At 34.3% G+C, this 144,179-nt stretch overlaps 9 protein-coding genes and 2 long non-coding RNA genes across 11 annotated transcripts in view; 6 read left to right on the plus strand and 5 right to left on the minus strand.

Annotated features, from left to right (window-relative positions):
• The first annotated feature begins 9,569 nt into the window (after positions 1-9,569).
• On the plus strand, positions 9,570-10,919 carry LOC115951646. Its single transcript, XM_031068811.1, has 4 exons — positions 9,570-9,679; positions 9,918-10,263; positions 10,345-10,363; positions 10,420-10,919. The coding sequence occupies exons 1-4, from the start codon at positions 9,570-9,572 to the stop codon at positions 10,917-10,919; spliced, it is 975 nt and encodes a 324-aa protein (XP_030924671.1).
• A 7,302-nt stretch (positions 10,920-18,221) lies between these two features.
• On the minus strand, positions 18,222-23,264 carry LOC115953318 (protein ROOT PRIMORDIUM DEFECTIVE 1-like). Its single transcript, XM_031070923.1, has 2 exons — positions 21,149-23,264; positions 18,222-18,497 (listed from the first exon to the last, which is right to left on the minus strand). Exon 1 carries the CDS (start codon positions 22,700-22,702, stop codon positions 21,389-21,391), a length of 1,314 nt encoding a protein of 437 aa, XP_030926783.1. The 5' UTR covers positions 22,703-23,264; the 3' UTR covers positions 18,222-18,497; positions 21,149-21,388.
• A 17,994-nt stretch (positions 23,265-41,258) lies between these two features.
• Positions 41,259-50,022, plus strand: LOC115953813 (aladin). The gene is made up of 14 exons (XM_031071611.1): positions 41,259-41,427; positions 41,504-41,559; positions 41,764-41,913; positions 43,035-43,149; positions 43,302-43,401; positions 43,533-43,712; positions 44,068-44,126; positions 45,211-45,298; positions 45,391-45,466; positions 47,593-47,692; positions 48,698-48,749; positions 49,142-49,279; positions 49,453-49,540; positions 49,785-50,022. The coding sequence occupies exons 1-14, from the start codon at positions 41,370-41,372 to the stop codon at positions 49,845-49,847; spliced, it is 1,323 nt and encodes a 440-aa protein (XP_030927471.1). The 5' UTR covers positions 41,259-41,369; the 3' UTR covers positions 49,848-50,022.
• A 910-nt stretch (positions 50,023-50,932) lies between these two features.
• LOC115952656 lies at positions 50,933-51,850 on the plus strand. The gene is made up of 3 exons (XR_004083503.1): positions 50,933-51,085; positions 51,358-51,417; positions 51,776-51,850. It is a non-coding gene; the product is annotated as an uncharacterized LOC115952656 (long non-coding RNA).
• Positions 51,851-55,754: 3,904 nt separating this feature from the next.
• Positions 55,755-61,359, minus strand: LOC115951647. Its single transcript, XM_031068812.1, has 4 exons — positions 60,377-61,359; positions 59,086-59,648; positions 56,967-58,876; positions 55,755-56,894 (listed from the first exon to the last, which is right to left on the minus strand). Exons 1-4 carry the CDS (start codon positions 61,357-61,359, stop codon positions 55,755-55,757), a joined length of 4,596 nt encoding a protein of 1,531 aa, XP_030924672.1.
• Positions 61,360-63,948: 2,589 nt separating this feature from the next.
• Positions 63,949-66,956, plus strand: LOC115952467 (50S ribosomal protein 5 alpha, chloroplastic-like). Its single transcript, XM_031069649.1, has 3 exons — positions 63,949-64,264; positions 65,134-65,508; positions 66,576-66,956. The coding sequence occupies exons 1-2, from the start codon at positions 64,150-64,152 to the stop codon at positions 65,481-65,483; spliced, it is 465 nt and encodes a 154-aa protein (XP_030925509.1). The 5' UTR covers positions 63,949-64,149; the 3' UTR covers positions 65,484-65,508; positions 66,576-66,956.
• A 2,855-nt stretch (positions 66,957-69,811) lies between these two features.
• Positions 69,812-71,028, plus strand: LOC115951383 (50S ribosomal protein 5 alpha, chloroplastic-like). Its single transcript, XM_031068597.1, has 2 exons — positions 69,812-70,019; positions 70,423-71,028. Exons 1-2 carry the CDS (start codon positions 69,929-69,931, stop codon positions 70,782-70,784), a joined length of 453 nt encoding a protein of 150 aa, XP_030924457.1. The 5' UTR covers positions 69,812-69,928; the 3' UTR covers positions 70,785-71,028.
• Positions 71,029-74,336: 3,308 nt separating this feature from the next.
• LOC115954207 (E3 ubiquitin-protein ligase At1g12760-like) lies at positions 74,337-80,263 on the minus strand. Its single transcript, XM_031072118.1, has 4 exons — positions 79,647-80,263; positions 78,088-78,207; positions 76,202-76,493; positions 74,337-74,679 (listed from the first exon to the last, which is right to left on the minus strand). Exons 1-4 carry the CDS (start codon positions 80,069-80,071, stop codon positions 74,518-74,520), a joined length of 999 nt encoding a protein of 332 aa, XP_030927978.1. The 5' UTR covers positions 80,072-80,263; the 3' UTR covers positions 74,337-74,517.
• A 6,489-nt stretch (positions 80,264-86,752) lies between these two features.
• On the minus strand, positions 86,753-87,499 carry LOC115951648. Its single transcript, XM_031068813.1, has one exon. The coding sequence runs from the start codon at positions 87,497-87,499 to the stop codon at positions 86,753-86,755; it is 747 nt and encodes a 248-aa protein (XP_030924673.1).
• A 20,049-nt stretch (positions 87,500-107,548) lies between these two features.
• Positions 107,549-117,931, minus strand: LOC115952840 (alpha-L-arabinofuranosidase 1). The gene is made up of 18 exons (XM_031070171.1): positions 117,814-117,931; positions 116,824-117,035; positions 116,462-116,516; positions 115,039-115,250; positions 114,605-114,726; positions 114,352-114,505; positions 113,615-113,684; positions 112,638-112,783; positions 112,476-112,521; positions 112,321-112,373; positions 111,472-111,616; positions 111,145-111,263; positions 110,930-111,001; positions 110,745-110,848; positions 110,098-110,154; positions 109,781-109,973; positions 108,949-109,095; positions 107,549-107,932 (listed from the first exon to the last, which is right to left on the minus strand). Exons 2-18 carry the CDS (start codon positions 117,001-117,003, stop codon positions 107,783-107,785), a joined length of 2,025 nt encoding a protein of 674 aa, XP_030926031.1. The 5' UTR covers positions 117,004-117,035; positions 117,814-117,931; the 3' UTR covers positions 107,549-107,782.
• A 25,031-nt stretch (positions 117,932-142,962) lies between these two features.
• Positions 142,963-144,179, plus strand: part of LOC115953825 — a 2,004-nt gene continuing 787 nt past the window's right edge. The window contains exons 1-2 of the long non-coding RNA XR_004083787.1: positions 142,963-143,154; positions 143,708-144,179. The exon at positions 143,708-144,179 is cut by the window's right edge and continues 787 nt beyond it. This is a non-coding gene — a long non-coding RNA (uncharacterized LOC115953825). The remainder of the gene's footprint in view (positions 143,155-143,707) is intronic.

Consider the following 144,179-nt stretch of genomic DNA (forward strand, 5'->3'; position numbering starts at 1 on the left):
TTTTTTCAAACTAAGATTTCGAGTAAATTACAAACCATCATCTTTATTTTATTTTTATTTTTTTGGATAATTCAATAGTTACAATGGAGAAGTAGAATTTGAACCCAAGACGACTTCATTGTAAATATCAAGAAGTGCCAGTTGATATGTAAACTTGTCACCACCTACATATTTATTGTTCCCAATCATGTTGCTTGACATTCTCATCATATTTTATTTGATATAATTAGAATCCATCCTCTTGTGCCGTCCAAATACAGTGGTCCCCACCACAATCCAAGCGATGATCAGGATCTCCATTAAACACATCAAAAGCAGCATGGAAGTTCTCATATGAAAAATAGCAATAAAAAAGCGTCGTCTCTCGAATGTTGAGGTAAAAGGAGAATTCCCACTCTTCTTTGAACTGAAGAGTTTTAGGGCCTAAATCATCATCTCCAAATTTACAATGGTAGTCAAGGGGTTTGTTGTTGAGGTTGTTGACAATTCTTACATAGTGCTTTCTAAGTTCCGAGGGTAGTAAAGTAAAAGAACTACCTAGGCAAAAGCCAAAGAGAAATACAAGCACAAAAAAATAAAACTGAGATATTATCCTTTGTTACATTTCGTTGGTGCTTAGAAAAGATATTTGGTTGCATTTGAAATGTATATTTCTTTTGCTTTTATATTTGAGGTTATCAAGTTGTGGGTACCCAAAGGTTGTTCAAATTCTTTCCCCCATGTATTAGATGCAAACTATCTTTTTTATGAGAAATTGTGTGAAGTTTATCGGAGACATTTATTGTCATTATGTGTATGGGAGAAACTAAACTTCCTATTGACCAAACAATAAATACCTTTATTCTGCAACCAATTAGAAAAGTTAGGAAAAAAAAGTTCATGATTGCAAAATGAGAGAGAGAACTACAAACACAATAAAATAGAAGCATTTAAGCATTTAAAGCTTTATTGGAATAGAAAATGAAAAGTTGTAAGAGTAAGAGATGTCATTTAAGGTTTTTTTATTTTTACCATGGTTTTTAGACATGGACCGTTTAAAGAACTAGAAAAAGGAGAGCTACAAGGTTTTTAAGGTCAAATCGAGATTCAACTGAGATCAAACTATAATGACGTCAAAATTAATTTAATATTAATTAAAATACAAATAAATGTATTAAATGTGTAAAAATATGGAAATTTACCCTTAAAAAAATATAAATCAATTTATAATGCTCTGTTTTTGGATCCCTGCTTTTGTGCTTGTTAATGTACATAATATGGCTGTTATGGCCTCCAGTGCTCCCATGCACTTCCAATGGCCGTAGCACCTAACTTTGTAATGCTCTGTTTTCTGGTTGTTTATCAAAAAAAAAATATTAATCTTGTAAAATTAAAATAAATAAAATATAAATTTTATGGATGACACAAGAAAGCCAACCAGCTCAGCTATTAGTGCACTAGACAAAGGTCTTAAATGCATGGAGAGAAAGTTTATGGAGAGAAAGTCATTGTCTTCAATAATAGGTAACCTAAATGACAATTATAATAGGAATAGAAGACAAAAAGACTCCAGAAAAGATATTTAACTAATAACTAATAGAAAGATGCTACATTTACAACATTTTCATAACAAATTATATGTGATAAGTTGTTATTAATTCTAATTTGAATTCACAACTAAAATTACATTTTTGCTCAACCATAAAAACAACCTATGATTAGATGTAAAAATATATATATTTTGGACATAGCATTTCTCTAACTAATTACTTCTTCTCCTTTTTTCACCACTTCAGCTACCAAAAAATTTATAAGTACAAATTTATTGTCTTAAAACCGTTATGGGAGAAATTTATTGCCCTAATAATAGGCTTTATTAAGAAGTAATAACTATTATTGTCTTCGTTATTAGGTTGCTTAAATGAGAATGAAAATTTATGAAGAGAAATTTATTGTCTTAAAATATATGTGAGAAATTTTTTTTTTTTTTTTTGAGAAGATATATTTGAGAAATTAATTGCTCTCACATGGGCTCTATTAGGAAATAATAAGTAATAACTCAAATGAAAATAAGAAGAAATAGAGGAGTTCTAACACATATTGTTATCTTATGATTTGTCAAAAGGACACGTGTCATGGTTGTATGCATCCATATATATTTACGGAAAATATACTCATAAACCCCCTGAACTTTGAACTAGTGGCCAAAACACCCCCCATGAACTTTTATATTGGCCAATTCACTCCTTAAACTTCACACTGCTGCCAAATCAGAACTTCAGTTAATTTTTCGTTAATGTGCTAATGGAATAGTCACGTAAGTGTAATGTGTACTTTAAAAAAACCAACTCATCAGTACCATGAAATTGAATCTCAACGGAGAAAGAAGAAAAATATTGGTCTAAGAGCATCCACAGCAGTGGATCTAAATTTTTAGCTTTTTAGCTACACAAAAAGTCACTTTATCTATTTTACCTTCTCACACTCTACAGCAATGGAGCTATTTTACCTTTTAACACAATAAAATAATATAAACACTACAATAAAATAATATTTCATTCAACCACCAACACACCACCACAACCACCATCAAACCCATAAAAATCACTGTACAACCACAACCCCACCGTGCTCATCAAAACCAGTGAAGAAGAACAAAACAAATCCAGAAAGATCAACACGGCCAAACTAGTGAAGAAGAACAAAACAAAAACCCAAAAAAATCAACACAGCCAAACCGAAACCCATGCCTGATACTCTATCCGATTCGGTACCGGCCGACAAGACCTGCACCGATCATCGATCAGTGATCATAAACAGTGACGATGAGTGCAACGCAAAACGGAATGCTCCGATTTGAGATGAGTCGGGTAATGTGGGACCCGATCGGAGCTAAAAACGGAGAGAGAGAGAGAGAGAGAGAGAGAGAGAGAGAGAGAGAGAAAAAAAAAAATGATGAAAATCGGCAGCAGCAGTGCGCAATGACGATGACATGTGCAGTAGTGGGCGATTGGCATGGGACGGCAACGTGGGCGATGATGATGAAGATCAGCGATGATGAAGATCCAGAATAGATCAACGAAGCAGAGAGTAGATGAGGGAGAGAAAAAAATGAGAAGGAAAGAGGAAGAAAGAACAGAAGCCGAAAAGAGAGAGAGAGAAAAAGAAAGAAAGAGAAAATATTTTTTTAATGGAAGAGGAGAGAGAAATTTAATAAAATAAATTTTTTTTTTTTAGCTCTCATGAACAGTGCACATCTATCAATAGATGTGCACTGTAGCAATGGAGCTAAAAAATATAGATTTAGCTCCACTGTTGGGTAATGATTTTGGGGTTTGAGGAGTTAAAATATAGCATTATAGCAATATAACACCACTATTGTGAGTACTCTAATCGGCACAGAATAGAGTGAGAGAGACGGTAGAACCACAACCACCCTAATGTCCAATGCTTTATCCTGCTATTGTCTCACCGCATCACAAAAACCTTAATCCAAATATTATATCAAACCCAATACAAAAACTAGCAAGTGAATATGTGTGTGTCTATATATATATTCACCTTAAGATCCATCTTTACAAAAGCTACACCTTATTACGAATAAGAGTTTAGATTTAGGCACCGTTTGGGAGGAGGGAATGGAATGGAATTAAAGGAATATTTTTAGAATATTCTTCTCTCCCCTTGTTTGGGAGTTTAAGTGGGAGGGAATGGAATGGTTAGGAGGGAATACTCATTCCTCTCTTTTCCCTCAAAACCTCAAATTTTTGTTCCCCTCAAAATTGGGAGGAATGAGAGGGAATGGATTTAGGTTTAATGAAATTTTTGTTAAAATCCCTAAAATACCCCTTTAATATCAGCCCTTTTTTTCTCATTCAGCCGTAAAAAAATATAGCTATCACTCTATTGTCCGTTCTCTACAAAGTGAAGCTACTGCCGCTGGTCTTGCTTTTTCTTTTGTCTGCTACAATTTTCGGTTATTGCTCAAACCAAGTATGTCTATCTTTTTCTTTTTCTTTTCGGTTGTTTGCTAGTCTTTTTTTTTTTTTTTTTATGAATTGTTTTCTATGAGAGTGATATATAGTGTTTTTGTTTGATCAGCCTCCCTCTGTTGAACTTCTCCCTGTATTGTATTCGAATATGAATGGTTTGTCCTTTTGTAGGCTGATAAGCGTGTTTGTAAACAGTTAGTTGTTTTATAATATATATCCCTTTTAACCAAAAAAATATATATACATATAGTGTTTTTGTACACCTAAAAACCAAAACAAACTAGCATTCTATACACCTAAAAATCTTGAAAGTGAAAAGAAACGAAAACTGCTGTTAGAGTTACCTGTACAGATAAGATTTAAACTTGTATTTAGAAATTTGAAAGTGAGAACTGCTGGAAAACTGCTATAGAACTACTGTAAATTTGAAAGTGAGAACTGCCAGAGAACTCAACTGATTTGCTTTTTACTCTATTTCCTCTCTGCTTCCTTTGTTATTTATGATCTCTACTTCCTCTGTTATTTACGAAGCAAGTGGTGTGTTGAACTTCCAGTTTTAATTCAACCATCCAATGCTACTAATATCTCCAAGGCTTCACCACATGTATGGTTAAGAGGAAATATCTACAAAAGCTAGTGTACAAGTTTACACAACAGACAGGTGTGCGGTTAAGAAAAAAACAAGAATAAAAAAAAAAATTTAAATGAGAAGAAAGTAAAATGAAAAGTATTTTAATTAAAATAATAGTAGTTTAGAACTTTAATGACAAATTATGGGCACAACGTGGAACAAACTTACTCTGGAAAACGGGTCATTTGTTGATACCATTGGCACCTATACTGCTACTGCTTGGGCAATACACAGTGCCATAGATGAGAATATCATAAACCCAAGGCTTGGACTCTAAATATTGGAATTGCTAGAGCAACAACCATAAGGGAAATAAAGAGAGTTACTTTCATTGCCATGGTTATATGAGAAAGCACAACTATTACAAATAAGGATTACCAGTGGTTTTGTCTAAAACCATGGTCTACTAGGATGTGGTTTTGTAACCCATAATAGGTGGTTTTACGATTATCACATTCTTAAAAAAAAAAAAAAAAGAAGAAGAAATTAAAGGATTACCATATTTATGTTATATTTTATATATTTATTTATCAATGTTGGGATACAATACTAAATAATAAAGATGTAAATGTATTTATGCATGTGTGTATATCTGCTTACAATGTGCCCATAATTTTCTAAGTTGGACTAATAACATAACTATTTTTTTACTTAGATGGATTTGAATGATGAGGTACTTAAGACCGTAATTTTTTCGGACTTTATGCGGAAACTAGCCTTGGTTCATGCTGCATGCCTTTATTTGTGTTACATTATCCATCAAAGGCAATGACTAAAAAGAAGACGTGTTCCCCACATTCCTACACAATCAACCAAAGAAAGACAAAAAGTTCGTGATGAACTAATGTCTCAACTTAGGAATAGTGAAAAATGTTATGATGTAATACGCATAGGTCCACAAGCTTTTTAAGGTTTGTGTGACATTTTGCGAAGAGATGGTGATCTTCAAGACACACAACGTGCCACGGTTGAAGAGCAAGTTGGCAAGTTTCTTCACATGCTAGCACATAATCAGACGACTCGTACAATGTCCTTCTTTTTTTGTCGTTCCAGTGAGACCATTAGTCGCCATTTTCATAACGTGCTAAGATCAATAATTATGTTAGAGGATCAATTTCTTCGGCAACCTGATGGAACCCAAGTGCCACTTGAAATACTACAAAGTAGTAGGTTCAACCCATATTTTAAGATAAATATATCATGCATATAACTTATATTTTATAGTAGTTTAGTACGAATATATTTTAAGGTAAATGTTTTGAGAGATAATGTTAAATCTCAGGATTGTATCGGGGCACTTGATGAAACACATGTTCGTGTCAAAGTGTCTAATGAGGATGCACCAAGATATTGGGGTAGAAAGGGTTACATAACACAAAATGTGTTGGCAACATGCTCATTTGATTTAAAATTCACATACATATTACCAGGTTGGGAAGGAACTGCGTCAGATTCAAGAATAATAAAGAGTGCTTTAACTAGAAACGATAACTTGAAAATCCCACAAGGTAAATTTAATTCAAATATGTATTAGGGTGTATTCTTTATAATTAAAAAATTTGTAGTATATAATTGTTCGGGGGCCTTTTCAGATGCCCAGCCATGTGTGGTCCGTTGGAGGGATAATCTTACTAGGCCCGGGTTCTTTTTAGGGAGTTGTGTCCAGAACTCAACATTGGGCCACGTGGTCCAACGGCTACCAGTGTATTTTTTAAGCCTATAAAATCATTAAAGCCAAAGTTTAAGAATCGCGATAATGGTTAAGTAAATATGTAATATGTGTTTGATATGATAGCTTTGATTAGTAGTTGTAATAACAGTTGAAATAAAGTAGTATTTATTTAGAGGTAAAGTAATCATGTACTCAATGATATAAATTTAAAGATATGGAAGAAAAGTCACTTATCTTTGTATGGTTTATAGCCCAGCTGTGTAGCATCAGTGAGCTAATAGGATTCCAGCAGAATGCAAGCGGTAAAGGCTAGTTTATCATGCATTTAAATAAATTTAAGTCTTGGTTAATAGTTGTAATAGCAGTTGGAATAAAGTAATATGTATTTAAATGTGAAGTAATCATATAGTCAATAATGTAAATTTAAAGATAAGGAAGCAAGGTCACTTATCTCTGATGGTTTGCAACCCAGCTATACAGCTTATGTGAGCTGATGGGATTCCAGCAGAATAACCCCAGCAGTAGAGAGGTAGTTTGCCATGATAACTTCAAGATTAAGGGGGGAAAATGGGTGAAACTGGAGGGAGAGAGAGTATGTCCAGCTGTGTGTAGGGGCTGGTTAAGCTTGCCCCTCTTATCATGCACTTAAATGAGTTTCCCCTTTGACAATGCTCTTTTAATTGTTGTGGAGTTATGAATAGTGTTTCCTTCTACGAGAAGGGCTTTTGTATGGAGTATTTGTGTCTTCTAAGAGAAGGGCTTTATGTAAGAAGTAATTGTGCCTTCTAAAAGAAGGGCTTTTGTAAGAAGTAGTTGTGCCTTCCAAGAGAAGGGCTTTGATGGGGTCTTGGTGCCTTCTAGGAGAAGGGCTTTAGTAATAGAAGTTCATACCTTCCATGAGAAGGGTTTTTAGTATGAGTGTTTGGCATCTCTTAAGAAGTGTGGAGATGGTAAAGACATAAATGTTTTGTGGGATGTAGTATTTGTAATATGTGTGATATATGAAAGTATGAGAGATATGGTCAGTAAGATATATGTATCTTCAGAATATGGAGAGTGAGATAATGAATATAAGAGAGTAATAGTAATGTAGTGTGTTTAGCAAAGCTGCTGGGATTTTCTGTTAGAGGATGTATGAGAGCTTATGAAGGCATTTATGAGCTAAAGGTTGAAGATTTTAGTTCCTAACTTGGAAACCAAAAAATCAGAAGCTCAGTACTTCATTAAGAGCTTCAGAAGATAATTAAAGGGAGAGAGAAGTTTATGAGAGAGTTCTCTCCTCCATTGGTGTACCTCCTTTGAGGTGTTCATGAAGGGTTCCATTTAGCTGAGTTTAAAGGGGTATTTTAGCAAATAATCGCAGCCAAAATCTGTCCCAAATAGCAATAAATCTTCAGAGAATCCATCTCAAGATTTGGCCAAAAATGGTATGTTTAGCTTTAAGGTATTCTTGCTATTTCGGGTAAGAGTTGCTAGGGAAAAAGTAACAGAAAAGGAAGGTATTTTAACAAGAGAAATGTAGTTTCAATAGTTGGTTTTGGTTTTAGTCAAATGTGGAAAAGTCAATGATGTTCAGGCTGCTGGGTCAACTGTCAAAGCTGTTCTGAAAAGGCTGTTCCAGCTGTCAAGAAAAGCTATGACAGCTATCATGAAAAAGCTGTCCCAACTGTCAGAAAAAGCTGTTTGCTTTGGGCAGAAGCCAATGAGGTCAGATGGGTGCTTTCAAACTGCTGGAGAGGACATTCAGCATTTATTGGATGGATTTGGCTGAAAAATGGTAAGATCTCTTTGAAGGGTATCTTGCTATTTTGGGTATAATAGCTGGTTGCTGGGATTTCAGCATTAAATGGCTGATGATATCACTTCTAGCCAGGTGTCAAGTGCTAAATGCACTATTAGGGTTCAGTTGGAAATATTTCTTTTTTGGGTGTTTGTGTTTTTAGTGCAAGGTTCCATTACAACACATTTCTAGCAAGTAATAAAAGGATTGGTTGAAGGCTAAGGAAGCTTTAGAGATTTGGTCAAGGTCTCATTGGATTGTGATAGAATCTTGGTGAGCAAGAAGAGTATTTAATGCTCTGCTCTGGCAGCTGGGAAAGACATATAAGGTCTGATTGTGGCAAATAGCAGCTGAGTATAAAAGATATCATGATTATTTTGTATGTAATTGGAGATTAAAGATAGCTAGTCAGATTAGGCCATGTGTTTGAGTTGGATTTTAGCTGAAAATAGTAATGAGATTTATGTAGAATAATATAATGAAGTTTCCAAATATGTATAGCAATAGCTGGGGATTGAATGAACAGTTACCTAGCAGTTAGATGGCTGGAGATATTGAGTATTTGTCACATGATGAATATTAAGTTTCAGGAAAAGAGTAATGGGGAATTTTATCGTTTAAAGTGCTATGTGATAAGAGATGCTTACCATATGTTACCTGCTACACACGGACTCGTCAGAGTTTAGGGAGTTGAAGAAGACACGCCAAGCAACATGTTTCTTTTATCAACTTTAAACCGCTAGAGCTTTACTGAACGTACCTCTTGGCCCTCCAAACCACAACTCCCAAAGTTTCCTAAAGAGACTTATGAGCTTGGGTCATAAGCCAAAGATGAGATGACGTACCTCGGGTTTTGTTGTCATTTTGTGTAAATATGGGCTCTTGTTGAAGAAGCCGCTTGCCATGAGTGTAAGAGAGGTAATATGGGCCGTGAGTTTTGATTCATTGCTTAAGCCCAATCCATATGTTGATGTTGATAATGTCGTGGGGTTATGATCCCAATTGATGAAGAGGAAATGTGGACCATGAATCCGCCTCTTGAAGTAAGGATCTTGCGGGCCATGTGAGCCTAATCCATGTAGTTGAATGAGATATGAGTTTATTTTGGGTTTTAAATAGATTTACCCAAAAAATCAATAATATGTTGATGTGGCATGGGTTGCCAATGAAGTAATGCCACGTGGGCCGAAAAAACGTTCCTCAACAATAATTAATGGTTGTTATTGTTTATTAGGTATATATTATCTTGTTGATGTGAGATACATGAATAGAAGTCGTCTGATTGCACCTTATAGGAGAGTGCGTTATCATTTAAAAGAGTACTCTGTCCATCCCCCTGAAAATGCTAAAGAATTGTTTAATTTGCGACATACGTCATTGCGCACTGCTATTGAAAGAGCATTTGGTATACTTAAAAAGAGATTTCTTATCATAGCAAGTACTACAGAGCCTAATTATTGTGTTGACACTCAAAATGAAATCATTTTAGCATATTGCATACTTCATAATTATTTAATGGGTGTCGATCCTGATGAAAGTCTTATTGCTGAAGTTGATGAAGAGGTTTTGCATTCTCATCGTGAACGTGTGGCCCCTACTCCAAGAGAAGATGATGAGGATGCTAGGCAATGAGATATTATAAGAGATTCTATAGCATTAGCCATGTGGCAAAACTATGTCCAAATGTGATAGCTTTTGGGTTTATTGTTGTCATGTCATTTAAGACTATGCTGTGTTTCAATTACTTAGACCTAAATGTTATGCAATTTCTCTTTTCATTTTGATATTGCTCTCTATCTTTTGATAATTAATATTAATATTTACACAATATTTTATATGTGTTTTTTGTCCTATTAATTATAGCATGGGTAAGATATCAAAAAAGAATGGTGGAGATCCAAACAAAGAAGTACAATGGAGTAGTGTTATGGATGATGCTTTAGTGGATGCTTTTTTACATCAGGTGATCATAGGTGGTAGAGTTAATGGAACTTTTACCTCTAAGGCATATGATGACATAGTGAAAGAGTTGGTTGAAAAATTTGACATGGAGATTAACAAGGATAAGGTGAAAAATCGACAGAGGACACTGAAGAAGAATTTTCATGAATGCTATAACATATTTAAAGATGGATTGAGTGGTTTTGGATGGAATGATTCTTTAAATATGTGGACAGCTGAACCAGAAGTTTGGGAGCCACTCATAGCGGTAAATTAACATTTTTGTGAGTTTAATTTTGTGTTACATAATTATATCTGTTGTTTAACCATTTGTCTTGGTTTGTAACAGTCTAACCTACAGCCAAGAAGTAGAAGACAACACCTATACCCAACTACTCTAAGATGGCTTAACTTTGGGCTAAAGATAGAGCAAAAGGTGATCATGCTGAAACTGCAAAGGAGAAACATGCTAGGTATGCTGCATCGACTACTATTGATGAGATTGATAATTTGATATCTCAAAATGAAGTTTCCTTGGAGAACTTTGAAGTGGAAGATGATCAGAGGTCACCAGAAATTAATGTTGCACGTTCTCGAGTGTCATCACAAGATGCAATATCTTCTAAAAGCAAGAAAAGACGATTGGCAGAAGATGATGAACTCGGAAATGTAATTTCCCAGTCATTTGATAATGTATCAAAGGCAATTGATAGGGCGACTGAGGTTATGGCAAAGTGCTTTTCAAAGTCATATGGAGCAGAAGTTCACGTAGCTTTGGGCGTATTGGACTTAGATCCAATATCAAACACTAAGGCCTACATATTTTTGATGGAAAATCCAACATATAAGGAGATGTTCTTTGGTTGCCCAGATCATGAGCGCAAATGTGTCTTATTGACACTGATGTCTATGCCTAAAAATTAAAAAAGTGTGGGATTTTTTGGCGAACCTTAGTTTTGGAATAGATTATGTTATTTTGTTTTGTTTTGGCAAGATTCGTTACCGAAAATTTTTTTTTTAAAGATATTTGTTTGCATTGTTAGACAATATTTATTTTGTTGAGAATAAATATGTGATGCGTGAATTGCTTTACACATAGAAATATACATAACTTGTTTTTTAGCAATTATAAGTTTTCATTGATTATTTTTTATGTTCTTTAAAATAAGGGGTATAATAGTAATGTTATTATAAAATGATTCCATTCCATTCCTTCCAATGTCACTTCCAAACGGTGTTACTTACTTTCCATTCCATTCCATTCCTTTATTTTATAACATCCAAACAAGATTTTTAAATTCCATTCCATTCCATTCATTACCCTACTAAATCCATTCCATTCCTTTCCATTCTTTTAATGAACATTCCATTCCATTCCTTTCCATTCAAGGTTTTTTCGTTTCTTTTCACTTTCAAGGTTTTTAGTTATACAGAATGTAGTTTGTTTTGGTTTTTAGGTGTACAAAAACACTATATATCACTCTCATGAATCACTAGCAAACAGTTCATAAAAGTTTAAAAAAAAAAAAAAAAAAAAAAGAGACCAGCAAACAACCGAAAAGAAAAGAAAAAGATAGACATACTTGGTTTGAGCAATATCTGAAAATTGCAGCAAACAAAAAAAAAAAAAAAAATGACCAGCAGCAGCAGCTTCACTTTGTAGAGGACGGACAATATTGTGCAAGAATTATAGCTTTATTTTTCTTACGGCTGAATGAGAAAAAAAAGGCTGATATTAAAGGGGTATTTTAGGGATTTTAACAAAAATTTCATTAAACCTAAATTCATTCCCTCCCATTCCTCCCAATTTTGAGGGGAACAAAAATTTGAGGTTTTGAGGGAAAAGGGAGGAATGAGCATTCCCTCCTAACCATTCCATTCCCTCCCACTTAAACTCCCAAACAAGGGAATGGACATTCCATTCCCTCCGTTAAAACTCCCAAACAAGAGGAGGGAAGAATATTCTAAAAATATTCCTTTTATTCCATTCCATTCCATTCCATTCCCTCCTCCCAAACGGAGCCTTAGTGGTTGTAATTGAGTTAGCCAATGGATTGATGAGGGTAAATAGACTGAGAGAAACAAGAGCTCACGCCGTTGTTTGAATTGGCAATAACAGCAATGTCAAAATTCACGGACAAAAGAGAACAGAGCTTGACACAACAAATGGTTCGAACCCCTTATGGAATCACAGCTTCAGGTTCAACAATATCAACATCACCAGCGCCCAGGAGAACAACCATGCTCTGGTTATTAAGGTCGGTTCAAAGCGAACACTAAAGGATAAATAAATCGGCTTAGTTTGTATGCTTAGTCCCACCATGCCGTTCTACAACCACCATTGTCACCGCCTCTCACCTCTGGTATTTTTTCTTTCTTTCTTTCTCATGCAGTTTTGTTACCGTTTCTCTCTCTCCCATCTGCCGGTCAAACCATGGTTTTTCTTCTTTCTCCATTGGGTCTCAATTTCATGGTATTGATTTGCTTTTTAAAGTACACGTGAGAGTCACGTGACTATTCCATTAGTACATTAATGGGAGATAAACTGGAGTATTGATTTGGCAACATTATAAAATTTAAGGAGTAAATTAGTCAATATAAAAGTTCAAAAGGTGCTTTGGCCACTAGTCCAAAGTTCAGGGGGTCAATGGGCATTTTTTTCTATATTTACTCTATAGGTGATAAGTACAAGTAGAGGTGGCAAAATCTAACAAGACTCTTGAACACGACACGAAGTTAACAGGTTATGGATTGAGATTTAACGGATTCATGTTATATTCGAGTTGACACAATTAACCCGTTTAATAAACGTGTCGTATTCATATCGTATTTGTGTCCAACCCACAAAACCTATTTAGCTCGTCTGACCCGTTTAATCAAATGTCATTTTACCAATATATCCTTCAAAACCATAGGTATATAAACTTATTGGTTATTGCTGTTTATTTTCTTTGACATATTATAAATGATTATTTGTGATATTGAGTATTTTAGTTTTGAATGATTATTTGTGATGTAATTATTCATTGGTTTTGAATTTTTTTTATTTTTTTTTAAATCTATCTATTTGGTTTTTTGTAGTTTAGATCAATTAGGTTAATACTAAAAAAAAAAAAAAAAATTCTTTTTTTGCTTCAATAAAATATGATAAACAAGTCAACACGATTAACCAGTTTAATAAATAGGTCATTGTAAGATTGAGTAATCTTGACCCGCTTAATAAACTTGTTGGATTAGTGTCGACTTATATAATCAAAAAATCATAAATTGACACGACACGATCCCGACACACAAACATGAATTGTCTTCCCTAAATACAAGAGTCTTCCATTTCTCTTGGGAGATATCTCTCTCTCTCTCTCTTCTACTAGATATCAACTATCATCCTTCAGTGCGCCTTTAAAGCATTGGTTTTGAATTTTGACCCGCTTAATAAACTTGTTGGATTAGTGTCGACTTATATAATCAAAAAATCATAAATTGACACAACACGATCCCGACACACAAACACGAATTGTCTTCCCTAAATACAAGAGTCTTCCATTTCTCTTGGGAGATATCTCTCTGTCTCTCTCTCTCTTCTACTAGATATCAACTATCATCCTTCAGTGCGCCTTTACAGCATTTTCATAAACAAATCTTGTCTCCTGTCTACAGCATACTTCTTTTAATTATCCAAAAAAGAAAAATTAGATTGCTGCAATCAGCTAGCCAGCAACATCACTTTTGTTTTCTCTCTCTTTTCTTCTAATTCGGATGGCCCAAGAACTGGATCTTAAACTCAAGAAGCCATTTAATGCCATTTAACAGAAAAGATCACGTCTCCAGAATGAAGAAGAAGACAAAGTGAAATGATATACACAAGCCAGCTATCATGAACATAATTACACTCAAAACTGTATTATAAGATAAGGGTCCGTAGGCATAGCAATATAGCATGCTGTATTATCTGTTTGATTTTCCTTTGACCCATCGATAAATTGACAATGCAGGGACTGCTCAGTTGACCCAAAGTTGAACGAATGCTTAGGTACAGTATTATTGACCCACGGACTGCTCGTTTAACCAAATCGGAGAAGCAGTTTTTGCAGCCCAAAGTTTGTGTTCAGACAAGCTGCGCACCTCTGTAGAGCTCTGTATTATAGTATGTTTTTATAGCAGCAATATATTCCTTGGCTGCCCTAGTGTCCACAATTTTGGTCTTTCTTCTTTATATCTTCCCCATTCTCTGGGCCTCAGACTGAGAAGGTAAAAATTGTTTCTTGTCTTATGTCTTCTTCCTATCATAATTTTGTTCCAATCAGAACAGAAATGAATAAGTATGTGCAACATCACATCATTAATCCATCCAAATTAGCTCAAATAATCTTCTTGGTGTCCAAATGCATAAAATGATTCTCATTCAAATTTGTGCCTCACATATATAGTCAAATAGAGGAAAGAAAGGAAGTAGCAAATCAAACTATTTCAATATATACCTGAGATATTTGGAACTCTTAAATCAACTCTGGCAAACCATGAAAACGATTTTTGTTTTTGCAGTTAGATGTATTAGTATTCCATCTAATACTTCATCCATTTGAAGTGCGAGTCATATATCCTTCTCTAAGTAAAGAGAGGTCAATTTGTTTCTAGATGAGATCTCCTCCATAGTAATTGTCATGCCAAAGCATAAAATATCGAGCTTATCAAGTTTTCTTATTTTTTATTTTTTTATTTTAATTTTAAGTTACACATGCAAGTAGTGAGCTTTGAACAACTTGCGACACCCTCCACCCACACTTGTGAGAGGAGAAAATGACATTTGAACTATGGCACATTGGCAAGCTTACCAAGTTTTCTTTATAAACTTTTGAAGAAAAAAAAAATAGTAGCAAATTGGTTCTTTTGTTGGGACTTCGGACATAAACCACTTTCATTATGTTGAATATTGACTCAAATTCCTAATTATTTTTTGTTTGGGTTTCCTTGACATAGAAGGAAAGGTTTTTTCCTTGGTGTTGAAGAAATCATTTACTTGGTGTGAAAGACATTGAGTCTCCTTAACATAAAAGGAAAAAGGTTTTCTTGTTGAAGAAGAAATTGGGTATTCCTTATCCATCAAGGAATAGGATTAGAACCTTATAAACAAGTATTATTACAAAAGGTTTGGTGGCTTTTGCCGAAGTTTCCTCCTACATGAGAGAGGAGAAGACTCCTAGAAGAACATGAGTGGGCTTCTTAGAAGAGTAGTTTGGTAGATTTTTGGGTTGAAAAATTACCCATGATTGTGGGTCGAAAGCTTATTTGTTTTGTGAGTATCAGAGAGTTTTTGGGTGTATTGGCACCTTGGAATTGTGAGTTTGTGTTTGCAAGAAGAGAGGTTTGCTATATGTTGGTGAGATTTGTAAGTGTTGTTTGTGTGAATTGTGAGCGTTGTGAGGTTTGCTAAGAGTCATTCTAATCCATATCGTTGATATTGGATATTTTTGGTTGGCGTTGCTCATGGACATAGGCAAGGAGTTGGCTAAACCATGATAAATATTATTGTCTCTTGTGAAATGTTTTACTTTCTTGTTCATGTGAATGTTCTTCCATTAATCCCAAATCATAATAATTGATGTTAAAGCTTCCGCTATCACACGACACATTACAATGACAAAAAATTTCAAAAATAAAGAAAACATGAAATGATCAGAGTGATAGCAAAAATAATAAGATGGAACCAGATAAACAAAACATGTCAGGGATTAAACATTGATTTACAATGAAATTCACAGGGAACTGAAGCCCACTTAGAAAGAAGAAATTGGGTGGAAATTGAAAGAGACTTTGGTTGTTTTTTAAAGACTTCAGTTTTTAATTATTTATTTTTCATTTGAATAGAGGACTGTCAAAGAATTTAAATGAGAATACAATTATTTCATAATTTTCTTTTCTTCTCTTAAGTTGGATGATTCATAACTATTTATCTGAGTCCACACATCAGGTGTTTATCTCAATTCTCGACTCCATGGGTCAATTTGGGCTGTAGATATGAAAGAAGACAAGCATTTGGGGTGCAAGGAAATCTGAAACATTGTGACAGCTGAACCTTTACTAGAACATTGAAATTCTATTTCACAAACACTAAAATGACTATAATTTTAACAAACACTGGAATTTCTATGTTCTACTTAACATTTATTGTAAAATTATTGCGAAAATAATATTGTTAAAGTATCAAGTTTTAATTAGTTTTTATCTAGACCTACAATTAACATCACTTTTTACATATCTTTAATAACTTGCCACCTTTTTTTCCCTTCTCCTCAAGGTAGGAGCCTTTTCCTCTCACCCTGGTGAGTATTTTTTTCCACTGAGCAGCGCCGCAAAGTGGACCTTCCCCATTATTCTAATATTTTCTTCTCTGCCCTCTGCTACCTACGACCCTCACCCCCCCCCCCCTTTTTTTTTTCTTCTTTGTTTTTATGCTACCTAGGACGCTCTACTACACTGACCATACAAAACATCCATAAACACACCTATTTCATTTCTTTGGTGCTCAAAAAAGATATTTAGTTGCCCTTGAAATTCATTTTCCTTCTACTTTTATAGTTGAGGTTATCAAGTTGTAGGTACACAAAAGTTGTTCAAATTCTTCCACCCAGTGTGTTAAATGCAAATTAACTTTTTTCATGGGAAATTATGTGAAGTTTATGGGAGAAATTTATTGTCAATAATTGTATGGGAGAAATTAATCTTCCCATTGACCAAAAAATAAAATACCTCTATTCTACAATCAATATTAGAAAAGTTATAGAAAAAAAAAGTTCATGATTATGGAATGAGAGACAGAACTACAAACACAATAAAAGAGAAGTGCTTAGGCATTTAAACCTTTATTGGAATAAAAAATGAAAAGTTGTAAGAGTAGGAAATGTCATCTAAGGTTTTTTTATTTTTACCCCTTTCACATTGGCTACTAAAATGTTTATGGAGAGAAAGTTATCGTCTTCAATAAAAGGTAGCCCAAATGACAATGATAATAGGAATAGAAGACAAAAAGATGCCAGAAAAGATATTAAACTAGGGAAATTATAAGTATAAATTTATTGTCTTAAAACCATTATGGAAGAAATTTATTGCCCTAATAATAGGCTTTAATAAGAAGTAATAACAATTGTTGTCTTCATTATGAGGTTGCTCAAATGAGAATAAAAGTTTATGAAGAGAAATTTATGGTCTTAAAACATTTAATGAGAAATTAATTGCTCTCATATGGGCTCTATTAGAAAATTATAGGCAATAACTCAAATGAAAATAAGAAATAGATTTCTAACTTCTAACACATGTAGTTATCTTGTGATTTGTCAAAAGGATACATGTCATGGTTGTATGCATCCATATATACATTTACTCTATAGGAAATAGGTAATACAAGTAGAGATGGCAAAATTTAACACAACCCGTGAATGCAACACGAAGTTAACAGGCTATGAATTGAGACATAAGAGGCTTGTGTCATATTTGGATTGACACAACTAATCTTGTCATTCCTGCCTCTACATACTGCATGCTTCTTTTAATTATCCAATAAAGAAAAATTAGATTGCTGCAATCAGCTAGTCAGCAACATCACTTTTGTTCTCTCTCTTTTCTTTTAATTCAGATGGCCCAAGAACATGATCTTCAACTCAAGAAGCCATTTAATGCCATTTATCAGAAAAGATCACGGCTCCAGAATGAAGAAGAAGAAAACAAAGTGAAAAGACATACTCCAGGATGGACTCAGGATTTTACATTTGAGGGAGCCAGAGTATAAGCTAATAAAATAAAATAAAATAAAGAACTCCAAATAAGCATTCATATAGTATTAACAAATTATAAATACACAAAATCATTGTTTCTTAATACATTAAAAAAAAAATTTAATACTAGGCTAGGTTTTTTTTTTTTTTTTTTTTTTTTTTTTTTTAAGTTAGAGCATTTACAATATTGGTGCTAAAAAATTTAGTTTTTTAAATTTTTTAGCACCTTAAAAAGCTACTTTATATATTTATACTACTTCACTTTACAATACACCCAACATCAAATATTCTATATTTTTACATCATTTAAAATAATATAAACAACTCATTACAATAATAAGGATGAAAGAGAATTTGAGTTTTTTAATTGAAGAAAGAAATAATTTTAATAAAATATTTTATTTTATTTTTAACAACTTGCTACAGTAAACTGGTATAAAAGTTGCAAAAAATTTAGTTTTAACTTCTCCAATAACACATGGTTTTTTGGTGGTCAAATAGTTATACACAATTTGACAATCAAAATCAAATTTTTTATGACCTAATTTTTGCTAACTTATTTAGAATGATCATTCCGCACATACTGGCACTAAATCAATGATTCAATATATTCCTTGGCTGCCCTAGTTTCCTCAATTTTGGTCTTTCTTCTTTATATCTTCCCCATTCTCTGGGCCTCAGACTGAGGAGGTAAAAATTGTTTCTTGTCTTATATCTTCGTCCTATCATAATTCTGCTCCAATCAGAACAGAAATGAATAAGTATGTGCAACATCACATCATTAATCCATCCAAACTAGCTTAAATAATTTGCATGGTGTCCAAAATGCATAAAATGATTCTCATTCAATTTTGAGCCTCACTTACATAGTCAAATAGAGGAAAGAAAGGAAACAGCAAATCAAACTATTTCAGTATATTCTTGAGATATTTGGAACTCTTAAATCACCTCTGGCAAATTATGTAAACGATTTTTTTTTTTTTTTTTTTTTGGCAGATAGATGTATTAGCATTCCATCTAATATTTCATCCATTAAAAGTACGAGTCATATATCCTTTTCTAAGTAAAGAGAGGTCAAGTTATTTCTAGATGAGATCTCCTCCATAGTAATTGTCATGCCAAGGCAGAAAATATCGAGCTTATCAAGTTTTCTTTCTTTTTATTTATTATTTTAATTTTAAGTTACACATGCAACTAGTGAGCTTTGAACCCATGACACCCTCCACCCACACTTGTGAGAGGAGGAAATGCCATTTGAACTATGGCTCCTTGGCAAGCTTACCCAGTTTTCTTTAGAAACTTTCGAAGAAAAAAAATAGTAGCAAATTGGTTCTTTAGTTGGGACTTTGGACATAAACCACTTTCATTATGTTGAATATTGCCTCAAATTCCTAATTAATTTTTATTTGAGTTTTCTTGATGTGGAAGGAAAGCTTTTTTCCTTGGTGTAGAAGACAAAGAATTTACTTGATGTGGAAAACATCGAGTCTCCTTGACATAAAAGGAAGAAGGTTTTTTTGTTGAAGAAGCAATTGGGTATTCCTTATCCATCAAGGAATAGGATTGGAGACTTATAAATAGGCATTATTGCAAAGGGATTGGTGGCTTTTGCCCAAGATTCCTCCCACATGGGGAGAGAAGAAGACTCCTAGAAAAACATGAGTGGGCTTCTTCAAAGAGTAGTTTGGTAGATTTTTGGGGTTGAAAAATTACCAATGGTTGTGAGACGAGAGTTTGTTTTGTGACTACAGGAGAGTTATTGGGTGTATTGGGTGTATTGGGACTTTGGAATTGTGAGTTTGTGTTTGTGAGAGGTTTGGTTTATGTTGGTGAGATTTGTCAGCATTGTTTGCGTGAGTTGTGAGTGTCGTGAGATTTGCTAAGAGTCATTGTAATCCATATCATTAATATTGGATTTTTTTGTTGGCATTGCCTGTGGACGTAGGCAAGGAGTTGGCCGAACTATGATAAATATCGTTGTCTCTTGTGGATGTTTTACTTTCTTGTTCATGTGAATGTTCTTCCGCTAACCCCAAATCATAATAATTGATGTTAGAGCTTCCACTATTGCACAACACATTACAGTGACCAAAAATTTCAAAAATAAAGAAAACATGAAATGATAAAAGTTTTTTTGATAAGTAAACATGAAATGATAAAAGTGATAGCGAATATAATAAGATGGAAACAGATAAACAAAACATGTGAGGAATTGAACATTGATTTACAATGAAATTCAAGACTTTGGTCTTTTTTTGAAGACTTCAGTTTTTAATCATGCATTTTTCATTTGAATAGCAGGGACTGTCAAAGAATTTAGATAAGGATACAATTAATTCATAATTTTCTTTTCTTCTCTCAAGGTTGGATGATTCATAACTATTTATCTGAGTCTTCACATCAGGTGTTTATCACAATTCTCGACCCCAAGGGTCAATTTGGGCTCTAGGTATGAAAGAAGACAAGCATTTGGGGAGCAAGGAAATCTGAAAATTTGTGACAGCTGAACCTTTACCAGAACATAGAATTTCTATTTCACAAACACTAAAATGACTGTCCAAGCAAGTGTTTCAGAAATTTGGACAACCAATAAGAAAAACAACCAAAATATGATAATGAGCAGACAAATATAAACAAAAATTGTAAAACTCTAAGCTAGTGGGCTCACAGCCTCACATACAAACAAAGAACCAAAAAATGAAATAGCCATGAAGAAGCATATATTGAATTTCCAGCAAGTAGATGGAAACTAGCAAAAACTTCAGGGCCTTATTGTTAACCAAACAAGAAACAAGACATTATATAATTTTATTATTATGAGCAAATCAATTGTCACAAACACTATTCCCCCAAATGGTTAGAATATAAAGCATAAACCAATACCGGGATTAGATGATAAGTTGGAGATAGAGTTCATTCACCATAAGATATGCAAAGAATAGAGATTTCTCCAACAAGTGAATCAACAAGCCTAGATAGACCAAGAATTTAACCTGCTTTGAATAACAGATTTTCGGTTCTGCACATTGTTCTGCAGTAAGGCAGTTATTACAAATAACATGACAGAAATATACCCAAAAAAGTATGTCAAGGGATATGTCTGAAGCTTCTTTAGAGAAAAAAAAAAGTTTCAACAGACATAGCAAAATTTAGCATACAGGAGGAACCATGACTACTTTCAAGCAAATGATAAATGCTTTCGCTATAATACAAGGGAAAATCTATGCAGATATCATGAGATAACCAATGCTTATTATGAACAAATGTTCTTCCAGTGCTAAACAGATGTTTACTGAACCAATCAATAAATTCTATACCCAGGCCATATTCACACATACAAGCATACAATCAAGACAGAGAATTTTTAATGAATATGAAACTTACCATACTCAATGTCCAAGGTGAGTTACTTGACTCTTGAGTGGATCATTGTCTGATGGAACAGTCTTGAGGTCCATGGCCACAATCTGACCTATTCAAGATTATGGGTCATTGTTGGACCTATTCACATATACACACTTGCTGGAGAATAAATGTTGACCATCATATGGCTTATTTGATTCAACCCTCAATGCAATTTTCACTTTCACCACTTCCTTTCTCATTGAATTCAGTAAACTCTGATTACTCACTGATTTCACTCACACTGTTATCGGGATTTTCATTGTCAAAATTCTCCAAAATTGGGATAACCCAGTCACCATCTCTCCTACCTCCATCTGCTGTACACCCTGCAGAACTCAGCTCCTTGATTTCCTTTTCAGCTGCCAGTTCTCGAGTACTTTGACAGCCTTGCAAGACAAGGTCCAACAATTTCCTTCTAACAACATATATTGGATTTGGCTCGATCAAATGCCCTTTACTATACGCCTCTCTAAGAAAAACCGTTTGTGCATTCCCTTTAGTAGAAATGTAAAAAATTCCAGGGTTCTCCAAAAGTAGTTCACGCACATTAACTTCAATAGCAAAATCCCTCTTGAAATGAGCTAACCGTTCAACCTCAACCTTGTTCTCCACCATCAAGCTCAAGAACTCATGAAGAATCCCAACCGCCCGCTTCTCAAACTGCTCAATCCCACCACAAGTTCGAACCTTTACAACCTCTTTCCTCTCATAAGGCTTCAAATAAGGCAGCCTTTGCCAATTCTTCAACTTATCTCTAAACCCTGCTTCTTTCTTAAACCCTGTAGGGAAATTGATAGGAAATGCATATTTGGTCTCGAACTCACTCAACCACTTCTCTCTATACTCTTTTTCCCTCCATAATTCAACCTTTGCAACCCCCACACTCTCATCTTTATCAACCAATTCAACTATCTCCAACCCAACCAACCTAAAATCAGCATTATAATTAGCCAGAACTGAGTCACGAAAATCCTCAGGCAAACCCAATTCCCTTCTAATCAATCTCAAAGCATGAACACCAAGAGTCCCATTTACAGACATCATTAACAACTTCTTTACACGCTGTACAGCTTCTAATTCACATTCTTTCACAACTCTCTCTTCCTCTTCTATCAAAGCCTTCATCTTTTGCCTAACTCTACAACAAAGATTCCTCCTAATTGGGTGTTTAAAAACCTCAAAAACATGTGGGTATTTGTTGATAAATGTGCCTATGTTGACATTTAGTCCAACGATGTTTTTCCACCTGGACATGAGTTGTAATGAAACGAAGGGACCACGTTTTTTGTTTGACATAAGTTGGTGGAGATTGAGGATGGTTTTGAGTTTTTTGAGGTGGGTTATTAGTTTGTCTAGCTTTGGGTCTCTGACTCTGTCCTCTAAGCGAGTTCGAGCTGAGATTACTGGCTTTTTGAACCTCTTTTGAGTGAAGGAGTTGAAAGGGCCAAATGGGCATTTTTGTGGGTCTGTGAAAGGGAAAGAAGAAGGCGTAGAGCGAATGATAATGGGTCTGACTCTATATAATGCCCTCATGATATTTGATTCAGAGAGAGAACCTGTTTTTGTATTGAAATGAAGATGCGAGCGAGGCTTCTTGATACTTGAGTTGTTCTGCTGAATCCGAATCCGAACCTGGTGCCGTTTGGGCAAAACAACAGTTGCGGAGTAAGAGCCTCTGCACAATTTTTGGCTAAACTAAACCAAAAAAAAACAAAATCAACAAATTTTCAAACAAAGTCAGTAAATCACGATGAACAGAGCATCGCATGAGAGAGAACTGCAAAAATCAACCCAAACTGAAGGATGTAGATTTGTTCAAGGAGGAGCTTGGTTGGCCATGGAAGTTTGAAAATAAATTTCCTACCACCACCAAAATCAGCCCACAACAGTGGCATAGCAATCCCAGCAACAAAAGGAGCGAGTTCACATCCGCGTCAGCGGTGCGGCATGGTGGACGGCGCGGCGTGGGTTGGTAGACAACTTGTTGAGATCGGCGGGGGTGGCTGTGAGAGAAAGAAAGAGGAGATACAAAAGGAGACCAGGAGAGGGAGAGAGAGATAGACGTGTTACTGTTAAGGGAACGGAGAAAAGTTTTTTTTTTCCCTCAAAATAACACTCATTTTTAATCAATTTTGTTAGTGGATCGAGAATCAATCGATGAGCTAATTATCAGTTTTTTAGTCCAATCAATGGTTAGACCAGTGACTTTAAAAATAATTTAATTATTATTTATTTAAATTATATAAATAATTAATAATTTTTTAATTATATATAAAAATATATATATTACCAAGTGTGTGTTTCCAGCCCCTATAGGGAGAGAGAAAAATACAATCTTTTTTGATCCCCTGAAGTCAAAATGTTTACAAAGCAAAGCAACAAGTACCCAGTTCAAAACAACAACAACCAAATTGGCCAATACCCTTTTGCTCTCTCTCTCTCTCTCTCTCTCTGAAATTCCAAGGCTTTGATTTTGAATCAAATCCACTCTGAGGGTTGGTGGGTTTGTTTTGTTTTTTTGATTTGAGAGAAATAGAGTAGGAAAAAAAAAGTCCTTTTTTTTTTGCGGATGCCTCACCAGCCATCGATCCACTTCGGCCTCCGATCCACTCCCAAATTCCACTCATCACCGGCCACCGATCCACTCATCAACGCCACTCATCACTGATTACATCTCCACCGTCATTAGCACCACCCATTGATTCACCTCCCTGAGTTTTTTTCTTTTTTTCTTTTTTCTTTCTGTTATCCTCCATTATCGTCGGCCCCACTGTTTCTTGGCCACCTCCACCGTCGTTGATTCATTCTTTTAATCTTAGTTCTGGGGTTTTTTTTTTCCTTTATTGCTACATGGCTTTATTGATTTGGGTTTTTGGATGGTTTATGGGCCATGGGTGGCTAGGTTTGTGGGTTGTGGTGGATGGTTGGGATGTATTGTGGGTCTTGGTGGTGGTTGAGTTGTGGGTTTTGGGTAGGTAGTTGAATTTTCCCGGTTTTCGACCTGTTTTTCAAATTTTCCCGGTTTTTAAGCTATTTTCGATTTTTCTCATAACTGGACCGAATTGAAGGCCGATTCCCGGTTAAACCGATCAGACTGGCCGGTCTAGTCCAGTTTTCAAAACCGTGGTTAGAGCATCCTCATTAAAATTTTCAAAAAATTTAGCATTTAGAATCTCAAAGACCTACTTTATCAATTTTTAACACCACAATTTACAATACACCCAACATCAAAAAATTTATATTTTTACCACTTCATTAAAATATTAATTTTTTATTATTTTTTATTCTCATTTTCATCTCTTTCACTACCAACAAACCCACTACCACTACCAACACTCACTGCCACCACTGCCCACAACCACAGCCACAACCACCACCACCAACCTCCAAAATCAACCAAAAAAAAAAAAATTGCATCCCTTCTTCAACTTTGTAGCACGCACCCACACACATGAAAACAAACCATCAAATTCTAATTCCTTGGTCCTCCCATGGAAGACTCGATCTGACGGCACCATCAACTGCGGATCTGGTTCCGCCTCTTCGTTCGCACAAACACGAACACGGACACCACTTCCCTCCCAATTGTCATCTTCTTCCACGGCGGTAGCTTGACTTTCATCTCCCTTTCCTCCTTCACACTGTAAAACCAAAACACAATCCCAAAACCAAATCAAGACCCAAAATCAAATCAAACTCACTCCAATCTAAACCCACCACAAAACCGTAGCCAAAACCCACCCCAACCTCTCCGATGACCACCACCCCAGTGGCCTAGCCTCTCCGGTCTCAACCCCAGCCAAGAACACCGACCATGCCAACTCAAGAATGTCGTCTCAAGAACACTGACTCAACCCGGCTACACCCAAGACCCACGAACTCAAGATGCAGAGAGAAAGGGAAACAGAGAGGCAGAGAGAGTGAAAGAGAGAGGGGACAAAGAGCATGAGAGAGAGAGAGAGTGAAAAGGAAAGAAAGAAAATAATAAAAAATAGTAGCAGCTTGCTACAGTGAGGTGTTAGTAATAAAACCTCACTGTAGCAAGTTGCTAAAATTTTTAAGATTTGACACGCTTGATAAAGATGGGTTTTTATGATTTGAGGTGTTAAAAATGATAAAAAATAGCATTTAGCATTTTTAACACCTTTGATGAGAATGCTCTTTGTATCATTTCCAAACATCTCAAGATTGAGTTCACTATAGCTATTCACTATAGCAACTCGAGAATTAAAGACTCGATTTCTATGAAAATCCATGTAGAACTCGAGTCTTTCCACAAAAGAAAACCAAAAAATCAAAAAACGTGATTCTCTTCTTCTTCTTCTTCTTCATCTAGTTTCTTCCTCTTCTCCCTCTGGAAGAAAAAAACAAAAAACAAAACCAAAAAAAAAAAAACAAAAACAAAAAACAAAAAACAAAAACAAAACAAAAAAACAAAAAACAAAAACAAAAAAACAAAAAAATCCATGAGTTTCTACAAACAACCAAAGAAACAATAAAAACACAAACACAAACAAGAGATCAAAGCAAAAATCACACTAAGCAAGAGATCCACGAACCCGGGTGGCAAACCTAGTAGCGACCCATGAACCCAGGCTGCAAACCCAAGCAAAAAAACCCATGAACTTAGCGGCGAAACCCACGAACCTAAAGATTAGAGAAGAAAATGAAGGAACATTAACAAACCCAAAGACCCAGAGAAGAAAATGAAGCCTTCGTAGCTTAGGTTAAATCGCCTTTGTCATCGTGGTTTGATTTTCGTTGTTTGGAAATGATCTTCATTGTTTGGGTTTGATCTTTGCGGTTTGGGTTTGATCTTTGTTGTTTAGGTTTAATCTTCGTGGTTTGATCTTCCTGGAGCCTTTGTTGTTTTTTCTTTGTTTTGATCTTCATGGTTCGTGGATTGTTTGGGTTTGATTCTTGGAGCCTTTGTTGTTTCTGTTGTTTCTTCATCATTGTGTTTCTGTTGTTTCTTTGTTGTGTTTCTATTGTTCTTCGTTGTGATCTTTTTTGATGTCTTTTGGGAACTCAAGCCTTTAAGACTCGAGTTTAGCTTTGCTAGCACATAGAAATCAAGTTCTAGGAACTTGATTTGCTCGAGTCTAAGAGACTCGAGGTGCTAGTTTCCCAAATAATTTGGAAACGTTGCTAAATAACGAAATTGTTAGCAAAATGGTGTTATTTTGCAAAAAAATTCAAGAAAAGTTAAATAAAATAATCCTCTCAAAAAGAATAAAAATAAATAATATTAAAATTTTAGCATTTGTTGTTCGTATCATTCTATATAGCATTAGTATTGATGGTGCTAGAAAGTCAAATTGCTATTTTTAGCACTACAAACACCAAAAAACATGCAATATCAATAGTGGTATAGCTAAAATTTTTAGCAACATAGCTATTATCACTACCAGTTTACTGTAGCTACAAGCTAAAATTAAAAACCATTACTTTATTACTTCTCTCTCTTTCATTCTTACTTCTCCACCTCTCTCTCATCTTCTCCACTCTTAGGCTTCGTTTGGAAGTTCATAAGAGAACGAAATAGAATGGAATGGAATGGAATGATCCTAAAGGAATGAAAAGGAATGGAATGGAATGTATTTAAGTAAGAGAAATGAATGGAATGGAATTAAGTAACTTTGGATGTTTTTTTAAAAATGGAATGGAAATGAATAAAAATGAATGGAATGTGTGAGGGCCGGTTAGTCACTAAAGTTATTAAAGTCGAGTTAATTGGGCCTGTGGCCCATCCGAGGAGGCAAACCTGCCCGAGGAGGCCTATATCAGATTGGAGGGGTAACCAAACGAGGGGAAGAGTGAGTATCACGAAAGGAGAGTTCAGTATTCGTCCAAGGACAAAACCCTTCTCGGCAACGTGAGTCCGAAGACGATCAGGACGCCATCGGGCTACGAACATACCTCAGAGCTACGTCACCACTCAAGGTGGGATAAAGGACTAAAGGTGGGAGAGAGAAGAGGCAAACAAATATCTATGGTAACAGCTGCCTCCGCATTAATTGCCTCTCAACCAACTCTCTAGCCGCATTAATGTGGAAGTGATGCCTAAACAGTAAGGAAGCAGCCTTACAGCTGCTGGAAGGAGGTTCCAGAAGGTGTTAGATGGGACAGAAAGAGATCCCCTGAACCCAACCTACACGTGTGTGGTGAAGATAGAATAAAGAGGGTGATATATAATATGAAAGAGGAATATGCGGAAGGAGGATCAGAGATAGAGAGAAACAAAGAGAAGACTCAGAAAGAAAACTTAGAAAGAAAAGAATTGTATTTATTTCAAAGAAAAATTGATTGTTAGAGCGGCTCTGATCCATCTATAAACGGGAGGTTGAATCTCTTTACTTCTACAGAGGTTAATCTAGTTCTTGAACATCCACGTTGTTTGGGCCTTTAACGTATGAACCCAATATCATTTTGGGATTGCTACGAATTGAGTCCTTACAAAATGTAAGTAATCTTGTTTGGGAGTCATGGAGAGAATGGAATGGAATCATTTTATGACAATATTATTATTAGACCCCTGTTTTAAAATAAAGAGTTGAATATATAGGGGTATTTTCTGAGTTTTAGTTAAAAAGTCATTAAATTTAATTTCATTCCCTCCCATTCCTCCCAATTTTGGGGGGAATGAAAATTTGAGGTTTTAAGAAAATAGAGAGGAATGAGTGTTCCCTCCTACCCATTCTATTCCCTCCCACTTAAACTCTCAAATAAGGGAATGGAAAGTACATTCCCTCCATTAAAATTCCCAAACAAAAGAAGGGAAGAATATTCTAAAATTATTATTTTCATTCCATTCCATTCCATTCCCTCCTTCCAAACGAGGCCTTAATTGGCCTCCACTGACAATACCTCCATGGAGGTGGCTGAAGCTCTCACCACTACCTCCATGGTACTAACGCACTTACCACACAGTTCCTTCCTTAGAATTAATTCCAATCCTTGTAGGGTATTTTGGTAGTAATGTGGTGGTGTGGGTTGTTTTATTGCTACTAGTGGTGGTGGGTCGTTAGGGTTTTCGATTATGAGTTTGGGTTGGGATCAAGCTATGTTTGTGTTGTGGTTAGGATCGAGATCGAGGATGACAACAATGTTTGTGTTCGTGGTTAGGATCAGGCTGTGTTTGTGTTTGTGTTTGTGTTTATGGGTTTGTGTTTGTGATTAAGATCTGTGTAGGTTTGGGTTGAAGCTCTAACCACTATTATGGGTTTGGGTCATCTGTTGTGATTCTTGATCTAGTTGTGGTGATGGTGGTGTTGTGAATGGATGTGGGTTGAAGGGAGGGAGAAGATCGATAAAGATGAAGAGAGAAAAAAAAATAATAAATAAATGAATAGTGTTTAACTTTGATGTGAAAATAAGAGCATTGATGTGGAGTGAGTTGTGATATGGTAAGTTAAAATAGATAAAGTGGCTTTGTGATGTCAAATTGCCAAATTTTTTGCACCACCGATGCTGATGCTATTAAGGATGATACCGTAGCAAATGCCAAATTTGCATTTGGAACATCTGGTGCTGGTGGGTTTTTAGTGTTTGGTGTGCTAAAAAGCACACCTGATGTTGATGCTCTTAGTGTTTAGTGTGCCAAATGCTCTTAGTGTTTAGCATAGAACTTGACATTGTTAATGCCAAGTTCCATCTGTATCTCCATTTTGTTAAAATTGAGTTTAAAAAATAGAGACATTTTTCTAAATAGTTTTAAAACAATGGCATTTTGTTGAATAGTTTGTAAATTAGGAGCAAATACCCATTTTCCCAAAATTATAAGAATAGAAAGTTTTGGACCAAAAACTTAAAGTTTTATGTAGTATTATTTAATTTTTTTAATTTATTTTTAAGTGTTTCATTTACTTATTCTCTTATTTGTATTTAAAAAGGCGTGCACACACACACATATATATATATATTCTAATCTTTTTTTATTTAATACTATTTTTTGTATGTGAAAAAATGCAAGTTATTTCATATTGGCTAACTCGTCGAAAAATCAAATAAAGGTCATAGGTTTTACAACCTATTTTAATCCAATAAATTTATTATGAAAACTTAATTTGAGTTGAACCAAATTTGGGTTACACCCAATCCTGACCAACCCTACCAAATGATAAGGTTAAATATCCCTTCAAATACTCCTCAATCCTTTGTCTCTCCTTTAAAAAATAACCAAAATTCATCAACTACACCCTCATAAATAAAATAAAAAACAAAAATAATAATATTTTAGTAAATATGTTAGACACATTAATATTTTTTGAAAGCTCGAAAAAGTATTAAAACACAAGAGCTGTTTAAACCCCCAAATTAAAAAATTATAACTCGATTGATTTTTCTCTAACTTATACTAAGTGCGGAATAAAGTAAATGCAAGCGAATAAATAATATAATTACTCTAAGCCATATTCAATAATACACAACAGTAATATGAAAGCTAAAAGAGTAGGGAAGAAGAATGTAAACACAAGATAACATGCCGATATGTTATCGAAGAGGAAATCGAAGTACTCAGCATAAAACATTTCCGCTGCCCTCCAAGCGGTAAATCGATTCACTAGACAATCAGTTGGGATACACGAGTAGCAAAAGACTCTCCAAGCATAATCTATCCAATGCACCTAAACCCTTCAAGCTCCCACTCCAATAAGACTTCTCGGAATTGTGTCTTGTCTTGCTCTCTGGATCCCGCAATACGCTCGATTGCATCCACCAAAACTTGACTTCTTCCAATGCTTCCCAACAGTACCAAAACCTCACTTGACACTCTACAAGGGCGTGCTAAGTGTTTGGGCTATCAATCTCTCAAGGATGTAGAAATGGAGAGGTAGGAGTTGAGGAAGAATCACAATAGATTGTATAGAGAAATGTGGATATAACAATCTCTAACTCTCAAGGATGGTGGTTAGGGTTTTCTCTCAGAAGCATTCCTCAACATCTATGGGTAATGGGGATATATATAGTGTGAGTACAGATAGTGTGTATCAGATATGACAGTTTAACAAAACAGAATGTTTCACGGGTATTTTGTGGGAAAGCCTTACCCGCGAACACTCACGAAAACCAGCTGTCTCCATTCTGTCTTGACTCTTCGCATTCCAGTCATGTGCAAGGCACATGCTTCACTTTGCGGGAAGTCTACTCGCGAGCTACCCGCGAAAACAGCTTTATTCTTCAATTGTTTTGAGTCTTCACACTTTCTCTCTCACACACACAACCCTTACAAATAAATCCCACATAAAATACAGGGTATATAAGATTGAACAATATTACAATCAAATTTGGCACGGAATTAAAACCAACATAAACTAGTTGTAAATTATAACTTCACATTTTTTATAGACTATTTTGGCACAATATCAAAAGGTTATATACTAAATTATTATTTTTAAAATGTTAAAAGCTAAATTGACTGATACTGCAATTGCCATAATTTTCTCTAAAACAAAATATAAATAATAAATAATTAAAAAAATAAAGAAAGAAAGAAAGAAAGAAAGAAAGAAGAAGAAGAAGAAGAAGAAAAGAAGGAAAAAAGAAAAAAAGGTATCATTAAAGTTATTAAACCCTCCCTCCCGCTCCAAACACACGCTGCCATTTTGACAGAACTCCGTTTCTCTCTCTCTCCTCAGTCCCACGAAAACGTCCTCCTCTCTCACTCTCTTTATCTCTAGTCTTCACTCATCTGACCCACAACTTCGGCGGCATTCTTCACTGGCGGTACCCACTAAACCGTACGGATCATTTCTCTCTCTCTCTCTCTCTCTTATATAATTCCTTGTAAAACTTCATTAGCTTTGCTATTTAAACATGATTGATACATGGTTTACGTTAAAGTTGTTATGGCATTTGCATTTTCTTTTCATTGTGCCTCTGTTAAGTGGCATGTCTCAGATAAAAAATGGGATTTTCATTAAATAAGTATAAATACTTCTATCTTGTTTTGTTCATGAAGAAAATTAAGTTTAATCAAGAATATATTTGAAGGATTTTGATTATTTTAAGAGCAAAAGAAAAACTTTAACTCAAATTGCAGTGATTAATTAGAAATTTAGAATGAAGCTATTGGGTTTTTTGTGCTTTTGCTATAGTCATTCTTTGATAAGATTTTTTTTTTTTTTTGGCAATAGAATTTCAACCTATGGTATCTGCTTTGAGAGGATTGCTCTTTATCATCCGGCCAAGATATCAATCGATTTTTTATGTATCTTATTTGAAGGCAAGAGCCTTTGCCAATTAAGCTAACTAGAACCAACCTTTTGTTATAGTAATTCAATAACTAGGGAATTATCCCAGAGCCTTGTAGCTCAATTAGCACCTCCTGATGTTTCCAATGGAGACGTCCTAGGTTTAAATCCCCCTCCTCATTGTAACTTTCAAAATTTATTTAAATTAAAAAAAAAAAAAAAAAAAGGTGAACTACCCCATTCTCAATAATGATGATGGAAATTCAATAAGTAAAGGCAGAGCACAAATTGTGTTGCTATTGATTTACCATCAGCTCTAGCTCATGACGATGACAAAAGAAAAGTAAAAGAGTAAAACAAAAAACAAAATCGGCTGTAAAATTTCTAAAGGGAAAGAATTAAACATATTCAAGGCAAAAGGTGCTGTTTTTAAGAGTGAAGACATTTGGCCGTTTAGTCTAGGCAAAGCTCCTCATGAAAAATAGAAATTTCTTATTAGAAACATTAAGCCAAAAATGATTCTCTTTCATCCATACATCATCATATGTAGATACATAGTTAGTGCCTTTGGAATTTAGCTCCAGTGGTTCAGGTTTTGGATAAATTGGGGCATGACAAGTTTCTGATACATAGTAATTGTGATTATCTAAATAAAGGTTTCTAACAAGTTTCTTCGACATTGGGAATGTCATGCCAATTATTTTGAATTTGATATCAAATATTGATCATATAGCTCTGTTCAATTTGCCTTTAATGGACTTAGATGATGACCTGCTTGGTTGAAAAGTTTTAACTACATATGGCACAGTGCATGTGTCATTTGGCTTGGCTAGGTAAGGTAACATGGTACTGGATTGAGAGTTTCAGTACCTTAGATTTGTTTGATACACATATGGAAGAAATATACAAGCATTTAGCGATGGCATTGTTGGTAAGCCTTTACATCAACTTGGGTGATGCAAAGTTCATGATCATATCACAAACGGGGCCAAATATCTCATTGGTGATCCGAATGAGCCAAAATATATTTTCAAGATGATTAAAATATTAAGGTGATAATAAAAAAAAAAACATAGTGAAAAGCTTAAAATTTACAAACATATCACTTGCATAAGCAAAATAGATTCAAATCTGAGCCAAACATAAAAGGAACTCAGCTAACTTCCCTTCTCAATGAAATAAAGTTCAAGTCTAATTCTAAAGCTTGAAACATGAATTAAAGATATGGATGAAAAGTAAGTAGCAGTGAATGCTTGAAATTAGACTCAACTGTGTGTGAGTGGAAAGTAGATACAATCTAGTGACTGCCATAGAAACAAGCAGGACTTAGATTTGGAAAGCTAGTTTGCAATTGGTAAAGTCTTCTCAAGAGTACAAAGCTTAGACAATCAAGGTACAAAGTTTATCATGCAAATAGTGAAGTTACTAGAACTTAACAAGATAGGCCATACGACTAGGCAACGCATGTAGTAAAAAGAAGAAAAATACAAGTCTAGTTGTGAAAGCAAGACACTTAGATTCCAAAGGACACAAAAGAAGCACATTCAGATCAAGTTCTAGGTTCAAGAATCCGTTAGGATTTACAACTTTTCTACCAAAGTAAGCTTAGAAAAATCATACTGAAAATGAGTTTTTTAACAGAAGTAAAGTGACTTAGAAATTTGGAGCCTTTTCCTTTAGTTTCATACTTGCATTGGCAAATTCAAATAAGAGAAGTTAAAGGGCTTGAAAGCCTCAAAGGAGAAATGAAATGATTATTGCATTTCAAGATGGTATCTTAAGGATACTTGAACCAAACCTTTGAGCTTAGGGCAAACACAATTTAGAACAGCATCAAGGCATAAACCAAAATATTTGGACTGGATAAGCGGCTTAACCTAAAGTCACATGATGCTTTAATCCAAACATGATGATGTAAATAAAACCTAGAGCTATGGTAACACAACTTATGCGAAAGCTGTCACAAGGAGACATTAACATGGAATAAAGCTGAAATTTACTTTAGCATAGCTTAAGAAACTCAAGAAGAGCAAGAGAAAGAGGTCAGAGTATTGGTCCAAGTATTAGAACCAAAATACATAGCCAAAAGACCTTTAAAAGGGGATTCAACTTTACAAGTTGTCACTTATGTGAATAATCAATGAAGTCAGAGTACAAAAATAAAAATAAAAAGAGTACAAAAAACATGTAATTGGAATCGTAATCAAATCAAGGAATAGCTAAAAAATTCAAAGACCAAGGCTGGAAAGGATGAATCATGAAGAGAGTTCCTTTCCTATATGGCTATATCCCAAACTAAAACTAGTGTCAGATTCTAATTCAATCCAAAGTTACTTGAAGATTTAAAAAGTGAAAGTTACAACTATGGATATCAAGAAATGCTAGCAAGAAAACTCGGCCAAAGAAGAAGAATTCACCACACAGCCGAAACATGTATTAGCCCTGAGAGAAGACCATGGATTATCACTTACCTGAAACTGAAACTGAAACTGAAATCTGTTTATCCTGAATAGGTTCTGCCTTGCACCAGAGTTGTCTCCCCTCCCATTAAAGCTGTTGTTCAAGTGAAACTCTCTTGTTTCATTGAGAAGAATTTAGAGTTTTAGTAAGAGATGGGCAGTTGGTGTCAGTTGATGCAGTGTATAGAAATTACATAGACAGCCTTAGGTTTCTGCCAAATTGTCCCAGGCCCCTAAATTTAACCTCTCTTTTTTAAGTTAGTTTGTGAACTGTGGTGTACAAATTGAAGGTGGACTTTGTAGAGGTGGATTGTTTATTTGATTTGATAATATAAAGGGTGGACTGTGTATTGCTAGTTTATGCTTATACCAAATACACAATTAAAATTCTAGCTGTTACTTGAATTGGATATTGAATAAAGTTATTTTATTTATTTTATTCCAAGTTTTGGAGATTTCAATTGGTATTTCTATACAAAAGGTCTCACATGGGTGTTACTTACTTGACTTGGAAACAGTATCAATGATTTTTCTTGGACAATTTGGATTCGAATATGATAATTTTTCTTTTGATATGGCTCCAGGTCATGGATCCTCCTACTCCTAGTGAAGTGCTACCCAAGGACACTATCCATGTTGCTGGAGCTCAACCCATAGATGCTATCCAAGCTATTGGAACTAAAAACATTAATGCTACTCAAGCTGCTGCGACTCCAAGCTCAGTTGAGAATCCCTCACTTTCACCTAATAATAAGGTTGAGTTGAGTGAAAAGGTTGCTAGCAGTCATAGAAAAAAATCTCGTGATTGGGATCATTTTGAAAAAATAGAGGATAAGCAGGGTCAATCTAGAATTGTTTGTAATTATTGTAAAAAAGAATACCTTGTTGAGTCGAGTAACTTGTTGTCTCATTTGGTAAATTGTCCCAAGTATCCTTATAAGGAATTGCCTAAGAGACAAAAAACCTTGTCTTTTGAACCCACACAAGGAGGGGAGGAGGGTCTTAATCTTGTGGCAACGAGCTTTACCTTGGAGGCTGGTAGAAAAGCTCTTACTGAGATGATTATAATAGATGGATTGCCCTTTAAGTTTGTAGAGAAATATGGGTTTAGAAGATTTTGTAATGTGTTGCAACCCGAGTTCTATAATATCCCTTCTCATCTTACAGTAGCTAGAGATGTGGTAAACATTTATTTTGCTGAAAGGGAGAAGTTGAGGGAAGCCTTGAGAGGTCGTAGGGTTTGCCTTACCACTGACACATGGACTTCAATTCAAAACATAAATTACTTGTGTCTTACTTGTCACTTTATTGATGATGATTGGAAGCTAAATAAAAGAATTTTGAACTTTTGTCTAGTTGATGACCAAAAGGAAGAAACCATTGGTAGGAAAATTGAAACATGTTTGCTTGAGTGGAACATTGATAGCATTTTCACTTTGACCGTAGATAATGCCAATTCAGATAGTACCACTGTCCAGTTCTTAAAGAGAGTAACTAAAGATTGGAAGGGGACTGTCTTAGGGCATGAGTTCTTACACATGAGGTGTTGTGCTCATATTGTAAATCTTGTTGTAGGTGATGCATTAAAAGAACTTGATGTCTCTGTTGCTAGGGTGCGTGATGCTGTGAGGTATGTGAAGTCGTCTCCAAATAGATTCCAAGCTTTTAAGAATTATGCAGTGAAACTAAACATTGAGTCCATGAATCTTCTGTGCCTAGATGTACCAACTAGGTGGGATTCCACCTATCAAATGTTGGAAAATGCAGAAAAATTTAAAAAGGCATTTGAGCGATTGGAGGATGAGGATTCAAATTACCGGGTTTACTTTATGGATAAAGATGAGTGTCGGAATAGTGGAACACTATGTGGGGGACCTCCAAATGAGGAAGATTGGAAAAATTGTAAGTCTTTGGTGAAATTTTTGAAACTTTTTTATGACGCAACAAAAAGGTTTTCAGGTTCGATGTATGTTACATCCAATGCTTTCTTTGATGATATTTTTGTGATCCAAACCAACTTTGATCAATTAATTAGAAGTCATGATTATATTTTTTCTTCAATGGCAAGAAATATGAAACGCAAATTTGAAAGATATTGGGGGAATAGGAATAAAATAAATCTCCTTTTATATGTTACTGTGGCGCTTGATCCCCGAAAGAAATTGACTTACTTGCAGTTTTGTTTCTCAGAGATATATAATGAAGTTGTCGTTAGTGGGATGCTTGATGAAGTGAAAGATGCATTGACTCGTTTGTATGAGCATCATGCTTCAACCGATTCACCAAGTGTACAAGTAGAGAGTGAGGATGAAACATCACTGATACAAGTTCACGAGAATTATGATGATCCATGTAAGCTTATTGCCTCTCGATATCGGAGGTTTTTGGAGGAGAGACAATCTATAGGTTGCAAGAATGAGGTGGATAAATTTTTGGCTGAAAATTGTGAAGGCACAGATGATGAGAAATTTGATATATTGAGTTGGTGGAAGAACAATTCTAGTAGGTATCGAATATTATCTCAAGTGGCACGAGATGTGTTAGCTGTACCATTTTCTACTGTTGTTTATGAGTCAGCATTTAGTACGGGAGGGCGTATACTTGATCCATTTTGTAGTTCACTCTCTCCTAAAATGATACAAGCTCTTATATGCACACAAAATTGGCTTCAAGCCTCAGTGCCAATTTCTCTTCGAAAAGCAATGGATGATGTGGAACAATTTGAGGAATATGACTTGGGTAATATTTTGGAATCCTCCAAACTTTTCTTATATATTTAAGTATATCTTTTATTAAAGCAAAGTTGACTTATTGTTCTTTTTTTTTTCCCAGCTTATTTGGATTCAGAATCAGGTTCAAGTTCAAGCACAATTACCGATCTTTATGCTTAAGTGATTCGCTAGCATTGCCTGGTAAGATTGGCTTTCATTGTGGCATGTTCTGGGACTAACTATAAATTCTGGTGCTTAGTGTCTGTTGCAAGATTTTGAATGTTCTTGACCCTAGTTTGATTATTGTGATCTACTGCCTAGAATATGCAAAGAAAATTAAGTAATTAGCTTAAATCAGAAATTGGGTGCTTCATTTAAAATTGAAAAAGAATACTTCATTTATCGTTAGGAAATTGGAATGTAGGCATTTTTTTTTTCTTTGGCTAATTGGAAGCTAGACACTCTTTCCTTCTTTAACTCACTTTGTATGCGCCATTACCTTGAAAATGTGCTCTATATTTCTCAACACAGATCGTTTTTGTTTCCTTTTTCTTTGGAGCAGATTATATGTTTCTTTGTGTTTGGACCAAATTGGGTGGTTTGGAAGCTACTTATTTCTTTTGCTGTTAGTTGTGGCTGGTTTGGTTGGTTTTGTTTGCTAGAAAAAGATAACTCTGTTCTTTGCTACAACAGGATGTCTGCTATTAGTAGAACTTATGTATCATCCTCTTCTACAAGTCAAAGTCCATTGGCACGCAGTTTTCTTTCTCTGCCAGTACAAGGAAGATAGATGCACCTTTTATCAATGGATAATCTGTAATTTGTTTTATTATGTGTTTTGGATAATTTGTAATTTTCTAATACGCAAGTACTAGACAGTAGCTCGGTTGATTGTCATTTAGATATGTTATTTACTATGTTATTTTCATATTCTATCTATTGTATATTTTGTGAGATTTGTTTCAGAGACCCTTTTAAGAACTTTGGTCTTAGTAATTTTTTTTTTTTTAATCACAGTTTGTTTTAAATAATTGGGCCTAAAGCTAATCCAACAAGCCCAATTAGTCCAATAAAAAATCTTTAAAAAACTAGGTCTGGTGCTATACGCATAGTAAAAATGACCGAAATTATCATAGCCCTCACACAAGCACACGATAAATTCTAGACAAAAAAATTTCACACCTGGCTAATGTAACAAATTTTTAGTGGTACGTAAAAAAGTTATATTATTTGTGGGTTTAAATAAGAATTAATAATAGCTTGATTTGAGTCTATAACATTGCTCCAAGTATCCAGATCCCACTGTAATATAAAAGCAACAAGTGTGAAAAATAAGGTGCATATTTTTTGAACCTATACAATTTCCAAAAGCTAGTGCCTCGAGCATCTAGACCTAACTGGATCAATGCAATTTGTTAGTTGATAATAGGTGGAGCCTGGAGGCACTCCTTCAATCTTCATATTTTTTGACCCATTGCAGCCTAAGCTGAACCACCCCAAGGGTTAATTGATCAACACCTTGTAATGAGGAGCGTAAATGATAAAATACAATGCTAGAAATTTGCCTACTACTTAGTCAACAAGCCATGTAATGCCAGGAGAGTTTAATTAAAAAAAATATTTCTTGCTTTTAGTTTTTGTCTAGTTATAAAATTTGGTAATTATAGTAATCGACGGTGAAGCAAGGATTTTCCCCTATATTCAAATTTGCATTCGTAAGTGTTATCATAAATTTGGGTAACAACTTGTAAGATTCATGTCAATCTCTATATATTTTGGCAATTAAATTTTGTTTTGTGTCGCATGCCCTGTAGAAGAAGCATCATACATGATACATGAACTTATATTTAATATTTTGTCATAAGACTTGTAGCTAAACAAAATGGTTGACATTTAAAATATACCTCACTTCTTTTTCAATAAAATTTGATCAAAATTAGGGATTTTGTTGCCATTGTATCATACAAACTCACCGTACGGTATTTTGTTTTGTGATCTCCCAAAGACCATGTGTACTACTACACTTGAATGCTTGAACTCTCCATCCACCCATTACTACAAAGAGACATGCAATTTTGTTTTGTTTGACTCCACTTTAAATTTCTGGGTTTTATTAAGGAGGTAAACCTTTTATTACTAATCGGACTTCCTCCTTTCCTTACATATGATGTACTTCTTCACTAGTTGGTGCACCTTGAGTGAGATGCTTCACATTTATATATGATTCAACACCTTTTACCTAAGGCATGAACTGTAATGCGTCAATCATGATTTCAACATCTTTGTTGTCTAATATCATAGATGATACGGGGTGAAATCACTTCTTGAGGACACCCATATGTAATTGTTATGCCATGCGATTAAGAGTCAAATCGCAGTGTTGCGATTATTTTACTTTTCAATTTTTTAAAATGTGATCTTATGGTTTGGCTCAGATGAAGTTTAGATGTAGAGCCTGCATAACACTATAGCCAACTAAAACAATGGTCTAAGGCCACCAAATAAAAAAATAAATAAGCCCCCTCTTTCCATCAATAAAATATATTATATTTATCTATCTTACATATTGCACATTTTAACAAAAATTTAAGACTCTTCTATTGACCAATAAAGTGTATTGTCTATTAAAATGAAGGAAGGACAAAATTTAGGCCCCGTCACCCAAAACAAATAGAGTGAATATACATTTTCTACTTTATCATTTTTTTTTTTTTTTGGTAATTTAACCTAATAGTTAATACACTTAATATGGAGTGCGTTTGACATCAGCTTATTTAGTTTTTTTGGTGTAAAAGTACTAAAGTATACTTGTATTTTGAAAATGTGAGAAAAAAAGTAAGAAAACATAAGTAGATTAGTCCGTGGGGGTCAGAATTTATCAAAAAGATTTTGAAAACCTTTACGAGAAATTCCTACTTAGATAACCAATTAGCACAATTTAGTTATCTAATGAATAAGGTGAAAACTCCACAATGGGAAGCTCAAACAACTAATTCATGGAAGCAAGATTGTATTAATATTACTAGCAATAACCATTACACTATTTTTCCGTGGTATTAGGATTCAAAGATAAAGGAATATCTCATCTCCTATTTTTGTTCTCTCTTCCTTAGTCTCTTTTTTCTCATGCCCTCCTCTTTGTTGTCATCCCCCCTCTTTTATAGGCCTTCTCCTTTCCTTATCCCTCCAACTGGCTTACTCTTAGTTGGATCTTTTTGGGATATTTTTCCTTCTTCTATTGGTTTTCTTTCCATTCTTATCTTGAAATAGAACTTTTGGGGAGTGTTTGTACTGTTTAGGTTGCCCTATATGTATTTAATATGGCAGAGATTAGGTAAAGAACCTCTCATTAATGCAAAGGTGGCAGTCTCTGTGATCCTTATCCTTTCAGGGAGTTTCCTGAGGTATACATGGTGAGAATGGCATTTCGGTTTAAGAAAAGGAAATTGGTTCTCCAGGATCACTCCTTTGTATTCTCCAAGGTCACCCATGTTCATTACCTCAGATGAGAGTTTCAATGTTAGTGGCATATCCAGAACTCCTTGGGAATTATTTGGGGGACTCTTCCCTTTATGATTCATAGAGATGGACCTAGCCCATCCTTTCTAATATGAGCTTTCAAGCCCTTTGGGCCTCGGACTAGAATTGAATCCACTCCCCTCACATAGTCGTTTTATAAATAAAAAAATAAGATGTTAGCAAAATTTAAATACAAAAACTCAAATTAATTATTTTGCATCTCAAAAGGCAAGAAAAATAAATTGTAATTGAAGAAAAAATTGATACCAAAAGTTAAATAATATGATTTAATTAATATTTAAATATAAAAAACGCCCTTTTAAAGTTGTCGCTTAAGTTCCCAAATATATTAAGCCGACCTTGAGAGCCTGATAATCAACTCTTTAGTGTGATGTACTTGTTTTAGGTCTTGACCCACTTCAATGAAATCTTAAACCATTTCCAATCCTTAAAATTAAAAAAAATTAAAAAAAAAATCTCCAGTTTTGAGGAAATATGATTTCACTATTTAACATCAAAATCGTTACTACAAAAGATGATTTCAATTTTAATGTTGAAATTTTTGTTAGTAGAAATAAAATCCCCAATTTTCTCGTGTTAGGTCATATGGCACTTTTTTATTATTATAGGATATGGCACATTTTATATAGACTTAAATTACTGAACAAACGTACTCTCCCACCCCCAAAATCAACTACTAAGTTTTGGTTGGAAAAAATTGATTAAAGCATGGAATGATTGTTATGAAAATGTTATTTTAGTATCTAAATAGATCCTAATTTATATAAAATATGAATCATTTCATCTAAGCATAAGATGATTGTTATGAAAATGTTATTTTATAAATATTTTAAAATATTACCATTTTGTAAAATAATTTTATTTATAAAAATTCATTCTTTAATCTTTATATATATATATATATATATAAAATGATCTTCTTAATTTTTTGGGGTAAATTGTAAAGTATTTTACTAAAATTTGGGTTGTTCCACGTTGTCACCCATCCACGTTAGCCTTCTCAAAACGGCACGGCTTCAACTCAATAGAACGACGCTGTTTCGCTGAAGAACGCCCAACGACGACGCCGTTTCACTGAAGAAACCCAACCCACGCCTACACGAATGAACGACGAACCTGTTTCAACTCTCTCGGCTGTCTAGAGTAGAGTAGTCTAGTATTATTTTAAAAAGTTTCCCCCATTTCATTTCCATTTATATTGAAAAACTTTATTAACTACTACCCCAAAATTGAGTACTCGCTCACTCACTCACCACTCAGCACAGCAGTGACAAAAAAGTGAAGGATAATTTCTCTCATGCCTTCGTTTCCTCATCCTGGTTCTGTCACCATCTGTGAAATCAATCGAGACCTCAGTACTCTCTCTCTCTCCATATCATGCTTTTTGGGTTTGTTGTTTTTCTTATGTATTAATTTTATAGATTTCTGCAGTTACCGCAGAGAGCCTCTCAGACGATCGAGCCAAAGACACCTATGCCAAACTTCTTGTAAGTCTTCTTACATTACTGTCTCTGTGTCTATACTTAAAACCCTTTCGCTTAAATACACTATTGCTCCCTAAACATTTTGGTTCATTTGAGAGATTTTTGTCTCTCAAGTTTAAAGTGATGAACAAACTAAAACCTAACGCGTAGTAGTAGTGTACTTTGGACTTAAAAAAAAAACCTTTTTGGATTCTTCATTTGTTATAGGGAATGGTGTTCAGCCCGGTTCCATTTCAGTCAAATCAGGTGGTGCCGCCGAGTTCTGAGCAGGACACAGAACAGCAAGGAAAGGGTTTAATATCTGCATTTCAGGGGATTCTCAATGACTCCCTCAACCGCATTTTTCATCCTAATCATGTACGTATCACTCTCTCCTCCTCAATACACTTCATTAACTCTAGTTTGTAGAAAAATTTTCGGTTCAAGCATATGATTTCGCTTGTAATTTAGATATGTTGTACATGTTCTTAACTTGAGACAAAGGGTCAATGAGCTCTGGCTTAAATAGCACTTTGTTCGTGGCGTGGGTTCAGAATCCATTAGGTACATGTGTAACACACAGAATTTTGATGTTTTGAAATAATTAAAATAAGCCCAGTGCGCAAAGTTCCCATTTGCTGGGTCTAGGAGAGGTGATAGGTAGGCAAACTTTCAACTCTATTTTTTGGAAGAGGTTGATTTCTAGACTCAAAGCCACAACCTATTGCTTTTGGTGGAAGGCACTTGCCACTGCACCAAGGCCCATCCTCTTTTGAAATAATCAAGTGAATTGGAAAGCGATAACAATTTGGTGGTGAGACTGCACTGCCCTGTAGAGAATTTCACCGAAATCCCAACTTGTGAGAAACAAAAAAATAGAGAAAACACACGTCAAAGAAAGCAATTACATGCACAATACAATATTTACGTGGTTCGGCAATTTGCTTATGTCCACGGAGTTGCAGGGGTTTCACTATTATCAGAGAAAAGTACAAAGTGCGGCTACAATTTTTCCTCTCTCACAAAAAACACGGCAACACCATCCCCAATAAAAACCCTAATCACCAAAGTCGGTTTCTATATAAAAACGGGCCAAAAATTGAGCACTCACTCGCTCACCAAAGTCGGTTTCCATAAACTAAGCCTCAGTAAATCTTCCATTAAAAACTACACAATATTATTCAGGTCAGGTCATCAAACCAAATCAAACAAAACTAAACTTCACAAAGCCCAACACACCCTATGTAAACCTGTTGTGAATTACAAGTTTTAGAGTGCCATGTATATTGGTTGTCCGTACATCACAAGGCTTGCCGTTCCTGTCCTAGTAGTATGTTGCAGAACCTTATTTTTTACTGTTCGGGTCATGTAACTGAATGTTAAAATTCTTAACTTAATTTTGATGGAATTCATGATAGAAGTTACGCTTGAGAAGCATGTATACAAGCAGGTGCTTATGGATATCTTAAATTTGTGTTGTCAAATTACAACATTTACAGGTAAACTTGTTACCAGAGGTTGATCTTCATGGAGTAAGCTGGCACCAACATAAGCATATTATTGCATTTATATCTGGGCCAAGTCAAGTCATGGTTCGTGACTATGAGGATTCAGGTCTGTAACTTATGCATGCTGTCAGTAAGTTATCGTTTTTTCTGCAGTATGAGTTACTTCTTTTGTAAGTTCATTAGCATCTTTGTTTGTTTAGAAAACTCTCCTTTTAGCTTATTGCAAATGACTGCCAATGCAATTTATATTTTGGACAGAGGGAAAGGATCCCTGCATTTTGACCAACGAGTCACAAAGAGATGTTAAAGTACTTGAGTGGAGGCCAAACAGCGGGAGGGTGCTTTCTGTAGCATGCAAGCAAGTATCATAAATGTTACATTCTAGTTATTTGAATTTATGTCTACATTTTAGCTTTTTGTTTGGTAGATATGCTATAGTTATCAAGGTCCATGTAATTTCTCAATAATAGATAATATTTCACTTTTCAGGGGCGGAATTTGTATTTGGGCTGCTTCTTTCCCAGGCAATGCAGCATCTGTGAGACCTGGTGCTGTTTCCTTCTTGGGAACCAACTCTAGGGGCTCTGGAGTCCGATATATTCTGGTGGATTTTCTTCGAAGTCCTAATGATGAACAAATTAGTGCACTGTCATGGAGTCCAGATGGAAGATATCCAAATCAACTACAGTACTTAATTGATTTTAGTTCTGTTTATTATATGAACCCGTAGATATTATAATTTTTACCGCCACTATCGCTTGTTCATGCAACTTATCTTTTTTGTGGCAAGTGATCTCTTTGTCATATTGAAGCCCTTATAATCAAACTCTTTCCAAACACCCTTTAGACTTGTGATAGTCTTTAGATATAACATATTCTACAGAGACGTGTTATTTTGGACGATTGAGCCTTATCTTATATTTTGGTAGTATTTTTATGCAGCAGAAGTGGGCTTTCTGACAAATTATTTTTTCTGAGGTTTTGTTAAGCAGTGTAATATAGAAATTCCTTGACTTATTTACACATATTTGGCATCCGCCTCTTATGAGAGCTCATCATTTACCGTATGGGATGTTGCTCAAGGTATGATAACAGTATTGTCCCTCATATTTCTGTGAACTTATTATTAGCTTACTTTGGCAATCCTTCTGCTTACAAAATTCTGTAGAATTGCTAGCTCAATGACTTTAGAAGTAATTAGAAGTCATTTTTATTGCTATTTTCCCCCTGTTATGTTTGCTATATGAAATTCCTAACCCCCATTATCATCAATTTCACCATCATTTTTGTTGTTGTTGAGGCTTTGCCTGTTTGATTTACCTTGTCTAAAATTTTGGCAACCTAGCATGTGTTAAAACACAGCAGGAATGAAGTAATTTACCATATAATCCCTTAAACCATGAAAATATGAAGGATGTACAGAAATGAATTCTTTAGGCATGCAAAGAACAAAATCAAATTACAAGCTTAATGGCCTTTTTTTTTCAATATAAATGATGATATATATGTTAAATTATTTGGTAAAGTAACATTGTTTTAAACTTAATTTGCAAAATAGTCTTTTTCTTTAAACTCATCTTTTGGAGAGGTGAGTTCTACTTCTTTTATGTTGACATGGCTAATGTGATGTAGAACTTGTCTTTCCTTAAGACAAGTTTCCTTTAAAACAGTGAAACTGGTCTTTCTTAAAGATGAGTACGCTTGGACTCGCATGCATAAACTATTCTCTTTCACAAAAAGTCTATTTTGCAAAATAAATTTACAACATTGCTATTTTAGAAAATAATTTTTGAAAATGTATTATTTAACAAAAATGGCCCAAGCTTAACCATTTGAAGGAAACCCTTGGGACTCCTTTAATACGTGGTTTTATTATTTCATATGATGTAAGAACTGTTAAATATATATCAAGTGAAGAAAGAAGTTCTAGTTCCAATTACTTTCTTGACAATGACATAGGAATGGATGGTTGAGCTGATATGATATATTTGAAATCATAAGTTAAAAGTTAAAACTTTTGAGAACACCCCCCCCCACCCCCAAAAAAAAAAAGTCGCCCTTCTGTGGAACTTATACTTTTTTTTATGTGACTGTTGTATTTCCTTAGACTACAATAGTTAATTTCTTTTTCTGTATTCATAAATTAATTTCTGGATGCAATTTCCAGGTGTGGGGACACCCATTCGACGAGGATTAGGGGGTATTTCAATGATGAAGTGGTCACCTACTGGTGATTACTTTTTTGCTGCAAAATTGTATGGTCATTAACTTAAATATTGCTCCTTGATCTAACTGATCTTATTCTTGATTGAACATGAAGTAAGCTGATTAGCCTGCTTCTTTGTAGTGACGGGACATTTTATCTTTGGGAAACAAACACATGGACATCTGAAACATGGTCTTCAACTAGTGGATTTGTCACGGTAAAAATGACATTTACTTTATTCATTCAATGATACAAATTACTGTAATCGTATAGACTTTTAATGGTCACATTATCAAATTCCAACTTGCAAATCTGCAATGGATCTTGCCAAATCAACATTCTTGGATTTAGTTCATGTTTTTGTCTGACTTGCTCTGATTTCATCTATTTAGACTTTTGTTTTTTGGTCAGTTACCAACATTAATAAGTGTATCAAAATGGTCATTTTTAAGCTTATATTCCCATGAGATGTTTTAGATATTTGTTGGATTACCAAAAAATTGGCACTCTCTTTTTTCTTTACATACATACATACGTATATGTGTATGTATGTATACTTAAATACATGTGTGTGTATCTATTTGCCTGCAATGTTGTTAATTGAATGGAAACTGAATGCACATCACAAGTTGATGTGGGCAGGGTAGAAAGGTTAACTAGCTGTCTGTGGCATAAGTTTTTATTTAGTAAATCCTTTTTTTGTGTGTGTGTGTGTGTTATTAGGGCTATGTGCAACATTGGATTAGGATGGGTCTTATATAATTTTGAAGGTTGATTTACTAAGGGTATATGGTGAGAGTATTTTTTTAATTCGGGTCATTAGTTTAATAGTTATAGTAGCTTTTGAGTGCAGGGGCAGATATAGCAAAATTTGAATTATCCCTGCATGTAATTATGTTTTTATGGTTGTTTTCTAAATTATTTTTGGTCTAGAATGGTATAGAATTTCTAGTAGAATTAAGAGTCCTATAGTGGGTTTTATTAGGCTTTTAGTTTACTAGTCAATATAAGAGTTCGATGCTAGTAGGACAATGAACCGAGTCTCTATATGTATGCTCATGTACGAGAAGATTCAGATTTAATTAATGGAATGTTGAGTATTAAGGTTTGCCTTCACTAATCATCTTCATCTTGATGCCTGTTCACATCACTGTTCATGCTGTCCAGAACAAGGAGTAATTTCTCCATTTTCTTCTCTCTTTCAACCACAGATCGTATCACCTCTCTTACACCTATCAAAACCCTAAAACCCCACTAAATTTACTTAGCCATTAGCCACTAGCCACCAAAGAACCTATCAAAACAATCCTTGAAGTTCTGTTATTTGTTGCCCAGAAAATCCTGCAACCTGTACTTTGATCAAGTATCATATCCTTGGCCTAAATAATTTTTTCAAGTATCTGTAGATTACAAATTTTGTTCAATCCTAATCCACTTTTGGAGATTTAACTATGGTAAAAAAAAACTATGCTCTGAACTATGAAGAAAGTTTTTCGCTGTTGGTAATCCTTCCTACATTTGAAATTGGGAATCCTTTTGATATCTTCTGGAACATGTACTGGTGGAGAAATTTTATGAATATTATAGATCTGCAATTGTGGGGAAGAATAAGAAACATGCTTGAGGAATAATATAGTTTGATGTTTAGGACAGATTTAGGGGATCTATTTACAAATGATTATTGTGGGCTTAGGGTTTGGAGGAAATTTAGTAGAAAGGTTAAGGATTAGTAGATTGAATTATGGGTTGAAAAGATTCACTTTTGATGGCCAATTAGCTTTAGCTCAAATCGCACATCTTCCTCCCATAACGGGATGGAGGATGAGATCTTGGGTTCAAGACCCCCTAAGTGCTTGTGTAACTTATAAATAAATAAATAAATAAATAAATATATATATATATATATATATTCACATTTTATGGATGAAAGAAACTGAAACCAAGAAAACAACTTACTGCAATTTTATGGCAGTGGTAAAGGTTGTACTGTTAGAAATGCTTAGACTGAAAGATTGTTATATTTTAGGTCACAAGGTTTCAAAGGGTACAGAGAAGGGTTCTGATTTGGGTTTGGAAAAGAGCAAAGAAAAGTGAAAATATTGTGTATTTTAAGGGCTGTGAATAAAATAATTGTGACAAAGAAGAAGAGAGACAATAATACATAGGGTCAACATACTTGAGAGTATTTACCCCTGTATTGCTGAAGATGAGTTGGAAGTCATATTATTGATGCACTGATTGTCAATTAGTTCAGTACCTTTTTCTTATTTGGATTGTATTTGATGCTGGTCAACATACAGTGGTATAAAGTTCACTAATTTCTTCTTGTTCTTCTAAAATCAGGGAGCAGCATGGGATCCTGATGGGCGTATGATACTAATTGCTTTCTCAGGGTCGTCAATGTTGGGATCTGTACACTTTGCATCAAAGCCTCCATCATTAGGTTTGCAACCTTAGTTTTCTACTTCTTATTTTGAATCATTTAATTTTAAGAAAGAAAATTTGAAATTTTGATATCTATATTTTATTTCAACCCCCTCTAAGATTTTCAAATGTGTGATCTTGTCTATTAAATGATATTCCAGAAATTGTATATTTTTCTTTTGAATCATAGGTTACATATTAGACTCACACAAGAGCCTCATCTTAACAGACTAGAAACCTCATGAGGTTAATGCCAAAAAACAAAGGCAAGAAAAAAGTATCATCTTGTACTCTATTATTTATTTTTTTCTTTTTTTAAATATAGATGCTGGGTTATCAACCCAAATTTGAACAATGCAGAACTCCAATTTGGTTGCCAATTTATTCTTCATCTTAATAAAGTAGCAAAGAAAACAACGTTCCCACTCTTACCTTCCCAGGTAATCCTTCAAGTACCTTGATTCATAACAAACTTTTACCAGCAGCCCTAACTGCAAATGTAATATCAGTCTCTCTCTGTGTAATTTCAGGCTGAGCAACGTTTTTTGTATTTACTAAAATATTTTCCATTTACTATGCTTAGTAAACAGCCATCCGCACATTGATTCAGAGTTAAACGTTTTAGTTTTCTCAATTGGTCCAGCTTACAAACTACAACCTTTTACAAATTTATTATGTATTTCTTCTTTAACAGACATTTTATTGGTTTGTGATGTTCCATCAATTTCATAATTTTATTTGGATCTTTATTATCATGTGCTTGCAAAGATGAGCCTTCAAATGCAAAATCATCAGGTAGTCTTTTGCCCTTTTGACAATATCTTTAGCATGGATAGATATCAGTTTAACATGTTTATTTGGGTCCATGGGCTTTTTTCATTAGGATACTTAACTGTGGTGTTTGTATGTGTGCATATATACATTCATACTACATATATGTATACATATGTTATTGCTTTAAATAATAGATCTAGGTCTTAATTGTTATTAGGCATGCTGTGATTAATGCATTTTTTTTTCTCAGACGCGCACCTATTGCCGGTTGATTTGCCTGAGATAATGTCTTTGACTGGCAGGTAGTGATGAATTTACCTTTTGTGCTTAGCTCAAACTTTTGACTTTCAAAATGCTATATATATATATATATTCTTTCTCTTTTTAATATTTTGGAAATCTTTTCATTTCACCCAAATTAATTCTTGAAAGAGCTTACTATGAATAACATCTTTTTTGACATGCTCTGGGGCCAGACGGCCTCTTTTTTTGTTGGTTTTTAAATGGGAGCAAAGCTGCCCCCCACCCCCTCCCCCTCTTTTCTAATCCTTGTCAAGATATTTTGGGTTGTGTCATGGTTATAGAATGGTGGTCCCAAATTATGCCTTGAATTTTGTTGTATATGTATGTCATTATGTGTTGTGCACAGTAATGTTGTCAACTAATGATTCTATATGTTGTGTTAATTCTTCAGTCAGGGCATTGAGAAGATAGCTTGGGATGCTTCAGGAGAGCGATTGGCTGTATCTTACAAAGGTGGGGATGAACTATACAGGGGTCTGATTGCCATATATGATGCTAGAAGGGCTCCCCTACTTTCTGCGTCACTAATGTGAGTTTATTTTTGTTGTTTTAGTTCAGTTGCTAGTGTTTTTTACTTTTCTATTGGTTACATGGTGAATATTGTTTCTTATATCTATAAATGTTCTTTGCTCTCAAAAGTGTGATTGGTTAGAATATTATTTTAGACATACTAATCTATGATTTGCCATGATATGAAATCAGTGGGTTCATTAGAGGACCTGGAGAAAATCCAAAGCCAATGGCATTTTCATTTCATGACAAGTTTAAGCAGGGACCATTACTTTCTGTGGTAAGTCCTTGTATGGCATTCTCCTTTTGTGTTCTGCCTTGTGTATGTTTATTTATTTCATCAATGTTTATGATGAATATCAACTTGCATGTGCTGAAGCACAGGTGCATTGACTGTACCAATACACTCGTAAATATATATTATTGAAAATAATTTTGACAAAATTTTGAAAATGCTTCGTTAAAGTTTTGAATTTGCTCAAATATCTATGATGCTCTGACTGGGCTCACTTTCCCTTGTGCAGTGTTGGAGCAGTGGATTTTGCTGTACCTACCCCCTTATATTTCGTTCTCATGTTCTTCCCTAGTTTAGGTTCTGTTTGAATTTTTTTCAGTACTGCAAATTGATTTTGCAATCCAAGAGGGTTTGTATACTTAACACACACACCCAAAAAAAAAAATCGATGAGGTCTTTGTATCATAACCGTTTAGTTTTGATATTTTGTATGGTTAGCATTTTGGAGGTACCCCGATTTCTAGAAAGAATTTGTTATGGTCTCTAACAGCTTTCTTTGTTGCCTTTCTGGTTAGTTACTTGTATTAAGTTTGACGCTACCTACAATTACAAACATGAAAAAAATGAATTTTGATGCTTTTTTTTTTTTTTTTTTTGAGGAAAAATGAATTTTGATGTTTATTTAGTGACTCTCTATGAGTCAATTTCATGTTGATTTGTTTAATTCACAATCAGCTCAAAATGACCTAGTTCATTACTTGTGTCAAGGTGGCTTAACCATTTTTGGCATGGATATGTTTAACATATATAATTAAATATCATTTTTTATCCAGCATAAATTTGAATTTAAATATAGAATTGAATAAATGAAAGAATTTTATTTGTTATATTGGTAAATTCTCCTATGATATGCTAAATGATAAAATCCCTAATCCTTTTATAATAATAATTAAAAAAAAAACTTTTATTCTATTCTATTTTATTTTTTAATCAAGTGTGAACTGGTACCCTTTATTTTAGGGTTCAAATAAAGTTTAAACTTTAAATCCAATGTCAAGCCAGATAATTTGATATATTCCTTATAAAAAAAAAAATAGTAATCTATATATATATAAAACTGAAACTTTAAAACTCTCACAATTTTCCACGTCATCGTTATTTAAAAAAAAAAATTAAAAAACTATTTTTATTTCCCAGTCCACGTCATTATTATTTTTAAATCATTAGCATTATTAAAAAAAAAAAAAATAGCTAGAAAAACCTATTTCTATTTCCACGACAAAACCAAACCTGATACCCAAATTTTTGTTCTCTTTCCCCAAAACCCAACTTTGAACACCATTCCTCTTTGTTCTCTATTTCTCTCCCTCATCTCTCTTCTCTTCCCTTTCAGCATCCTCTGATTTGTTTTTCAATCAAACCCGATAAAACTCTAAACCTCTTCAAGAACTGACCACCACCGACTCTCATCGTTACAGTATGCATACCCAGGCCAGGCCACAATATGTGTAAAGACATTCTCTTTGATTCGATACCCAAAAGTGAGTGTTGCCCCAAAATCTCCCGGTTCAATTTCTCAAGAACTCCTTGGTAAGATCACCTTGAATCTTAATCTTCCTTATCTTCTTCCTTTTTTGTTGCTGTTGTCCTAATCTATTTGCTTATAATTAATTTGTGGTTTTTGTTACCATAATTTCTGAACATTCTTGAATTAGGGCGAAATCAAGATGACTTTGAGGCTGAAGGATTGATTTAGGGTTTTTATTAGTTTTGGGATTTTGGGGTTCCTAATTAGGGTTTGCTGGAATTATAGATTTCAATTGCTAATATGTTTCCTCTTTGTTCTTTTTTGTTTTTCCTAGGGGAACACCATAGAAGATCAAATTCTACCTAGGCTTTGTCTCTTGGCGTTTTGAGGAATGGTTAGTGATGTTTTTAATTTTTATTTAGGATTTCCTCCCTAACTTGTTCTCTTTATTTATTTGTTAGTAGGAGTGAAATTGTGGTTTTTGCGTCCAATTTAGCACTTTGGTTTACTAATTTGTGTTTTTTTAATTCAAAACTTCTGAATAAGGTTTTAAATATATTTTGGGTTCTATTTGTTGTTATCCATATAATTGTAGACAAGCTATGAGTCTTCCATGTTTGAAAGACTTAATCTTCATCAAAATATATGAACACTAACAAAAATATTTTTAATTTTGCATTTCGTAGGATTTAGTTTTCTATATTTTGGTTGGTTGGTTTTGATTTAATTTATTGGGTATCAAACCTGTGAAGAATTCTGGAGAGCAAGCTTGATCAGCTTTGTGGAGGCTCTTTGTGTTCTAAACCTGCTTGTATGTTAGTTCTCAGAGTACCAATGAGCTCTAGCAAATCACACATCATCTCCTTGTAAGAGCAAAGTGGATGGTGAGGTCTTGGGTTCAAGATCCAGCCAATGTATGTGTAACTTACTTATAAAAAAATGTAGGTTAGCTCAGTTTTTAGGCTTATCATAGCAATTTCTATTGTAATTTTGTACAATATCAGCTCTGTTCCATTTCAATTCTTTTTATACATTGTATAGTTTCTTCTTATAGTGTTATAATTTTTTCAATGATATGATTGTGATTTAAAATGGTATGGAGAGCTGCAAAGATATGTTTGATCTAAATTCCAAAAGGAGCAGCTAGGAGCAGCTATGCTAATTGTTACTCCCTATAAGATGCATTTAGATTTTATTTATGTTGCCACTTCCCTTATTGTTAAATCACTGAATTATACTCTAGACTTATTATATTTGTAAATGCTCTTGACCGATTTCTGTCTTTGAAAGAGACCCAAATAATGGTAAGTGGCCTACTTTGCAAATCAAATTCTTTTTGAAGCTATTGGCTGAATTCCACGTTGATGATAGAATATTGAAGGGTTGATTTGGAATCAAATTCACTTTACTTTACTTTTAATCTCCCAAAGGTGCATACTCTAAATGTGGTACATCTATTTTGTTATTTGTTGATTACATATCAAAAAATGTACAGGGTAGATTCTTCTTAAAACACAACAGCCACCCCTCTCTCTCTCTCTCTCTCAGTAGTGGAAATAATGATTTCAGAAATTGTGTAAATTGGCATTATGTTGCCTTTTCAATCCCATTGAGGTCTAGCATCTTTGTTTACTGGCAATGTTAGAATTTAGATACATCTTGGACATCAAGAACGATTAATGTAATTTATGAAAGATACTTGATTGAATGTGTAATTAATTGTATTGGAGTATACTTATATCAGTTATATATTTTCTAAATATGACCTCAAGCTCTTGGTTATCATGATTTCTCATTGTATGTGATAGATTTTATTACTTTGTAAGTGATAGATTTTATTGGTTTGATATATAATTTATACCATCATATTTTTTTTTTTTTTTTTTTTTTTTTTTTTTTTTTTTTTTTTTTTTCATATTAGGGAAGTTATTAATAGCTTTCCCGTGCCTCGCACGGGTTAGCGACTAGTAATAATAATAATAATAACTTGATATATTCTTTTAATACTTTCTTACTTTCTTTGCGGTTTTGTACTTGACGTGAGGATTTCACACTATAGCTTTGCCTTTGTTATTCATGTGAAGTCTATTGAACTTTGATGCCACATTTTGCGGATTCTGTGCATGGTAATTTAGTGGTTGCCACGCGAGAATTTCTTTTTGAATTGCAAATCTTTATATTGATATTTTCAGACTCTTTATTTTTATTTTTATTTTTTATACAAAATAGAAATTCCACTCATTTTCAGACTTTTGAATTGCCCTCACATGGTTACTTCTTACTTCTTCAGTCTCCTGTGAGGAATATATAAATATATATATATATATATATATTTTTTTTTTAGTTAAATTGCACTTTTGATCATCAAATTTTAACCTTTTGGAACTCGTATACATACTTCTAAATGTTTTATTTTGAAATGTTTAAAAAACGTATTTTTCTGTTAATTGATGGATAATGTTGATGTGGCAAATTAAATTCATGCAATTCAAGTTAAGTTAAATGAATTTTGTTTGCAACTTTATTATTTTTTTTATCCATTAGTTGATAACAAATGCACCTTTGAAACATTTCAAAAATGTATAGGAACTAAAATGAAACATCTAAAAGTACATGGATGATTTGAAATACGATTGCACATGAACTAAGTCGTTAACAAATAACTCATTTTTGACTCAATAAAAAATTTGTTCTATGTTTATTTATTTACAAAAAGTCAAATTTTAGCCTTAGTTTTAAGCTTGTTTAATAAACAAGTCAAATTTAAATTTTTTTTAAAAATGTTCATGAATAGCCTTGTGAATAATGGGGTTCGATAAAAAAAACAAGCCAAGCTTAGGCTTGTTTATGGGCTTGAAATAAACTCATATCTTACTAAGTTTTTAATTAATTGGAAGTTAGGGACCATTTTCTCAAACCAAATGGGTTTGACAGTTATGCTTAATATGAGTTTGATAATATACTTGTGTTGGATCTTGAACTTAAGCTTGGCTTGACTAATTAATCATGTAAAGCCAAGTCAAGCTCAAACTTTTGAACTTTTTAATGACTTTTTTTTTTGGAAATTAACTTGTTGATGACTTTGAATTCCAATATTGTTTGTAGACTTGGTTCTAGAACATTTTACTTTTGTTGTCGAGTCGAGTTTAAACATTATTTGACAAAGCTCAACTTACCTCTAATCTATATGTATAGGTAAAGTTCAGAGAAAGTTCAATTAGAATTTGAAATTAGAATCCAATTTTGCGCCATGTGTCTAAATTTATGTGGGGACCACACCATAATTATCCACTTAAATTTGTGTCATGTGTTCACTTAAGTTTTTTAATCTTTATGCCAAGTGAGTTAATGAGTGCAAAATACTAAAAATCTAATATTAATGAACTATAAAGTTAAACAAAAAAAAAAAAATCAATCACATATACTCAATAAAAATCACTACACATTCTATCTTATTAAAAATTAGAAAAAAAATGATCATAAGTAGCATTAAATTTAGGCAAGAATTTTAATATGTGACTAATTACGTTTACCTTTTAAAAAAATAATTTGACCAATAATTTATATTTTATGATAAAAATTGTATTTAATTTTAAATGTATCTTTACGTATGAATGTGTTTCATGCTATTTGTTTTTAATAATTTGACTAATCTATCTATACTACTAACAAGAGGTCTTCAATTTTTGGCATACCAAAATATCCTTATACAAATTTTGAAATAACATACCCTTTAGTTTAATTTTTTTCTTACAAAAAAACAAAAAAGGTTAAAAGAGTATCTCACGTACAAAAGAAAAAAAAATACAAAATTATGTTTATAAAAAAAAATAGAAATGTCTAATACCTATATGTATTTGTTATCTATTTGAATTCAAATACTTCAATTATGTTTATCAAAAAAAAAAAAAATATATATATATATATATATATACAAAATTACTTCTTCTAACAAATAAAAATAAAACTCACTACCTCACGTAAAAACTATTCATTCTTATCCCGTATTCAAATGTCTGATTCCTATTTGTATTTGTTATCTATTTGAATTCAAATAGTTCAATTATGTTTAAGAAAAAAAAAATTTACTTAAAAAAAAAAAAAACTCACTGTCTTACATAAAAACTACTCATTTTTATCCCGTATTCAAATGTCTGATTCCTATATGTATTTGTTATCTATTTGAATTTGAATACTTCAATTACCTTTATCAAAAAATAAAATACAAAATTACTTCTTCCAAAAAAATGTTAAAAGAGTAATCCTATCTCACTTACAAAAGGAAAAAAAAAAAACCTTTAGTTTAAATTTTTTTCCTACAAAAAAGCAAAATCGCAACTCCTAATTTTAAAATGAAGATAAAAGCACCTCATTTTAGAAAACACATTTCTATTCAGTTTTTAACGGTTAAATCTACAAAGTTTTTTTTTTTTTTTTTGGGTATAAACCTTCTAAATATTAAAAACACTAATTCATGGAGACAAACTCCATATTTAAAACATTATCACCACAATTGGATATGATTAATTTTTAAAAATAAAACTCACACATCCAGCACTCTCAATTCTCTTTCCGTCTGTATCAAGAATTTTTTTTTTTTCCTCTACATCATCGAAATGCATTCCCCAACTTCATTTCCAATATAATACTCATGTTGGAAAATCAAACCACATATACGTATAATTTTTTTTTTTGATGAACCAAACACTTTATTAAAGAAGGAGAAACAAATTACAACTCCCTACTGGACTCTCTCACAACAACAGAAGAGAGACAGTCCGGGCAAAAATCACTGCCAAAAGAGCCAACAAAATTACAAGATAAACTCCATTTTGCTAAGCTGTGGGCAGCCTGATTACACAGCCTAGGAACCCACGACACCAACACTTTACCATGGAGAGCGAGCAGAGACCTCAAATCAACATAAAGCGACCTGATTCTCCAAGGAGGAGGTAGGGACAAATTTGATAGAAGCTGTACAACAACTTGAGAATCAGATTCCACAAGAACAAAATCACCATCCAGAGCAGGAGCTAAAGAGATTGCCCATCTAACTGCTTCTGCTTCAGCTTGAAAAGGGAGGGTGGTGTTCACTTTCATAGAGCCAGCAAACACCAACTCCCCTCTCCAATCTCTCACAACTACAGCGATGGCAGAAAAGCGAGGACCCACTGCTGCGTCTACATTTATTTTTATGTCCCGCCTTGAGGGAGGAAACCAAACCTGAGGAGAGGCGGAGGCCAGATGACTAGTAGAGGATGCTCTTGAATTTTTATGTTCAGCAAAAAGGCTAAAAATCCTTGACACAACTCCCTCCAAGTTGGGCACAACGGAATCAAATATGGAACTATTTCTGAGCTTCCAAATAACATCACAGAGGATGGCGCCAAACAGCAAAAAATCTTCTCTTTGACAAGGATTCAGATTGTCCACAAATGGAGGAGAAATGAGAAAGCCAATAAAGTCCGAAGTGGACTCAAATCCAACCTCTTCCATCCTCAACCCCCACTGACTTTGAAACCATACAGCTTTAGCAATAGCACAAACCGTAAATAGGTGAAGGGAAGACTCAGTAGCCAAACCGCACAATGAACAACAACTATCAATATTCTCATTAAATCTACTGATTACCTCTTTAGAAGGCAGCACATTGGTAGCAATTATCCACAAAAGCATCTTAAGGCGCTCATGAAGCTTGGATTTCCATATTTGACCCCTAGTAGCATCAATATTCGAGGGGGACGAGGCTGCCTTGCACAGCCAATAAGCAGATTTGGCTGAAAAAGACCCCGAGTTTGTGACAGTCCACGACCAACTATCCACTGAATGGCTGATTGGGATGGGGATTTTCAGAATGAGATCAACCACCGTCTCGTCAAAGAAATAGTTCAGTTTGTGAACATCCCATCTACCTGGATCCGATGACTAGAGCTGAGACACAACCAAGGCCAAGTCTGGATTAGCATCAGCCTTAGGGGAAGGAATGTGGCCTGGAAGATCGGGGATCCAAGGATCAGACCATATTCTAATAGAATCCCCACTGCCCAAAACAATACATCCAGCCTTGGCGATGATGTACTTAATTCCCAACAAGCTTTTCCAAAATGGGGAAGCATGGCCATGATAGGAATGGGTCAGCCAGTTATTACGGATCTTGTATTTCGCCCTCAGCACATTAACACAAGGACAATCTTTTCCTGTTAAAATCCACCAGCCAAATTTGGAGAGGAGAGCTTGGTTGAAGTCCCAGAGATTCCTGAAACCCAAGCCTCCCTCCTTTTGGGGCCAACAAAGAGTAAACCAAGATACTGGAGTCCAGTATGAACCAGACTTAGATTTAGAATTCCACCAAAATTTGTGAGTTGACTCGTCAAGTTGCTCACAAAGACCTTTAGGCAGCTGGATGGTAGACATAGCATAGGCTGGAATGGCTTGGGCCACCGATTTGATAAAAGTTGCTCTCCCAGACCAAGACAAATTCTTGCTTTTCCATCCACTTAGCTTACTATCCAGCCTCTCTTTAATGTATCTGAAGTCTTTATTCCTGCTCCTAGAAAGAAAGAGAGGAACTCCAAGGTAGGTGGTGTTATTTGACAGAATATTCAGACCCCAGCTACATCTCACTTGATTGATAAATTGAGGGCTCACCCCTTTGGAGGGGAAACAACCAGATTTTTCTATGTTAATGGACTGACCAGACCAAGAGCAATATTTCTCTAGGCAAACTTTGAGGGTGGCTAGCTCAGAAGATTTTGCCTTGCAAAATAATATGATGTCATCAGCATAACATAGCTTAGAAATGGGAGGAGCAGTATTGGACACTTTAACACCAGATAGCCTCTGCTGATCAACCTCCCTGTTTATAAGTCTCAGAAGAACTTCACTGCCCAGAATAAACAAATAAGGTGATATTGGGTCACCTTGCCTAAGGCCACGGGAGGGGGAGAAACTTGGACATTGGCTCCCATTTAATAGAAGTGAGAATTCAACTGAAGATAGACATTGATGAATGAGGTTAACAAAGGAGTTGCTGAAACCAAAAGCTCTAAGAACCTCCAACAGAAAACTCCATTCCATTCTATCATATGCTTTTTGAAAGTCTAGTTTGATTCCAAGAAAACCCTTCTTCTTCCCTGTGTGTTTGAAACTATGCATAATCTCATGAGCCAGAACTATATTTTCATTAATCCATCTATTCGGAACAAAAGCCACTTGGGCTGGATCCACCATTTTATCTAAAAGAGGCCTTAGTCTATTAACAATGATTTTCGATATCACCTTATAACTCACATTACACAGACCGATAGGATGGAAATGATTAAAATTATGCGCACCTTTCTTTTTTGGAATAAGGGAGATGAAGGTTTTATTGAAATCTTTCTGCAGCCTGCCATTAAGAAAGAAACTTTGGACAGCAAAAACTAGCTGGTCCCCCACAATGTCCCAGTAATGCTTATAAAAAAGAGCTGGGAAGCCATCTGGACCTGGGGCTTTAAGGGCTTTCATCTCGAAAACCACTTTTTTAATCTCATCTCTAGAGGGAACTTTACACAGCCCCATATTTTCTTGATCAGAAACACACGGTTGAATGAGATTCTCAAGATTCATAGGGGACTGGGGTTGACAAGAATTGTACAAAGTGGAGAAATTATCCAAAAAATATCTCTGGATATCCTCCTGATCTCTAATCCACGACCCATCATCCAACTTTATCTCTGAAATGCAATTCCTATGCCTTCTGATGATGGTTGAGAGATGGAAAAATCTAGAATTACGATCCCCCTCTTTAACCCACAACTCTCTAGAACATTGCTGTAACCGCATGTCTTCTCTTGTGAGCCAATCATCAAGTTCTAAATTTAGAGAAGCCTCAATATTCAGATTCTCTCTTGAAGGAACCGCTTGTTGAATCAAAGAAATTTTATTTTGGAGATCTCTGATTTTTTCTTTTTTGTGTTTCCAAATTTTTCCTTTTTCCACCGTAAGAGATCACAACAGGTTACAGAAAGCTTTTTAACTAGTTTAAAGCCATGAGAGCCCTCCACCCGAGTCTGCCAAGCACCTTCCACCACCTGTCTACTACCCTCCTCCTTGGTCCACATAGTTTCAAAACGAAATGGTCGAGGCCACTTCCCAGAATCTAAATGAGTATCAAGCATTATCGGATTATGATCCGAGTTGGGGTTGCACAGGTGTCTAACCCCAGCCTTGGGGAATAAGTTCTGCCACTCTTGATCACACAGACATTGGTCCAATCTCTCTTTTATATTGGCCAAACCTTCCCTTCTATTAGACCATGTGAATGAAGGCCCAATAAATCCAAGGTCAATAGCACCTGTATTCAACATAAAATCTCTAAGACAATTCACTGAGCTCTCAGCCACTAACCTACCACCACATTTCTCTTTCGCCCTCTTGATGCAATTGAAATCACCAATCACAGCCCAAGGCCCCGAAAATGAAGAGACCATGTTCTCTAGCAACTCCCAGAATTTTTTCCTTTTAGACCTTTGAAAAGGACCATAGATAGCAAAAAGAAGCCAAGGTGCTTCAAGAGGATCCGAATAGACAAGAGCCGCTATCATATTCCTATCAGAAAACACTACTTCTAATTCAACACCAAGTCTCCAAAAAAGGGCAAGACCACCAGAACATCCATTAGAATCAACACACCACGAGTTAGCAAACTTAAATCTATTGCATAACTTATTTACCTTTGGAGAATTTATTTTTGTTTCCGAGAGGAAAACTATGTCCGGATTAGACTCTCAGATAAGCTCCTTAAGAGCTCTAACTGTCGAAGCTCTGCCAGCACCCCGACAATTCCATGCAATGGTTCTCATGGTGAGGAGGGGGGCATGGTAAGGCTCGCCTCCTCGGCCATAGCAGATACATTTGAGGAAGATGTAGAAAAAGAGCAGAGAGATATAAAGGAATCATCCTTACCATTTTTTAATTTCTGAGCACGTGAAACAGCCTTTGCTCTGGCAAGCACTTTGAGTGATTTTCTCCTGTGATGACTGGAATGTTTTGGTAAAGGATGGGAAGGAGTGTGAGTGAGCTTGGACAAGGTGTGGGTGACATTGTGTTTTGATTTTTTGGGCGAGGTGTTTGGGGATTCTGAGGGGCTTAAGTGGCTTGCCTTTCTTTTATTTCCTGGCATCGGATGGGGATGTGGGCTAGTTTTGTTTGAAGGTTGGGAGGTGGATCTTTTTGTGATATTGGGTCTTGTATAAGATGGGCCAGCTCTCTTATGTATGGGAGAGTCCAAAGGATAGCAATCTGGGCCCCAACGATTGGGTTGAAATGTAACTAAATTGGAACAAGGAAAGGGACTTACTAAGGATTTTGACCGGACATCAGTAACCTTTTCCAATGAAGTCCCATCATTCTGAAGGGGAGTCACCATCCTACACTGCTCGAGGACCTCCACTGGTTCTTCTCTTTTGCCATGTGCCTCCCTTGTGATCATTTCATCCTGAGAACCCATGGTTGTTTGGATCCGACTGGACTGGTTTATCTGAACAGAGGGCCTTGAATTTGGGATAATGGACATCATTGCTGGACGATTTGGAATGTGAAAATCATCCAACTTGATACCCGGTTGAAATTCATCATTATCTGCTCTTAGCCATTTTCCAAAGAAACCACAGTTCTGGACTCCCAAATCCTGACAGTTACGGAGATCATGGCCAAGCAAACCACAACCAAAACAAAAATTCCCCAATTTTTCAAACTTAAATGGGATCCACAGAACAGGAAGATTATCCCTTTCCAACGGGAAACCTGGCACTAACGGGCAACAAATATCCAATTCAACCCGAACTCTAACACTTTTGCTCCAAATCCCAGAACCAGGGCCAACCAAATCTGTATCCAAAGCTTTACCCACTATACTACCAATTTTCAGCACGTTCTCCTTACTTCTTCTGTTAAGTGGGAGACCATGGATTTGAATCCAGAATTCAGTGGTGGAGAAATCTACTTCAGACACACTGATATCAAAGCAGAAACGTTTTAGGATTAAATGATCGCCCTTGACTGTCCAGGGCCTTCTATCCCAAGCACGTCTCACGTCTGCCTCATGTAGAAAAGAAAACATAAAAATGTTCTTGTCTACTACTGTCACTTCTATATCATTTATCACATTCCAAGCTTTCACCAAAATTTCTTTGACTAAACTCTTTGGAAAGGACTTGTTGGATAGAATCTTACCAATCAGAAGCTTCTTTGAACTTTCACTGGAAGATTCGACCACCTCTAGATTGATCTTGCCTTTAAGCCAGCTGAGTTTGGCCGCTTGTGAAGTTATTTTGTCAACCGAGTCTTCTGCCATGACAGTAAGGACTCAGCTGAAAGGAAAAAGACAAGGCCAATAGGTTCAACAGATTAGGAAGCAATAATGTGAAAATAGAGAGTGGGATGTTATAATATCAGGGGATAAGAGAATCTAAGAGCTTCACTGGGAAGATAGGAACACTCACGGGGAGACAAAAGGCTTCACTAGGAAGACACGAGAGGCACGAAGCCCTTCAAGTTCTCTTATACGTATAATAATACCATCAGATAAGACACATATAATTTTACATTTTTTTTTACATGTTTCGGATGGTTGGGTATATTTCCAACTTAGATTGGGCTTGGAATCATGCTATTGTTGGGTGTTGGTGGATTTTTAAAATAATTTTTTCGATATATATATATATATATATTTGACTCTTGCCTAATAATTGTGTGAACCTTGGCTTTTGTCCCCTCACCTCACAAAAACTTATACTAGTGAAGTGACCATTGTGCCAAGTATGCATAGTGGTATAATAATATATATTTTTTAAATGGAGATTATAGGTGGAAGGATCAATTTTGGCAATAAATGTGAACTTGAATGTTGTGAGGGTCCTTTTCGGACGATGCCTAGGCCTAAGTAGGAACGAAGACCTCGGGCCTTTTAGTTGTTGTTTTAAGGGATTGGGCTTGGTTCACCGTAGCTAAATGGGCTGATTAAGTACCAAATGGTGCACAGAGTAGTAATCCTACAACACATACATACTAGCAAACAAGAGATATATGCATTGAACAGTAAGAAACAATAAAGGGGTAATGCGATAGAGAAAAAAAAAACACAAAGTAAGCGTTAGGGGTCCTTAAGACACTGTGAAATATTTCATCAATTTCTTAATTGTGTAATACATCATATTCACTAGGACGTGTCACAAGGTCCAAATAAGTTAAAAAATTACAGACTTAGATGGCTCTTTAGGCCTCTATGACTTGCAAATATCCCTTTGAATCTATGTATGTTCTCTAGTGGTTGTTTAAGGATACTGGGCGGTATTTCCCTCTTTTTTCTTACTTTCTTTGAATTCTAACAGAGTTTTCTCAATGATTCTACTTTAATTCATTGTTGTTGAATGCCTTTTACTGTTGGCTGCTTCCCTATTTTATAGTGTCATCCTAGGGTTTCGGGGGTACCATTGATTCCCCCTATCTACTCCCCTGGGTACCAAAACCAATGTTGTGCCAGCAACATTGGTGGCTGGCCCATTCCTTATTTCTCATAATTTTCTTCTTTTGGTGTTTCTTCCTAAAAAATCTCTTGCTGCCTTTTCGTTCTGCTATGTCTTGAAGAGTCGACCTTGGGTTTTTCTCCTTTCAAGGTTTCTAGTTCCCATCTTTTTAGACTTAGCTTTTGGCTGCTTTTCTTTTTGTCATTTTTCCCAAGTGAGCTGATTTCTTCCCACTAGGTTGAAAGTTTCCCAGCCACTTCCCTTCATGGTTCTTCTTTCTAGGTTCTCCGAGGTACCAGCCCCTTGTTCATGAATTGTTGGTTCTTAAGCTTTCTGATTCCCTTCTGCATCATTGGGTGGCTGATAAGGACACCTCGGCCCAAGTCATTCCATGGGGCTCCCTAGCAATTTTCTGATCTTGGCAGGCTGGGCTTTTCTTCTTCCCTTCATTCCATGAGTTCTAAAGCTTATCCATTCATGGGTTTAGGTTCCTCCTTAAAACCTTAATGGACTTGGGCATATCATCCTTTTTCTTTATTGCGGGCTCAAGTATATTTTTTTTATGGAGTTTAATTCTCTGTGCCATTTTGGGCCTTGGTGCAACTTCATGATTTTTTAGACCTCAACAAATGTTGCACACAATTCACAAGTAGGAAGTATGCATGAGTCATGTTGGGTTGGGTTTGACATATTTTTCAACCCAATCTAACCTCTTTGGGTTGAGAAGTCTCCAACCTAGGACTAGGAGGGTTGGATTGAGAACATTTTGTTAGGATTAATTAAAAAAAATTTCGATTTCTCATTCATCTATTTAAGTTTGTTATTCAATAAATAATTACAATGTACACAATTGAATAATATTCCAATTTTATTAAAAGCAAGCTCCTAAATATCAAAATAAATCAAACTAACGAATTTAAACTAAGTCTCATAATCAAAAAATAAATCTAACTAGCAAATTCAAATCACATATAATTTTTAGAGTATTACAGGCACAAGTTAGGTCAACTGGTCAGGATAATTAAGTTTATTATTTTTTAACTTAATCTAACTCAACCTTTATTAAAACAAAAATAAATAAATAAAGACTTATCAGCTCACGAAAAGTCAACCTGAGATATTGGGATTGGTGGACTGAATGCACATTCTTAATGATAAAAATAACTTTTTTAAGGGTTAAATGACAGTTAACCAAAATTTAGAGGGTATAATTTGTATTTGTATTTTATTTATTGGTATTTTTTTTTTGGTCCAGTTTGGTAGCCAAAAGCCCAAAAGAAATTTTTTTTTTTTGAGAAACAAATAAGGAGACTCATACACAACCCAAACTCTATTGGTTTTTTAGACTAACCAAAAATTACAATTACAGTACCCATGAAAACTTGAATATAAAACATGGAGGACTCTCAGCAGTTACCTATCAATTGTACCGCAATCGCGCGAGGTAGACCAAAAGAAATTTGGTTACGACTTACGACCAAAAAGTGATTTGGCTTTCTTCTTTTGTCTTCTTTGCCATTGCCAGGAGACCAAAAGAGAAAAAACTCAAAAACCAAAAGAAAACCAAAGAGAAGCAGAAAAAAGGAAACAAAGAAAGAGAGAGAGAGAGAGAGAGCGCAATGGCTCTCCTCGTTAGCTACAGTACTCTCGCGTGTTTCTCTTCTTTGTCAACTTCATCTTCTATGTCATCATCATCGTCACCATATTCAATCTTGCCTATCACTACAAATCCAGGTGAGATTATCTCTACACGATGCTCCTCTTTGTTGTTTTCCTTTCTTTTTTATTTATTACCCCTTTACACTAGTCCATCAAGAAATACAAAAAGACCAATAGATACACTTTCACTCTATCTATATAACAACCCAAAACAAACTGAGCTCACATTTTGACATTTTACTGATTAAGGATTACTTGAGTTTCTGCAGAAGAATTCATTAGCATACCCATGTGTTCTTTTTTGCAAGCTAGGGAATGTGAAAAAACAAAAAAAAAAAGGCGTTCTTTTAGGCAACTAGTAATCTGTGATTGTTTTTATTTGTGAATGCCTTTTGTTTTAAGCATATGGGTCTTAGTTATTATACTCCGTTGATCTTCCTTCAATATTGCCTCTATTTTTAGGAGTTAACATCATCACACATTTGGGGTTTCTTGGAAACGCCTTTTCATTCTCAACCCTATGATTTATGCATTTTCTATTTTCACTACTACTTTTAGTGTTACTATATGGGTTTTGTTTTAATTATTAATATCTCTTTTTTTTTTTTGCCAAAATACATTGTCTGTGTGTAAACTTTAGCCCATGAGTGATTTTAGTCCCTAACGAACTTAAAGTGATCGATTTTATTCCTAACAAACTTAAAATGATCTCTTTTAGTCCATGTAGAGTGATAACATATTAGTTTTTAGTTTTTAGTTTGACCATGCTATTAAGGGACTTAAAGTTAAAGCGATTACTTTAAACTGCAGAGACTAAAATTACTCATGAGCTAAATTTTATGGACTAACCGTGTATTTAAGCCTTTTTTTCCCCCTTATTGCCAAGTTCTGTTAAATTTTATCTGCTTTATTTTTCATTTTGATTAACATTGTTCTGCTTTTAGTTTCTAGGCTTCTCACGAACCCCATTGATCAGCATGCTAAATCATTCGATGGAGCCTGCACTTATGCACCCATTATGACCAAGAAAAGAGCTGGAACCATTGCTAAGGTATCTTCTGAAATTCATGATGGTGGTGAGTCCCAGTCAGAAAGTGATGGTGATGTGGATTTGCTACTTGAAAAACTTCCACTGGATTCAAAACTGCAACGGAAGCTGGAGCACAAGATGAAACTGAAATTGTGGAAGAAGATAAGGCTTCGAAATAAAAAGCTCATGAGGAAAAGGAGGATGAGGATGAGGAAGAGAGGCTGCTGGCCTTCTTCAAAGATGAAGAAGTTGACTAACATCTGACCCTTGCTTCAAAGTTAACTTGCAGGTTTAGTGCTGACATTTTTGTGCTCATATGATTTCCTTTTAATTTTAATATGTTTGAATTACTGTCATATGAATGTACTTGTTTTGTTCAAATCTCAATGACTGGATTATTCTTGTTTGGAAATTGAATATATGGTGGTAGCATTGTATATCCATTACTATCTTGATTGATAAAATGTTCTCCCACATTGTCATGTCCCTATGGATGATGGTGTTCTTGGGTTCTGTTCCTTGTGTTACGTTACTTCTAGGAGGTTGAACTTTTGTTTAGTGATTAGCTAAATGGTAATTCTCCACAATTACTGACAGAAAGTAAAGCAAGCGCATGGTTGTGTTATTGACAGACAAAGAACATTAGGTCATAGACAAATGCACTCACATGCAAGCATTTAGGAAAGCTATCTTGACTTAGTTCTTCTCCCATCTTCTCACAAATCTATGAAAAGCATATACATCTAATCAGGTTATATATTTTTCTTTTCAAGATCTAGTAAGTTCTCCATTCTCTATAGCATATCCATGTTTAGCCATTGAGTACCAAAGTAAAGACTCATGATAGAATAATGGACTAAAGAACAACCGTTCTTTTCACATTTTCTGGGGCAATGGTTATGCTTTGCTGATTTCAGCCTAAAACTTTGATGGTTTGGTTTTCAGACATCTGGAGGCTACTCCAAATCCATGTACTCATGTCTACATGGTCCTTCAGCCATAAACTGCAAGACCTAAAACATCCTTTTTGTAAAACCTTATACTTCTTCAGCTTCATGGGCTTGGAGAAGGATATGTTTGGCAACTTTTCTAGTGAAAGTCCAATATCCTCTTGGTATTGTGATTTGTGACTAGCTCACACAAAATCATAGACCTAATCCTCCAAGTCCGAATGATAGCACACTTACCATTTGTGTATGGGGGGCTTAGGGGAACTAATTGTGTTTCTGGCTTGGAAGTTTTATATATTCATGCAGCTTTCTTCTGCTTGGGCCTATATTTTGTCATTTTTATGGAACCTATATGATCATATGTATTGTAGTATATTGTATTGACTGTTGTTCTTTGGTGAAACAGACTACTAAGTTGGAGATTTCCTCAGCAGCTAACTCTTCCGACATTTTCTTCCTGTTTGCTCAATCACTTTAGTGCCTGTGAATATGTTGAATGAAGACCATTTGAACATGTTACTCCTATTAAGGAAGCCCATGGACTTAGTTACTGATTGATTTTGTTAGCCCTCCCTGACCGAGCCATTCCCTTCTAATTGCTTTCATTTGTCTAGGCAATTTGTTTAAGGCCTAGTGGAGTTGTTATTTTGGGTTCTTTCTACTGGTACATATAGATATAGTATCATTCTTCTGTAATGACACACCTCTGGCAAAGTACTGTGTTTGTTGCTTCCTTCTTTCTAGTCGTGCTGGCTTTCTTTAGTTTAAATTTTGCTGTTACTTTGTATATGCTCTTTAGTTTAAATTTTGTTGTTAATTACTTTGTAAATGCTAGCATGCAGACTCCTGGCTCCTGCATTATGGGCATCTCTACTATTAATTAATAGAACTCTTGGGTAATTTTAAGTCCCAATTTTGTCACTGAATATTTCTGAAACACCTATCATCAACAACTAATTTATAAACAAGTGAATTAAGTTTTGAGGCTAATGTAATAATTTACTTCATTCAAATATAATTTTTTTTTATTTTTTTTACTATCTCCCTTACTTCCTCTATACTTTGAACATTCTCTTTTGTTGTTGGGGTCCTCAACTTTTGTCTCATGTTTAAAATGGTTGCTAACCTTCCAAAGTAGATGTGAAGCCTATGTGACATTTATAAATAAATAAAGACTAGAGAAAAAAGGGGGAGGAGGGAAGAGGGGGGGGTGGGGAGGGTGTGTGGTTTGGTTTGGCTTGGTTTGGGCTATAGATTATTACAAACAATAGAAAAAGAATTGATTGAAGTTAATTTATTATAGAGTTGGGGTAATTAAAGTTACCTTTTATACACAAGGTCACGTCTTTTATAACATGTCATTCAACCCAACACTAAATCATTAAAATTCACATGTACAAATGATGCACTTTAAATAGATCTAAGACCAATTACATTGATTTCCTTAAAAAGGGTAAGACACCAATTTAGGAAGAGAAACTCAAAAAACTTCCTATTCCCTAAAATAAGTTTTTGCTATAATGCCTCCCTATCTTTAGGGGGGAACATGGTTCGTTCTCCCAATCTTTATTTTATTATTTTTGGTGTCTTGTTAACTAAAATAAAGAAAAGTGGAAAAATAATAAATAATAAATAAAAGGATAAATATTTTAATGAAATAGAGTATGGGTAAGATAATTTGAGGTGAGTGTTTTGTAAAGTGATTGGCTCTTTTTTTTTTTTTTTTTTTTTGCTAAGGAAAAATGGTAGGTTGTTATCATAAAATAAAAAGGAAATTTTAGGTAAGCTAATGTGAATTTTCTAAATCCAAAAAACACAATGACTACCTTAAACCATTTGAAGCTTCTTTGTTTTGGTAGGAAGTGGCTTTTCTTTTCTTACAATTTTTGGGTTTTGATATTGTGAAAAAAGCAAATCAATGAAAAAGAAGTACAATATTAGTGGAAAACGTTTTCCTTTTGAATAGCAAAAAACATTTTCCACTTTCGAAGAGTAGCAATGTGTTTCTGGAACATTAGATACTAAAAAAAAACCACTACAAACTACTCACAAATGTAATTACACTCTTTTTGTCATTTTTCTTTCACGGGCATAGATTGTTATTATCAATTGTTGTCTAACTATTGATTTTTTCCAAAATTGAAAATTTTTAATTCAAATTAATCACCTTTTTGCTTAATTTTTTGAGTGTCTATTCCAAATTTGGGATTTGTTTTCTTATTTGTGAAAAAACCTAGAAAATACTTTCTTATTTGACATCTATTTACGTAAAAATAAGTTTGGTTTATAGAGTAATTTGGAATTATAAGAAATAATTTCGAAGTATATGAAATATGTTTTGACTTTTTTCTATAAAATATTTTTAAATAGTAATTTTAGTAGGATAAATATTGAGCCTATATAACATTGGCCCAAACAGTGGAAACAAATTTAGCATTGACTAGCCCATTTTGATAATGAATATCGATCCTCAAACTGGTGGTCAAAGCTTAATACGCTCCCAAGCCCAATATTGAGGTTACATCCGAGGATTGTCCAAGCTTTTGAGGTAGAATCCTAGAAAAGGTAAACTTCTCCGAGGTAACTTTCTGAAGCTTCTTAATGATTTCACAACAACCTCTGCATTAATGAAGGTCACCTGCCTGACACCACTGCATTTAATGTAGAAGGACAAGCCTGAAAAGTAAAAGGAAGCCCCGGAAGTCTCTATTCATTATGAATAATCAGGAAAGAAGAGTTCGATAAGACCAAAAGTTATATAGGTGAACTCTTGAACAGTAAGAAGAAACCCTAGAAGACTTCATTCATGATGAATAATCAAAAAAGGAGAGCCTAATAAGACCAAAGTTATCCAGGTGGACAAAGACAAAATACGAAAAAGAGGAAGATGGCTCATATAAAAGAGAAGAAAGAAGAAAGAAAAAAAAAAAAAAACAACACACAATGTGCAAAAAAGAGAGATAGAGAGTGTAAATGTTCTTGAGAATTATTCTTGTAACACAACACACAGAATTAAAGAAAGAAAAGTTCATCTCCATGCATTGGATGAACCAAGTGATTCATGTGTTCTTGTTCAGATTTCCCATTGTGGCTCAATATTAATCCATAACATAAATTAGTTGTAATATTTATCTTGCTTAGTATCCAAAATTACTGAGATAAGGTTAACGCCCGTAGAGTAATAACTTTTTTTTTTTTTTTTTTGAGAAGTCCGTAGAGTAATAACTAATAAGTAAATATTACAACTTTTTATTTGAAATTGAGGTAGGAATTTGAACCTGAGATTTCTCCATTATAAAAGTAATGTTAGAGATACAAACTTTTTTTATAAATTTTTTTACAAATTGTTTATGTGGTTAGTAGTTATTCGTAAATAAAAAAATGATAATGGTATATTTAGATAAAAATCAATAAAATGTTAACCATATCAACATTTTGTAAATATATTGTAAAATAATTTATAACTGCATGCCTGTAACATTACTCTTATTATAAACATAAACATTTTTATACAAAATATTTTTGGAGAACTTAATTTTGAGCGATGTCACATTTTAACATTTGAGTAAAAATTAGGGGATTAAAGTGATGGGATGGGTAGTAAAATTAAAAATTCTTCGTTATGGTTACCTTATCGAGTGGAGAGTGGACTATAGACTGACAAATACGCGGACATAGGAGGAGGAGGAGCTTGTCAAGGCTTATCCACTTTCCACACATTCATATCCAAACCACCAAATTTCAAAGAGAGCCAGCGTTATGGCTCTCCTTCTCTGCTCCAATCCTCTCACCTCTCTCCCTTCTTCTTCTTCATCTTCTTCTTCATTGTCTTGTTCATCATCATCAACAAGTAAGCCTCTCTCTCTCTCTCTCTCTCTCTCTCATTTGTTATTCCTCTTTACGTTTTTAATTGTTGTTGATACAATTTTTATGCATATATCCCAAAGTCACTGAATCCGAGTTGAGCAACGTCATTGTTGTTTTATAATTTATTCTCTTGTAGCAACCTTGCCTTACTTCATATTCAATCACATACTCAGTTGGGTTTTTCTTCAAACACGTTAAGATCACTTTAATCTGCATCTGTATTTACTGGCTTGAGTAGCTTCTAAAGGTTAAAATGCCATTTCATATATTGCAACAAATCATTATGTTATCTGGGTTTTGTATAAAATAACTCAATTTTCCTTCTTTTGGTTGTATTTCAAGCTTTAAACTTTTTCATATCCAAATTTTATGCTATTGGCTTTCAGTCTCCAGGTTGCATATGAAACCCATTGATCTGCACCCAAAATCTTTCAAAGGGAGTCACATTCACACACCCTTTATCATCAAGAAGACAGGTTCGCTAATTGTGAAAGCTTCTTCCGACATTGATGGAACCGGTGCTGAGCCTTCTTCGGATAGCAAGGAAGAGGCTGAGAGCAAGGAGGAGGTTGTGCCGGTTAACAAACTGCCCTTGGAATCAAAGCTTCAGGAGAGGATGGAACAGAAGGAGAGGATGAAATTGGCAAAAAAGATAAGGCTTCGGAGAAAGAGGCTTGTTAGAAAGAGGAGATTGAGGAAGAAGGGCCGATGGCCACCCTCAAAGATGAAGAAGTTAAAGAATGTATGACCTTTGCCTCAAATTGTATTGCAGGTTTTGTGCTGACCCTTTTGCTTCTTTATGTGTCATTTCAATTTGTTCTTGCCAGCTTAGACAATATCTGTGCATCAGTGTATCTTGTTATTTTCAAATTAAAGACTTAAGTATTAGATATACATTTCCAATTTGTAGATGGTTTAAAGTCACCTCTTTTTAGACTGATTAGATAGCCCTCTTATCTTGAGATTATTTCCATTCTATTAATGTACTACAATTTTGTATCCTTTTTTTTTTTTTTTGATGAGTACAATTTTGTATCCTGGTTATAGTTGGTTATTATGTGATTGTGAGGTAAAACTAAAAGTGTCCAAGAGTTAAGAAAGATAGGTGCTTCATTTATAAGCAACTAACTCAGTGGCTTTGTTTCCATAAACCATGGATTGTAAATGAAATGAATGTATCATCATACTATTTAGAGATGACAATCTTGAGGTTGTTAGGTTACATCTTAAACTTGGAAAATTTACAACAGCTAAAATGTCCCTTAATTGTTGCTAAGCTGCAGAAATTATTACTCGTTAATCATCTTCCTGATGTCCTTCACTTGAGGATTTCATGTTTAAGTGTCCTTCGAAATTTGAATCCCTTAAAGGGTCAGCAGTAAATAGAGGGAGAAACTGATGGCCAACAAGAAAGTCAAGCGATCCTTTTTGACTCTCCAGGTATATAAAATTTGGGTTAGGGGGAACTCTGGCTATGTATACTACTGTGACACTCCGCAGCAGCCAGCAGCCAGCAGCCATAAGAACTAAATTTTGGATTTAAGGAGACTCCTTGGAAGTTAGAAGCTACATGGCTTTGTGTAAATTTTTTGCTTACTTCACTACCAGAGTAGGAAAGGCAAGCCTTGAGCAAGATTTAACACAATATATTACATAATACATTGCATTTAGCATGTGATAGTTCTGGTCAATCATTTTAGTGGTCTCACATATTTTTGGCATTTGCATTAGAAACATGAATTTGTCTTAAATTTATGCTTTAAATTGTGCTCACCCCCCCTCCCCCCCCCTTCCCCCTTCTCTCTCCTATTCACAAGAAGAGTACAAGAAAGCATTCTTGAAATCCCTTTTCATATGGTTCAAAGTTAGATCACTCTAAGTGAAATAGGAGCAGAGCTCAAGCAAAAGGTTTAAGTAGAATTATGAATCTTCCAGTCTAAAGTTTCATGCTTTGTGAATGGTATATACTTATCAAAATGTTAAAGTTCTCAAAGGTTCAGTAATCTATGTCTTTAATGGAGTAGCAAAAAGCAAGTTTTCCAGGAACTGCACTTAAAATATGGAGACAAAGACCGAAAAGCAGTGACATATATAGTGTTTCTTAGTTTAGACTTTAGATGATGCTTCTTCTAGTTTTCTTGGGTCTATGCTAATACCATGACTACTTTCAGTGCCATGCATGCACGGCAGTACCATAACGGCCTCCAAGGTTTTACCAGATTATCTGTGGATATGATCTTTATTAAGAAAAGAAAATGTTAAGGCCTGTTTGAATCTGTAATTTGAGAACAGTGTTATTCACTCAAGTGTCACAGCAGAACTGCAGAACAATATATTTGGGAACTTGTCTTTAGTTCTTCTTCAGTCTTCTGTCCTGTCCTTTTGTTCATGACAAACGAGACTACAAAAATGCTTGTTTCTAAAACTTCCTTAAGTGTATTTTTTTTTTTTTTTTTTTTTTTGGGAAAATGCAAGTTGCTGGAATATTTTTACTAACAACGAAAGAATTTTTTTTTTTTTAAACCAAAATTTTAAAATGAAGAATTTTTATTAGTGATAAATATGGTCCAAAAGTTTAAATATGGTTCAAATTCAGGACCTCCTGCTCTGATACCAAAATAAATGACTAATTATCCTAAAATGTTGAGCATTAAAGAAATATTGAATTTAATCATTTGACTAATATTCTAACAATTAGATATTAAAAAACATTATTAACATTCTACAACCACAGGGTATGAAGCACATATATAGACACAGACACAGGTATGGATGTGACACCAAGATATGACATTTTTTGAAAAATTAGGACACAATACTGCTGGTATAAGCTAATTGTTAAATATATCTTTATTTATATTTTAAAATATCATTAACATTTATTTTTTCATATAATGTTAAAAATATATAAGTTTTTTTTTAGATGAAATACATCGATTTTTTTTTTTTTGAGAAACACACACACATAAGGGAGAGAAAAAAATTCTAACACAAATGCGCTCACAACTTTACTCAAAATACATCGAATTTTAATTAAAGGAAATTAGCCATGATTGGCCAAGAGTATATCATGAAGAGTAATAATAAATAATAAAGTGAATTAATAACTAATAAATGATATTTATAAATTAGAATATAAACCAATGGTAAGGTTAAAAAATGTAAATAAAAGATAACTAGACAAGTGTTCAAGATTGAGACTTAAAAAAAAAAAAAAAACAAAAAAAAGTCCCTCTTGTGTCCCACAATTTATACAAAAAAAAGAAAAGGAATCTACTAGGACACGTGTAGAGGTGTTTCAGAAGTGTCTAACAGAGCACGGCACCATCTATACTTCCTAGGTAGGAAGTAGTGGTGGTCCTAGAGGATTGACCTAAGTTGATTATATAAATAGAATATCCTAAATTTATGCAAAGCTGATTGGGATTGCAGATTTGCAATCAATCATGACCGGGTCACATTCAGCATCATGTAACGTACTTTACATTCAGATCCAGTGCAAAGCGCTCAATCCTGGGCATGGCCTGTACTTTACATCTCACAAAATCTGAATCCTCTTCCAACCCCTTTGCATAATGGAGGCACAGCATTCGAGTTGCATGAAAAATATGCACTTCCATTTTTCTTGACAGACATGCCTACTAAGGAAATCTGTGGTTCTGTAATGGCCTTCAAATTACAATGACAGCCAACGACTTTGGTAAAATAGTGAAGCCTGCCATTTCCTTGTTATACAAGGTTTTCTATAGGTATCTGATGCCGCCCTGCATGTTACGCATTGCTACGTTTGAGATTTGTTACCTGATTTACTAGTAACCAAGTTCTTTGGTTGCTTTTTCCAGATTCACAGTCTTAATCCCAAGAGATAAGATCTCTTTCTTTTAATTCTTTCACATCAGTCAAATCACCATGCTGATTTTGCCAATTCATGATAAAAGCAAAATTTAAACTTGTCACCACACAAATATAAATATTCCTACAAAACATAAATTCAACATTTTCCCTACTTCGCCCTCTGGCTCTTTGGTTCCTGCCACAGGCTTGAGGAGTGGAGGGCTTGTTTGTCAAGTGAAACTTGTTCAGTGGCTGCAAAAGAGCAGAAATTTCAATTGATTTCCAAATTTGCAAATCAAATGAAAAGACCCCATCTCCAACTTTTTGTCCTAACTTACCACATCTACAAAATATACAGTCAATGTAAACTAGAGTTGAAAATTCAATCTATTTACAAATTAAGGGTTTAGGAACTGGAACCATGTAAGAAAATTTCACTCTTCCCGTTTTTTTTTTTTTTGTTTTGTTTTTTTTTTTTTTTTTTTTTTTTTTTTTTTTTTGGGTTTCTATGCCCTTCTCTGTTGTCTACATCAGTAGTCAGCACTCAGCAGGTCAGTGAAATGACCATCAGGATTCTGCACTCTCAAATCCGCTTTCAATAAATATATAGCCTCGCTGTCTTGTGATTTGGACACAAGAAAAAATGGTCAAACCAATGTATCCACCCGGAGGATATTATATTTGCAGAGAGGGCAGGTCGCATTTATTCGAAGCCATCTGCTGATGCATCCACAATGGAAATGGTGATTGCAGGGAAGGGTATACAGCTCTACTCCATCTGCATACTGTGAAAGGCAGATGCAGCACTCCTACAAAAAAGACAGGACATAAATTAGGATTCATGAGTCTCTTATTCTGAAAATTTTGCAGTTGCAATAACAATAACACTTGAAAGAAAAAAGATAGCTTCCACTCCATGATATTAGCACTGTATGCACAATCACACAATTCGTAGCAGTGTAGCACCACCAATGAATCAAGTGCAATCATAAAAGTTTGATGCTTATCAACCAATAACATAGCTTCCACTCCAAGCTATAAGCCCTCTATGCAGAGTCACATAATGAGTAGCACCACCAATGAATCAAGTGCAATCATATAAGTTTGATAAATATCAACCAATACCATATGGAAAAATGTAAATTTTAAGGCAATATTACAAGTTGTTAGTTTATCTACAGTGATGAGATCCATGACGACCGGATTTATTAGGATAAGTGCGTTATGGATAACCACTTTTTGAGTAATTAATATTTATTAGGGGGGACGGGGAAGAGCAATGATGGAGTTCAGCTATGTCACACCATGTAAAAACAAAATTGGTAACTGATACATAAGTATCACAAGGGAGCAAGTATAACTGGTCCATCACTGCATGGGACTTTTCAAAAAAAAATAAAAATGTCACCAAAAATTGATCAAATAGTAGTACCTAAGAAGTAATCTTATCATTGATAGTTTATAAAGCCTTTGCACATCTACATATATTTTTAATCCTCACATGGATCAATTTTGTTTGGCATGTAAACCACCACTTGAAAAGACCTCAATTAGAATTTTTAATCAAGGTTTGCTTAATCAAACATTGTACAAAAATCCAGTATGTGACTAATATGTCAGCCAAAAGAAAATTAAGAGAGAGAGAGAGAGTTGTAGTTTTCCTATTTCTCAAATGCACATAACATGAGAATAACCAAGTAATATTTCAAAAAACTTCCTAAGTTGCACCAGGAAATGGATAAAACATTTCATGCACATTTCCTTGGCCGAAAAATAAGACAAAAACTTATAAGCATATTTTAAATACTTGCATTGTTTCACTAGCATCATAACAGTTATTTTTAAAACCCATCATAAATTCCATAGCATAAAAGGCCTACAAAAGTTTTTAGCATGACTTTGGAGGTTGAATTTGTTTTGTAATCAAAACAAAAATATTGATAACTTGACCATTGAAATTTCTCACCACAATAAATATTTATGGATCAATGAAAATTGTGGAATTCTAGGAAAAATTAGTAAAATGACAGTTTCAAATTGTATTAATCAAAGAAACAATAGCTCTAGTCAAAGTCAAATATCACAATATTCTATTAATATCAACATATACGTCACAGTAAATTTGTATGCCAGCAAGGCAGATGGGTTAAAAGATTATTATAGCGTAGAAGATGCAAAGAACCATGTAGAAAAAACAAAAAAGGGGAAAGACTATGAAAAATGATGAGTAAAAAAGATGCTTCCATGCAGAATGAAGCAATGAATTTGAGCAACTGAATAAATCTGATATGATTAAAAAAAAAAAAAAAAAGATGAGGAATTGGTGCTCACAGAATCCTCTGGTTGAAGAGAAAGTTCATTGACAGAATTACTGTTTCCTGACACCATTGCTCCAACAATTTTCATTCCATCATTGTCAAAGATCCCCATCGGATTGGCCTGTCGAAATCTATACTTGGGAAGAGAGCCGATATCATCTTCAGATGCACCTTTTCTTATTGTCATAGCATAGGCAAATGCAACAAGTGGAATGCAGCAGCAAAGAGCAACGAAAATGACAAATGCCATTCCAATGCAAAAGATGATAAAGAACAAATCAAAGGCTAGAAAAACAACAGTTAACCTGCACATAATTTACAGGGAATATCACTGAGGGTTCCATATGTTTGTTGAACATGAAAACAAATAATAATATATCATGGCTGAGTTTTTAAATATTGGTATTGCTTCTCTTTTGGCTGCTTCCAATCGATAACTAGAAACTATATAAGTGTTGACTTGAGCCCCTATCTGGGCTCAAATCCTATGTAGATCAAATACTTTGCACAGGCCATGAATTCTGATATAAGCTGAACCAAAAATAAAACTAGTCCAAAGATGAACTGCTTTTGTTTAATATCTAGTTTGTCTAAATGTAGGTTACAATTAGTTACTACCAGATTTGGTGGTAATATATATGAAATTTCCAGATTTAAAACTAGTTTGTTGCTTTGTCATCAAAATATGCATGTGAAAACACCAAAAATTTATAAGTTCATTTCAGAGGTAATGTGTATTTGAACAAAACCAAATTTATAAGTAAAAAACTAGCTTTTTATAGGAATATATCTGGTCCATTGTTGAACAATTTTCTGACAATTTTTTTTTTTTTTTTTATCAAATTGAAAATAATTAAGACCGATTATATTGTTCTTAGTTGGCCAGGTTCTATGACTTACCAAACACCCCCTTATTGTTGAAAGGCCATAGAATGATAAACAGTTGAACTTGGTGAATAACAAGATATCACCTCACACAACAAAAGCAAAATACTTCACAACACTTGGAAAAGAAAGGGGGGGGGGGGGGGGGAGAGCGATTTATCAGTACGAAAACATCAATAAATCATAAAATTTAAAGATCTTCCTTTGAGTATTCCCAAGCTGTTAGGATACTAGCTGTATCTGTATGTACTGAAGCTACCATGTGTTGTATTGTATGCTAGTATTGTTAGCACAGTAATACAGTTAGTCACAGTAATGCAGTTCGTTAGCTTTTGGGTGGGAATTGGTTAAGCAGAGATTGCATTGTATATAAGCTGCTAAGATGATCAATAAGAGGTATCCACAGAATTAACCCAAGTTAGTGCTTATCTTCTTCTTCTTCTTCTTTCTTTGCTTAGGAGGTTGGTTACTCTCGAAGCAACTGTGATCTTCTTCCTTAATTCCCATTCTTCCTTCTCCAATTTCTGAACTACCAAGACCTTAACACAAGCTCTGCTCTTAATTTATATAATTTTAAGGAGAAGAGAGAAAGAAGAAAACAAGAAAATTTTATTTTATTGGGAAGAAGATCCTCTATATAAACATGACGTTCCAGTGTGCATAAGTGCTTCCTTCTCCCCCCCCCCCTCTCTCTCTCTCTCTCTTTCTGATATATAGAAACATAAAGCAGTTAACTAGAGTTCCCACAAGAAGTACATAATAGGCACAAAATCCACCAGAAGAAAATAAATTTACCAAATTTTTATGTTGATGCACCTAATGAATAAGTTTCAACATAGATTTAAACTTCATCTTTATTCATATTGAGATACAATCATTCAAACACTTGTTTTTTTATTTCCTCTTATTCATTCATCATGATGTATGTAAGTACGTTTATGTAAAAAACCATTAGAGATGTCCATTTAGAATTAGTTCAAAATCTTAAGCCATGTCTTAAGCCATGTCTCTTACCAATAGAGGCGAGGAGAATCCTGCAAAAGTGCTTGGCCGCCTGCAACAATCCAATAGAATCCAAATACCCACCAGATGGATGATATCATTGTATTTATTGACTCCAAGCTTTTTACAATTCTGAAAAACAAAATAAAAACAATAACAAGTGTTACATGAAACATTCTTCCATTGTTAAGGGTTTAGTATTTTGCATACTAGTAATTGTTTTCAATCTCTCCCATCTTATTAGAAAGAGGGGAGAAAAAGTTTATTTTTCAGTTCACTACAATGCAGATGTTTATGCCTTTAGCATCAAAATGATATGTGATATGTCTTGGTACAAACTACAAAGTCCATATCTTCATCCCACACCCTCCGAACACAAAAACACAGAGGGAGAACGTAGAGCACGGATCAGGACAATCAAGTTTAAAGAAAAGCTCAAGCAATGAGAATTACTTTCGTTGCTAACCTGTTTCTCTTATAATTGTATCTTTGAGAAAAATTACATATGGAAGATCACTAGGCTCCAACAATGAAAGGAGCTGACTAATGATGAAAGCTAATAAGCACAGTATCATAAACACAACTAAGTATAACAAGACTCTATCCGCCACCTCAAGCAAAAGGTAAACTCACATGCAGTAGCCTTCAAAGATGACATAATTGCTGGTTTCATTGCACTTTTGCCCACACAATGTAACTTATCAAAAACAAAATAAATGCATGCAAGCTTTAATCATATACATCGTATGGAGGTAACCTTTTTACCTTTTTTTTTGCCCCTTTTATTTAACTTCCTAGATTATTATACATATAGAGCAAAAAAAATCCTAAATTATACGTATTAAAAAAAAAAATCCTAGATTATTATCCTCCAAATTTGACATTAATTGTCACATTTTTTAATTCTCAGAATCAAAATATGAATGTGGTCCATTGTTTCTACTACTATCCTACCCATCAGATAAGCTTAAACCCAGTCCCCCAAAATTCTGTACCCAACATAAGCTTATGCTGTAATTTGAGACATGCTCTTTATTACTACTAATTTATACTAATCAAAATCTCAGCAGAGAGAGAGAGAGAGAAACCCAATTATACCATGAAAATTGGAAAATTCATATTACTCAAAAACGTGTTGACTGTAGAGACAGAAAATTGCAAAGCAATGCCCAAATTTTTTTTTTTTTTTTTTAAATTTCTTTCTTTCTTCTTGTTTATCAAAAAACAAAACAAAAATTTCAATGTAACTAAAAACAGCAATACTACGTACACACCCAATTTCATAATTAACTAAAAATGAAAAAGGGACGCTTAGAACTTATTGATATCAATTAAATAAAAAATTAACTACCCAAATTAACATTATTTTCAAGAATAAAAAAACAAAATATAATTTTGCAAAAGAAAAAAAAAAAAAGACTAACAATACTAAATTTTTTTGATAAGTTTCACATTTAATACCACACCAACTACCAACATAAAACCTCAATTGTTGCTGAGAAATAAATTATTTTTTTAAAAAAAATAAAAAGAAAAAGAAAATATGAGAGAGAGTGAGAAGCTAGAGTGACCTGTTGTGAGAGAAAGGGTAGGAAGAATTGCGAAAGAGAAAGTGAAGGTAGACGCAGGCGACATGGAAGAGGCATTGGAGAGAGTAACCGAAGAGCCAAAGCCTGAGAGGTGTGGAAGGTCTCTCTTTGAAAGTAGAGAGTAGAACCACCAGAGCCACCACCACGAACCCCAAGTTCCACACCAGGTCCACCACCATTATCGCCTTCCAGTAGTACCCGTAGTAACAGTAACTACCGTTATCGTTATAGTAACTGTAATCGTGCCCCGACTCCTCATCCTCCGATCGGGGTTGCTGCTCCTCCTCATCTCCTTCTTCTTGGCGGTGGCGCGTGAACAGACGCGCCGCGTATCGAGTGAGTGGCACTGTGAAGCTCCTTCTCCCCCTGCTGGTGCTCGCCACGCGTACTGGCAGTTCTGCCTCCATTTTACTATTTTAGAGAGAGAGAGAGAGAGAGAGACGTGTGTGTTTGAACTTTGAAAAGAGAGACAGTTTTAGAGAGAGAGAGAGAGAGAGAGGTGTTGCTTAGGGAAGGAGAAGAGAGTATAGTGGAAGTGGCGCTTTGGAAAGGAAAGGAAAATGAAAGGGAAGAAAACGATGTCGTGTTATTGCGATGTGGATGGATTTCGAGAGTTTTTTAAGAGTTTCTGTTTTGTCGAGTCCTAGGATGGTTCGTGAGAGTGACTTTTTTAATAAATGGAGTTTTTTTTTTAACTTTTTTTTTTTGGATAATCTAATAAATGGAGTTTGGTTTTTTTTTTAAAAAAAAAAATTAACCAATCATGTAATTCAAAAATAAATTTAAATTTAAAATTATTAAGGGTTTAAGATTTTAATTTGGCTAATTTAAAAATATTATGAATTTTTTTTTCCTGTCTTTATTATTTTATATTAAATTTTTTTTTTTATAGAATTGGTATTGTTTGCAAAGTAATATAATTTTCAGTAATAACTATTTAAATTAATATTTTTAAGTTATTTGATAATTTATCCCTTTTTTTTTTCTAATCATGTTTTAAAAATACAATATTAACTCATTTAAAGTTGTGCATCTTAAGTCAAGCTGTTTTTTAAAAATGTGATTTTAAGTAAACCAAAAAACTATAAAACAACTAATTCAAGTCATTATTATTTTTTAAATTAATCCTAAGGGAAGTCATTTTAATATTTTATTGGATAAGGTTAGGTCTAGTGACAAGCTTAATTACCATGATTGGGTTTTCATTTGTGACAAGTTATTATTAGGGTAAGCATAATTTTTATACTTCCTCTATCCCAAATTGTTTGACCTATATTCCATTTTGAGATGTCCCAAAATTATGTTATGTTTGAAAAGTTAAACACCATTTGTAAGGACTCAATTTGTAACGACCCAAAATGATATTGGGTTCGCACGTGAAAAGGCCCAAACAATATCATTTGTAGAGCGTGGATTTGAAAGGCTAGGCCTTGGTCACCGGACGGTGGTTAGTCATGGTGTTTATACAGAATTAAAACGTGTTCGCTCGAGGAGTCTTTCTCCTTAAGGCGGTCTGGAAAGGTTCTGGTTCTTGGCCTTTTTTTTAGCCTCCTCCTTTTTTGGTGCATCAACCTTCACATTATATAGCCCTTCTTGGTTAATCCTAGCCCTCCACTTGTTGATCAGGCAGGTGCCTGCTTAAGTACCCATCCCATCAGCTGCCTCCCCTTGCTTTTTGTTAGTTGCGATAACCGAAATCACCCTGTTCAGGCGTCTTTTCTCATTAATATGATTAGGACGTTTGCGGGCGCATTTAAGGCAGAGAGGACGTATTTACCTTGAACCAGTTCCGCACCATACCCCACGTGGGCCTCATTCTACTCGCTTCTTCTTTAGGGGGCTTTTTGGGGGTAACCTTCAATGAGGGGCTGCCCTTCCCTTTGAAGTCTCGGAATGTCGAGGACAGGGTCATCCTCGGCTGTACCCCCGGCATTTCGGCCTTTCCCTATTCGTCCTCGGCAAATACCTTCCTCGGCACGGGCCCTGGGCCCTAGTAGAGCGTGGGCCGGATCATAAGTTCTCTGGCCCCACACCATTAATTTATTTGTGGGAGCATTTTTCTTAATTAAAAAAAATTAAAAACCTAAATTAAAATTCGATTTAAAGATAAAGATTGAATTTGGATTAGGCTTGGTGGCTATAGAATTTGGATTTGAGTATAGGTTTGCAAATTGTAAGAGTAGTACACTAATAGAATTTGAAATCTACAATAACTTTGAAAATTGCTCAGCAATTGGGGCCAATACTAGAAATGTTTTTTTTTTCTTAAATAATTTTTTGATAAATTTGTTTAAGGGTAATTTAGGACATTTTTAACTTTTTTTTTAAAGAGATAAGGCAATTAATAATGTTTCTCTAAATAATTGAGTTTTTCTAACTAGGCCAAGCAATTTGGGACATAGAGAGTATCTAATTACTTCAACTGTCCCTATCCAATATGGTTGTCTAGTGTCTATGCAAATTGCAAGTATACAATATTATTAAAATTCAAGTTAAAGATACCAATTTCTAAATTAATATAGGAAGTTCAACGATGAATTGTCCTATTCTAAAATTTTGATACTTTTTAATGTAAGATAATGTCTTCCTCCTAATCTTGACTCCCTATTTCATTTCATTCATACCTAATCGTATAAAATAAAGTTTCACATATAAGAAAAAAAGAGTTCCTCAATGACTTTTCGGTATTTTGGCACCTCTTACCCTTATTGTGACAATGAAATTTGGGTTAAATGATTGATATTATATTTTTCCTAGGACAACTCTTAACAAAAATTAATATTTAGTTTCATAAGAGGAGAATAATTTAAGAGTTTTAGATAGTAAACAACTAGACAGAAAAAGAGAGATTGGTATGAATTAGGTGTGTATCTAGTGAAGGAGTTGTTTGGGGTAGGAAATATTGGGTGGTAGTGCCATCTAACATGTTGGAATGACTAAAACGACACATAGTTCACTATGCATTTTTCAGGAGAAGCAGTTTTTCTTAGAGAGCTTTGTGCATGATACCCATTTTGTCAAATTAGTCGTTAGTGAATAATTTTATGCATGTAGATTCAAGTTAGTTCAACGAGTCTTTTGCCATTGAATATATGGGATTTGGGATTTGAACTCTGCCTATTCCAGAAGTCAATTGGGTTCTTAACTTGATAATAAGGGTAATCATGATGAAGTGTATGTCATAAATTGAAATCTTAGTATATATATATATATATATAATTTTATGCACACATAATTGTGTATAAATAACATTAATTCTTTTGTTTAGGGAGGAAACGGTTGGCTGTCGTCAAGTACTGTGAAGATGTTTTTTTTTTTTTTTTTTTTTTGAAAATAAGTACTGTGAAGATGTTGACCATGAATAAATCATAATTCATAATATCATATAATTGGTATGGACAGCAAGTCAATAGCTGTGGCAAGTAACGAATTAAAATTTTCTTTAATGATTTATAGGCATCCAACCCCACCAAATCATATCTTTTTTTTTTTTTTTTTTTTTTTTTTTTTTTTTTTTTTTTTTGAATACCAAATCATGATCTTTAAAATGACAAGGATTTTGATAATTTTCCGAGAAGATAATACTGCAAATTAGATTCAATATATATTCCATTTTAAAGTACAAAATTGTTAATGTTCTTGATAGGAAAATAAACAACCATGAAGGTTAATTAATTGGTATCATTCCTTTTTTTTTTCTATGAAATATCTTATTATGAAAATCTTTTGATAGATTAAATGAATCTGCATTTAGTTAATGACTTGATGCATCGTATCATTCCAAATTTGAAAGAGGAAATCTACTTATGAAAATCTCTTGGCATTTTGAGCGGATCTACATTTAAATTTCATAATTTAATTATCCAACTTCATTTCTATAAAAAAAAAAAAAAGGGGTACAGCTTCATCAAACTTTCAAAACAAAATTAATATACTAGATTCTCAAAAAAAAAAAAAAATAATAATAATATACTAAGGCACGTCCGCACATCCATAGTGCAATGGTTACTCTACAAATATAAGTGTTTGTAGAGTGTAGAAGGTAAGGGTCGGAGTTCAAGTCTCTAGAAAGGAGTTTCACACACATATACACTTAGATTATATTAGAGTAGAGGGCTATTTGGTAGGGTGTTTTGAGCAACAGTTTTTGGTGTTTAAATAATATTACACGTATTTTCATGCACTTTTTCACCCACACGTATTTCTAAAAAATACAAACGTTATTGGAACAATATTACCAAACGATTCCTAGAATTTTTATTTTGTATAAAAAATAACAAAATTAATATAAAATAAAAATTATATTTTTGTTGAAGAAATTAGACATGTTAAAAGAGTTTATTTATTTATTTATGGAATTATTAATATAAGAACAAAATGTACTATATTTGTGTCGTGTTTTATAAATACTAATAGTGTGAGTATTCCTTCTAAAACAAATTTTGCATTGAGTACGTGACCATTCATCACACACGCGTATTACTCAAGCGTCCCATTAAATAGATTTAACAATTGACATGACAATAGGTAGGCTTTGTTTGTATGAAAAAGAGGGTGGGGGGAGAAAGGTGGTCAAAGTCAAATTTTTTGTAAAATCGTTGCAGGTAGGTGGGATCATAAATCGTAAGATTAGATCGTGAATCGTAAGATCTTATATATTTTTATATTTAAAGTAAAAAACATATTGATAATGACTTTGTATGTTGAATAATCACATAAATTATAAATTATAAAGTCATCTATAAAAAAAACTAAGATTTGTATAATATGAAGTAATTTGCATGTCATACATCGCTACGTCTATACTAACGAAACAATTATATTTAAGTTTTAACCCAATGTATTTAAAAAATTCAATAAATATTTAATCAACAACCAAATACCAAAATATTTATCAAAACATATGGAAAATATTTTCCTAGTTCTAAGTTCCAAGTTTGAAATCCAAAATAAGTTAGCGAATAGAGATTAGCTAACTACAATATGAAATCCAAAAGTAAGATGAATATTAAGGTAAAGTGAATATTTAATTATTCTCATTCTAAGGTTCCTATAACCATCGTCCTAAATTTCTAATCATCATCATTCATTTCATCATTTATGCAGACATTATATATTTGTATACAAGATCTACAAAAAAACATCAAGATGCAATTTCACACTCAACTATTTAAGTTATACCACTCAACAACAATTAAAGAGCATGCTCAAAAAAATCAATCAATCAATACACAAATACAAGCATAACTGATAAAATTATATATAAAAAAATATTTTAGTAATATTAGAACACAAATTAGTATATTGATCAAACAAATTTAATAACATTATGGCTTAAAAGGCAGCAAAACCAACATCAAATTCTTCATTTAAAAATAATGAAGCATTCCTTCATTTTGATTATAAGTGAACTAAAAACTAAAAAACATTTACATAGGTTAACATAATTTTATAAAAATAAAATAAAAAGTCATACCATCACAACATGGAAAAATAAAAATCCTTAAAACTTCATCAAAACAAAAATTTATCCCATAAAAAAATTTTTATGTTTTTGGTAGGATCCTATACGATCCTACGATCCTATACAATCCTATATATGATTCTACCATTTTTACGATCCTAGTGCGATTCTAAACGTTTTGGTGAGGTGGAATTGTAAAATCGTGCAATCCTACGATCCAAATCACGATTTTGACTACCATGGTGGGGAGGGAAAGTTTGTCTTTTTATTATGAGAAGTGCTACGTCCACAACATTTTTACAATATTTTCACAATAAATCATAGGTGGTTAATTGTTATTAGTTCAAATTTGAACCTATCATTGAGATTACTTTTTTGCCCTAACCATAATAATCAGCAACAACCTGTCATCTATGATTTGTTGTAAAAATGTTGTGGATATAGCATTTTTCTTTTATTATATAAGGAAGTTGCCGCAAATTATGAAAATTTTTAAGGTGTGATTGATCACTTATGTTTAATTGATTTCATTTTCTAGTAAGCTAAGAGCATTCACAATGGAAAATGTCATCCTATCCTATTTTACCATCCCAAAAATTTACTTTGTCAATTATACCATACTATTTTACAATAGACCTAACATTCCAAAACTCTATTATTTTACCATTTTATTAAAATATTATTTTTTTAATTTTTTTTTATTATTTCTTTCTACTAGTCATTTTTTTTTCCAAATTCAACAAATATTCCAATGGTCACATTTTCAATAGAGCCTTTGCATCTTGCCAACAGTCATATTTTCAACAAATATAGATCCACATCCAACCAAGAGTCATATTTTCAACATATATAGATCCACATACATATATTTTCAACAACTTGCCAATTTTTTTTTTTTTTTTTTTGAGAAAGAACCTACCAAATATCAATGTACTCAAATTTGCCAACTTTAAAAATCCACATACGTATATATTCCATCAAACCTACCAAATATCAATGTAAAATCCACATACATATTTATAGATGCATCTTGCCAAATATCAATGTATTCAACCTGCCAACTTTAATGACCCCCCCCCCCCCACACACACTCACATATATATATATATATATATATATATATAGAACCTACCATTTTTTTTTCTTTTTTGAGAAAGAACCTGCTAAATATCAATTTACCTTAACTTGCTAACTTTAAAAATCCACATACATACATATATATGCAACTTGCCAAATGTCAATGTACTCAACCTACCAATTTAAAAAATCCACATACATATATATATATACATGCAACTTGCCAAATATCAATGTACTCAACCTACCAACTTAAAAAATCCACATACATCTATATATATAGATGCAATCCACATATATAACTATCAATGTTATCTTTAGAAGACTCTTACATATATCAAATTACAATAAAACCCCCACATGCATAGCTCACACACTTAAGTTCCTACAACTCCTCTTGTAATTGCCATAAATGCTCAATGAGGTTTGATTGGAGTTGAGAATGAATTTCATGGTCTTGAATACATTGATGGGTTTCAATGAACTCCGTAAATTCATTTGTGTGCTTCTGTGACTGCTGTGTAGTAGGATTGTCATCAATTTGCTCTTAATCTAATTCTACCACTTCATTTACATCTCGCGCATCCTCAACGATCATGTTATGAAGAATTACGCATGCTTTCATGATGTCTTGGAGCGTTTCACTATAAAAAAATCTTATAGGTCCACACACAATTGTGAATCTTGATTGAAGCACTCCAAATGCACGCTCTATATCCTTCCTATTCGCCTCTTGGGCTTTTACAAATAATTTTCTTTTTTGTCCTCGTGGAGATGGAATTGTTTTAACAAATGTTGACCACTTCAGATATATGCCATCGGTAAGGTAGTATCTCATTGTATACTCATGGCCATTGATTGAGTAATTAACTGCAGGAGCACGTCCTTCTTCGAGCTTAGAAAATATAGGAGACCGTTCTAATGCATTAATGTCATTATTTGACCCAAGTAACCCAAAAAATGCATGCCATATCCAAAGATCAAATGATGCCACTGCTTCCAAAACAATGATTGGCTTATGAATGTGACTAGAGTACTGACCTTTCCATACAACCTGACAATTTTTTCCTTTCCAATGTATGCAATCAATACTCCCTAGCATCCCTAGAAATCCACGTCTTTCCCCATTGGCTAAAATTCTAGTAATGTCTTTATTGTTTGGGGACCTCAAGTATTCCTTGGAGAAAATATCAACCATCACTTTAACAAAAATTTTCAGACTTTCTATCGCAGTGGATTCTCCAATCTGCACATACTCATCCATAAAATCAGTTGTAACTCCATACGCAAGCATCCTAAGTGCAACTGTTATCTTTTGAAGAGAAGATAGACTGAGTCTTTGGGCATTATCTCTTTTTTGGATAAAGTAAGGTTCATAAGTTTCTACCTTAGATTGAATACGAAGAAAAAAAAAGACCGACTCATCCGAAATCTCCTCTGAAATAAATTAGGAGGATATACTGGTGTGTCGGTAAAGTAGTCGAAATAAAGTCTTTATGGCCTACTAAACAATCACATTCGATAGTCCGACGACGTTTACATTGTGATATTGAACCTTTAAGAGCTTGCCTCATTATCTCATCCTCATTTAAGTCGTCAAAAAGCAATTTGTGAAAAAGAGAGCGACCCATAGAGACAGCCTTGAAGACAACAGTGTTAGGAAATTATCACTATTATTGAACAGAAAAGTAATTAATAAAGGTTTAAAGAACATAAAATTGACAATATAGCAACTTATAAAATATACAGTCTATGTTCCTATATACAATACGGTCTTTATAAAAGATTGATGTTAAGACTTAGGAATAGAATACTTACATATTTTATTATATAAACTTTACATAATGATGTATGATTCATCATAAAAAGAGTATTCAAGTACTTAATATAACACCATGTATACACCGTGATTCATCACATAAGTTTTTCATATAAGCAAAAATGATGTGATTACATAAGTAGCACAACCTACTGTCAATTGATCAAGTTGGAACAATACATCATCTACATGTTCCTAACCTACGCTTAAAATAAGCCACTACCAAAATAAAGTCAAAACAAAATATCATCTACATATGCCAAACCCTAACCCTAAAATAATTTACTACCAAAACAAGGTTACGACAAGACATCATCTCCTTGGGTCAAAGCCAACTATTTACTCTAATTTTTGTCTTGCAAGGATTTGATCCTTGAGATTTTCAAAATAAAGTCTTTCTTTTTTCATTCATGGCACTTGTATCCATGGTCATTATTCTTCCCTCCTCTCTAATAATTTCAAGACAAAGCCTTTCATTTTCAATATCAGAACTTTACGCATCCATTTGAACCCTATTTGCTTTGATACAAAGAGCCTCTTTGTCTTGTTCATATGATTGTTGAATATATTGCAATTTTTTCACCAAATAATGCTCAAAACCCTTATCACCATCTGTTCTCTTTCACTTAACCTTTTCGGCTTTTCTACCAATTGGTCTCTCTAGCACCATTGTGTCATTATCATTACTACCAACTTGATCAATTGAACTTGGAGTTTGAGGGAGTCCTTTTGATCTTTCCTTAGGCACATTCCACTTTGGTTGGTTCTTCAACACAACCCAACAATGTTCAAATGCAAAAGTTGTTTTTTTGCCGGGTGATGAAGCTTTATATTGAGCCTTTGCATCTTCCAACTAATTTTTTTTTAAATAAAATAATTAGTGTCTTCAAACTATTCGGAAATTAATATTGTGACACCATTGAAATATAATTTATACTTTCATTTGGTCAATCGCGCCACTTTGATTTCGGGCTTTAACTTTAGCCATGAACCGAGCAAACTTACTTGTCTCCCTATTAATTGTTCCCCATCGACTTGATAGGGAGGAAGTAGAACGTGTGGTTCTGTAAGTATTGTTCTCGCAAAAATATTGTCAAATTTTCTCCCAAAATTTTTCAGCCCTTTGGTCAGTACCATGCATGGCATCCATGCTAATGTTAAGCCTTGTAGAGACGAGGAGGTTGTCCTCATCTACACTGAAGTTGCCATCACGTTTTGTTGGATTAGAGGTGACAATTTCAACTTCTGGTAAAAACTCTTGGATGGGCATTGAAGTATTTTGAGACCCACTTAAAAATAGTGCCACAAAATCGGAATCCCCTTGAAAGAAATTAGCATATCGTGATATGTCTTCTTGTGTATCTATCTCTTTTAAATAGGGAACTTAAAACAGTTAGTGTATGTAGTCAATTAGTATATGAAATTAGTAAAACAACAGTAGACCAGGTATGAATAGAAGAGACCTTTTTAATCATTGCTTGTGGATATTATAGTTCAACAAGGAGGAAAAGCATATCCCCTTCTCTTGAGTTATACTCTACCTTTTGTTTCAGCATTAATGTTTTCTAGAAATTGGTTTTTTCTAGAAAACATTTTTTGGAAAACTATCTCATTTTCCGGTGTTTGGTAACAACCTTGAAAATGAGCTTAAAAATGTTTTCCAGTGTTTGGTATGTACAAAATTTTGTAACATTTCTTGTAAAATTTAACGCTCTATTTGTTTAAGCATTAACATTTTCTGGAAAACGGGTCATTTTCTAGAGAACATTTTTTGGAAAACTATCTCATTTTCTAGTATTTGGTAACGACCTTGAAAATGAGCTTGAAAATGTTTTCTGGTGTTTGGTATGCACAAATTTTTTATAACATTTCTTGTATAACTTAAAACATGTATAATATGAAATTTATGTACACCCAACTATTGTAATCAAACTAAGTTTTCACTATAGTTATGGATAGTAACATACAATATATATATATATATATATATATTTATATATATATAGTTCTCATACATATAATCTCCATAAGCTCATAATTCAAAATATTCTTACTTTTCATAATTCAAAATACTAACTAATCCTAATCAATGTTAAGGGATAAGAGTATAAGACTATAAGAGCCAACTGTTGGAAAAATACATGTTTGTATCGCATACAAAACATACGCAACGGAAAAATAACAGATCTATTTCATTTGCAATTGATAACATGTATCATGTAAGTTTCAGAATTTAAGAACAAGAAAGCATACCTTGATGTGGTGAAATTCAAAAACAAAAGATTAAAAGTATTTGGGAACACTTTTAATCTTCACTCCAATTTCACTTATTGCCCAAGAAGTGTGGTCTCTCAATCAGTTTCCAATGGGAGAATAAGAGAGTAGATTACACTCACATACACATCATTTCATTCTTTATATAATCTTAATGAAAACCCTTATTCAAAATTTGTATGTTTTTCTCTTTATATAAATATAAATATATATATATATATATATATATCTGATTATCTAATTGGGTTAGCCTTTTGGGTCATTCCAATTAAATTTTAGTATATGGCTTGCAGTGGGACCAAAAGGGAACAAATAAGACTCAAGCTCCAATGGGTCTTGGGCTTTTCTATCAACTTTTGACAAATCCAAAGTTACCATTAATTATATTCAATACCACTATATGAATATAATTGCACTCTAGGCTTTATTAATAAATTATATTCTAAGACTTTATTATATATGCAACCCCTTCATTAAAATATTGATTGCCACTTTGAAGATTACTGCATCTTAATCCTTAAGTAACCAGTTTAATCCTTTAAGTTATTCATCATATACTTATGAAATCCAATTAGATTTCATAAATATATACTTTAGTAACTTCTTACCAAAGTGGTTAGGCCCAACACTCTGAATAACCAAACCCATTAAACTTATCTCAAGGGAATATTTTATATCTCCGTTAAAAGATTATGAATTCCATGTTGAAAATATATGTTCTATCAACATTAAATGTGGCTGCCCAATATACTGAGATTTTGATCGTGACTTTAGATCTCACTTCTGATATATTAAAGTAACCTACATCTCATGATCAGGTTCATTATTCTCTCAGGATTTAGAGTTGATGTAAATAGAAGTCGTGAGAGTTATTATTTATAAAATTGTTAGGAGAATAATAAATCTTATAGCGGTCTAGTTTAATATGTCTTAACTCTTAAAACATATCAATTAGAAGTCTCCAATTCCATGATCAAGACAAATTATCTTAGTTGATATGTTATAGTCTTCGCAGATGAAATATCCAATTTCATCATCAACCACGAACTAAAATTCTGAATTTACAAAGAACTTGTGATTTATATCTTCTGTGACTAAATCACATAAATCACATACTATGCATCTCATAGACTAAGATAATGTCTTATTAGTTCATTTATAAATAGTCTCATATAATGAAACAGTTTAATTATTTATAACATACCAATAAATTGGATTTTAAGGCACAAACCCTAACACCAACTCACAATGTCCAAGAGTTCAAGTATTTGTGATAAGTGATTACTACAATATGAAATACAACTTAACCAAATCTATTGTTTCTCAAAAATAAAAATAAAAAAACTATAAATTGTGGTAAGATAAGAAAAGTTATTTGTATTTTAAACTCATTGTATCTCAAACACTTAGTTTGTATCTGACCATCTCTACATTCATATATAAATTCAGAGCCTTCACATATTATGATTATGCTGAAAACTCAAATTAATTCTTATTTGTATTTTTGCAATTAGTATAAGCTAATCATAATATTTTGGTGGCAACTTCTCATGTCTAGCAACATCCTACAATATATGTTGACAACTCCTAATCAAAACAATATATGTTGACAGCTCTTAATCAATATATTTCGACTATATATACTACATTAATTTTTTGTTAAAGAAATACTAGCTCTTACACAACCAAATATTAATAGAATACAACAGTAAATATAACTCAAAATATACTCTGCATAATATACTTGCAAACACAACCCATACATAGCCAACATGTACAAATAGAAATCAAATAAACACCATAGAGTTAAGCACAACAAAAACCACTGATAGAACCTTTGCATACAATATATTAATTTGTTGAAGAAAAAATCACTAAACAAGAACACCGATTATCTAATAAAATTGGGATTTTGGTAGAAAGGAATAAAATAATTACTATTAGAGATCTATTAACCTTTGCAAGGAGGAGTTGTTGAATGATTTGTGAGGGAAAAAAAAAAGCTTATCAAAGAACGGTTTTACAGAGGGGTATTGAAACAAAGAGAAAAGAAAGAAGGGAGAGAAATAGATAGAGAGCGAAACTTACTGGTAATTGAAGTTGAACCCGAGCAAACTTTTTAAAGATACTAATCCCGTGACAAAGAGTGAAAACCCCTCGTAATGAAGCTGAATCCCACCTCTGTAACATCAACAACAATTCTTTGATCAAAACCCAAACACAAACACAAGATGAACCCCCCTTTTCTTGCAGAGAGAGAAAAGAAACATAAACACAAAAACTCGAATACATTGATCAAAAACCACCTAGTATATTGCTTTGATTTTTCACAATGTGTTATGGTCAGCACTAAGCTTGCTCTCAGGATAGCCTAACCTCCACTAATCCGATGAGAAACCGATTAATCATCGAGAGGGCACAAAACCCCTAACACCGACAGAGCTTTATTTTGAGATTTTGCAAACAAAATCTTAACCCAAACCCAAAAACCTTTGAGAATCTCAGTTTGAAGAGAGAGTGATAGAGTGAAGACTTAAATGTGTAGAGCTATCTAGAGTGTTGGGTTTATGAGATGAGTAAATCGGCAAAGGGATTTGGAGATGGGTGAGGGTGAATCGATCTAGACATTTGGAGAGAAAGATAGAGGCTTGGTGAGAGGCTTCAGCGATGGCAAGAGAGAGAGAGAGAGAGAGAGAGAGAGAGAGAGAGAGAGATGAGAGACTGTGTGAATGAGAGAGAAAAGTCTGATATTTAGGAATAAATATTAATATAATCTTTTGGCATTGTGCTACAGTACCATCATACATTTACAATGGTACTGTACCACAATGCCAAAAAAATTTACAATTTTACAAGTTTAGCATCACAGCTGTTGAGTACTTTTGAGGCTTAATGCTAAAATATGCTTACATATGGCATTTGCAAGCCCAACTATGAATGCTTTAAGAAATTTCTTAGAACTCCTAAGCTAAACCAAGATAAAAAATTGTGTCTCGAACCAAAGGTCAAAAGTTTGGAGACTTGCTTATATGTGAGGAATATGTTAAGCAGTTCACATTGCCCATGTCTCAATAGTTGATGGCACCTTGTTTGAAAAGTAGCTTCAACATTTGACATTTTAAATCCTCTGGTAAATTTTCTTCTGAAATAATCTATATATACTTTTATTCAAACTATTGAAGGAAGAAGAAACAAATATTTCAATTAAATACATCCAACTTTGCTCCTTTACCATAACATAGCAAGCTTAATTTTGCAAGTTCTGTCTCCCATTTTTTTCCTATGCAAAAAGACAATAAGGTACACAATAATGAAATTTGTGGATGGAGGAGCTTGTTAACTTGATTTTGGAGTCCATGAGCTCAACCAATTTAGTCTATGGAAAAAAAACATTAATTTTGGAATTTTTGAAAATAATTTAGGAAAAAGATGGTTTTTAAGGTGTAGGGATAATGGCCCAAAATCATATATTGGGTCTTGGGCTTCGTCCGAGGACATTGAATAATCCGAGGAGGGACAAATAGTTATCAGAGGTTCCAATTTAAAGTCTCATAACTAAGGGACAAGTGGAAGGCGGTCTGAGGAGGAACTCCTCCTCGGATATGATGAGTGCAGCTCGAGTACGTGTTCTAGCAATTAGAGTGATCCTTTAAGAAGCTCCAACGATAGGAACGTGCTTCATGAACATACAAGAAGGAAGGAAACCAAAAATATTTGAGGGAAAACTGCTACCATCGCATTAAATGCACTGCAGCTACTTTTCTAGTTGCATTTATGTGGAGAAAACCTCTGAACAGTACTACCTTGGCTACCACAACTCGCAGAAAGCCCCAGAGCATGTCTGATGGGACAGGTACTTAAGTAATGACTTAAATGATCAACAAGTGTAGGATCAAGATGATCCAAGGGGAGTTATATAATGAAAGAAACCCTCCATGGGAAAAGGATCGGAAAAATAGAGAGATAACATTGTAGCAATCTAAACTGTTCTTGTACTTAATTGTGATCAATTTATATAAGTGTGACCTTCTCGGACAATAAGGTGGTTCAGTTTCATTTCCTTTGTTCTTGCTTGATCACCTCCCAAATCCATACTAGCCATTGTCAAATTCATTAGGACCTAGTTCTTCAACCCACTCTCTACAAATTTATTGTACTGGGTTCATTGGGCTAAGGTCACATATACTTTGAGCTTAGGCTGTAAACAGGGTCCTTACATAAGGGAAACAATTATTTTTTTTTTTAAATATTTTTGAAAATTTAAGGTTTTTGTGAAAGAGATTCATTCATGATTTTTTTTGGGGGAGGGGGGGGGGGAGTTCTTTTCAAGGGAAACCCATTTTTGAAATTCTTTTTGGAAAAAGGGGAAAGCCCATGTTTTATTTTTTGAAAAAAAAAAGGTTTATTTTCAAAGGAGTAAAAAGTTCCATAGATTAAAAAAAAAAAAAATTAGTTTCCAAAAGATAGAAAATTTCATGAATAATTGAAAAAGAAATCTGTTTTCAAAAGTTAGATAAAATCCCGTTGGTTTTGGAAAGATGATTTCTAACAGATGAAAAGTTCCATGAAAACAAGTTTCAAGAGAGTAAATTCTATGGAGTTTTGGAGAGCATTTCAAGAGAAAAATCTCATGGCTTTTTTAAAAAGTATATGTTAGGAGGAAAATTCCCATGTATTTGGAAAGTAATTCTCATGTGAAAATAATCCATGGGTTTTTAGAATAGTTTCTTTTAAAAGAAAATTCCATGGGTTTGGAAAAGTGTATCCAAAAGGAAAAATCTCATAGGTTTGGGAGAAATTTTTTTTTTTCAAGAAAAAATTGAAACTCACCCTTTCAAAGCATTTTTATACAACAAGTGTTTTTTTTTTTTTTTTTTAATACAGGATAGAAATTCTACTCTAACATAATTTAAGTGTATATGTGTGTGAAACTCTCTCCTAGAAATTTGAATCCAAGTCCTTGACCCCCTCATCCCACGAGCACTTATATTTGTGGAGTGACCATCGCGCCAAGGATGCACAGTAGTACCACAACAAGTTTTAAAAGTATGGATTATTTGAAAGCACAAAGCTTATTTTGGAAACGATATTACTTTGACAACAAGTTGAAAATCATTTTAGAAGTACTTTCAGTTTCAGATCAAGCAATATGTGGTAGTAGGAGTTTACACTTTACATCACGAAATAGGAAGTTAGCATGCAACCCCATACGCATACATGGAGGAAATTAAAAAAGAAAATAAACTCAAATTAATTAAGTAATCGCCAAAAACATATAATCAACTCCATATGCATCTTTGAACATATATAATCAATCTTAACATTCAAGTATACCCATTAAATACACCATGTACGTTCATAATGTATTCTTAAGCATACTCAACAAATTTCAAACATACATGCACAAATATATTTTTTAAGAGATTACCTACATGCGTAAAATAGATTGATTCATGCATGGCCATGTTCACTTAAACTTGTTATTTATCAGCCTACAACTAACTTTATTATAAGAACAAAAATGGGCAAAGCATTACAACCAACATCTCAAGTGATATCCACATTAAACATGCATGGATATATTCATTTAATCATGGAAATTAGCATGCTAACATAAACTTAAAAATAATCCTAGCCTAGCTAAACATGTTGAACTTGAAAGACATTCATAATCACCCAAGAAATGGTAACATAGAAATCACAAAAGCATGGTCAAACAACTAAAGCAAACAAATAAAGAAAATAAGTGGGATTTGTGAATTTTTACTTAATGGGAAGCCCGAAATTAATGAAGGATATTTTAGGAGAATTTTGCTAGTGATTGGGAGAAAATTTGGACATTTAAATGCATTTTTAGTTTTTTTTTATGTTTTTTATTTTTTATTTTTTTATTTTAAGTATGAGAAGTGCTGAATATATGGATTGAAAATAACTAATTGGTTGGCTCAGTCTCGCACCTATCATGAGCCACTGAGGTCAAACGCCTGGTACATGTGAGCATGTTACCTGGCTCTTGCATGTGTTGGCTTTTCCCAATTTCAATAAAATGGTTCATTTTTCACAGTTTTGAGGTACAAACTTTGGCCTCTTGGTTGGGGGTCTTTATGAATAAATATAGTGACACACATTTTGACACAACAAATGTCACAACTCGCTCATGTGATGAGTTGTGATTGGTAAATGGATGATAGTGGGTCCATGTGGGGATACCTTTCCACCAATCATAACTCATCACATGGACAAGTTGTGACATTTGTTGTGCCAAAATATGTGACACTAGACTTATTTGAGTCTTTATTATGAACTTCGTTTTGCATGTTCATAATTGATAATTGTTACAGTAGGTAGGAAAGCCTGTGCAACATATATATTTCTAAAGGTACTAGTTTTATGCCATTTGGTGCTATAGTTAAAAGCAAGTTATTTAATAGGGAAGTGGGTGGTTGGTTCAAATGGGAAATCTGAAATTTATTTTTTTGTCAATCTTTGTGCAAGCAATTACGGCATTGCGAGAAACATGCATGCAGCAAATATGTTTGTTCTAAAGCGTTGATAAGCATGCCTATAATTCATTAACATACCAACTTTTTGGATCATCCATGTGTGGATTGTGGCAAATTTATGTGCAAAGTGGGCACCTCAAGTTGTTTTTATTTTTGCACCAATTTTCATTGGTATTGCAAGATTCTGCAAACTTACTTTCTAGCCTTTTTGCATGATTCTATGTACTTTTGCAAGCTTATGACACCAATTTTTTTAAGATCCTAGTTTTGTAGCCTTTCATTCCAAATTTGGAAAGCTTTATGCACGAAAATATGGTACAAAATGCAAGTTTTAGCCCAAAAACCCATTTTAGTACTTTTGTGAGTTCTCTTTGTTCGTGTTGAATTTTTGTGCTCTGATCTAGCCATATCGAAATTTGTTTCAAGATTTTTCTAATGGCATCTCATGCACTTCATCTCAACATAATTTGATCCAATCAAATTGCAATCAAGCTTTAGGACTTTTTTTTTTTTTTTTTAATGGCGAGTGTTACTAGTTTTTCGCTATATCTTGTTCATTTCAAATCCAATTTATTCCCATGTATAGTCATCTGAAAGGAAAATCAATTATCTTTCAAGTGAGCTCGAATTCTTCACGAACGAACGATCGTATTTTTGGTAACCCTCAATCAAATTTCAGTCAATCATGGTCAAACTTGGTTAAAGGGTATTTTTGTAATTATGGCTCTCAATTCATAAAATTGTTTAGCGTGGGTTTAGATACTGCTTATTTGACTGAAAATTGAAAAATAATAAAAAAAAATAATTTTTGCATTACTATTCACACCAAAAATACTGTTTGTGGGGATCATTCGATTAATAGGCCCCTAGGATTCAGAATGGGTTCAGGATTGTTGGGCCAGTGGCCCATCGGAGGCCATATACCCGTCCGAGGACACCATCGTCCGAGGCAGAACGCGTCCGAGGACGATCGCGTCCGAGGACGATCAGGACGTGGTCTCGTTGCGATCAAATCTCCGAATTCAGTCATCTCAAAGGATAGAGTATCCGACTAAAGATGAAAGAGATAAGGCAAACAAATATCTGAGGCTACAGCTACCTCCGCATTAATGACCTCTCAACCAACTCTCTGGCCGCATTAATGTGGAAGTGATACCTGAACAGTGGGGAAGCAGCCTTACAGCTGCCTAGAGGAAGTTCCAGGAGGTGCCAGATGGGACAGAAAGAAATCCTCCGAACCCAACCTACACGTGTGCGGCGAGGATGGAGCGCCAAGGGAGATATATAAACTAAAAGAAGAACATGAAAAAAGGGGGATCGGGAAAAAGAGAAAGGAGAAGAGAAAGAAACGGGGAGAACGAGAGAGAAGAAAGTAAGAAGGGAAAGGGAGAGAGTTTTACTAGTCACTAAAGAAAGACGTTCGTTATACCAACTCTAAAACCTTAAACGGGCTTGAGGGTAAATCTTGGAGGTAGATACCACAGTTAACCTAGTTCTTTACGCCCACGCTCTACAAATCATATTGTCTGGGCCTTTTACGTACGAACCCAATACTGTTTAGGTTCGTCACTAAAATCGTGTCCTTACACTGTTCATTTGCCTATTTGCACTTGACATAAACAGTGCAATAGGCGCTGGTTGAAAAAAAAAAAAAAGGGCAAAAACGCGTCTATGTGAAAACACAGACATAACCCAAACACTCTCTTAATCTAACATTTGATCAAGACAAATTAAATTGATACTTGTGATTCCCTTTGGTACAAATATAATTTGGATTTTTACCATCAAAGGCATACAAAATATGGTATCGACTAGGTATAGATAATACAGTTGTGGTTTCAAAACCTACAAGATTGTGTATAACTACCAATAAAAAAAAGTTCCATATTTTACATTTAGCATCTCCAAAAGAACTATATTAGTTTGTAACAAACTAAACTATTTTCTGTCTTACCTAACAAAAGATCTTCATCTGGTCATCTGGTATTGAGAAGGGAACCCTACTCACCTTAGTATGTCATTGCTCAACCTAAGTAGAATGAAAAGAGGAACCGGGAAATTCAAAGGGGGAGCCATAGCTTGCTGAGTCTCGCAGTTAGAAGAAGGCTCTTAAATCATAACTTCGAAAATTGTAAGATGATTCAACCAAAAAAGAAAAGCCCAAAAGAATTGTTTTGAGTTTTGACAGATTTTTACAAGGTAACATCTCTACCTCTTTTGGGCATGCACGTTTATTATTTGTGGAATGCTTCAACTCATTCTCGTGAACGTTTTCACTTTCTTCGACTAGAGTTTTCGAAAAAGATGAAGGCTCAACTGAATTGTCTTCTTTCGTACATTGTTGGTTATTAGTGAAAGTTCAATTAGTGTATAAAACACTATGAACGTTTAGATCCCCAATTTACAAATTACTAATTCAAGCTTAATATCAAACAATTAATGTGCAGAATATGAACATAAGTTTAATACAGAATTGATAAACAATCTAAACCAAATAAAAACACATCCACAGCAGAAATTAAATGGCAAAGATTAAGGGAAGAGAGATGTAAACACAAGGACAACACAATGATGTGTTATCGAAGAGGAAACTGAAGCCCTCGGCGTAAAACTTCTTCGCTGCCCTCCAAGCGGTAAATAATCCACTAAAGAATGTAGTTAGGATACATGAATAGCAGAAGACCCTCCAAGCCTAATCTACCCAATGTACCTAAACCCTCCAAACCCCTACTCCAACGAGGTTACGCCGAACTTATTTCTTCTTTAACTTCCCGGATTCCGCTACTTGACCATAGCATCAACCAATATGAAATTGGTCCCTTCTTAACTACTTCCCAAACACCAAATGGCCTTCTCATAGATATGGGTATGATGAGAAAAGGTTTTGGTAATGTACCTCTCAAGGATTTGACAATGGAGAGGAAGAGAGTAGAGGAGTTTGAAGAGTCTCTATGTGAAGATTGTGGATGAATCAATCTTGTTTTTCTCTGGGGTTTTTCTCTTAAAATTCTTTTTGGAAGCTCTCTAAATTTCGTGGGTATAAGGGTTTATATATAATGGGGTGAGAAAGGAATGCGAAGAGTCAGTTTTTCTTAAACAGGGTGGTCTTTCCCAAACAGGGTGGTCTGGCGACTTGGCCTCGCGATTGGACTGAGTTGTGAGTTCAAGTCTAACGGTCTGGCCAGCCTGAGACTTTTGTCCTGTAGTGCAATAGCAGGCATGACTCTTCAGCTCCCTTGCATGCTTTACATGTGTGCTGCAGTTGGTGGCTTGCCAGTCGCGAGTCAGCTGCGAGTCCCAGCCGCGAGTCTCTGCATCCTTGCACAATCTTGAGCATTTCTTCACACTGTCTCACTCATTACCCTTACATGATTCCCACCTAAATACAGGGTTACTAATTGCTAAAATACAAGCAAATTTGACACGGAATAAAGCCAACAAGATAGTTGATAAAATTCAACCTTACAATTAGGGAGACGGTGAAATAGGAGCCCAGACATTAATACAGGAAGATACAAAAGGCTAGCATGAAACATCCTCCTAGCTCTTTGTGCAGTGCGGTCTCTATAGAATGAAAATGCAGCAGCACTTATTGCAAGAGTAAGGAATGATGATTCGAGACAAAACCACCCAAATGTCACACCCCCTGCAGACAAAAGTTAATAAAGTAAATGAAAAACGAGACTAAAGCCAACAAGAAGTTGAATTCAAACACAAACAATGCAATTCCAGCACACCATCCACTAGAGAGATCAGTTCTTGGCCATTGCACTCATGTAGAACATACTATTCTTTTTGGCAATGGCAAATGCGCAGGATTGAACCTGCATGTGAACATATTACTTGAAAGGATGTCTATAATACAGAAACCGGCAAAAGGAAGGAGACTACACAATATAGGCTAGGCATCCATGTTCTTCATGGTAACGATTTGTTTTTACATCCATTTATCAAAGCTTAAATTCGACGCACAAACTTTGATGGTTGAATATGGACTACATAACGCCATCATGACGAAGCAATGGCAGAGAAAGATTAGCAAATGATGTATTGAATGAACCACACCACTTGTAAGAAAACCACGATTCAAGTACAGCTAGTATGAGTACAATTCTCCTGCAGACTGTTGCATACTTTGGTAAGGACCTGCACATTAGACTATTAAAAAGTATTTGAGGTAAAAAGTATTTGAGGATGTTGTAATAAGAATTGTTGCACCTAAAGAAGCTCTACCAAATGTAAATAAAAGTAAATGAGGAAAACCAACCAAACACACTCATGAGTCTCATGAGGTTAATTTCAAACTGAAATATGGAAAGAAAGATACAGACTTTGAACTAAACGTAATTGCATATATATAACCCACCTTGGGGCCCACCCCTTTGTGAGATGGAGGGAGCATAGTCTCCAATTTTGCAATAATTTTCCATATTACCGTGGAGATGATAGGAATCAAATAGTGAATCCTCAGGTCAAATAAAACTTCTCTAATAATCTCTACTGTCTTGCTGCCAAGCTGTTTTCACGCAGGGGCGGCGCTACTTGTAGCTCAGGGTGGTCACAAGACCACCTTAATTTGCCAAAAATATATATATACACACACACACACACGCACTAAATTAACCTATTTGAATCACCCTAATAAAAATATTGTACACCTTGACTTGAAAATTATAAGAATTTTGGTTTAATAAAAATAAGAGTAGTGCTACATTTACAACAATTTTACAATAATTTCACAACAAATCTTATGTATTAAGTGAAAAGTGGTTACTAATTCTAATTTTGACTCAATATTGACATCAGTTTTTAACCCACTAATCACAAATTATTGCATAAGATTTTTTTTTAAATATTGCAGATGTAACATTACTCCAAAAATAATTTTGTCCTCACAAACATAATCCTTAAACCCAAAAAAAAAAAAGCACAAATAACAACAAAAATAACTGGGAAAAAAAAGAGACTAAACCAAACAAAAATGAGTTAACAAATTATTCAACAAAAAAACTATTCAAAAAGAAAAAGAAAAATAATTATTCAAATTTGTAACTCTTTCAACCTATTACATAAAAATAATCTCTAATTTCATTTTTCCTTGAAAAATGAACTCAAGAATAATATTGTAGTTCATGAGTTTTCCTTGGCAGTGCTGGCAATTATGCTCTTTTTGGCTTTATAGTCGCAATAATTTTGTTTTCCTTAATAACTCAGCTCGTAGTTACAACATATATCATATGTTTTTCTTTCTCTTCTCTATTATTATTATTTCAATTCTCTTACTTTATTACTCTCATATCAGCATTCTCAATTCCCACTTTATCTCTTATCAATCAATTTTTTTTCTTTTTCACTTTGTTAGTAGAAAAAACTTGTAATGCTTCATTTTTTTTTTTGGTGACTTTTATATATTCAAATTACCTTTTTATTAAATTTTGTATAATTTAAGTTTCTTATTGACCACCCTAAAAAATATTCCTAGAGCCGTCACTATTCACACATCTCTCTCAGGTAAAACAAAACTAAGTGGGATGTTGGTTTCATTTTTGTTTACATGGAACTCAAAATTACAAATATCAAGTTTCACTTTTTTTTTTCTTTTTAAAAAAAAATAATAATAATAATTTACAAAGAACTCGATACTAGAAATGGTAAGTTTCACTTAAAAAAATTTGTGCAAAACTAGATTTTTCTAATACCCAATTTTACGTGTTATTTTTTATTCAAAAAACCACATCAGCCCCAGCCACCATGGCAAATGATAGTATGACACATGGAACTCAATATTAGTAATATCGAGTTTTACACCAAGCTTGATTTTTACAATATTAAGTTTCAAAAGAGTGATATTTTTGCCAAATAGTTTCAAAACAATGTTATTTTGCTGAAAATTTTGAAAATAAATTGTATTATGGCATTTTGCCCCATAAGCCCCAGAGGGCAAATATATATATATATATATATATATGTTCTATGTTTACATGGAACTCAGATGTTACTATATGATTTAGAAAAATTAGTAGGTGTTGCACCGCTTTCCTCGGTGTCTCAAAGACCCACTGTTTCAACAAAACAATTGGAAGTAAGCGCGCAGGAAAACACACACACACCACTATGAACATGAAAGCAATGTAACTGAACCATCTAATTAAGTGGAACTGGCAAAATTATAGATGCTAGCAACGCCACTACAAGAGTGGCTGAGAGATCACTTATGTGACCACAAACAAGCACTATACGTATGTTATGATCAACTGAAACTGTACCATTGACTATTGAGTGTGGATTCAGCTATAGAGGAGAAACAGTAAAGAAGCAAGTTGCAAATGGAAGCATTCATGGTTCTTGGATGAGTATCAAAAGGAGTAAAATCTTTCTTTTCATGCTTCACAAATTAAGTTGGTTCTTATCATTTACACCATATTTCAATTTGATCTTTAATCTTTCAATTGTATCAATTTGGTTTTTAACTTTTTTTATGCTATGTCAATTTAGTTCTTACAGCGTGCTATTTATCAGATAGAAAAAATTGATGTGTCAAACAAAATAATAATAAAAAAAAATTCTATGCCACATCAACTAGTAGTAATCTAGTACCACCACATCATATTAAAAAAAATAATAATAATAATAATCACACATGAGATCTTGAGGAAAATTCTAAAATCCCTAACTTCCTCTTTCTCACTCATCAGATTCATCTCTCTCTTCTCCCTCGTCCTCATTCTTACTCTCACGTATATATATATATATATCTTGGCTGAAATAAGTTTTGATTTACTTTTAGGTTTAGTGATTTGGAGATTTGGGTTTTGGGGGTTGAAAAAAGGATTTTTCATTTGGGGGATATGTTTCTTCACACTCTGCTGATGTGGTTGAGCCTTTCTGCCAAGGGCGAGCTTAGTTTTTTTTTTTTTTGTTCTTAGCCTTTTGTCTTCGCTTGTTTTAGAAAATTGATGCTGTTCTTAAAGTTCTTAGGTGAAATTTGGGATTCAAGCTTGTGATCTTAATGCATCTAATTACATTTGTCATGTCAGCTATTCTCGAATTAATGGTTGCATTTTGCTGGCAAATTTATATAAAGATTCTCACTATTACTGTTGGTATGAAATGGATTACGCATTCACATAGCAAAAGAAGGAAAAACATAGCTGCGTGATCTGTTTTGTTTCTTGAAAAACCTTTTAGCAGTTTTTTTGAAGGCTTCAAGTAATCTTTCAACTTTCAAGAGATGTCTTGGTGGAAACTTGTAACCTTATAGCCCTAGGGAGCTACTTCTTTTTAATAAAATTTTGATTGAATCTTGGTACAAACCAAAAGAAAAAAAAAAAAAAAAAATGCAAATAACAGGTTCCATCAAACTATGGGAAAGAGGATACTATTAAGGCTAATTAAGCAAAATTCCTAAATTAAGTAAATTCATTTTGGCCCACATTGTTTAAAAGAGTGTGTTGTGTGTAGTATAACTTGTCTCACTCTTCCTTAAAAGTTATCATGACTTTTGAGTGGAGTTGTGGTGTGTTTTTGTGTTAGAACCACTTTCCCTCTCCCTTGTGTGTGTGTATATTTGTTTCTCAAAAAAAAAAAAAAAAGTAAATTCATTTCGGGATTTTTTTTTTTTTTTTTTTTAAATCTGACATGGCGATAGAGTTGGCGGCTGATGTAGCATGAAAAATAATTTTTTATTATTTCATTTGACACATCAGTTTTTTTTCATCCAAAAAATAACGGTAAAGACTAAATTGGCACGACATTAAAAAGATTAAAAACCAAATTGACATAATCGAAAGGTTATGGACCAAATTGGAATATGGTGTAAAGAATGAGGACTAACTTTGTAATTTACCCAATATTTTTACATCAACATTAGATATGTGTATGAAATAGTAGATACAACGTGTAAACAAGTGTGAAAAAATATTTTCCTCATAAAAAATTTATGATTTTGAATCATGATACTTTATGCATAGCTGCAATCAATCATTTATATATATTCACTATCATACCCTTCAATGAATTGATGTATATATTGACAATTATGCATTTTTGTATATACAAAATAGGTGTGCCTAAAAAACATGTCAACACTTAATGCAGTTTTTTTAAGACCTTTTCCTCTTTCTTTGAGTGTGTGTTAAAAATCCTTAGTATTTTAAAAAAAAAAATTATAAAAAAAAAAAAAAAAAAAAAAACCCAATTTTTTGCATGCTCCTCTGATAGATGATACTTATGCCCGTGGCCCATAAGTTGAAAAAAAATCCATTTTTAAGTCTTGTGATGTATTATTTTATTTTATTTTTTGAGAAAGAGTCTTGTGAAGTATTAGATTCATCATATATATATATATATATATAAATATAAATATATGTTATACATAGTTTTTTTTTGGGAGAGATATATATTATACATAGTTAAGGCCTGAAGGTGGCATTTAATTTGGTGGAATCCATATTAACTTTGACATCTAGATTCTAGGGAATGTGTTGCTTGACAATCAAGATGCTTGAATTCAAATAAATTATGAAAAACAAAATACAAATTATAATTAATAGAAAATTTAATAAAATTATAGATTTTTTTTTTTTTTTCTAAATGACATATGTCGAGGAGGGGGAAAGGAGCCCTTGACAAGATTAGCTCGAGGAGTAATTAGGCCCAACTCAATAAAGCAACCTAGATACTTGGTGGATCAAAAAATCGAGGGTCGTGGCCCGCCCAAGGAGGCTAAGGAACAATTGTCTCTCGGGGGACAGAAAGTAGGCTGCAAGAGCTATGATATTGGAAGCTGAGGAGGATCATGGTGACATACGAACAAAAGAGGGAGGAAACTTCCAGATCAAACATCCATCACCTCCGCATTAAATGCCCTTCATCAACTCAACAACAGAATGACCCTTGAACAATGCCCTCACAGCCTATATCCTATTCTACCACCACCAGCAAGGCAGTGATGGGACAAATATCCAAAGAAAGATAAGAAACCCTCCAAGTGGAAGGTTAGGATGCAATTCAAATGGCTATAAAAGGAAGGAAGATCACACTTGAAGGGTGATCAGGAAAAAAAGTTAAGAGAGAGAGAGAGAGAGATTAGAGCTATACAAAAAGTTGTACCATTCCTTAAGTGCAAGTGCTCCTCGGCTAGCCTGAGGAGAGAATTATATAAAAAATCTTCTTCTTCTTGTTCAATTTCGGTCTAGTATTATCTTTGTAGTTAATCCCACTTCTTTAATCATTAAGCCAAACTTTTAAGGAATCAAAGTGTTGGCCTGCATTCCCATCTCCACAAATTAGTTGTACAGGGTTCCCTCCTAGCCCATTCTAAGTGGGCTGGGTCAGGATTTTACCGACCCCTTACAAAAGTTATGAGATATTGATTAAATTTCAAATAATTTGGAGTTCAAGGTGAAAATATGTTTGTACGGCATTTTTGGATTATTTTGATGAATGTTTATTTGGTTTTGCAGAAAATAAGTAATTCCATAATTACCCAAAAAAAAATGAGAATGTATAATTAAGATTGGCAATCCCCTTAATAATTTTTTCTTGAGTGTTTGTATATTATGCGTCATGGAAAATAATCAATTAAAATATAATTATGCTGTACCCCTAGTTTCAGAGTTAACAAATAGCTTAGGAACAGTGTTAGAGCCCGAAAATGCAACTGAGATTGGCAACTGGATCTAGTTTAACTTGAATAGTTGGCCTTTTGATCACTTTGACATTATTAGCTTTAGATCCCTATTAAAACACTATATTTTAAATTCAAGTTTATTTTTTAGAAGAATTTTTAATTCAAGTCCATTATTAGATTTGTTATGGAAGATTTAGGTTAAACACATAATCATCAATATTATGCAAGTGCGGAAATATAAATAAGATAAGATCTAACGAGAGCCAAGAAACATAATGAAACAAATTGTTTCACAGGAAAACCTAGGGGGACTTGAACTTATCAACCCCATGGTGAGCAGTTTCACTATAAAATAGAGATTTACAATTAGAAACCCTATTCATTGTAAATCTAACTTAGTTCTGAATCTCCACAAACATCTCTGATAGTGATTTGCTACAACATCAACTTACATAGTTACATGTGTATTAAAAACTAACTCTCTCTATTAGCCGTTATACAGTCCTAATCAAATATTTGACTCGACTAATTGGAAACCATGAACCGTGTGAAAACTGAAAAGAACGCACATTGCTTGGTATGATAGGTGTATAACTTTACATTATAACGAATTGCAACAAAGAAGATGCAGAAGTCATTGCCCTTGCCATCTTGAGGGGGAATCTTAAGAATTCAACTAATAAACCAGTTGTTTAAATCATGAGCAGCAAACTCAAATCAACGACTGGTTTATTAGTTGAATTCTTAAGATTCCCCCTCAAGATGGCAAGGGCAATGACTACTGCATCTTCTTCATTTAATGATCTAAGCCAACATGATAACGAGGATGCTATTAGGTTTGTCCTAGCTTTCTATTAATTCCTTTGTCTAACATTTCTAACTACCAATCAATACCTACCAATAAATAAATAAATAAGTCTTTACAATAATTTCCCAATCACCCTTTTTTCTTGAAACTTATCTCTATTTTATCCTCTCTTTTTTTTGCAAGATTATGCTAATCTCATTAGTTTCCTTTTCTTTTGTACGAGCTTAACATCTTACTATTTCTTTTTTGTATGTGAAAGAGGTAATGCATCCACAAGAAGAGTTTTTATATTATAACACGCATGGAACTGAAAAACAGCAAGTTTGATATAATAACACTCACAAACACATAAGCTCTGAAAATAACTATAGGACAGAATTGTCTCCACAAAGATGTTACAAGCATGGAACTAAAAGGCAGCAAGTTTGATATTATCTACAACATGACGTTATAACTGAATAGCTAGCGCACGACGATGTCATGTTCGTAGAGTTATTCTGATTAATTCATAAAATTACACTAAATATTCATCAATTAATAGTTTAAAAAGAAGCTCGAGAGGAAGAATCAGTTCCTGTAGTCCTGATATTGCTGGATTCTTTTGACAAATCAAATGAAGTGAAAGAATGAGGAAGGAGTATGACATTCATTTCTGTGCCAGCATTTTCAAGTAGAGTCTTGGTTGGTGCTACCTGCATATAATGGAAGTAGAAACAAAATTAAGGTCGGCAAAATTTTACCCACTGCATATTTACAACACTATTGTTGCCAAAAAAAAAATGCTGGGAGCTCCATGAGAGATTTCTCAGGTGATAAAGCAGAAATGCATTAGAATTAACAAATTCATGAGAAGATAGAAGTTGTATCAGTTATAATATGAGATGCAGACTGAAAATGAGAGTTTTTTTTAATATATGCACAAAAATACAGTTCAATCATTGAGTGATATGTCAGAAGCTGAATGTGCAAAAAAATATGAGTACTAAAACAATTTGCATCAGGACTACGAAAGTTTCAAAGTATAAAGTGTTTTTGGAATGCCAGTCGACTGGAAATTGGTGATATGGTATGCTTCAAGTTCCATTTAATTTACTTACACAAGCCTTTCACAGTTAATAAGCAGAGGGGCAGAGTTATATTTTTACCTTTTGCTTGAAGGAAATTCAAATTTCCGAAACACAAAATTAGCGAAGGTGATTACTTATCAAAAGAAATCAAAGCAACAGAGGAAGTGTATAGTGACAGCACTGAATCGACTGATGTTTTCATTACAGCCATTGATTTAACAAGAGATATGATCCTAGATAGCTTCATTGGTGAATAAGATTTCAATAGCCAAATCCAGCTAACTACAAAAAGGTTTTGGATTATAGTTAAATCAACAGTCTGCTTAGAAGTTTTGCTTTCAATTTCACCAAACTTTGGCTTGTTAAAGATGGAACTGGAAAAATCAAATCAACATTAATCAAATATTATGCCATTGTCTTGGTCAATGAATATTTCACTCACTTCATAATTCTAAATTAATAGCTTATTCTAACCTTTGAGAATATCTACAGATCATTTTTTTAAGATATTTATGAAGAAGACATTCATAAGAAATATAAAAAAATCATATTATTTATGAATTCATGGAGACTTCTGTACCAAGTAGAAGATATGCTTTCTATAATTATAATATTTAAGGAAAAGGCAATTCCTCAAGTACCTTTTTTGGCTGGTTGAAGGAATTCTCGTCCTTCAAATTACCAGAAGTGAGTACAGTCTTTGTTGACCCAGATAATTGTATGGAGTTAGGATCCAATCCACCCACACTAATCGTGAGATTGACTTTATCACCTCCAAAGTTCACTATCTGCAAAAGCAAGAATCCCAACGTGATAAACTTGCCACATAAATCAGATCTAAACCATAGTCCAATCTCTTCAGTAGATAATCACAAAAGCTAACAATGCAACTACTGAGTTTGAAAACTGTAAAAGACCACTCATCCAAAAAACAAAAAAAAATTGTAAGAGACCTAAATAGACAAATTTCTGAAAATCACATAAATGATTTGTCATACTTACCTGAATGTTATAACCCTTTGTTGTACTGTCTTGCCTCTTATCTATCCATATGAATTTTGTGTGTGCATGCTCTCTCTCTCTCTCTCAATATATATATATATATATATATGAAAAGAGAAATTTGAATAAACCATCGCATCAAGGTTCTACTTATTATAACTCCTATATATATAACATATATGCACATGCATTGTAGAAGTCTAAGCCATGAACTTATGTCATTTAAAGGCAGTTTAAGCAATAGAAACCCAATAGTTTTGCAGCACACTCAAAATTTATGCCTTTTCCTTTTTGTCCCCAAGGTTGTTCATGGTAACATCTAAGAAAATCTTTGAATTTTTATATGCTGAAAAAAAAATGAAACAAAAAGAAAACTATACAATTAGCCAAGAAATTGAGGGTAGAGCATGATCTCAGAAAGCATTAGAGTAAAAAAAAAAAGACACAGGGATCAATGATGATGGAGTACACCTTTATTCTTAGGTAATTCTTGCCATCATTTGAGTCCTGCCAATTAATTGCAGATGCAATAAGTGACGTGTTTGTTTGGAGTGTTGTATCAAGAATAGTTGCTCCACTTGACTCTGTGAAAAAGCGTTGCACCCAGTAGCTAGGTGTTCCATAAAGCTGTGACGAGTCAAAGACAATTGCATCTGGATTCCACCTTAAAAACACAGAAATTTTTTCAATTTTAGTACAGCAATCAAACAGAAACAGTGCCACTTTTTCTCTTTCATGAGTCTAATATATAGAGAAATATTTCATGGGAAAAGATGGAGAAAATTTACCGCCTGTCATTGACATTCACAAAAAGCGGTGCATAGCTTGCCATTTCAACAATATCACTGCATTGAAGTAAGAAAAAAAAATCATCTTTCTGATTGGTGATAGAATTGTTGGGAGTAGAGAAGCTTTGTAAGCTAATTGGCATTTAAGTAAAACAATACCACCTGTCATCAGCTTTCACAAAAAGCAGTACATTTTTTAAGGTCAGGAGTAATCAATAAACCATTTCTTGATTAACTTTGTCACTCAACTTTTTGGGTATTCTTTTCACTTAGTGTCATTATGCCTAGTTTCTTCAGGGCATAGTGGGATGGCTCAAAATGCCAAGCTTGAGGACAGCACATTGTGCAAAATGTTCCTTTTGCGGTTTTTGATTGCTAGCTTCTTAGGATATTGGTGCTATTGCTCATAGGTTTCCACTTTATGTTTTCTTTTTGGCTCAACAAAGGCCTGATTAGAAGATAATATTTCCATAGATCTGTAGAATTTATATATCACATCCATCTCTCACCAATGAGTATTGTTATTACTAAATAAATCCTCAAGGCAACTGTCTTGGGTTGGCTTGCTAGATCTCTCTTGGCCAAACACCGCTATCTAAGCCCATCAGAAAATATTAAAGAATGCAAGTTAAAAAATTGCAGCAAACCTGTTCTTTTCAATCCCAATAAGGAATGCGGCCTCGGCCAGTCCTGCTAAAAGACTTCCTCTGCCAGCATCTGTCCCAGTTACAGCATATTCACTTACAAAAGCCTGAAGTATATTAATGGAAACATTATTCAAAATATATAATCAAAAGTACATATATAAATCATCAGAGGCACATCATCACACCTTTGGACCATTACGTGATGTATGATCAAATCTATGAGCTTTAGAATACAAGTCATTCGCGGATGTATAAATCTGAACAAGAAACCAGAGAGTAAGACAAGTGCTGTTCCTTGTTGTCCAATCAATAATCCAAGATATTCATATTATCACAGATAATAATCAGTCGACAAAGGTCCGTTCATTAGAAATGAATATAAATGATGACAAGAATTTACATGAAAATCATAAAAATCTGCAGGGTGATCCAACTGTTGAGAAGACCCATCACAGTTTGTGATCATTTTGATGTCTGGATAGGCCTGCATTATGGCACTATGGAACTTGAGGTAATTTCCTGCTCAATGAAAATTTAAAGAATAATGAGAACGAAAAAATAAATAGTATAATAACAAGAAAGTTAGTCTTAGATCAGATATATTAATTTAGGCATGGAGAATACCATCTTATGCTCATATTATAATATCTAAAAAGCTATTCATTGTATCTGTTTCACAATAACCAATTTAAAAATAAATTTTTAAAAAAATCACAACAAATATAACCTCGGTAATTCTTTTTCCCACAATCCTCATTCCCAATAGCAACATATCTCAAGTCAAAAGGTTCTGGGTGTCCCATTGCAGCTCGAATAGAACCCCATGTAGAATTAGGATCACCCCTAGCAAACTCAATACCATCAAGGGCTTCCTGTAATCAAGGCAAACATGATCACAGAATGCCATATGAAAAAAAATCAATATTTTTAGCACTGAACAGTGAGGCTGGATTACATGAATGGGGGAAATGCCAGTAGCAAGAAAGTTTTATTTTCTGTCCTTACTGTTTTTCCATTTTTGAGCTATGAAACTTGGTAAACAAGTTATTAGTGAAATAACGGCAGTGAATTATCAAGTCTACATTAAGAGCTCAATTCACAGATACATGGTGAACAAATAAATTTTCTTTAAAAGAACAAGAAACTCCTATATAGGTCAATAGCTTGCAAGGTTTCCCCTAAATGATGCCTCACCTATTCTACCTCTACTATAGTGAACAAATAAATTTTCTTTAACAAAAATCTCCTATTTGTCAAATAGCTCACAATGTTTCCCCTAAATGCCACCTCATCTACACCTGCCACACCCTACTTGATTTCTGAAGAGACATTAATGTCCACAGATGTGTGTCCTCATCTGAGTGTCCTTCAGTAACACCTTAGTTGAAGCTTGGACGTTGGTTGGAGAAGAGTTGTTCACATTAAAGAAAACATAATTTTGATTCAGATAAGCTTGGGATGCAATACTAGCATCCATTATTATAGTAGTTGTCCTAAATATCTGTATTACTCCAAGTATTTATTAGCTTTTTGGCCTATGATAATGTAGTAGGAAGCAAAAAACTTGTAGACTTACTTGCACGAAAGGCATGACATTGGAAGTATCGACTTGATCGTTATGACTGACTCCTGTAGAATTGATAAAGTAGAGATAGATAAAAATAAATCCATCAATTGCTAGACTAAAAAAGAAAGAAAAACAGTTAACATCACCAAGCATTTGTAAAGTACCATTGTTGAATACCCATATTGGCAATGTATCTAGGTCCTCTGCCAGCTGCAAAACAAAACATTTACAGCTTAAGATATACTCGAGCAGTGTGCATTGAAATTTTTTCAAGTTACCAAGAACCCCAACAATCCTTCAACCACCAAATTATATACGATACGTACTTGAAGAAACTCATAATAACCAAGTCCATCATCAGTCCAGTACATCCAAACATCACCAAAGTGCCCTGGTCTCTCCTCCCAGGGTCCAATAGATGCTTTCCAGCGAAATGCATTTCTTAACCATTCACCTTCAACAAAACAGCCACCTGATGCAATATGTTTGGGAAGCATACTGCATTAGTTAGGTTCCAACTTCTGAGGGATTAAAACAACATTTCCAATTAATTATGATGTCAACCCTGTCAGTCAATTAATGAACAGAAAAAATACCCAATGAAGCATGCAAAAGCCAGCTACTGCTTTTTTTTAGTTGGGATGCAGGTGGTGGTAGGGGCAGGACCACAGTTATATGGGATAGAAAATGATCATTCTTAAAGATTTAATAAGTATTTAGCTCATAACCTCACAAATTTCCAGTATACGAGGCTTGTCTGCATAAAATTCAAAAGACTAAAAAATATTCTATTACCATAAGTAACAAAAAATATTTAGCAAAGGCCAGAAGGGTTCATAGCCCATACACAGGTTATATAAAAATGGCACACTACCCCAGAATAATTTTAAAAAAAAATTTAATTATAGCTCAATATTTAAGGATAAAAACAGCTACAAGACCTAGGAAAGACATCAAAGAGCCAAAAGAAGAGTGAACTGAGATCCATTTGAACAAAATTTTTAAGAAAATTCAACTTGATTACACCTATGGATTCCACCCACCGTCAAAGGAACTCCTATTAATTAATGTATATTATATAGATTGCAGTCATAATGAATAGATGCAGATACAAAATAAGTACTCAAATCAACAAGCCACGTATAAAGGGAGGATGTAAATAAATTTAACCTATGAACCTCAGCATTGTAAATATTATATATAGAAGCCTGCATAACAAAGTCAAAATAGTCCAAAGGGTAAATATGTTCAAAGCAACACAACCTGAATTGAGAACTTTTAAAACATATAAGTTTATCCTTACCTGGAAATCTGAGAAATTGAGGTTTTAAGTCTGTCAGCATTTCAACAAGGTCACTTCGGAAACCATGTCCCTATGCCAATATAAAGTTTCTTAATTCAAGATCATGTTATTTTTCTACTTCTACAAATGAACAATTGATTCTTGTGGCAAGGGAGGCCTTAAAATAAGAAAGAATTATTTTTAAAAAAATGTATTGTTTTAACGAACATATTTTCAAAATCAAAATTTAAATAAAATAAGTTGTATGCCATGCCTCCTTATCAATAAAATAAAAAGGCAAAAAAGAAGAAGAAGAAGAAGAAGAAGAAGAAAAATAAGGTTGTATGCCATGTCTCATGTGTAACAAACAGTGATTCATATACATAAAATCCAATGTGTGGAGTGGTACAGGCCAAGGATGACGTAAAGCAAAAGGATAGCTCTCATGGAAAATCCATAGACCCCTCATCACATCAAATGAACAGTCTGGATTGAATGAACATCCTTCAAGATGACACTCAACAGTCAATCCCTTCATTTATATACTTATGAGGTCCTAGGTTTCCTTACATCTTATTTAAGTGATAGAAATACCTGATTTATGTAATATATATAATTTCAATAGTTACACCAATCTCAAAACAATACAGCATGCTTCTGTAACTGTATCCATGTGCAAATATATAACATATAATATCTATGGACTAAGCCACACTTTGAGCATATGTCTACTTCTTGTGATGAGCACAAATGAGTACCTTGTATGTGTCCAAGGGCATAACTGACACTTGGTCAAACCATATAACTCCTGCTGTGGTTGTTGTCAATTGAAGTCTCGAATTAGGATTCGAGGCTTTGGCTTCCAACAGCACCTCCACCTTCGTCCAGTTTGATACATCAGAAGCAGAAGCTCTGGGAGGGCAGTCAAGTGTAAAATTAAAGGATGCATAAGACCCATTTTATTAGAAAAATATTTACAGAATTCCCAAAGAATATACAAATGTTGCCCACATGATGTTAGCAGTTGCTAGTGTCTGCAAGCCATTTGAGTCTGTCAATGATACAGATACGTTAATTGCTCCTGATGAACGAACATAGAGAACCACTTTGTATGTCTTTCCATTTTGAATATTCTGAAGGAAAACAAAATAATAGGATTTGTCACAAATCAAAAAATAAGTGGAGAATAACTATAAATTATTAATCAAGCAATACAGGATGTACTCTCTCGACGCCTAAACAACTAGGAAGTATGAACTACTAGAACTCACGGACTGTAAGCCATGTCCTAATATTCAAGATTTTAAAACAAATGTTCCATGCCTATTCCTTTTCAACTTGTAAATCTTCTAAAGCGAAGGGGAAAAAGTAAGAGAGAAACAGGAAAAGAAGAATGAAAGATACAAAACAGTAATCTTATAGAATTGGTGTCAACTGGTCCTTACCATGCCCCAGAACCCCGGGTTATAAACACCAACTCCCCCAACTGGACAGATATTGGTGCCTTCACTGTCACAGAGCACCTCCATTTTGAGGGCAATCTTATTGCGCTCAAAGAGTGATGAGCGGTCAGTTGATACAATAAGGGATGACTCACTCCCAATAATAGACCAAGGGTCAATATTTGAAGGAACATTAGGACCCCCAGCTTCAAAACCTGGAAGAGAAACTTCATGAGAATCCACAGCTTTGAAAAATCCAGATATGTTTGGAGTCGACCAAACATGAACAAGCAGGTCAACGTCTTGCATCTAAAAAGCTAGTTGTTCATGACAATATATAGAAGTGCAAAGTCATATAATACCATAGAAGTACAAGGTAAAATTCAACAAGCCAATTTATTTTATCAACACCGGTATTAAGCAAAGTGGATTATCAGATTCTAAATAAAATACTACCTCCATCCCAAAAATTGATGATGTGCTTGCCTTTGTGAGTTGTCCTAAAATATATGAAAGTTCCTCAAAGTGAAAGTTCATCCTTCTTTAATTTCTTATATTGCACTCATTTTTGTCCCATAAAATAAACAAATATCTTATCAGATCATGCCACCTCTAGTATATAGTAGAATATAGTTAAAGAACTTCACTATATTTTTACATTTTTGTTAATAATTGCATCATTTAAAACCACATGATATTTTTTGGAAGGAGGGGTATAAAGAATTTCACGGATTATAATTCTTATCAATATTTCAATATTTGAGATAAAGAAAGTAATTCTAAGCATTTAGTGAGAAGCACATGTTGAAACACTCAAACAAGCTATAACACACTCACTCCCCCACCTCTCTCTTTCCCTCCCCAAAATATGCAGTTTGCACCCTTAGTCTAATGACCCATGTTCAAGTTTTTATTCTTTATCTATAAATGTAATAATTCACACACCCCAAATGTCAGAAATCATTAAGAATTAGGGTAAAATGTGCTTACAGCCCTTTGATTTAGTGCATTTCCATTCAAAATCCTTGATTTTCTAATTTTTCTAACAAATTCCCTTGCAGTATCCAATTGTTCTTATTGAAGACTTTTGTCCACTTCTTTTTTTATCATTAACACAAATAAGTAACATGAAATGCACATGAACCTGTACATCTCTCTCTAATCACACTTCTTGTTGTACCCAATTATTTTCATGATAATAATTTTCGTTAATGTTTTTAAAAGTAAGAGGATGAAAGCAGAAGAAAAACAAAATACCACGGGGGTATAATTAAAAATTTTGAAGACACAAAATGCGTTAAGACAACCACATCAAACCACAAAGGGTGTGGGTGTGGGTGTATTTTAACCTAAAAATTAAATAGAAAACTTTCTTCTTTCTACAGACTTTTCTCTAATTTGGAAGTTCATAGTATTTAGAAATGACCTCTGTTGCTTACAAGCTCTGCCCACAACCCACCAGCACCAGCATGGTTGATCTCCTGCAGAAACGATTTTGAGAGAAACTGCTCAATCACCCTAATTATAACATGTAATTATATGCCAAAAAAATAGAAAATAGTCATTGCACACATCATGAGGGGTCACAAATTTGAAAAAAAAAAAAAAAAACTTAATTAAATGAACTTCTTGTCTCTTTAAAGACATTTTATAAGATTGAAATCAAATGGAGCATGTCTAATCTAATTGATCAAGATTCCATCTCCAAAATTGAGAACTCCATAGAGGTACGTTTATCAATTCCTTATTATCAAAGTATGCAACTGCATTGTAAGTCAAGAAACTAACCTCAAAAAATAGTCCAAAAAGTGTGTCGGGTATTGGTCGTCCTGCTGCGTCAGAAGCATTTACAAGCAGTCGTGCTGTAATGTTGGCGTCAACTCCAATAGCAGAACATTGAGACACAAAAAAGGTCCCAATGACAAAGTAAAGCAGAAGAACACTGTAAGGGACCTTGCAAGAACCCATTGTTTCCTCACCACATCCAATCTATTCACAACCTTATAAAGGATTTGATAAAGGAACTTATTCAGTTACATTCTGATCAATTATACAGAATAGGAAGATAATAGGATAAGCATTAAGCAGAAGTTTGGTCTCAGGTGTGAATTGCCATGTCTAAATATAGGAACTGCCTAAAAATTGGAACCCCAAAACAACTTTTTTTTATCAATTCCATTTGGTCACTGTAAGATGATTACTACAGCCAGCTATACAAAAGGTTAGAATAATAATAATAACTAAAGAATGAGATTTACGAATAGTTGAACTGATAACATAATAAAAATTCACACTACATTCTAAATTTTGTCATCTGAACAATATGGTGTATATGATCAAATTATTAAGAGAAACTGAAGGAGATTGAAAAGCTTTTCAATTCCAATTACAGCAGAAGTAGTTCGCTTGAATAAATTACTGTAAATTATAGATTGAATACAGAGGAGAGGAAGAAAGAGAGGAGGAATTGAAATTACAATTACTAAAAAGACCCAGATATTATTAGAACAGACCCATTAACATTAAACAGAAACTGAGCCTTAAAATTGAAATTACAGCCTTTACTAACAATTCAATCAAACAAAAGACAAAAAAATAACAATAATAATAACATAAAACCTTTTAGACCAATTATTAAAGAGAAAAGGAGAACCTAAGTTGGAAAACAATAAACAAGAAGACCCAGCAATGATCACACAAAATTCAAAAATCATAATTGAGCTAAATTTTTAATTATAAATTCAAGAAAGAGAAATTTCTCAGAGAGACAGAACTTACAAGGTTAGTTGGTTTTGAAAAACAGACTGAGAAGTGAGAACAGTGTTGTTGGAAGGGTGGTTAAGAGTCTTAATAATAATAGTGGGTGTCTGACTTTGTCTCACTTCTCTCTTAAAGAACGGACTTAATCCCAACTGACTTATATAGACCCAAGTACTTGATACTATTTGAAATTTTTTTTGTTTGGAGTTATCTTAGGCAACTTTTTTTTTTTCTTTTTTCTATTTTTTTCTATGTTAATGTATAGTTTTAGTTACATAAAAGTTACATCGGACTTTTAACATGCTATATGACTTGTTTACATAGTAATAATCTTATATTTTACTAAATAGTTAGTTAGAACTTAAAAAAGATAACTCTTAGAGTCAAATTTTGTTCCATACTATTTTACAATGAGAAATTTGGCAACAAATTTGACCAAAAAAAATACAACTGCATGTTGTAAGTGGTAAGTTAAAAATTTATATTAACAATAGACCCGTTGAAAATCATTAAAAATTTGTCAATTTAACCGCGGCAAACTGCAAAGTTTAAAAAAAAATAAAAAATTGTTTTTTATGTTAAAACTCTTTTCACAATAGGATTGGATTTGACTCATTTGAGAGAGAGAGAGAGTCTGAGAGTTTGCCTTACCTTAAAGTAAGCAGATAAAAGTGGAATGGATTACAAGGTATCATCCACGTAGCAGCTCAATCATTTTGTTTTGTGGGCCCCCTAATTCGGCAATTCTTTTTTTTTTTTTTTGATACGCTAATTCGGCAATTCTATTCCCTGCTGCATTTGCACACTTTTCTATTTCTCATATGAAAACATGTCTTCTTTCCGCGTTTATTATATCAGCGACAATATTAGGTTTCAGTCACTATTATTATACCACTCTCTTTGTCTCTTGTCTCTTTGGCTTTGCACAATAATTAGGAACAAAAACCAAGTATATACTATAAGTCTATAAGTCTTACCATATATATTAACACCAGCATCATGACACGCAAAAACTTCATTAAGAAAAAAGAAAGAAAATTAAAAATAGATAAAAGAAAAAAAAAATTAGATAAAAGAGAAAAATGGCAATAGCTAAACAAGAAAAATATAAAAATGTATGCAATCTATGATACTCTTCGTTTTGTCCTAAAGGTGGACATAGAGGTATCGTGAACATAAGATATTTCTTCTATAAATGTAAGAAATAATTTAGTTATTTTATTTCAAAACATGACTTTTAAGTTATGTAAAGGTGAATGGAATTTATACCAAGTATGTGGTCAAATAATTACTCGCTCTGTTTGTTTTAGCAATGGTGTTTTCTAGAAAATGAGTCATTTTTCAAAAAGCATTTTCTATAAAATTATCTTATTTTCCAATGTTTGATAGCAACTTTAAATGAGTTGAAAAACAACCTCCTAACTTTCCTTATTTAGTTTGCTGAGAGATAGAGTTGTTTTCCAAAAAAATTTAATGGAAAACAATCTCTAAAAATAAAACATACTTTTTATATTGACGAAATATAGTTTTCTTTTGATTCATCTTTTTTTATGCTACCAAATAAAGGAAAACACGGAAAACTATCTTTATAAAAGGTTTTCCATCGAAACAAACAAAACGTTACAATGAAAAAGTTCATTTGATTTTGTGATGAGTATTCGTGCTAAAAAAGACATCTTGCTTATTATCTATTATAACATATTAGCTTGTAACCTCATGTATATGCATGAATAAACTTAAAAATATACAATAAGATATATAATATAATTTCTATATACATATATAATTTAAATATTATTGATAGTCATTTTTATATTTTGTTAACTCTTTAAAAAAATTTATAAGGATATTATTAGGTATAAAATGTAAATTGTCTTTTTTATTATTATTATTGTGAAACACTTTTTTTTTTTTATGATTCATTTATTCTAGACTCTTTGATTTTTGTACTTAATAACTCACTTAGATGAATATTTATGATGTGGTTCCACATTTGATTCTAAAATTAAGAAATAAAACTCTTTAAGAATAAATAATTTAGGACACATGACGCAAAATTGGAACTCTAATTTGAAATTCTAATTTGAGTTTCTCTCAGTTTCACCTATTATTATATATATAGATTAAAGTGGAATTAAATATTAATTACATTCTTCTTCTTCTTTTTGGGAGAAAGTTATTAGATTTTACATACTTAAATTTGTGTCAAGTTCCCCTCTAATTTAAAATGAGTAATACTACAGTTACAAACTATTTTACATCATATTTACAAATTGTTGTTGTTTGCAACTTTTTATTAATTTTCATCTAACGTACCATTAACATTACTTTTTCATTTACTAATAAACACTTGTTATATTAACTGTTTGTAAAAATTTTTGTAAAATAGTTTGTGTTTCTAACATTACTCGTTTAAAATTAATCATAACCCCCCCCCCCCTCCCCCCCGGCGGAAGAACTACACACAACACATTAAAAACTACATCTAACCTATTAAAATTTAATCCAATTTTTCTTACAAAAACTTACTATTAAATTAGGTATAAACTTTTATGGAACATTTTACTATTCTAAAAAATTGGCTATTCCTTTCAATTTATTTTCATAATAACTCTATTTTCATAATTTATTTGAAAAATATAAACATTAATTAAATTTATTACATCACAATAATAATAAAAATCAAGAAATAAAAACGAAGTGTATACGTATCGGTCAACACACTATATATAAATATATATATATATATATATTGTACTACGTACAATAAATCAATCAATAATGAACAATAACGCATAATCTACCAAATAGAGTCAAATTTTGTTCCATACTATTTTACAATGAGAAATTTGTCAAAAATTTTGATAAAAAATATACAACTGCATGTTGTAAGTGGTAAGTTAAAAATTTATATCAACAATAGACCCGATAAAAATCAATAAAAATTTGTCAATTTAACTGCAGCAAACTGCAAAGTTAAAAAAAAAAAAAAAAAAAAAAGTTTTATATGTTAAAACTCTTTTCACAATAGGATTGGATTTGAGAGGGAGAGAGAGAGAGAGTTTGCCTTGCCTTAAAGTAAGCAGATATGTGGAATGGATTACAAGGTATCATCCACGTGGCAAGCTGAATCATTTTGTTTTGTGGGCCCCCTAATTCGGCAATTCTATCCCCTGCTGCATTTGCACAGTTTTCTATGGGTCCGTTTGGATTGAGCTTATTGTTGCTGAAACTGAAAACTGAAAACACTGTAGCAAAATAATTTTTAAATGTGTAAATAGTGTCGTGGGACCCATAAATAGTGCGTGAATAGTGCGTAAACAGTGCGTGAACAGTATTTTTTGTCCCCTGCACAGTACTTTTACTGTTCACGTGCAGAGGAAAAAAAAAAAAAAAAAAGTAGGAAAACGTAGAGCTGAAACGCAAGTTTCAGCTCTACCCAAACGGGCACTATTTCTCATATGAAAACATGTCTTCTTTCCGCGTTTATTATATCAGCGACAATATTAGGGGGGCGTTTGGATTGCCCGTTTATCTGCGTCTACGTTTGGTGCTGCGTTTTCTTTGTTTTTTTTTTTTTTTTTTTTTTTTTTTTTTTCTTCTGCCCGCATAAGTTGACTTTGGTGGACAAAAGTTACTGTTTTGCACTGTTTTGCACTGTATTAGTACTGTTCATGTACTGTAGCAACACTGTTTACGCATTAAAAAATATTAAAAATGGGTCACACGGTACTTTTCACACATTTAAAAATTATTTTGCTACAGTGTTTTCAGTTTTCAGTTTTCAGTTTTCAGTTTCAGCAACAATAAGCTCAATCCAAACGGACCCTAGGTTTCAATCATAGTATTATTATACTATTATTAATTATACCACACTCTTTGGCTTTGCACAATATTAATTAGGAACAAAAATCAATTATATACTATGAGTCTATAAGTCTTACCATGTATATTAACACCAGCATCATGACACGCAAAAACGTCATTAAGAAAAAATAAAGAAAATTAAAAATAGATAAAAGAAAAAAATTTAGATAAAAGAGAAAAATGGCAATAGCTAAATAAGAAAAATATAAAAATGTATGCAATCTATGATACTCTTCGTTTTGTCCTAAAGGTGGACATAGAGGTATCGTGAACATAAGATATTTCTTCTATAAATGTAAGAAATAATTTAGTTATTTCATTTCAAAACATGACTTTTAAGTTAAGTAAAGGTGAATGGAATTTATACCAACTACGTGGTCAAATAATTACTTACAATGAAAAAGTTCATTTGATTTTTTTGATGAGTATTCATGCTAAAAATTCATCTAGTTTATTATCTATTATAACATACTAGCTTGTAATATCATGTATATGTATGGATAAACTTAAAAATATACAATAAGATACATAATATAATTTTTATATACATATGTAATTTAAATATTATTGATAGTCATTTTTATATTTTGTTAACTCTTTAAAAAAATTTATAAGGATATTACTAGGTATAAAATGTAAATTGTCCTTATTTAAAAAAAAATTATTGTGAATCACATTTTTTTTTATGATTCATTTATTCTAAACTCTTTGGTTTTTGTACTTAATAACTTACTTGGATGAATATTTATGATGTGGTCTCACATTTGATTCTAAAATTAAGAAATAAAACTCTTTAAGAATAAATAATTTAGGACACATGGCACAAAATTGGAACTCTAATTTGAAATTCTAATTTGAGTTTCTCTCAATTTCACCTATTATTATTATTATATATAGATAGATATATAGATTAAAGTGGAATTAAATATTAATTACATTATTCTTCTTTTTTTGGGAGAAAGTTATTAGATTTTACATACTTAAATTTGTGTCAAGTTCCCCTCTAATTTAAAATGAATAATGTTACAGTCACAAACTATTTTACATCATTTTTACAAATTGTTGTTGTTTGCAACTTTTTATTGATTTTCATTTGGCCCACCATTAACATTACTTTTTCATTTACTAATAAACACTTGTTGCATTAGCAGTTTGTAAAAAAAATTGTAAAATAGTTTGTGTCTCTAACATTACTCATTTAAAATTAATCATAACCCCCCCCCCCCCCCTTCTCCCCCCCTCTTTAGGAAGAACTACTCACAGCACATTAAAAACTGCATCTAACCTATTAAAATTTAATCCAATTTTTCTTACAAAAACTTACTATTAAATTAGTTATAAACTTTATGGAACAACTTACTATGTTCTAAAAAATTGGCTATTCCTTTCCATTTATTTTCATAATAACTCTATTTTCATAATTTATTTGAAAAATATAAACATTAATTAAATTTATTACATCACAATAATAATAAAAATTAAGAAATAAAAACTAAGTGTATATGTATCGGTCAACACACTATATATATATATTTTGTACTACGTACAATAAATCAATCAATAATGAACAATATATAATGCATAATGTACCAAATTATATCCTTACAGATTTTTTCTTTTTATTTTTATTTTAAATTTAGATAGGTAGATAGTGGAAGAAGAGAGGTAAAATTCGAACCACAAACATAATATACCATAATGAATGCAGTTACCACTATACCTTTTTTTTCAAGAGTAAAAAATTTTAAAAAAACAAGCCCTTATAGTATTAAATGTAGGTACAAATATTTAATATGTATTCTTTTTTTTTTTTATAGGATAATATGTATTCTTAAATGAGCTTGAGTGCATGTTAAGGATAACAAGTTAGTTAAATTAATTTTCACCACCATATATACGCATATATAATAGGACGTCCCAACATATTCCATTCAAATTTTTTTTTTTTGAGGGGGCATTCCATTCAAATTTTGGTTTTTATAACTTGTTATAAAAATTTTATTGGTCACTACTCACTACATGTGATGTGAAGAGCCAGGCCAAGAATAAAATCTATTGTATATATTTTATAGATTAGACTGGAGGTCCAACGCCAATATTTTGATAAAATTTATTTCTAACATGTTTCAAAAAATAATAAAGTGAAGTCAATTTGTACTGTAGTTAATTGACACATTATGTTTCTTAAAAAAAAAAAAAATTGACTCATTATAGATGAATTAATAGCAATATGGATCATGAAAATAAATATATTAATTATTTTTAGAGGAATCTATCCAAATTCCTAAGTTTAGCCATAGTGTCCCTTGATGATTGTTTGACAATTTATTTATATACTTGTAAAACGTTGAATTTTTACTATTGAATGTATTACACATAAAATAAAATAAAAACAAAGAAAAAAAAATTATCACTTTTTTTCCTATTCTTTTTTCTTTTTAAGTTAATGAATCATTGTGTTCTATATTCACAAGGGGTAATTCTTGTTTTTCTTTGTCTGTTTCTTCTTTTGATTGTTGTCTGTCCATAGGGACTAGCTATAAGTGGAAGGACTTTAGGAAGAGAAATTCTATGCGTCTAAGTATACCAGTATACCTTTTAAAGCCATTTGGATGGTATGCTGGTTTGTGCATGCGTGTACATATTGCTCCCCAAATAAATACGATTAAAATACAAAGAAAATAACGTGGAGTATTCTTTTATTGTGCCTTGCGTTCACTCCAAGACAAAATATCCATATTAGGTCATCTGTGACATCTAATAAGTCCACTTTCAATGGTATGCCTTTGAAGCCTCAATTTCACAAATATTCCTTTCTTCAGCCTGAAAACGCATTAAAAATCTCGTAAAAACGACTTGACGGCAAAGTGTTATTTTAAAATTTTGGGATCCAAATGATTAGAAATGAAGCAAGCTTTAGACCATTAGGTAGTAACAGTTTTAAATTGGACTCAAGCTCAAGTTGACCCAAGCTCACAGACCAAGGGTTGGGTCATTGGTGTCACTTACTGATGGGCACAAGTATGGGCTGACAAATGAGTTAATGAGGCCTGTGATGGGTTAACATGTGAATAAGTTATAGACACGGCCAGGATACAAAGACAAACCATGTTTGGGTCAAGGGAGCATCCTGCCTTCTTAAAATTATCTATTGAAACGGTCTCGTGAATGACCTTTTTTTTTTTTTTTTGAAACTGGTCTCGTGAATGACCTTTCTCTAATAATATATGGGATTCAAAATATGTGAGATTTAGGGTGAGTTTGGTTCAGTTTTTTGAAAAAGTGCATAGTAAAAAAGTGGAGTTTTGTAAAAGTGCATAATAAAAAATTGGAATTTCAAAAAGCTGAGTGTTTGGTAAAAGCTGTTAAAAAGTGCATAATGAAAAAACTGAGTGTTTGGTAAAAACTGTTAAAAGTGGCTTTTTTGAGGGGTAAATGACCAAAAATGACAATGTATATATAAGAGAATTTATTTCAAACATTTTTTTTTTTTTTTTGGATTTGAGTTTATTTCATACTTATTAAATCATCTATTTCATATACTTACTAAACAATAATAATAATAATATTAATTAAATCTAAATAATTTCCATCAACATGAAGCACAAAATAAAAATGTAAAATGATGATAAAATATACACCAATAATCTAAGTTTAAATTGTACTACATAAAAATGTAAAAACATATAAAATATATATCAATAATCTAAGTTTAAATTGTACAATACAAAAATGTAAAAAAGATGATAAAATACATACCAATAACCCAAGTTTAAATTGTACTACAGGATATTATAAAAAAAAGACAACTACTAATTATTATCCCCCCAAATGGAATTAGCAATGGTCCAGCTTGAATTATTATCCCATAATGCTCTAGCCTTTTTTGCCTCGGGGTTGGAAGTTGTGTTTTTACCCATCTATAAAGTTAACCAGTGAGGTTGAAGCATATTAGCAAAACCATAAATTTTTTATTAAGATCAAAACAAATAGGTACAAGGACTAGCAGGTCCAAACAGAATTACAAAGCAGGGTTAGGCTCTTTCTAAGGAGAGTTAGTCATGCATATATACATATTACAGAGGTCATGAACATCAAACATATCACAATCAGGGTAATAGAAGGTATGAGAAAGCATATACTTGTATGATAGAGAGGGACAGAACTAAATCAAAGGGACAGCACACATCTAATCACTTGCCTATGTCATCAAAATAGCACACTCGGTAAAAAAAAAATCAGATCAGTGTTATATATTCATAGCAAGATCCGAAATTTTGTTATCCTGGTAAGAAGACAAACTAACTCCTGGTAAGAGCTAAACAAAGAAAAGAAAAAGATATAAACAACTAGTACATTTACGACATAGGTGTCAAAGATAAAAAGTAGAATTTTGGTATCCGGACTTTTAACAAAGACATAAGTAGGCTAGCACTTTTGTGATTGCAAGGGTCTATTGGGCCTAGAACTTTTTGAGCCATGTTTTAGAAATTCAAATTACTAGAGCACCAATTATTTAGGGCGCTTAACCAGACACAAAAATCCAAGCCTTGCAATTTGTTAAAGGTAAGATAGAATCTATTTCTTTCTTTTTTTTTTAGAAGAAGATAGGATCTAAGTTGAATGGATTTAGATGGGAGAAAAAGCATCCTTCAATGGGCAGATAGGAGTACTCTAATAAACCGCCTAGCTCAATCCATTCTATCATTTATCATGTCTTCCTGCTACCTAACAAAGAAGATATGCCCTAAACTGAATGTTGCAAGCAAGAATTTTTGTTAGATTTCAAGCAAATCAGATGGGAAATTGCTGGATTGGAAGTTTTGGAACAGATTATGTCAATCTAAAAGTTTGTCTTCCCAAGATATGAAGATTTTAGACTAAAATACATTTTTGGACCTTAACATTTGGGATTATTTTTATTTTGACCCTTGATGTTTGATTCCTTTTTAATATTGGTCATGCTATCCATTTTCACTAATCTAACCAACAGACACCCTTTAGATTTAACTATTTCATGGAATACTATCTCTAAAATGTTGTGGAATGCAAGAATTTAATTGTAGGTAGAAAAACTTATTATGGATGATCAAATTACTAATGGAAATAGACAGTAGAACTAATATGAAAATGGAATCAAACATAAAATGCCAAAATAAAATTTTGAAACGTACAAGGCCAAAATAAAAGCAACTCAAAATTTTAAGGGTCAAAAGCGTACACTAATCAAGATTCAATTAGGAGATGATACCATCCAAACAACAATTGAGTTGTATAAAAAATGTTCAAAGGCATATTTGTTATTCCAGTAGACAGTGTACCCAATACTTAATGAAAATATCAAAAGCTTGTTCCAATAAGATTATTTAGCTGACTTAACAAACATCAGTAACTAATGAAGAAGGTCCTTCAAGTATAATTTCTTGCATCAAAGAATCCATACGCCATTGTACAGCTTATATCATGAACTTACAAAGCAACAACTTTACGATTAGTATCTTGGGGAATTAAAATAATTTAATCATATAACCTTTGCTAATACTTGCTTGAACTGCTTTGACATCAGTAAAGGAAAACACAGAAAAGTGAAATCTAAACGTCCATTACAGGGAGAGGCGAATAAAAAATAAATTGTATCATTGATCTAGACGTTAAATGTTACAAACCAAAACACAAGCTAACACAACTGAAATATATAAGTTCTTCGAAGAGTACAAAATGTTACAACCAGTCTGTGAAGCATAACAATATCTCCAAGTTAATACACATTCATAGCAAGATCCGAAATTTTGTTATAACAAAACAAATAACAAAAACACTTCATGAGAACATGTATATATTCCAATCAGCAAGATCCGAAAACAATACCCATTATATATTCATCAAACTAAACACTTCATTATATATTCCAATCAGCAAAAACAAATAACAAAACAAGTAAAGGAACAATACCCATTCATAGCAAGATCCGAATTTTTTTTCCCACACTAGGTAAAAAAAAAAAAAATTCAGATCAGTGTTGGTACCTGGTTTTTGGTAGCAGAACAGTGTTTTTGGTACCTGAGAAATCAAAACCCACACACCAAAAGTGAGAAATCAACCAAAGAACAGAGAAATCAAACCCAGATCCATGAAAAATCAACCAAAGAACAGAGAAATCAAAACCAAAAAAACCCAAATCAGACCCATGAGAATCAACCCAGGTTCGGTCCAAATCAAAACAACCCATACCCATAAGAAATCAACCCAAAGAACACACAGAAAAATCATTACCCATAAAACAAACCACAATCCAAAACTACAAAAAGACTTACGGAGAGGAAGAACCAGAAAGAAAGAAAGAAAGAAAGAAAGAAGAAGAAGAGGAAGACGAAGCGGAAGAAGAAAAGGAAGACAAAGAAAAAAGACAGAGAGTAGAGAGACTTATGAAGGCAGAGCAAGGCAGAGAGAAGAGATGGAGGCGTCAAATGCGAAGGGAGAGCAGAGATGAGAGATGAGGGGCGTCAAACTGCTGGGTAAAATGGTCTTTTTGGTTATTGCAACGGTAATATAACAAAACGCGCTTGCGCGTTTTGATTTATGGACCGCTGCCTCACCATTTTCCTTCCGCGTTTTGCCCTCAGTTTTTTCTAAAAGTTCAAAACGCAACTTTTATAAAAAAGTTGCGTTTTGAGCTCACCAAACACAAAACTGAGTTGAGCTTTTTTGAAAAAGCGCTTTTTGGGCTTTAAATGTTGAACCAAACGGGCACTTACTTTAGGTCTCACATATTGTAAGAGAGAGGTCTTATGAAACTATCTCATGAGATACCCCCATTCCCACTCCATCTTCTTAGAAGGATGTGAAACTATGTTATGTTGTATAGCATTTTGCTCGACCGTAAAATTTCATGCCAAGCGACTATAATTTGTAAGACGATGTCTTCATGTACGCTCGCCATTAGGTGTTATTAGTAATGGGCATGTTGTTGTGGAATCAGAGTGGACAACGTCTTCATTTAAATTTGGTTGATTTCCAATTAAAGTGCTTTTGCAACACAAAAATTTATTGTCTTCATCTTGCATATACGACACATTGTCTTGCCAATAATTCTCTGCAATCATTATCTTCTCTTTGTCTTCTTAATCAATCATAGTTTCTCCATTGTTGTCGTTGGTGTTCTCTCTCATTAATTAATATAATGCGTTAGTGTATTTTCAGAACTCATGCCTACAAAATACAAAGTTCAAGTGTTTGTTACATGCATGTTCATACTATAGTATGAGTAGGAAACCGTAAGTGAATATTAAGTTGGGGTTCTTCTTCTTCTTTTTTCCTGAATAAAAAAGGGTTTTTAGTGTGAATTCATTGACTCACGCCACATGACGAGAATGAGTAATACCATTTGTACCACTAAGACCATGATTAGCTATAATCATGGACACAACACATTCGTTGAAGCGCTACTTCTTGAACCGCAATATTTGAAAGGTTATTATATACATGCAGGATGCAGCAAAGTGCAAAACATATTTCTTAGTAGGTAGCATGATGTTAAAAATAAATAAATAAAATCAACTAACGTTTATTTGCTAATGTCCTGGCCTTGCCAACTCTTTAATTTGACTGCCCCACAATTGAAGTCTAGAAGCCCAGAAGTAACTATAATTAGAATTGAAATAGGAATGAGAGTACTATTTTTTAGTTGTAGGTGTCATTTTTTTTAAGACATTTAAGATTATTTAAATTTTAATTTACCTAGACGTTCAAAAAATATAATTTAGTTTATTTTTAATTTAAGATTATTTAAGTTTTAATTTACAAGTAGTGATAAATTATATTAATTAAAACTACTTTGAACTTACATGTTTTTTTAAGTAAAACAACCCAACACTCTAAACATACTCTGGTTAAATTCGGTTTTACCTAAACAAATTATAATAAGATCAAGTATGTCCTTTCTATCAATTTGATTGATTGAACACTGTAATTTGGCTTTTTTTTAATGCTTAGTTAAATATATATTCATATATGAATAGTTTTATTAAATTTTTCTAGTGCATGCCTGCATGGGTTAACAATCTGATTGTTGCTATTTTCTGGGAAGGGGGAAGTCAGCGAGGGCTAACTATTGAAAAAAAATATTAAAAATAGTACCTTGTCTCATATTTTTGGCATTGTTTAGAAAATCCAAGTAGAACATCTTTTAATGCATTGTATTTTATATACAAAAGAAAAGTGCAATGCATTGTCTTTTATTTAAAAAAATGTACAGTTTTTCAAATTATCTGGTTAATTTAAAATCTAGTGAAAAAAAATGATGTTGAATTTTTTATTATAAATTTATTTATCATCCTTATTATATTAAAGTTGATGTACAATTAGAATCAAAATTAATTTTTAATTATTGTCTGATTTTATGCTATGTATCCAAACTTATTTTCTAATTTTGATGTTAAGTGACTTATGTGCGCCAAAAGTGAGGTTGATGGACCAACCCTCATTTGGGCTCACAATCTATTTGTGATATGGGCTTTGGATTTCCTACTCTGAGTAGTTCATTATACAGAGACCTAATGGAACTGTCTTCCCTTCTAAATTATCTTACCCCCTCTCTTCCTATTATTATTGTGCTAGCCTAGTACACTCTTGCTCTTTCTCCCCTCAGTTTCTTTGTGAACCTTTTAACAACCATTTCTCTCTTTAGCTTCTCATATTTATGGCCTAATAATTAGTGGGGAGTTATGATTACTCTTGTGGTTAGTGGTAGAGGAGGTCCAATGTTATTATTGCTAAGTGGATGTTTAGTTGGGAGTGGGATGTGGTGAGAGTGGCATTGGAACTGGCTCCCCCACTTCAGAAGGGATGTTCGGCAGTGTTCCTGAGCAATCATGCTCCCGTCCGAGGTCTGCTTTGTCGAGCAACTCCCAGGCTATGAACTACGATGAACATATATTATAATGGCTCACTCAACGGGTTTTGGGCTGGGCGTCGTGTCATGAGGCCCAGGCCCATGGCCTCAGTAGGCTCAGAGCCTAGTTTTGGACAAGAGGGTTGGGCCCATGGGCTGTATTGTAAAGTTGGAGTTCAAGGCCCAAGGCCTAGATGGGTCTAGGAGTCCTATGCCATACATTAGCCCCCCTTGATTTGTGCCTAGCACCCAGGGATGAATCAAGGAATCCAAGAAACAAAGACGACCTTGGAAAGCTCAACGGGTAGATACTGAACGGTCAGGAGACCCATTAATGCGCCCTAAAAAGGTGCGTTGTATCTGACTATTGGTTCAACTGTCATCATTGTCTAACGGTTCACGAACTGAGGTGGCACATGTGTGGCAGTTGAGGTGGGGATTCGTAGAGTTTCCCGCTCCTCATTTATTAAATGGCATTTATTCCCTTATTTGGCTCCTATAAATAGTCTTTTCTGGATCTCCTTTTCACTTTTACATTTTTCACTCTCTAAACTCTTTCCTTGCCGTGCATTCATCTGTGCATTCATCCTCCAGCCCAAAACACCCTTGTTTCCTAGAGCCCAAAGTAAGTCTCTCTTCCTCCCTCTCTTATCTTAGTTTCTTCCTTCAATTTTAGAGTTTAGGATGGGTTTTGCTCACCTTTTAGACACTGAAGTGTCCTTAGCCACCTTTTTGCAAATATTCAACATCCCTGAGGATGTGAATGTGGCGTACTGCCATGAGAGCGAGATTGCTCTTCAAAGACGTTCTGGGTCAAGTACCGCTTTCTTTCCCTTGATGGCAATTTTGGAGGGTGGGGTTAGGTTTCCTGTGGACTCTCTCCTACTCAATACCCTTAGGTTTTATGGTTTGTGCCCTGACCAACTTCCTCCCAATTTTTACTGAGTAGTTAGTTGTGTCAGTAGTGAATGCTCGAAAATGTGTGAAAAAACAAGAGCTATTTAGACCCCCAAATTAAAGTTACGACTCGATTGATTTTACTCTAACTTAATATTAAGTGCGGAATAAAGTAAATGCGAGCGGATAAGCAAACAAGCTACTTTAACCCAAAAACATTATAACACAGCAGTAAAATGAAAGGTAAAAGAGTAGGGAAGAAGAATGCAAACATAAGATAACACACCGATGTGTTATCAAAGAGGAAATCGAAGAACTCAGCGAAAAATCTCTCCGCCGCCCTCCAAGTGGTAATCGATTCACTAGACAATCAGTTGGGATACATGGATTAGCAAGAGACCCTCCAAGCCTAATCTACCCGATGTACCTAAGCCCTCTAAGCTCCTACTTCAACAAGGCTTCTCGGAACCGTGTCTTGTCTAACTCTCCGGATCCCACAACAAGCTCCATGTTGCATCTGCCATCCTTGGCTTCTTCCAATGCTTCCCAACAATACCAAAACTTCACTTGACAATCTAAAAGGATGTGGTAAGTGTTTGGGCTATCAACCTCTCAATGATATGGAAATGAAGAGGTAGGAGTTGAGGAAAATCCACAAGCAATTGTGTAGAGGATTGTGGGTATAACAATCTCTAACTCTCAAGGTTTGTGGCTAGGGTTTTCTCTCTAAAACACTCCTCAACTTTTGTGGGTAATGTGAGTATATATAGTGTGGGTACAGAAAGTGTGTATTAGATAGCACAGTTTGGCAAAACAAAATGTTTTGCGAGTGTCTCGTGGGAAGGCCTTACCCGTGAGCTACTTGCAAAACACAACTGTCTCCATCTGTCCTAACTCTTCGTATTCCAGTCATGTGCAGGGCACATGCATCATTTCACAGGATGCTTAGTCGCGAGATACCCGTGAAAACTCTTCTGTCTTCAATTGCTTGAGTCTTCACACTCTCTCTCTATCACACAACCCTTACAAATAAATCCCCCAATAAATACAGGATATAAAAGATTGAATAAAATTACAATCAAATTTAGCACGGAATAAAAGCCAACAAAATACATAATTGTAAATTACAACTTTACAAGTAGGTTGAATCAGATATATGGTTTGCAGTTGAACCACCATGGTATAAATTTCATGTACAGTTTGTGCAGAAATAAAAAGACTAACTATTACTTAAAAAGTTAGGGATATGTGGGTATGGCTAATTTCATGCCTACCCAATTCTAACAGAAACTTAGCTGGGGAGTATGTCCGAGTGAGTAGTAACTGGTTTATCGATGAACTCCCCTGCCCACTCTAGCCGTGCGAATTTGGTTCGTACTGAACACTAACTCATTTTCTTTTTTGTTTACTCATGATTGTTTTGTTTTTCCGGGTATTAACTTGCAATGTTCTTTCATTGCAGACGGCAAAGGTTTCAACCCAGACCTTAGAGTGGTGCATGTAAGGGACTTGAATTTTGTGCTCAGGTCCAAAATATTCATTCATACGGACAGGCAGCTCCGAGCATCGCATCTCATACTCGGTTGCACCCCCGTATACAAGACTTGGCAACCCTTCAGCCAAGCCTTATCGGTAGACAACCCTTTGCTCTCTTACATAGATGTACGGCACGCCAACTTCCTCTCCCCTCACTGACCACCGGCGAAGCCCGAGACCTCGGCCCTCGCTACACAACCGCAGAAGATCTCTGCTCGATCAGGAATGAGTCAGTTGAATGGGTTTCTCGGGATCTTAGGGAGCAGGAACATATTCCCATTGAAGGGAACGCAGGTCAAATACAAGCAACCGAGCAGGAAGTTGTCGAGGGCGAACAAGAGGCAAAAATGGTGACAAGAAGGAAGTTAATTGCAGACCGATTTTTATCTAGCTCCCGACCATCACCTTAGCTCAACAAGCCCGTGCCAAGGATCGTACTCCTCCTTCTTCTCCCCAATCTGGTCGGCAGAAAAAGAAATAGCACGTAGAGGACCAACCTCTCAGAGTTGTAAGTGATGCGTCCACCAAAACACCTTCCCGTCCTTCAGGAATGGATTGTGATCCGGGAATCGATGAGTGGTCCCCAACCCGTGGCCCAATGCAGCACTGAAGTGGCCTCTTCCTCTCGGGCTACGCCTAATTAGCAGCCCACATTCACGCTTGGTGGCGAGACCTTGCCAGCTACGGCAAGTGTAAGGATGTAATCTCAAGGTGAGGGAGGGAGAGTGGCACAGAGCCTGGTGAGCGGCTTGTTGTTGCCCAAGGACGTTCAGTTCTTCTCGAATGGCTCCAAGGATTCCATTGTACAGCGGCCGCAATGGCACACCATCGCGATAACTTTTTTTCACCCTACTTCTCATTTACTTTGTGGTATGAATAATTTTCTTCTTCTCCTTTCTCTTCTCTTTGCATTCCTCTAAGTTTGTTATTGTGGTGTTATTAGGCCACGCAAATTACTCACATGCTTGGTGAGAGGATAGGCGAGCTCGCCGAGGAGGCTAAACGGGAAAGGGCGCTGAAGGATGTTGCTGACGTTACAGCCTGAAACAAAGGCAAGGCTGCTGAGGTTGCTGAGAAGAAGGCATAGTCTTCGGAGAAAGCTCGGTTGCTAGCTGAGAAGAGGTCGACAAAGGTGGAGACAAAGTTGGGGGAAATTGAGCTTAAGTTAGCACAAGCAGAAAGCTTGAACCTGGCCTATGCTGAGGAGGTGGCAGAACTGACGACGGCCTTTGAGGCTTGTGAGAACAAGTGGTACAATGAAGGATTCGCGAATGTTGAGAACTCTGTGGAGCCTGTTGTCCACCAAGCTCGGGTCCAGGTGTTCGAGGAGGGGTGGTTGGCTGCCTTTCAGGCGTTGGGAGTGCCCCAGGATTCTCCGCTGAGGAACCCGGAGCAAATTCCACTCCCGATTCTTGCTACTCCCATTCAAAGCAAGGTTGAGGCTGCAGATGATGAAGATACCTCAGCATGAGGGAGCTAGTGAAAGTAATCGACACCTACATGGAATCCGTGGATCTAGAAATCACCAGTAACTTCAATGCTCCTGGGAATGAGGGGACTCAACAACCACCTACTGAGGATATCCCAAATCAGCCTGCTGATAATGTAGTCCAGTTTTTCCCTACTGACCCATTTGTTTAATGCTTTTTAATCATTTTCTTTCTTTTGCGTTTATTTTCCTTACCCTTTATTATTCGGTTTACCTAGTCATCGGGATATGGTGACAGAACACTTAATTTAATTTATGCTTTTCTAATCTTGACTTTAAGTTTAATTTTCCTATGGTCACCGGGTTGTCATGACGAAACACTTGTCTAATTGTTTTATTTTGCTTTAATTTGTTTCCATTCTCAGCTTTGGAGACCGAGCATTTTATGACTGCTTAGCTCATCACCGCTAGGTTATCTTTCTTATAGGTTTGATTATGATTGTTTTTGTTTGTTCCTTTCATATTATTAAAACTAGTCAGGTAGCTAGATGATAGTATGCCTTGAATCGTACATAGGAACGGGCATTTCTTCATATATATAGTGGCCAGGATTAGCCTAAAGAGATTTAATACGCGAGAAGAACAACTCCTTGTAATTCATGATTGCCGTGCTCTACCCAATTTAGGAGAAATGAGGACTATATAATTAAGCCGAACTAAGTGCAAAGTTGACCAGGCATAGAATCTTTCGTTGCGAGGAATTCTAATTACAGAATCACTGTTAGGAACATTTGGCGCAAGGTTTCCATCTACCCGATGATGGAAGTTGAACCGAGAACAGGCTTTTATCCTTAGATGGTTCGAAACAAGGTTTCCACTTGTCCGGTAATGGAAATCGAACCAGAGACAAGTTTCCATCCTTAGATTGTTTAAAATGAGGTTTCCACCTGTCCAGTGATGGAAATCAAACCGGAGACAGGTTTCTGTCCTTAGATAGTTTAAAATAAGGTTTCCACCTGCCCGGTGATGAAAATTGAACCGGGGACAGGTTTTTGTCCTTAGATAGTTTAAAATAAGGTTTCCACTTGCCCGGTGATAGAAATCGAACCAGGGACAGGTTTCTATCCTTAGAAAGTTTAAAATGAGGTTTCCACCTGTCCGGTAATGGAAATCGAATTGGGGATAGGTTTCTGTCCTTAGGTAATTTAAAATAAGGTTTCCATCTATCCGGTAATGGAAATCAAACTGGGGACAGGTTTCCGTCCTTAGATTATTTAAAATAAGGTTTCCACCTGCCCGATGACAGAAATTGTATCGGGGACAGGTTTCTGTCCTTAGAAAGTTTAAAATGAGTTTTCCACCTACCCTGTGATGGAAATCGAACTTGAGATAGGTTTCTGTCCTTAGAATAGAACAAGCTGCCTTAGTCCCCTTGACTCTCCTTGTATTTGCTGGCCGAGGCTGATGGATTAACAATAATGGAATTAAATGCACCTACATGGATAAATATCATTTTCATATTAGTTGATAAAACATATATACAATATTACATTCAACTTACACCCCCGTGTACAATTGATCAGTGATAAAACCTCTTCAAGTTGTGGACATTCCATGGCCGGAGAAATGGTCTCTCATTTAGGTCCTCCAAGTAGTATGCTCCTGCACCCGTGATAGCAGTAACCCTGTAAGGCCTTTCCCAGGTTAAGGCCAGTTTCCCAGCATTCGTATCTTGTATATTCCCTACTGCTTTCCGCCACACCAGGTCCCCAGCATTGAATTTCCTTGTCTTTACATATCAGTTATAGCGCCAGGTAAGTTTTTACTGATACTCGGCTAACCGTATAGTCCTCGCTTCTCTATATTCTTCCAACAAATCTAAACGTTCCACCATCAACCCATCATTACGAATGGGGGCAAGCTCTTCAACTTGTGCACTGCATAAGTTCACCATGGTCGGTATCACAACTTCTGCCCTGTACGTTAAGGAGAATGGAGTCTCTCCTATAGACTTCCTGGGAGTTGTTCGATATGCCCACAAAACGTTGGGCAGTTCTTCGACCCACCTACCCTTCGCACCGTCCAATCTTTTCTTCAATCGATTCACAATTACCTTGTTAGTGGCTTTAGCTTGGCCATTGCTCCAAGGATATGCCAGGGTGGAGTACCTGTTCTTGATGTTGAGATCACTGCAAAATTTGCGAAAGGCTCTATTATCGAACTGCAATCCATTATCAGATATAGAGAGTCTGGCACCCCAAATCTCGTGACTATATTCTTCCACACGAACTTCTTAACATCCACGTCCCGAATATTGACTAATGCCTCTACCTCCGCCCACTTGGTGAAGTAATCAATAGCCACTAAAACAAACTTTCGATTGCCCGTGGCTTAGGGAAATGAACCGAGAATATCCAGCCCCCATTGCGCGAAGGGCCGGGGTTGTTAACCAGATTCAAATGGCCTGTGGGTTGGTGGATCAAGGGGGCATGCTTTTGGCACTGTTCAAACTTACGCACATACTCGACGACATCCTTCTGCATCTGTGGCCACCAAAACCCCTAAGTCATTGCTCGGTGTGCTAATGAGCGTCCCCCCACATGACTACCACACACCTCATCATGTAGCTCAGCCAAGAGTTCATTAACTTTCTCATGGTGTAAGCACAAAAAGTATGGGCCTCCGAAAGACCTTTGGTACAGCTTACGATCTGCCGACAACTAGTACCGAGTAGCTACTCGGCGAACCCTGTTAGCTTCCTTCTCATAATCTGGGACTTGATTCTCGACTAAAAAATCAATGATCGGGTCCATCCAACATGGCTTGGTCGCCAAAATCACTATAACACCAACACCAACTGTTGTATTAATGCTCGGCTCCGCTATGAGCTCTACCTTGATTAACCGAGGCACATCCTTCATCATTGATGATGCCAACATGGCTAGAGAGTCAGCATGTCTGTTTTGTCCCTAGGATACTTGGGCCAACTTTGCCGTAGAAAACTTTCTCATGACTTGCTTACCACCTGTAAGTACTCTTTCATTCAAGAACCTGGGCTTCAAAACTGCCTTGCACCTGGCTAACCACCAGTCGAGAATCTAAATAAATCTCTACATCCCAAGCACCCATACCCAAAATGGTTCTTAATCCGGCAAGCAAGGCCTCGTACTCAGCTTCGTTGTTAGAGGCCCTGAACCCCAACCTAAAAGAATGCTCTAACTGTATTCCTTCAGGGGTGATAATGACAATCTCAGCACCAGCCCCCATAGCACTTGATGCACCATCCACAAATACCTTCCATGGGTGATAGTCCACACGACAAACCATCTCCCCTTCGTTCTTAGGAGAAAACTCTGTAACAAAATCAACAAGTACTTGGCCCTTCACTGAACTTCTTGGCCTGTACCTTATATCGAAGGATCCTAGCTAGGTCCTCCATTTGGCTATCTGACCCATAAAGTCGGATCTTTTCAACAACGACTGTAACGGGTACTCGATCAAGACATAGACGGAATGAACTTGGAAATAGTGAGACAACTTCCTCGTAGCGTGTACTAGTGCTAACACTAACTTCTCCAAAGGTAAATATCTTGTCTCGGCATTAACCAAGATCTTACTGATATAATACACAGGCTACTACACTCCTTGATCCCTTAATAGCACGGCACTCATAGCATGATCAGACACCGAGAGGTACATGAATAAGTTTCCCCAGGTTCCGGGGCTGTTAACATGGGTGCCCTCATTAAATGCTCATTCAAATCCTGAAAAGCTCTTTCACATTCCTTATTCCATCTGAACCCCTTCCACTTCTTCAAAAGTTGGGAGAATGGACGACAGCGATCGGCAAACTTAGAAATGAACCGATTAAGGGCAGCTAACATTCTGGTTAACACCTGCACTTCCTTAGGATTGCCTGGCGGCTTGAGGCGCTACACGGCTTCAATCTGATTGGGGTTGACCTCTATCCCATGGTTAGTGATCAGATAACCTAGGAACTTGCCAGCCCCCACCCCAAAAGCATACTTATCCGCGTTCAAGCACAGCTTATGTTGCCAAAGCACTTCAAATACCCCTTGGAGATCCTCTATATGCCGCGTCTCTTGTTTACTTTTTACCACCATGTCATCAATGTACACTTCAACCATACGCCCAATCTTATCCTGAAACATTCTAGTCATCATTCGTTGATATGTTGCCCTGGCATTCTTTAACCCGAAGGGCATCATGGTGTAATGGTAGTTTACATCAAGGGAGATGAATGCCGTCTTCTCTTGGTCCTCGGCAGCTAGGGCGATCTGATGATAACCCTGAAAGGTGTCTAGGAACTCATCCTCGAATGCCCATAGGTGGCATCGACCAATTGATCTATCTTTGGCATAGGGAACAGGTCCTTTGGGCACGCTCAGTTCAAATCCGTGAAATCTACACAAACTCTCCAATCTGCACATTTCCTGGCCACTTGCTGACTTCCCCTTACTACAGTAATGCCCTGCTTAGTGCAGAACTTAACCTTCACATGTAGGGTAGAGAGGACCGCCCCCATCGCATGGATCCATGGCCTTCCCAGAATGGCCGTATAAGGAGAAAATGAAGCGACAACTATAAAAGTCACTGTTACTTCCTTTCCTTCCATATTCACGGGAAGTGATATTCGCCCCTCGGGAATCACCACCTGGCCATCAAACCCAACCAGGAGGCGTATCGTATTTTAAGAGGTCTTCCTTCTTAAGTCTGAGCCCTCTGAACAGATTTGGATACATCACATTGGCCCCACTTTCTTGGTCTACCATTACCCTCTTTACTATGAAACCATTTATCCAGGCCGTCACCACCAACGCATCATCATGTGGCTGAATTGTTCCTTCTAAATCATCGTTAAAAGTGATGGGCTCCTGACCAATCTTCATCTTCTTCTCGAGATGTTGCTTGCCCGAACAATTTCCCACGGGTGCTACGGTCAACACTCATCTCCTCCCAACCTTAGTAGTACCCCTCGGGGCAGCATGGATTACTTCGATAACTCCCAATGGAGGCGGGAGAGGGTTCCCTTTTTGCTGAGCACCTTGCCCAGTACCCTTGTTCCCTGAATCCACCACAAAGTCCTTCAGATGTCCCGCCTTCACCAATTGTCCTAAATGGTCCTTTAACACTTGGCACTGCTCGATGGTATGTCCCTTATCCCTGTGATAGGTACAGTACAAATTCTGGTTTCTCCGAGATGGGTTATCCCCCATCTTGTTCGGCCATCTGAAGTACGGCTCGTTCTTGATCCGGTCTACGATTCTGTGCACTGGCTCCTTAAACGTCACGTTCACCTCCCCCAGTTGCAACTTTGGCTCTTGTATCTTTAAATCCTTTCAAGGCCTTGGCTGAAATCCACTCTACCGAGGACGATTCACTAACGGGGCCTTACCCTTACTCCGCAGCTGATCATCCTCTAGGCATTTGTACTCCTTAATACACCTTATGAGCTGCCTCATATCCTTAGGAGGCTTCCTCGTCAATGACTCCCATAGTTCGAAGTCTTTGAGCAGCCCCATCCTAAAGGTTCTCACCTCAATCTTCTAGTTGCCCCCACCGATCTCATTATAAAGCTCCCAATATCGACTGGTATAACTACAAAGGGTTTCCCCAACCCTTATCTTCATAGATAGTAATGCAACCACTGGTTATGGTACCTGGCTACAAGTTACAAACCGGATACCGAATTCTTGGATTAACTCGGCAAAACTATGAATGGAACCCTTCTGTAACCCATTAAACCATCTCAAAGTATTGGGCCCGAGGTTTGAGGGAAATACCTTACACATCAGCGCGTCATTATGAGTATGCAGAGACAACATCTGGATATAATGCTTGACGTGTTCTACTGGGTCTGTTTTCCCATTGTAGGAATTGAATGGTTATTGGTAGAGGAGGTCGAATGTTATTATTGCTAAGTGGATGTTTAGTTAGGAGTGGTGTGGTGAAAGTGACATTGGAACTAGCTCCCCACTTCAGAAGGGATGTTCGGCAGCAATACTTCCCAAGGCGATACCGGGTAACCGAGATACAGCGTTCCCAAGCAATCATGCTCTCGCCCGAGGTGTGCTTTGCCGGGCAACTCCCAAGCTATAAACTATGATGAATATATATTATAATGGCTTGCTCAATGGGTTTTGGGTCGGGTATAGTGTCATGAGGCTCGGGCCCATGGCCTCAGCAGGCTTAGAGCCCAATTTTGGACAAGAGGGTTGGGCCCATGGGCTGTACTGTAAAGTTGGAATTCAAGGCCCAAGGCCAAAATGGATCTAGGAGTCCCGTGCCATACATGACTCATTTATAATATTTAGCATTAAAGTCGAGATGATTATCTTTCTTATCTAAATAAAATCACTTCATCATCACTACTATTCAATATTTCTGTAGATAAACATAAGTTATAACATAATTAACTCTTTAAAGAGGACTACATTTTAAGGACCAATAATTTGAGACGAGGAAGTAATGTTTATCTGGAATTACTTTGATCTATAAGGAAAAAAATTAGTGAAAATACCATTTTGGTTCTTACATTTTGAGCCCACTATCAATTTGGTCACTACATGGTTACAATTAATTTGGTCCCTACTATCAACTAACTAACGAAGATTGATTGCAACCGCAACTACTAGTAGTGTTGTAAACAAGCCAAGACAAGTCGAGTATTAAAAATTCAAACTTGTTCATTTAGTTTTTTCTTGAACATGAGTTGATTTTGAGCTCATCACCAGACAAAGATTTTATGTTCAAGCTTTTCTCATTTTCTTATTGAGTAAAGCTCGAGCTTGTTTATGAGTTCTTTGATTAACTTTTTTTTTCTTATATATTGTGAAGCCATGACTATTAACACGTATTACCTATTTACAATTTTATAATTTTTTATACTATGAAGAGACTATTTATATCATCAGTAAGTTATAAATAATAATTTAATATAATATGAACCTATTGAAAAACTTATACAATCCAATTTCAAGTTTATATAAATAGATTTTTAGATATATATATATATATATAAATATATATATATAATATTATATATATAAATATATATATATATATAATATTATATATAGTTAAATCAAGTCTTATATTTATGAGCTTGTTCACAAACATATTATTATGTTTGAGCTTGGCTTGCTTAATAATCAAGCCTAAATTTAAGGTTTGAACTTGACTTGTTTTCTAAACAAATAAACATAAACAAGCTTTTTTTTTTATCTGAGCTCGAGCTGTTTATAAACAGCTTGGTTCATTTATAGCCTTAACTGCAAGTTGACTAAAAGTTGAAAATAACATGACTAGATTGATTACTACAAAAATATAGGGCCAAATTCACAATGATCTTAAAATGTAATGACCAAGATGATATTTTTGTGTTTTTTTGGTTATATTTTTTCTAGTTAATTTTATTTTCAACTAAAAATGATGATGTGGAAGCTTCAAAAATAATAATAAATACTGATGTGACATTTTTAAACATCAAATAAAATTTATTATTATTATTTTAGTAGTCATGTAAGCATCTAATGTGAGCAATCTGTTAACTACATAGACATTTTTTTGTGTTAGTGAGTTAACTGTAATTAAGGACCAGATTGACTGTAAGTTGAAAACATAAACTAAAATGATTGCTACAAAAATGTAGTAACAAAATTAATTATGATCCAAAAGTACAAGGACAAAAATTGTATTTTTGCCAATAAACAAATATAAACAAGCTTCTTTTTCGAGCCGAGCTTAAGTTATGCATAAACAGCTTGGTTCATTTACCGTCCCAATTGCAAGTTAGCTAAGCCCTCGTTTGGAAGGAGAGAATTGAATGGAATAGAAATGAATGAAAATAATAATTTTAGAATATTCTTTCATTCCCTTGTTTGGGAGTTTTAATGAAAGGAATAGAAAGTCCATTCTCTTATTTGAGAATTTAAGTGAGAGGGAATAGAATGGGTAGGAGGGAACACTCATTCCTCTCTATTCCCTTAAAACCTCAAATTTTCATTTCTCTTGAAATTTGGAGGAATGAGAGGGAATAAAATTAGATTTAATGAATTTTTTACTAAAACTCTCAAAATACTCCTGTATATTAAACCTTTTATTTTAAAATAGGGGTCTAATAGTAATATTATTATAAAATAATTCAATTTCATTCCCTATGGCTTCGTTTAAGAGGAGGGAATGTGTAACACCCCAACCTAATTGCCTAATTAATTTTATGGGTTTATATGTATGTTATTACCTTAATTACTTTTAAGTGCATGAAATTTTGATTTTGTGATATTATAAAACATATATGCTCTTTTAATGTTATGGATATAACTTTATGAAGGTAAGGATATATATATATATATATATATATATGTGTGTGTGTGTGTGTAAAGTGATATTATTTTTGTAGAAAGTGTGAGTGTGAATGCAAGAAAGTTGAAAAAGTGGGTGGTGAGATTTTTTTCTAAGCATCACACATATCCCACCCCAATAGTCCACATCTCTTATCTTCTTTTGTGCCCCAAAAGTCTTCTCATTTATCCTATTTTCTTGGCTGCATCAGACCAGAAAGTCCAGCCCTCTTTCTCTACTCCTTTTTCTTTGTTCTTGTTTTTCTTCTCTCTTTGCTCTTACACAGCAACCCTCCCTTTCTCACCAAAACAATTTATCCCTCTCTAAAGAAGAAATTAAAAGGTTAACACTAAAATTTCAGTTTCAAAGTTTGTGGGTAAGTACTCAAAACTTCATTTGTTTATTTCTATTTCTTTATCCTCTATCCTGATTTTAGAGGTTGAACTATGATTCTGTTTTAGTGATTTGAAAGTTTGATGATATTGTGATCAATTGAATGCTTATTAACATATTTTAATATGTATAGTATGAGTATAAAAATGCCTAAATGAAATTAAGGCTTATTGCATTGGATGTGTGTGGACAACCCATTTGTATTTTACAAATGGAGCATACGCTGCTGAAATGAGTAGTGAACAACATATACTACACCTGACTTTGTGGATTTAATTCTCAAGTTAGGGAGTATGTTTTGAACTATAATTTAATACGGTCATCATTTGGTATGTTTGGAGCATATATAAATTTTATGAATTGTTTTCTCTATAGTTTGGGTGCATAATGTGTTTGATGATTATATCATATGCTTTGGGGAACTTTATGTGATGGGAATTAAGATTTTCTTGAGTTTGAGAATTAGGCTGTGATTGAGGTATAAGTTTATATATTAGGAAGAGTTTGTCCGTAATAAGTTTTGGTTTTTTATATAGGTGGCAAGAATAAGAACACGAACACTTGAGCTCTTCTTGTACAATCTCTCGTGCCTTCTGTTTTCAGGTGAGGGACTTGTGACATGTGTTTTTGATAAAGATAAAGGTTATTTCGAAAAGTATTATGCATTAAAGTTTTTTATTAGAAATATTATATATAAGCATGATTTAAGTAAAATATATGTTCGTGGGTTGTTCAATCTTATATATATGATAATTTTAGCATATTAATGCTATTATTTATATTACGAACATAATATTTAAGAATGAAGTAGATATGCTATTATGGTGAAACATTTATGTAAAAGCAAAATTATCAGAAAAATACAATTTTCGGTTATTCCATTGTTATGATCTAAACTCAGCCAGTAGGGGTTATAGTACTGGTATTTCCATGGAGATTCTGATTGGCCATTAAAAGTGGGATTGGTTTTGCTGTACCCGCCCTTGTTGGTAACAGCCAACTTGTGGA

The sequence above is a fragment of the Quercus lobata genome, chromosome 7 (assembly GCF_001633185.2).
Source record: "Quercus lobata isolate SW786 chromosome 7, ValleyOak3.0 Primary Assembly, whole genome shotgun sequence".
NCBI lineage: Eukaryota > Viridiplantae > Streptophyta > Magnoliopsida > Fagales > Fagaceae > Quercus > Quercus lobata.

Coding starts and splice junctions, on each gene's coding strand:
- LOC115951646 (XM_031068811.1), top strand. CDS start 9,570: ATGGGTGTCGATCCTGATGAAAGTCTTATTGCTGAAGTTGATGAAGAG. Junction 9,680..9,917: donor GAAGATGATGAGGATGCTAG/GCAATGAGATAT, acceptor TATTAATTATAG/CATGGGTAAGATATCAAAAA.
- LOC115953318 (XM_031070923.1), bottom strand. CDS start 22,702: ATGAGGGCATTATATAGAGTCAGACCCATTATCATTCGCTCTACGCCT.
- LOC115953813 (XM_031071611.1), top strand. CDS start 41,370: ATGCCTTCGTTTCCTCATCCTGGTTCTGTCACCATCTGTGAAATCAAT. Junction 41,560..41,763: donor ACACCTATGCCAAACTTCTT/GTAAGTCTTCTT, acceptor CATTTGTTATAG/GGAATGGTGTTCAGCCCGGT. Junction 48,750..49,141: donor ATAATGTCTTTGACTGGCAG/GTAGTGATGAAT, acceptor TTAATTCTTCAG/TCAGGGCATTGAGAAGATAG.
- LOC115951647 (XM_031068812.1), bottom strand. CDS start 61,359: ATGGCAGAAGACTCGGTTGACAAAATAACTTCACAAGCGGCCAAACTC. Junction 59,649..60,376: donor GAAAAGGTTACTGATGTCCG/GTCAAAATCCTT, acceptor CCTTTTTTGGAG/ACTTGGTGTTGAATTAGAAG. Junction 58,877..59,085: donor TAGTAGACAGGTGGTGGAAG/GTGCTTGGCAGA, acceptor CTCTAAATTTAG/AACTTGATGATTGGCTCACA.
- LOC115952467 (XM_031069649.1), top strand. CDS start 64,150: ATGGCTCTCCTCGTTAGCTACAGTACTCTCGCGTGTTTCTCTTCTTTG. Junction 64,265..65,133: donor GCCTATCACTACAAATCCAG/GTGAGATTATCT, acceptor TTCTGCTTTTAG/TTTCTAGGCTTCTCACGAAC.
- LOC115951383 (XM_031068597.1), top strand. CDS start 69,929: ATGGCTCTCCTTCTCTGCTCCAATCCTCTCACCTCTCTCCCTTCTTCT. Junction 70,020..70,422: donor TTGTTCATCATCATCAACAA/GTAAGCCTCTCT, acceptor ATTGGCTTTCAG/TCTCCAGGTTGCATATGAAA.
- LOC115954207 (XM_031072118.1), bottom strand. CDS start 80,071: ATGGAGGCAGAACTGCCAGTACGCGTGGCGAGCACCAGCAGGGGGAGA. Junction 78,208..79,646: donor TACCCTTTCTCTCACAACAG/GTCACTCTAGCT, acceptor TTTGTTTTTCAG/AATTGTAAAAAGCTTGGAGT. Junction 76,494..78,087: donor GATTCTCCTCGCCTCTATTG/GTAAGAGACATG, acceptor AATTATGTGCAG/GTTAACTGTTGTTTTTCTAG.
- LOC115951648 (XM_031068813.1), bottom strand. CDS start 87,499: ATGCTTGCGTATGGAGTTACAACTGATTTTATGGATGAGTATGTGCAG.
- LOC115952840 (XM_031070171.1), bottom strand. CDS start 117,003: ATGGGTTCTTGCAAGGTCCCTTACAGTGTTCTTCTGCTTTACTTTGTC. Junction 111,617..112,320: donor ATGTCATGCCTTTCGTGCAA/GTAAGTCTACAA, acceptor CCTTGATTACAG/GAAGCCCTTGATGGTATTGA. Junction 111,002..111,144: donor CAGATTTTTATGATTTTCAT/GTAAATTCTTGT, acceptor TTTCTTGTTCAG/ATTTATACATCCGCGAATGA.